Source organism: Alnus glutinosa, chromosome 10, assembly GCF_958979055.1.
Source record: "Alnus glutinosa chromosome 10, dhAlnGlut1.1, whole genome shotgun sequence".
Taxonomy (NCBI): Eukaryota; Viridiplantae; Streptophyta; class Magnoliopsida; order Fagales; family Betulaceae; genus Alnus; species Alnus glutinosa.
The window spans coordinates 4,249,053-4,373,063 of record NC_084895.1 but is presented as its reverse complement, the minus strand read 5'-3'; the positions used below and the strand labels follow the sequence as shown (position 1 = coordinate 4,373,063).

Sequence of the window (124,011 nt, the reverse complement as noted above, 5' to 3'; positions counted from 1 at the left end):
TTAACAACAATTGGTTCCACTAAACAAATGTGACTGCACTCCAATATGTATTTTCAAATTAATGAATTAATCCATATGACATTTATTTATTACACATTACCCCTTATGGAATCATTTCGTAGTTGAACCAAAGTAAACACATTGTAACTTTGTGCACTACATTTTTTCCTGGATAACATGATTTAATCACATGATATATCATTTTTATACCCTGTGAGATTTCATCTCACCTTGTACAAAACAAAGTTTCAGTAAATACCATTGAAACACTCAGGCCCGAGCTTTATGATAATTTCCCATTAATTCTATATCAATGATAATATTCCTTATCACATTTTTTCATGACAAATGATTTAGATTCCTTATTGAAGAAGGTGTACCCACAATATTATATGCGATTACCTAATGCACAGATATGTTGACCAAAAATTTGATCTCACTTTCATACATCAAAGTGACCTATACTTATATATGAGTTCGCAATCTTCTCAGAATTTAGAATAACTGATATAAGTCATCGTGCATGTACATTTTTTTTTTTTTAATCACTGGCTGAAACAATGATGACTCATGTAGTCCATTCTGTGTATAACACTACCTCATTCTTACACCAACATATCAACTCGAAGCCATACTTGCTTCTCCTAATCAAGATAGATCGTTGAGATTGACATGTTATAGTCTAGATGGATTTCCTAGTTCTATTTGCGACTATTAACAATCTTTTATAAGTTACAAAGACCCATGACTATGATCTTCTGTGTGATCTCATTATTCGCACCATAGTCAAATACAATGTAACTTCCGAGCCATACACATATATAATATGAAAATATTCCAACAGCCATAGTAAGCAACAGAATGTGGCATAGCCCGGTTGATGCAGAATCTTATAGTTTAGGATCTAAATGACTAAAATTTGAAGGCCCCATTTGTTTCAGCGTACGTATAATACTTTTCATAATTTTTTATATTTAGTGCAACCAGAAAATACAAGTAAACAGAAAATGTTTTCTGAGTGAAAGGAAACTAACCTTAATAGGCATAAAATGGCTTATGCTTCTGCAAAGCAGAAATCAATTTCTGCTCTTAAAGTTACCACAAAAAACCCCTCTCATTCTCTTTCCCCCTTTTGACTGATCCTATCTCATGCCCTTCTACTATGGCCAGCATATCCATGGCCCCAAAATTCAAAAATACAAATACAACTATCGGCCACCCCAACTCCAAGAGCATTACACCTCCCAACCATTGATGGCCACCCACGGCATAAATTCTCTGGCCTAGGGCCCGCAATATAAGTCCAATGCCTATGTCATGCTCCTCCGTACATGCACTTATCTCTGAAAGCATTATCGTACAGGCCATGCCAGAGAAAAAGAGCGGCTTGAAGACCAGCCTGTCGAGCCAGATTATCTTCTAGAGCTAGACTGGGACTCGTCGGCCCTTGCATTCACTTTTGTTTTTTGGACTTGATTGGTGTAATTGGTTTTGAATCAGTTAAATTTGATAATTTAAGTTGGATTGATTGTATATTTTGAATTGGGCTTGAGGAAATTGCGATGCTTTTTGGGAGTTTTTGGCTGAGGGATAAGAAGTTTCTACTTTTGAGGTGTTTCGGGTATGGTGATGAGTACTAATTTTCTATGTGCCAAACAAAAGGAAGTTTTCAGGATCATTTCCAGGATTTAAATTAACCAACAGAAAATTCCATATTCAAATAGAAATAGTTTTATATTAAAACAAACATAGGCTCACAAATTTTGGGCTGGTTTAAGGGTTATAAGTAGCTCCAGTACATAAATCCTCTATCAAGAGAGAAGAAAAGAAAGATTTGTTTCTTTGGACCATTCAAGAGGGACCAAAAATAAGAACCAGCAGCTTCTCTCTCCACCTTGTAGAGAGAGAGGCTCTCCCCCCGCCCCTTTAGAGAAGTCCCCCTCCCCCCCCCCTTCTTTTTGCTGCCCTCGGGAAGGAGGGAATTGTCCTTCGCTTCCCTCCTCCCCAGCACCCCCTCCCGCACCTCTTCTCTCCCGTTTCCTTCTCTCCTTTCCTATCTTTCTCTTCTCCTTTTCTTTTACATGTTTTGTAGGCCAGATTTACCGTCTGTGATGCAGCCAGCAAGCTTTGATTTCATGTTTGTGGGTGTCTTTAATATTTCTTAAAGTTCTGGAAGATTATTAATTAATCTAGTTTTAGTTAAGTATTTTACTTTGTAGTTTGTACTGAATTTAAGACAGTCAAGAGTCTGTATGTGAGTCAATAAGTCTCATCTGAATTTTTGACTGCTTGCTCATGGAAATAGAAGTATTTATTATGCCAGTTGTCTCTAGAGAGTCTTGGAACTAGGAGACTATTACGTACCAAACATGGGAGTGATGGATAAGAAGAGTCCCACCAGCAATAAGCAAGAAACCGTGATAGGAGTTATTATAAGGGTTCATCTATTAGAGTTTATTAGTAGAGAATAAAGGATATTGTATATTGTTAAGTGTTAGTATATAAGTAGAAGTCCATAAGAGTTACCTTTATCCTTGTTATAAGTAGTTATGTAGTCATCATCAATTATGTTTATCTTTTGGTATTGTAAGGCTATATATAAGCTGTTGCTTGATTAATAAAAGAATCTAAGAAGTTAATTATCAACTCTAGTCAAGAAGCCAAGAAATAACTACAGTCCGGTGAGGTGGAGAGGTGGTGTTGCATGGAGGCAAAGTCGTTTGTGTTTACGGTGGTAGAAGGAGCCTCGGTGGTGAGATTGGAAGAAAGGAGGAGGAATTTTTCAGGGCTGGTACTGCTTGGTGCTCAAAGTGTTGGGTGGCTAGTTTCGACGATGGAAAGTTTGTTGTGGTATCCGGGGGAAAAGGACTTTGTTAGGTCCTTCAGGGAGGGGTCTAAGGTGCTCATTGTTAGACGAGGTGGTAATGCAGCTGGTAGATTTCTCGAAGTGGCAATTTACGCTGTGGGTGGCCGAAGAGGGATTATTTACATTCCTGAAGGTTATGAGGGGCGGGGTTGGAGGAAAGTTGTTCTTGAGTTGGGTAAGGTCAGAGATTTTCTCAAAATCCCGGATGGGCATGGCATGTTTCGTTTAGCTTCAATTCCAGAGAGGCTGCGGAGAGCAGGAGATGATGATAATGAAGGTTATGTCCCTCTTGTCCTTGTTGTTTCTCCCGACAAAAACGGAGTGTCTTCCTTCACGGATGTTTTGTGCAGGGGTGCCAATGCCAGGAGGTGGAGAAGAAGCTGTCTCATCCAGTGGTTTCGGTAGAGGAGAAGCGTCGTGATCTCTCAGTGAAGGAGAAGAAGCTGTATCGAACAGAGAAGCCTTTGGTCAAGGACCTTTGTTACAGTTGTGGCGCAGAGAACATGAAGGAAGGGATGGGTGTCAGTCGGCTGCCTGAAAATTCTGCCGCTCGAGGCAAAGATGGTATCTTCTTTGGTGATTATTCTGCAGATTTTCAGCTGACAGGTGTGGAACACACGTTTCCCTCTCTTTTGTTGTGGAAAAGCCAGCTGGAAAAGTTGAAGGCTGACGTGGACCAAGCTCTTAGCAGGGTTTGTGAGGGGCTTTTTTCGTTTGGGCTTGGTTCAAAGTCCAGGCGAGTTGGGAAGAAGAACAAAAACAAGAAAAAGAAGAGTAGATTGCGTTGGGTTTCGAAAGTCCCGAAACGCATCTCTTTTGACTTGTTAGCTGATTCGGTAGTGTTTCTTGAGGTGGGTCCGTTGCCGGCGTTGGGCTACGGCGGGTCAGAGAAACTTCCAGCAGTCTCTGAGCTTTCCGGTGGGTCATGTCCTATGTCGTTATCGTTCGGTCTCTCTGTTCCGGAGCATCAGTCTTTCAGACCCGTGCGAGGTCCTCAGCCTGATTACAGGGCAGCGGCTTTGGAGGATGGACTGGGTTCGTCTGAGCTGCTGGGCACTTCTCCGGTGATTCCAAAGATATCTGGTGGGTCGGCTTCTTCCACTAGCATCCCTGAATTGGCTAGCTTGGCATCTCAATCGGAACCAAATTCTGGGATTGTGCCTTCCGTTCTTGGTCTGGAGACCAATCTTACTTTGGTTGACTCTTTGTTGCATGTAGAAGGTGAGTTGGTTGTCGGGGCTGGTTCGGACCCTTCGGACACTTTGGTTGCTTCGGATTTTTCTCCCTCTGTTTCTTCGTTGGTTTCTGGCCCTTTTTCCCATAAGCCATCTACTGGTTTGAGGTTTAGGAATGGGCTGGATTTTGTTTCGATCTCGGAGGAGGAGGGAGTTTTTTCTGTGGGCATTACTAGTAAGCAGGAGAGCTCAATGGAGTTGTCCTCTTTCGTTGCTCAATCTGTTTTTAGGTCTGATATTGTGGAGGGTGGTGTAGGTGATGAGGTGGAGGGTTTGGGCCCGTTATCGGTTTTGCCTTTGGCAGTGGAGATGGACAAGGATTCCGTTCGAATGTATCTCCTAGATGGGTGTTGGAGAGGGTGAAGGGTTACTACAAACTAGTAGGAGTGTCATGTGACCAATTTGAAGATAAATTGTTGGCTTTGTTCACTGTGTTAGGAGTGAAAGGTCAGAGGGAGATTAAGCGGCTGGATTGTTCCATTAACTATGACAAGAAAGCGAAGCAATCTTATAGAAGGAGAGGAAAGGGTAGGGGCTTGTTTTGTGTTAATGAAGCTTAAAATACTATCATGGAATGTTAGGGGGATTAATGAGCTAGACAAGAGATTGCGTATTAAAGGGCTAATTAGAGATTGGAAGGTTGATTTGGTGTGTTTGATTGAGACAAAAATGGAAGTCATTACTAGAGAGGTGGTTCAAAGTTTATGGGGTTGCCAACATGTGGATTGGTGTTTTATGGGGGCTAGTGGGGCGTCAGGTGGGATTCTGATTATGTGGGATAGGAGGGCTGTGGAGAAGGTGGATGATTGCGTGGGACAGTATACTTTAGCTGTTTCGTTGCGTAACGTTGATGATAATTTTTTGTGGGCGTTTGGGGGTGTGTATGGGCCTAATGATGATGGGGAGAGGAGGGTGTTGTGGAATGAGATGGCTGGATTGATGAGTTGGTGGGATAGGCTGTGGTGCTTTGGTGGAGATTTCAATGTGGTGCGGTTTCCAAGTGAGCGATCCGGAGCTGGTGGTTTTCTGCTGCTATGGAAGAGTTCTCGGACTTCATTCATGGGCAGAGTTTGGTGGATATTCCTTTCCAAGGAGGGCAGTTCACTTGGTCCAATAATCAGGTATGGTCTAAAATTGATAGGTTTCTTTTATCTCCGGAATGGGAAGAACATTACTCTGATGTGTCAAAAATATTTTGTATTAAAATAATGGATATGGAAGCTCTTTTTATTGCCTACACATTGAGTAGAATTGTAGCATTCACAATGCTTAGAAAACCGATAGAGCATTTGCTGTTGGTGGTTTTTTTGTATTATTATTATTATTATTATTATTTTTCCCTATATGTATTGAAGGGAATGGGCTAATGGAAAGTTATTGGGAATGTAATAAGGGTGGTAATTCTTGTTTGTGTATTAGGTTTGAGTCATGTCGAAACATGAATATAATATTATAGATGTTAATCATAATATGACTCATTTAAAGATTAAATTAAACATGTCAAACTCATCAATCCTAACTTATCAATATGTTGTATTCATATTCACAAATCGCATAAAAAATTAAGAACCTTACCATGTGAAGGCTTGGGGGTTGCAAATTGTTGCATATGGGGTTGAAAGCAATTGCGTGTGGCAGTGGCCAACACGTGCAGCGTCTTGCCGTGGTAGCTAGGCATGGAAAGCCCAGTGTGTGGGAGGTGCATGCCTAGTTGTGACCAGTGGCTATTCCAGACCGATCGTGACACATGACGAGGTTAAAGGAAGAAAAGTACCTCTCACTATATATATATGTGTGTGTGTGTGAAATGCTAAGGCTCGTTCTAGCATTTTTTTGGGGACCTTCTGTATGACGTGAATTTAAATTTTTTTGCTTAAAAAATAGCATTTCGTACGTCACATTTTGAGATAATTTTTTTTATTAAATCCATGTCATTCAGAAGAATACTAGAAGGACGTTAGAAAGAGCTCTACCATTTCTCATTATATATACTTCCGTAATGCCAAAAAAATAAAAAAATAAAAGAAAAGAAAAATGTTGTCTTTAGACTAAGTGGTAATATATATATATATATATATATTAAATACCTTTGGCCTAATGTGGTTTAACAATTTTATCTTTAGCTTTATGTGATTCATTTTGTATGATAGATTATAGATGATACCTCTCTTATAGCTAAAAATGAAAAATGGCACTTTTGTCCAAAAATTAATAGAAATATACGTTCTTGATTTGCCTCAAGAGCCATACCCAATAGAACCCCATAAAAGTTTTTAGGGTTTCATTTGTCAACCTAATAATTAAACAAAATATAGGGTTTGAGTCTTACCCTGATTTCCAACCCAAATTGGAGTTTCTCCGCACCACACTCTAACCTGTTGCATAGAAGTTGTTTAGAACTTCTATAAATATCAAATGCCTAGAGAAATTTGAGGGATTAAACTCAAACTCTAAGGATCAACACCAAATGTAAGAAAAGTTAGGGTCGTGGATTCATAATACTTAAATGTCTTTTTAATATTTCTATGCAATTGGGAGAATGTCTTTTGAACTAATATAATGTCCTTATTAAATTATACATTTTTACTTATTTATTTTTTATATCACATCTTTACCCATGCAATACCTTCAGCGGTTGCATATATATATCAACAAAGTTTAATTAGGTCCAATAAACGTGTGAAAGAGTTTATGTAATATTGTTGTCTTTTTGAATTGAGGTGGTTGCTTCAAGATATATAATTAAGTTAATCTTTCTTATTAAAGACATTAATTGTGTAAGTTTCTATATAAATATATATATATATATATATAGCATAAGTTGTGTTCATCGATCAATATCATTGAGGCTTCAACTGTGCTGTCATTGGCTGGCATGTCACTAATTAAAATTAATTAAGGGTTCTTATTCTGATCATTAATATAGCTCTTTGGTATGATTAAATTAAATTCTAAAATTCTCATATACCTCACGTAATACGATGAATTACGCTTTCAATCTAATTTATTTAAAACCCCATTCATAAATCTTGAATGTTAATAATAATTTATATGCAAATTTTATGGTGCAATGTCTTATGCCCCTTTTTATATCTCTCTCTTTTGAACCCAACATGTTCTTTTACACATGCTTAAGAAAAGGCATATGAAATGAAAACAGACAACTTTTTCCAATAACAAAAACTCAAATGCAAAATACATTCTCGACTAGACGCAGCTCTTCCCAATAACAAAAACTCTTAGAAATTACCCGATGAGTATAATGAAGTCTCAAGGGTCAAGACTCAAGAGACATGAACTAAACCAAAATTCATGTTACTCAAAAGGCATCAAACACTTAAATAATTAAATTAAAAAGAAAGGAAAACTATTGACTTCTTCTAAAACCAAATTAAACATCAAACTATGATATCTATAAATTCAAAATGTCTTCATAGATTATGGATTCATCCTGGATATCCCAAAAAAAAAATGAGAGGAACTATTGATGGAAATGCTATGAAAGGACTTATAGTGATGATAATGTTGTTAGTGACCCTTTTTGTAGTTCTGGTGCATGCAGAGGATCGTCGTCCCTTTTCCCTTTTTCACTCCCCCTTTGCTACCCTCTCTCACCCCTTTCCACTTCCCACTCGATTTCTGTCTTTCTCTCCACATGATGATGCAAAATCACGAAAGAAGAAAACTCATCGAGGAAGTAATGGTTCTAAATCAAAAAAGAAGAGAACTCCTCAAGAAAGTAGTGGTTCAACAGGGCATACCGAAGAAGAAAAGGAAAAATTAAGAAAGTGTTATCAAGACTGCTATAAGAAAAACTGGCTCGGAAAGGGAATTGGATTCACATATGTGCTGCATATGGTTGGAATATGCAAAGAAGATTGCCGACGCATACTAGCCTTCATGAGAACCAATCATGGATCTAGTATTACTCCTCCTTCCGAGTAATTTTAGAAGTTTTTCATGTGTCACTTTTTTAAAAATAATGTAGTTTTTAAAATCATCATTTGATCAAAATTCAATAGTAATCAAACACAAGCTCAATGGTGATTTTAAAAACAACCTTATTTTTGGAGAGACACAAAAATAACACATTACAGACTTTTAACATTACTCTGATCCACCCTCATAAAGTTGGAATCGGTTTGTTATTAGCATCTCTGCCTACCTCTCTAGTGTTCCTGTGAGTAGCAATTGGTCATTATATTATTTTGTCTTAATTTCTTTCCATGCAAGAGTTGTATTTTCCCTTCCATGTAGAGTCTTTGTAGTAATCTATTTACGTCCATATAGGAGTTATTTCAAAGTCCTATTTGGGTAGAGATCACATAGACCTAAAACGTGTAGGACAAGAAGTCCCAATGCTTAGGTAAGTCGGTCATATTTAAGGACATAAGAATTAAGTATAGGCAGAGAATATTTAACCTAAATCAACCTTGTGTTGTGAGGTGAGGTCTTCTTAACCTCAAACCCTATATTCCATCTTTTCTATCTCATCATAGGTAAGTTACGCAGGACAGATCCTGAAGGTTTAACAATTACATGTAATTGACTTAAATTATAAATCACTCCCTGTGGTATAAAAATAATTTAGAAGTCGTCATGGTAGCCCAAAGTAAGAATTTAGTCCATGCAGTTAAAACACTTGACAGATTCCATTCGTGTCCATGTCAACACCAATAAAATGATGACATGTGTTACTCTTAGTAAAAAAAATGAAAAATAATAAATTAGTTTTTGTAGTTTACTTGATTTACAATTAATTTTATATGGTATCAAAATGAACTTAGAGGTCCCTGTTATGTGCCAAAAATAAAAGTCACTCCCTCTAGTCAAATTATGTCAAAACATTTGACGGATTCCTTTACAGTGTCACATCAGCGCTAATAAAAATGACGACACATGTCACTGTTAATATATATAAAGAAATTAAAAACTTAAAATTTTCTAATTAAAAAAAAAAACCAAGGGGTGGCTCGACAACCACCCCTTGGCTGGGGGCAGCCTGCGTACCACCCCAGATGTGGCTAGGGGTGAGCCGCTGCCACCCCCAGCCAATGGGTAGTTATCGAGTCAACCCTTGGTTTTTTTTTTTTTTTTTTGTTAATGAAAAAAAATTAATCTTTAAAGTTTTTAATTTATTTAAATTTTTTAGATTTCTTTTTTTTTTGTTTGTTTAATTTTTAAATATATATATATATATATATATATACATATACATATTTTTTTCTATTTTAGTTTTTAAGAGAATAAATGTAGTATCGAAAAAAAAATGGCCTTTTTAGCACACCTTAGTAGTTTAATTGGTCACTTTAGCACATTTAAAAATTCATTAGGCTATTTTAAAATCGGTTGTTAGTTGATGGAGCTTTTTAATATTTTCCCTAAAAAATATAATGCTTACAAACTTGGTAAATTCTATGTAGAGTTTTTATCGAATAACTCAACTTATTCTTTTAACTTAAAAAAAAAAAAAAATCTTTTATATAATTTGTGGATTATATAATATTTTTTACAAATGTGCTTGTTGTGTGAATATGAAATATAAAATAACACGTTAAATGAAAATATATTCATAATACAATGAGAAAACACCCGCGCATAGTGTGGGTCATAAGTTGGTATATATAATTGCTGGGGATTATGCAGGTATTGAATAAGTGTAGTGGAAACCGATCTCAGGAAAAATTTTGCTTCAAGATAAACTAGGCTAGATTAAAACAATTATACAAGTTTGTTATACTTATAATTGAATTCGGCCTCTTCTAAGCATGTATGGCTATTTTCTCTGGCTGAGATTATCCTTACATATTGAATGATCAAGAACAAGTTCTTGACATTCTTGGTTAAACCTTCATATATTCTCTTTGAAGACTGATTATGATTGTGAGTGTGGTCTCACAAACTATTCTCAAATTAATAAAATAGGTAGAAGCATAACCTTGAGAAAACCAAATATTCTCACTTGAATATTTTTTAACGATCCTCTTTGCACGTTCTTGTGCCTTTCACAAAAATATTTGTGAAACTTGAATCTCGCAATTTTCAACTTATGAATCAATGAATTATATCAATCAGTGAGTTGGTGAATTTCGCTTCACTATGGTCTTCTATTTATAGACTTATATTTACAATCATGATTGGCTTAGGTGATAAACTAGACTTATAGTAGAACTAGGACTGGAGTCATTGATGAACCTAAACTGGAGCCACAGTAGAACTAGGACTGGATTCATAGAAGAACTAAGACTCCAAATCCTATCCTATTGGTTTTTAACCCTAGCCCAATACTACATACTCTTAAGCATGAGCTTGAGTATTATCCTTTAGGCCCAATGCTCCTTTAACTCTATTTAAGCCTATTAGAATATGAGTAATGCTACACATCATCCTCTTGTCCACCTTTTATCCTCCTAAAATTGATGTGGCTCTTAAAATCACCATTGGATCAAAATTCTATAATGATCTATCATAAATTCAATGGTGATTTTAAGAGCCACATCAAATTTAGGAGGATAAGGGGATGATGTGTAGCATTACTCTTAGAATATATTTCAAGAGTCTAAAGCTCTTTAATTGTTTAAACTATTAGGAAATCATCTTTGAGTAATAGGCACTTAGAAATCTTATTTCTTTGACCCATATTTTATCAAATAAAACAATCTAAATAAATAAATGCATAATCGATGCCCAAATCAAATGGTCAATTTATATCAGCTCGAAGGACCTAAAGGAAATTAATAGAACTAGCTTCAATAGGTTTGTGACGATATCACACAACACTATTAACCACAATTGATTCCATTAAACAAATGTGACTGCACTCCAATATGTATTTTCAAATTAATGAATTAATTCATGTGACGTACTTATTTATTACATATTATCCCTTCATGAAATCATTTCATAGTTGAACCATAGTAAACACATTGTAACTTTGTTCACTACCTCTTTTCCTAGATAACATGATTTAATTACATGATATATTCTTTTTATACCCTGTGAGATTTCATCTCACCTTATACAAAACAAAGTTTCAGTAAATACCACTGAAACACTCATGCCCGAGCTTTATGATAATTATTCTCATTAATTCTACATCAAGGATAATATTCCTTATTACTTTTTTCCATGATAAAGGATTTGGATTCCTTATTGAAGAAAGTGTTCCCACAATGTTACATGCGATTACCTAATGCACAGATATGTTGACTAAAGATTTGATCTCACTCACAAACATCAAAGTGACCTACACTTACATATGAGTTCGCAATCTTCTCAGAATTTAGAATAACTGTTATAAGTCATCGTGCATGTAAATCATTTTTTTATCACAGGTTGAAAGAATGATGACTCATGTAGTCCGTTCGGCGTATAACACTACCTCATTTTTACACCAACATATTAACCTGAAGCCCTACTTGTTTCTCCTAATCAAGATAGATCGTTGAGATTGACATGTTATAGTCTAGATAGATTTCCTAGTTCCATTTACGACTACGAATAATCTTTTATAAGTTCCAAAGATCTATGACTATGATCTTCTGTGTGATAATCTCATTACTCACACTATAGTCAAATACAATGTAACTTACGAAGCATACACGTATATAATATAAAAATATTCAAACATATAAGAACATGTAAAACAATAATGTATATATCCAATGTTCAATATTATACAATTATAGAAAAGTATCATCGATGCAATTAAAATTTTAGACACCAGTCCCAACAATAATAGCTGAATCCTTGAGAGGTAGCTTAAAATTGCGACATGAGTATTGAATTATGATTTTTAAACTCTTAACCGGGAGTGCATAAGGTGCGTGCATTTTGATAACCAAAATAAAACGTGAAACGTGCGTTTTGATAACCAAAATGTTTTCAACCTGTGATGAATAGTGCTTTTAAGGCTCTAATTTAAAACATTAGTGGTAATGTTATCTTTTCATATGTTTTTCCACCAAATTTAACGGCTATTTTGGATGGAAGAGACAACTCCGAAGTGAAACTTCTAAGTAGGATTCGAGTTCCAGTGAGTCTAAACTTTAATAAAACATTATAAAACATTTAAGAATAAGGTAATATTTAAGATCAAAAGTGGGATTATCGTTTAAGAATGCAATTCTAAAAATTTACAATTTGAAAACGTAAAAAAATTTATATTATCAAATTGTAGGCCAAACTGCATTTTTAAAAACACACCATTTTAAAGACGAATTTATAATTTTAAAAGCCAAACTGCGTTTTTAAAAATTTCGTTTTCAAATCACACATTAAAAATTGTTATTTTTAAATTGCAAACCTAACCGAACCTATAAACAAGAAATTTCAAATTCAATCAAGGGAGAATTAGGGGAAGTAGTACCATACACGGATATCATACTATTTATATGATATCCTTGGAAATCTATTGTACAAAAGTTACAAAAGAAGTTAACTTCTAATTTGGAAATCTATAGTAATTTAGAAGTTAAATAATATATACTATCTATATATTATTTAGAAGCAATTAATTTTCAAAACAACGTAGTACTTGCATTTAGAGCTGTCGTATATTCAGATCGAGTTGAGTATTTAATGTTTAAGTTTGACTCGTTTAATTTTATTTCGAACATGAGTCAATTTCGATCTTATCACGAGGTACTCAATTAACTTATTCATTTTTTTTATAAAAGAAATATCATGATTGTTTAATTTTCTGTAAATCCATACTAATAATTAATTAGTTAAATATTGTTAAAATTTTATTATTTGAGTTAATTAAATAAATTAACTTGAATCTTGAATAATATAATCTCGAGTTTATATATACGTATATAAATTCATTATGCACATACACAAATTACGTGCGTGCATATACACATACACATATAACCACGCATACTCACCGACACATTCATGTACATACAAATCTATAAAACTAAACTCATAACAATAATTCAAGTTATATTTATCATATTACTTATGATGTTCTTTATTGTAAAATAAAAATAATACGAAATTTTTTTTTGTAAAAATAAAGTTATACAAGTTTATCTGAGCCGAGTCGAGTTTATATGAGTATGTCTCGTTTAATATTCGAACATATTATTGTGTTCATGAACGTCACATTTATTATTCGAACATATTATTGTGTTTATGAACGTCTCATTTATTATTCGAACCGAGACTAAATCGAGTTTAACTGAACCGAACTGAGCCGAGCCGAGCCGAGTTCACGAGCAGTTGGATTCATCTTACACCCCTACATGCATTTCTAGATTAATGCTATATGCAAGACTCTTATGAGTAACTTCTAAAATAATTAATCACCATTAATTTAATCAAAATCTAATAGTAATTCCTTAAATTCAATGGTGATTTTAAAAGTAATGTCACATTTGGGGATAATTATCTCACAATGTCAATAAGTAGTTTCAACCAATCTACGAATTTATTTTTTTTTTTTAAAAAACAAGAGTAATGTTAGAAACTACATTTTTATCTTAAAATTATTTCACTATGCCAATGTGGCAGTTCCAACTAACCTTTGGATCCGTCATCGTTAAAATAAAAATAAAAATCTAATAGTTGTTTGGAATTGCCACATCATCATTGTGTAATATTTATGGGTTAAAAATGTGGTTTTGTGGGAACTGTCACGTTAACATTGTGGGATAAAATATAATTTCTAGCCTAACTCAACTTACATTTCTTGTTAGAATAGGGATCCAAAGCAACTAGCTGCCCAATTTTTTTAAAATTTGAGCAACTAATTAGTGTGGATCCCTATCCACGAGAAAGACCCAAAATCACATCTTAATTATACACAAATTACAAGTTCTATAAATTGACAAATCAACACCCTAGCAAGTCACCGACTAGATTGATCGATGGTGCCAAAGTACAACAAAACAAAAGATGTGATCGAGTAGCCATTATCTCAATATATTCAAGTTCATCGTATTGAGTAGGCTAACCCTTAAAATATTAGGCAGGCACACTCTTATTTCATAGTGTCTTTTTCTTGGCTTCCTTAACTATCATACAGCTGATTGGTAGGCTAACCCTTCTTCTCCTCAAATCCATTTCTTTCAAAGAGTACTTGAATTAAAATTTTTCCTATAAAAAATCATCTGGGTACGTGGGCAAAATCCCTGACGATTGACTTCACTTGAAGAAAGAGATTGATCTCAACCCAACAAGGTCAATTACTCTCATTTATTTTTTATTTATTTATTTATTATTTTTATCTTATCTTCGACTATCAGGTAACCGACATCCCAACCCTTATAGTTACTATAAAGGTCCTATTTTAAGATTAGGGTTTGGACTGAAGTTTCTCACAATTCAAAAAAAAAAAAAAATCAGACCATTCATATATTCAAAATGAACAATCTGAATTTAGCCACCTAAGTAACAAAATAATAAAAAAACCAAAAAGAATTTAAAAAAAAAAAGGTTCATGGGTAGTCGAACCACCCTATATAAGTTAGGGGTGTAATCCTGGAGTCGGTTCCAGGTTATTGGCCAATAACTGAGAACCGGCTCCGGGGTCCCCGGTAGGGCTGGCAAAACAGGTACCCAACATGACCTGTGTAGACCCGCGACCCGTTTAAGTTATACCCAGACACGACACGAACACGAAAATTTCACGGGTCACTCGACATGACCCGTGAAACCCTTTTAGCATAATGGGTCGCATACACGACCCGTTTGACCCTAACCTAATAATCTAAGCTAAACAATGTAAACATCCATGACCACTCAGTTTTTCATTCTTTGAACTCCATATGGTATTATACATACAGATTATAGACCATCAAATTGGGAACTAAAATACGATTTACAAGTTATTTCGCTCGGATACCCATTTCTCAATTCATTCAATCAATTTTAGATTTGTCCATAGATTTAGCAAAGCCAAGACAGCTAATAAAGAAAAGTTGATGAATTTGGAGCACATACCGCTCGCCCTTGGCGGACTCGTCATCTAAATCACACCACTTCCTCGCACCACCACCATTAGCACCGCCCCTACCACCCCCGCTGTGATGCACTCTCAGGTCCAAACTCATTGGATCATTCCCTGAAATGTCCCGATTCGCACTGCTAACGTCCCCGAACTGCGCTCTCCCCAGCCCCAATCCCCGTCCAAACTCCCCCACGCCCCCGTTGCCATTCATCGGGAACTGAAGAAGAAGGGGCGGCGCTGAAGAAGAGTAGAGAGAGAGAGCGTCGCTGCGTCAAGCAGGTCTAGCGGGAGGAAGAAAAAGAGGGGGTGGCGGCAGCGCGGCGCTGAAAAAGAAGAAAATGGAAGAAAAAGGGGCGGGCCGGCGCGACGCTGAAGCTTGAAGGAGAAAGAAAAGAAGACAGAAGAGTGAAGAAGTTAGGGCTTTTCGGCCCTAACCTAAATTACCTAATAATCTAAATCAGTAAATCTAATCCCATTTCCTTTTTTTTTAAAAAATAAAATAAAATATAAATATAAATATATTAAAAAAAGAAGAAGGAGGAGGTAATAGTGTTTGGGCGGTCACTCGCGAGCGACCCGTGACCCGACCTGCCAAACTGAGATAAACGGGTCAACCCGTTTAAAGTAAACTCAAACCCGCTATTTCGTGTCGTGTCGTGTCAAAATTGCCAACCCTAACCTAACCCGCCCGAACCGCTCATAAAATCTCGGATTTTGCCTTATAATTTGCGGGTGCGGGTCATTTTATGTTAAAATTTTGTGTGGAAGGTTGCGGGTTGGGGTTTTAAAAAACCCCAGGGACACGCCCCGCCCTGTGCGTTAAAACAAAGTAAAAAAATAAATTGAATTTCTAGGTTACTTACTTACTTCTAAACTCTTCATTTAAATCATTTCTCCTTTTTGTTTCTAACGAATCTAACTTAGCGTCGTACTTTTTGACTCTTCGTTTTCCCCTTTGTTTTCTCTTCTCTTTGTTTTTAACCTAGCGCCACACTCTTCATTTTCTCTTCTCTTTGTTTCAAACCTAGCGTCGCTTCATCTTCTTCGTTTTCCCCTGGTTTAGATTCCAGAATGCAATTGTTAAATCCATCTATCCCTCGTCTCGACTCTCACTCTTCAAATCTATCCCTCCTATACCCACATTCTGTGACTCTTCAATCTTCAGATCAGATCCTCCCACAGACTTGGGCATTCCAGTGAGCTGCGAAGCTTAAGGGTGGGCATGATGATGATTAAGGTGAGTGTTTCCGAAAAAATTTATTCGTTTTTATTTGGTTTGGTTTAGTTTAGTGTTTGGTTGCCGCAATTAATTTCCAAAACAATTGTGTGTAGGACTTGCATTTAGGGTTGTATTCGATTCGAGTATTGAATGTTCAAGTTTGACTCGTTTAATTTTATTTCAAATACGAGTTGAGTTTGATCTTATCATGATCGAGCTACTCAATTAACTTATTTATTTATTATATAAAGTAAATATCATGATTGTTTACCTTTCTGTAAATCCATACTAATAATTAATTAATTAAGTATTATTAAAATTTTATTATTTGAGTTAATTAAATAAATTAACTTGGATCTTAAATAATAGGGTTAAATACCCTATTGGTACCCGAATTTTAGGCTTTTTTAAATTTAGTACCTAAGTTTTCATTTGTTTGATAATAGGTACCTAAGTTAGGGGTAAAAACCCGTTTGGTACCTCTATTTTATTTTCCGTTCAAATTTTAACAGCCCGCCATGTGTCAACCGTTGAGGTTGACACATGGCACTATATAAAAAAAACTTCAAAAAAAATTAATTAAAAATAATAAAAGTTGAAAAAAATAAAAAAGAATTGAAAAAAAGGAAAAAAGAAGAAGAAGAGGGGTGGTTGAGCCACCCCCCTTGGCCACCATAGGGGTGGCCGACCAGCCCCATTTTGGCCAAAGGGGTGGTTGAGTCTGGGGTGACCGAACCACTGGTTGAGTCGAGGGTGACCGAACCACCCATGGGGGGTGGTTCAGCCACCACATGGCAGAAAAAAAAAAATAATAATAAAAAAAAAAATTGATGGGTTTTGGCCATTGGGGGTGGTTTAGGGCCAAGGGGGTTGTTCCTCCATCCCCATACCAATTTGAGGTTTTGCTCATGGGGTGTCCAAACCACCCCTATGGGCTACGGGGGTAGCCAAAACCCATCAAAAAAATTTGAGGGTATGCCACTCCCAAGGGCCAAAACCTATCATTTTTTTTTTTTTGGTGGTTTGGCCACCCTAGAGCCACCCCTCTTTTTATTTTCTTTTCTTTTTTTTTTTTCTTTTTTTTTTTTATATATATATATATAGTGCCACGTGTCAACAGCTGCGGTTGACACGTGGCGGACCGTTAAAATTTGGACGGAAAATGTAATAGAGGTACCAAACGGGTTTTTACCCCTAACTCAGGTATCACCTATGAAACAAAAAGAAAACTCAGGTACTAAATTTAAAAAAGCCTAAAACTTAGATACCGATAGGGTATTTAACCCTAAATAATATAATCTTGAGCTTATATGTATGTATATAAATTCATTATGCACTTACACAAATTACGTGCATGCATACACACGCATAAAACTATACATTCACAAAGACACTCATGTACATACAAATCTATAAAACTAAACTCACAAACACACTCATATTCACGAGAGGGAAAAACTAAGAAAACACCACTTACACACTTAATACACACCCACCCTCTCACATGGGGTGGGACTAACACATGTGGGTCCCACCCCATATGAGAGGGTGGGTGTGTATTGAGTGTGTAAGTGGTGTTTTTGTAACACCCCTCTTCATGGGAACTCACGTACAGCTGCAGAAACGTACGTACTCTGTGTAAGTAAACGAAATTACAAAGTTGTTAACTCGAAATTCTTGAATTATATGGATTTGATGTTTGATGAGTGCCAAAAAGTGTATATTTGAACCCCTTAATTTACGTTAGTTAAACCTTTAGCTTTATTACTTTCCGATGTTTTGTTTAGTTTTGGTGATTTTACGTTTTTGCAGGACATAAAGAGAAAAATGGTTATTTTCAAGTGAAAATACATAAAAGCTAGAGATTTGGAATTGCTGTGAAGTCGATCGATCGAATCTCAAGTTCGATCGATCAAAATTTTCCCGATGTCGATCGATCGATTATAAAATCGATCGATCGAATTTATGCGGAGCTGGAATTTCAGAAACCCTAGCTAACTCTATAAATATCATTCTTTTCTCATTTTTAGAAGGAGAGCCGCGGAGGAGGCCGCTTAGGAGTGCCCAAGGGGCCGATTTCACTGTATCTTAGGGTTTTTTGGTGGATTTTGACCTAGAACTTCAATCTTTTGTAAGTTTATTTGTTTTTAATGCATCCTTGTAGTTTATTTATGCTTTCTTTGTTCATGTCTAGCTAATACTTTCATCTAGGGTTGAGGATGAAACCTGAATAGAAACTGAGTTTCATGCTTGTTTATGCTATTTGAGTTTATGGGCTTGATTTCTCATTGTTCTATTTCGGTTTTTGAGATTATTTTTGGATATTTCTTGTGATTTCCGGATACAAGTGATGATTTGATATAGTTTCATTAAATTGATGGCTTGGGTTTTCATGTATGTTGGATATTCATTGTGTTTCATTCTATGGATACATTTGATGATTTAGTTGAAACTAGATCTCTTTTGTGATTTGTTGAAGAATGGATTCATTGAATGATTTACTATTTTTGAAGCAAAAGTAGAACATACCTAATATTTGCATTTGAAAACCTCAAAATATGTGTGATGAGCATGAGATTAGGTTGTTGTGATTTGGTGAGTGTGGATTCCAAAACCCTAGACCCCTTTATTTTCATTATTTTTGTTTATGTTTTCTTTTGTTAAAAATCCCTAAATTTGGAACGAGGTTAAAATAGGATTAGTTTGAATAGAAATTAATTTTTGCAACTTAATTCCCTGTGGGATCGACCTCGCACTTGCATAACACTATATTGCAAAACGGTTCGTGCACTTGCGAGTATTATAATTTGCACAACAATATATATACAACGATGTAAAGGAAACATCTCACTTGTTATTTTGTTGCAAAGTGACATAGGTCCTTTAAACAACACTATTACCATTACATAATTCTCAACTTTTTTAACTTATACGAAATCACCAAATTATTTTAGATCGATGCAAACAAAAAGAAAAAGAAATACCAAAATAAGTGCATGCAGTAACTTACAAAAGAGGAAAGCGGATGGAGTAGTTTTCTAGGCAGGACATTTGAACCCTTCAGGTGGAGTCTTGCCACAATCAACGAGGACCTGAAGAGCAATCGGGATGATGATATTGATATTCAGAAGCTTAGCCTTGATGGTGGTGCAAAGACATACCGCGGCATCCAAGTCCGCCAGTCCTTGCAGCACTGGACAACACGTGTCCTTTGCGCTACTTCCAACCCCTATATGAACAAGGCCTCCCAACAAGTCCGCACATGCGCCTAGCTTTAGTGTGTCAATGGAGCATGTTTGTTTTGCCGGTGGACTTGGCTTTGGCTCCACCGGCACCGGTGTAGGCGGCTTTGGCTCCACCGGCACTGGTGTAGGCGGCTTTGGTTCCACCGGCACTGGTGTAGGCGGCTTTGGCTCCACCGGCACTGGTGTAGGCGGCTTTGGCTCAACCGGCACTGGTGTAGGCGGCTTTGGCTCCACCGGCACAGGTGTAGGCGGCTTTGGCTCAACCGGCACTGGTGTAGGCGGCTTTGGCTCAACCGGCACTGGTGTAGGCGGCTTTGGCTCCACCGGTACTGGTGTAGGCGGCTTTGGTTCCACCGGCACTGGTGTAGGCGGCTTTGGCTCCACCGGCACTGGTGTAGGCGGCTTTGGTTCCACCGGCACTGGTGTAGGCGGCTTTGGCTCCACCGGCACTGGTGTAGGCGGCTTTGGCTCTACCGGCACTGGTGTAGGCGGCATTGGCTCCACCGGCACTGGTGTAGGCGGCTTTGGCTCCACCGGCACTGGTGTAGGCGGCTTTGGCTCCACCGGCACTGGTGTAGGTGGCTTTGGCTCAACCGGCACTGGTGTAGGCGGCTTTGGCTCCACCGGCACTGGTGTAGGCGGCTTTGGCTCTACCGGCACTGGTGTAGGCGGCTTTGGCTCCACCGGCACTGGTGTAGGCGGCTTTGGCTCCACCGGCACTGGTGTAGGCGGCTTTGGCTCAACCGGCACTGGTGTAGGCGGCTTTGGCTCCACCGGCACTGGTGTAGGCGGCTTTGGCTCCACCGGCACTGGTGTAGGCGGCTTTGGCTCTACCGGCACTGGTGTAGGCGGCTTTGGCTCCACGGGCACTGGTGTAGGCGGCTTTGGTTCCACCGGCACTGGTGTAGGCGGCTTTGGCTCCACCGGCACTGGTGTAGGTGGCTTTGGCTCCACCGGCACTGGTGTAGGCGGCTTTGGCTCAACCGGCACTGGTGTAGGCGGCTTTGGCTCCACCGGCACTGGTGTAGGCGGCTTTGGCTCCACCGGCACTGGTGTAGGCGGCTTTGGTTCCACCGGCACTGGTGTAGGCGGCTTTGGCTCCACTGGCACTGGTGTAGGCGGCTTTGGCTCCACCGGCACTGGTGTAGGCGGCTTTGGTTCCACGGGCACTGGTGTAGGCGGCTTTGGCTCCACGGGCACTGGTGTAGGCGGCTTTGGTTCCACCGGCACTGGTGTAGGCGGCTTTGGCTCCACGGGCACTGGTGTAGGCGGCTTTGGTTCCACCGGCACTGGTGTAGGCGGCTTTGGCTCAACCGGCACTGGTGTAGGCGGCTTTGGCTCGACCGGCACTGGTGTAGGCGGCTTTGGTTCCACCGGCACTGGTGTAGGCGGCTTTGGCTCGACCGGCACTGGTGTAGGCGGCTTTGGTTCCACCGGTACTGGTGTAGGCGGCTTTGGCTCCACCGGCACTGGTGTAGGCGGCTTTGGCTCCACCGGCACTGGTGTAGGCGGCTTTGGTTCCACCGGCACTGGTGTAGGCGGCTTTGGCTCCACCGGCACTGGTGTAGGCGGCTTTGGCTCCACCGGCACTGGTGTAGGCGGCTTTGGTTCCACCGGTACTGGTGTAGGCGGCTTTGGCTCCACGGGCACTGGTGTAGGCGGCTTTGGCTCCACGGGCACTGGTGTAGGCGGCTTTGGTTCCACGGGCACTGGTGTAGGCGGCTTTGGCTCAACTGGCACTGGTGTAGGCGGCTTTGGCTCCACCGGCACTGGTGTAGGCGGCTTTGGCTCCACCGGCACTGGTGTAGGCGGCTTTGGCTCGACCGGCACTGGTGTAGGCGGCTTTGGCTCGACCGGCACTGGTGTAGGCGGCTTTGGCTCGACCGGCACTGGTGTAGGCGGCTTTGGTTCCACCGGCACTGGTGTAGGCGGCTTTGGCTCCACCGGCACTGGTGTAGGCGGCTTTGGTTCCACCGGTACTGGTGTAGGCGGCTTTGGCTCCACCGGCACTGGTGTAGGCGGCTTTGGCTCCACCGGCACTGGTGTAGGCGGCTTTGGCTCCACCGGCACTGGTGTAGGCGGCTTTGGCTCCACCGGCACTGGTGTAGGCGGCTTTGGCTCCACCGGCACTGGTGTAGGCGGCTTTGGCTCCACCGGCACTGGTGTAGGCGGCTTTGGCTCCACCGGCACTGGTGTAGGCGGCTTTGGCTCCACCGGCACTGGTGTAGGCGGCTTTGGTTCCACCGGCACTGGTGTAGGCGGCTTTGGCTCCACCGGCACTGGTGTAGGCGGCTTTGGCTCCACCGGCACTGGTGTAGGCGGCTTTGGTTCCACCGGTACTGGTGTAGGCGGCTTTGGCTCCACGGGCACTGGTGTAGGCGGCTTTGGCTCCACGGGCACTGGTGTAGGCGGCTTTGGTTCCACCGGCACTGGTGTAGGCGGCTTTGGCTCGACCGGCACTGGTGTAGGCGGCTTTGGCTCGACCGGCACTGGTGTAGGCGGCTTTGGCTCGACCGGCACTGGTGTAGGGGGCTTTGGCTCGACCGGCACTGGTGTAGGCGGCTTTGGCTCGACCGGCACTGGTGTAGGCGGCTTTGGTTCCACCGGCACTGGTGTAGGCGGCTTTGGCTCCACCGGCACTGGTGTAGGCGGCTTTGGTTCCACCGGGACTGGTGTAGGCGGCTTTGGCTCCACTGGCACTGGTGTAGGCGGCTTTGGCTCCACCGGCACTGGTGTAGGCGGCTTTGGCTCCACCGGCACTGGTGTAGGCGGCTTTGGTTCCACCGGCACTGGTGTAGGCGGCTTTGGCTCCACCGGCACTGGTGTAGGCGGCTTTGGCTCCACCGGCACTGGTGTAGGCGGCTTTGGCTCCACCGGCACTGGTGTAGGCGGCTTTGGCTCCACCGGCACTGGTGTAGGCGGCTTTGGCTCCACCGGGACTGGTGTAGGCGGCTTTGGCTCCACCGGCACTGGTGTAGGCGGCTTTGGCTCCACCGGCACTGGTGTAGGCGGCTTTGGCTCCACCGGCACTGGTGTAGGCGGCTTTGGTTCCACCGGCACTGGTGTAGGCGGCTTTGGTTCCACCGGCACTGGTGTAGGCGGCTTTGGCTCCACCGGCACTGGTGTAGGCGGCTTTGGCTCCACCGGTACTGGTGTAGGTGTTGGTGGCTTGGGCACATAAGGTGGTGGGTAGACAATGGGAGGCTTCACAATTGGTGGTTTGGGCACAAAGGGTGGATAGGGTGGCTTAACATGAGGCGGATGGGGTGGTTTGACGGGAATATGTGGCGGATGGGGTGGTTTGACGGGAATATGTGGCGGATGGGGTGGTTTCACAGGACCATGTGGCGGATGGGGTGGTTTCACAGGACCATGTGGTGGTTTCACAGGACCATGTGGTGGTTTATGGGGTGGTTTCACAGGACCATGTGGTGGTTTCACAGGACCATGTGGTGGATGGGGTGGAACAATGTAGGGTGGATATTTTGGTGGCTTGGGATGAAGGGGTGGGTATTGTGGAGGAGGGCAGTAGGGTAAAGCAATAGAAGTAGTGAGGAAAGTGGCCAAGTTTAGTAGGAGAGGTAAGAGATTAGAGAGAGCATGGTTCCCCATCTCTCAACGAGTACTGAGTGAATGAATGAGCCTCTATATCATGGTTTTAGCCTTCTTATAGAAAGAGAGAGTGAGCAATCAATTGTCATGGTAAGAACATAATGGGGGGTCTTCATGGTGATAGTAGAATTGACTTGAGGCCTCAGGACCTTTTATTTCTTTTGGCACTACAAAAATAGGCAATTCACGATGCGGCTACAATAATTAAATTTGTGCCATGTCGCTGAAGTGCCACGTGGAGATGAAGGTCACATCCAGAAAATTTTCAGCAACGTGGTCCTTGTTCCCTGTCTGCATTTCCGAACATGGTAAAGTAGACAGGTTCCCACATGGAGAAGTGTTAGATTTTCCTCGTCGCCATAGGGTGACGTTCTACATTGAACATGTCGGCATATATATATGACCCTCATTCATGTGGTTAAAAGTTGTGTTTTTTTTTTTTGTATTTTGGTAGTGTTGATTGCTAATAAGTTGGATGGGGTACGACAATATATCATGTAAGAAATTACGAACTTCTCAAAATAAAGGAATCTAGAAAACGCGGTTTGTAGCATAGCACGTTTAATCATGTAGCCGACTGTACAGTCCCGCGGAAAGCCACAGGTACTGACACTTTCACTTTAACTCACCAAAAAACACATACAATTTCTCTTTCAATTCTTGTATACATAAAAAAACTCGTGTGATCAGGACAAACCACCCTAGATTCCATCGATCGGGTAAGGAGATAGCAACTTTTCGCTAAATGCCCTACTCGGCCGCCGACTCAACACCTCAGCTCTATTGAGGGTTGGCTGAATATATTTTTGAGCCTAAGACGTGAATTTTAAACTAGGCTTTTAAAAAGTTTATTTCTTTTTTATTCTATGCGAGAGTTCTAGAGTCTCCTAATAGGAGAGAAAACACACTGTATTTTTGTTAGTATTAATTGTTGTATTTTTTGGCCTATAACTATTTATTTTCTATTGAAGTTAAAGAGTCTCCAAAGAAAAGATCTTGCTTCTTTTATTTTTTCAAAACCATTTCAGATTATGATTTGGCCTTCTTTTTTTTTTTTTTTTTCAAACAAACTTGTTTTTGGAGCCTTATTCTACTGAAAAAAAAAAAAAAAAAATTCAGATTATGATTAGGCTTTTTTTTTTTTAATTTTTTTTTTTTCAAACAAACCGATTTTTGGAGGTCTTAGGCGACCACCTAACTTGCCTAGTGGATGAGCCAGCATTGGCTCTGCGATAGATGTGAGTCACACCTATGGCAAGTACTATATATGATTTAGAAGCAATTTATTTCCAAGAGTGAATGCGTTTCTAGATGAGAAATGCTAGAGCATCTAATGTGATTCATTTTGTGTCCTTCTATGTTGATTTGTCACATTTTTTTAGAAAGAGAAAAGAGGAATAGAGAGAAGTACCGGTTTCAAGCTACAGTAATTTTTTTTATTTTTTATTTTTAAATTTAAAAAAAGAGTAGAGAAGGACCCTAGAAGGACTAGGGTAGATGCTCTCCTCTAAGATTGATCTTTCTAGATTAATGCTATATGCAAGACTCTTACAAGTAACTTTTAAAAAAATTAAGCACCATTAATTTAATCAAAATCTAATAATAATTTATTTCAAATTCAATGGTGATTTTAAAAGTCATGTCACATTTGTGAATAATTATCTCACAATGTCAATGTAGTGGTTTCAACCAATCTTTGAATTTATTTAAAAAAAAAAAAAACAAGAGAAACTACATTTTTATTCCACAATTATCTCAATATTTTAATGTGGCAATTCCAACTAACTCATAGATCCGTCCTCTTAAAAAAAAAAAAGAAATCCAATAATTGTTTGGAACTACCACATACGTACATCATCATTGTGGAATATTTATGGGTTAAAAATGCGGTATTTAACATTTTTTCTTTTAACAATGATTAATTCAAAGGTTGATTAGAACTGTTACGTAACAATTGTGGGATAAAATGTAGTTTTTAGCCCGGCTCATCTTACATTTCTTCTTAGAATAGGGATCTAAAGCACTAGCTGTCCAATTTTTTTTAATAATTTAAGCAACTAATTAGGGTGGATCCCTATCCACTAGAAAGACCCAAAATCACATCTTAATTATACCTAAAATACAAGTTCTATAAATTGACAAGTCAACCATAGCTAGTAACCGTCACTTACTAGATTGATCGACGGTGCCAAAATAACAACAAAACAAAAGATGTGTGTAGCCACTATCTCCATATGTATATTCAAGTTCATCGGATTGATCGAGTAGGCCGGCCAACCCTTAAAATATTAGGCAGTCACACTCTTATTATTTCATAGTGTCTTTTTCTTGGCTTCCTTAACTATCATATTGATTGGTTGGCTAACCCTTCTCCTCCTCAAATCCATTTCTTTCTAAGAGTTGAATTAAAATTTTTACTATAAAAAAATCATCTGGGGGGCGAAAATCCCTGACGATTGACTTCACTTGAAGAAATAGATTGATCTCAACCCAACAAGGTCAATTACTCTCATTTATTTAATTTAGTTTATTTATTTATTTTATCTTATCTTCGAGTATCAGGTAATTGACCGACATCCCAACCCTTATAGTGAGGCTGTTAGGGGTGCTTGAAAAAAAGTAGATTGCTAAAATGGAGAAAAGAGTGGGTGCTTGAAAAAAGTGGATTGCTAAATATTTGTGTTAGAAAAATCTTCTTTAATTTTTGTAAAATGATTTTTCATTTTTAATACTGTAAACCATTTTTTGAGTTTGAATTTCTCAATATTCTTGATTACACTCTTTCTCACAGTTCATTCTCTGCCGCCACCGGAGGTATATAGTCTATATTTTATTTTCTACTCTTTTTCAGACTTAAAATTAAAAAAGATTGGCAAAAATATAAAAAAGCCTTCTCATTTTAAAATAGTCCTGTGAATTTTCAAAGTTGTTAAAGTGACACATCAAACAATCAAAGTGTGCAAAAAAGATCACTTTTTTTTATGTTCCTATAATACCCTTGACGGGAGTTTTTTTTTATATTTTTCCCTAAAAGATTCTAAGAACTGTTTGGGTATGGGATTTGTGGAAAATAGCTACCGTTGAATATCTCCCTTGTCTTTCCTGTCGAATCATATAAAATTTCTATATTCATTTGATTAATTTGTTTCCTTTTTATTTCCCATTTTCCCCATTAAAACCTAGAAGTTGGATTGCACCAACCAAGACAAGGTACAATAATTTGAGGAAAGAAAGATTCGCAGAGCCACAGACATACATACAGGAGGAAAAAAAAAAAGGTGGTGATCAAGATTTTCAAAGGGACATGGAAAGGGTAAATTCCATGCACTAAAATAATGTGAACAAGAAGACAACTTTTATATATATATCGCAAGAAATATACTGCCGAATTAATTCCTAGTCATGCAAATTAATGGAACTCATCTAAACCAAAGTCTAGTAGCCTCTTTGCAAAGTTCTTGAAAGACAAAAGGATTTTGTCTATAAAATCAAGTAATGTCCCCGCTTTTTCCGCCATCAATTGTAGACGAAATGGCATTCATCGAAACCTGCCAAAGTATGAATTATTAGCATGAACATGCAATTACATGAAAACACACAATGAGGGAGCTAGTGGGTGGGGGGAGAGTATATTGTTGGTAGGAGTAATGCATATTCTACACACCGGCTGACGTGGTGAGTTTGAAGTAGCTTCCATGTCGGTCAATTAAAAAGAAAAAAGAAAAAAAAAAAAGAAACTCATACATTTATGTATAAATGAGTATGACAATTGAATATGAAGAGCAGCATTACTGTGAGGTATTTAAATGAGTTAAGTTAGGGTTGACCTATATATAGTCTTATACCAATGTTTCAATATGACTTAAACTTGATACGCGACATAATGACAGACAATTTTTTACATGACCCGCAAACCCGACACAAATCTAATACAAAATTAGAGAATTAGGATTGAGGGAGTTTGAATCTTTTAATTAAATGAGTCGAGTTATGGTTGACCTATATAATCTTGTACGTACACATGTCTCGATACGATCTGAATCAGACACACGAATACGAGTTGACACCCCTGCAGCTGAAGAACCAAAAGGGTTGTCCAAAAGAGAGCAAGTAGTATCCAAAATGATTACAAATGCCATATATGTAAAAGTCCATGGGCCTTACTCATTCTCAAAAGACACATTGAGAGAGGAGGGGTGTCTATGACTTATAAAGTGCCCAGGTCATATATCTCTTAGCGATGTGAGACAGTACTTTTAACACGCCCTTTCATGTGTGGCAACTTTTGGCCAAACACGTGTTTAACATCGAAAGGAAAGACCCATCAATTGTCCAGGGGACTTGCTTTGATATCATGTAAAAATTCATGGGTCTTACTCACTCTTAAAAGATAAGCAGGAGTATCTATGATTTATAAAGTGCTCAGGTCATGTATTTATTGGCGATGAGGGGGTTATCAGTCACCCCAGGTGAAATCGGTTATCCGGACCGGATAGTGAAAAAAAAAAAAGAAAAAAAAAATTCAACTCTTCGAGAAGTTACAAGAATAAGGAGTCTAAAACCCAAACCACAAATTAAAGACGTACAACATAATAGAAACAAAATAACAGGAAACAACATGCAAATCAATAGATCTACAAAAATCCAGCTATATATAGAACAGATCTACCAAAAAACCCAACAAAAAAGAACAAATCTACAAAAAAAAAAAAAAAAAAAAAAAAAAACACAGCAAATAGAACAGATCTACAAAAAAAAACCCACCAAGATTACCCCATAAATCGGCAAACGCACTAATCAGCGGGCTGCAGATCTGTCAACTGATTCGACTGAAGAAAAAGATCAAGAAGAAATGAAGAAATAAATGCATTGAGCAAAGATTCTGGAAGGAAGAATTAAGAAATCAGGCGAAGGTGCTTAGGTGAGTGAAAAGTGTAGATCGAGGTTAGGGTTTGGCAGAGACGGAGTACAACGCCATTCTGAGGAGGAATGCCAAAAATAATAATTGAAGCTGCCTAACCCAAAGAAAAAGCCCATGTAAAAAAAATATATATATATATATATATATATATATATATATATATATATATATATATATATATACACACTTGGAGCCGGTTACTCGGTTATAATCGGGTGTCTTGGAAATTAATAACCGGCTCCGAGTACCCGGTTATTTATAACCGGGTACCAAACCGGTTTCTTTGTTTTTCGGTTACCAGGAGCCGGTTTCTCCGCCAGTTTTAATCGGTCTGGGCTTACACCCCTAATATAAGTTTTTAACTACCCCCCACCCTTAAAGCTATAGCGGGCAGCACGAAGATGTTGTTGGGTTAAGTCGGTCACTCCCTAAAAAGGTTAGGGGTTGCAACAAACCCTAAAGGGTTTTTTTTGGGGGGAGGGGGTGGCAGACATGTTAGGAGTAGTGCCCTAAAACCTAATTTATTTGTGTGACATTTTCTTTTCATAAAGAAATTGTTTATTACATGAGATAAATTAGAACATTGGTCATGTAGCAACCCGATAGTCACCCTATATGAATCAAGGGCAAAGACTAGGCTCTTCCACATACCTCTCATAAAATTGGAGATCTACGTCTCACATATAAAATATCACCTGAATTTTTATTTTCTTTAAATTATCAACAACATTATCTCTGAATATATAATATAATAGAACTAACATAAACATCTATATTTTATATCTTTTATTGTCTGTGTCGTTTAGTAGAGCCCTAGTCCTACATAAGATAGCATTTTAAGTCCTATCACCTATGTCCTGTGTTAGTTACTGTTTCAATTCTATGTTATGATTGTTATCAAGTATTCTGTCGGAGTAATGTTAGGAGTTTCTCTTGTATTATTTTTGTATCCCTTACAAAATAACGTGGCTATCAAAATTACTATTTAATTTTTGATAAATCATTATTGAATTTTGACCAAATAATAATTTTAAAAGTCATGTCATTTTTGGAGAGACACAGAAGAGACTTCTGGCATTACTCATTCCGTCAGTATCAAAGGAAGGGTTAGAGCATTTTTAGTAGACTCACTATTTTGACGAAGCAATTTGTTGAAATGGTCCAAAATGAGTCCTCAGCAGCCTCATCAATTTGGTGAATTTTTTATTTTTTTTATTTTTTATTTTTATGAGTGAACAATACTCACCAACAATAGTGAACACTAGCTGTTCACTCATCAAAACAATAAAAAACTATTAAAATTTTATCTCTCTTCCTTTTTTTTTTTCTTTTTTTTTTATTTCTCTCTCATATATCACACACAACATCCCTTATGAAAAATATTATTTAAATGAAATTGTGATAGTAGATAACTAAAATGGTGAGGTTGTTCGGGGTGCTTGAAAAAAGTGGATTGTTAAAATAGAAAAAAAATAATTTTTAACTATTTTAGCTAGTAAAATTTGGTTAGGCTACTATGAATGCTCTTATAAGTAAGGGTTCGTAGCAATTATTTTGAGTACCGAAGATCGGTAAACACTACTTGTGGTTTGCCTCCATCCCCAATTGAAGTTGTGTGATCTCTCCTATCCGAAACAAGCTAATATTATAAATAAGTTTATGTTATTAGTTGTGGGGTTCCATCAAAAACCATGACCTCTGCCTGAATTTTACTACTCCCCTACCTCTCTTTAGAATTTTATAGAAGTATATACCTCCCTCTTCTCGAAATTTCCATATGGGTTACTCATTTCACCTTACCATATTTGTTACGATTTCTACCTTTTTAATTAATCCACATTTCTTATTAACGAAAATTGATTGGAATGTTAAATGTTAGTATATTGCAGTTGTTACAATATTATCATATTTGTGTTAGAAAAATCTTATTTAATTTTTATAAATTGATTTTTCATTTTTAATATTGTAAATTATTTTTTGAGTTTGAATTTCTCAATATTCTTGAACACACTATTTCTCACAGTTCATCTCCCCTGCCGCCGGAGGGTATAGGTATGACCATTCGTGTGAGCTTTCAAATCCAACTATAAAACTAAACATATCAAAAGTTCTATTGAGCTAAATTAAGCATATGATTTGGTCACTATATATATATATATATATATATATATATATATATATATATATATATATATATATATATATATATATATATATATATCACTTTTTTCTTTTTCCTTTTTCTTTTTTCTTTTTTCTTTTTTATCAAAAACAATACCGTCTTTGATAACTATGACCTTCTTTGGTTTGCGGAATGACCATTCCATTAGGAAAAGGAATAGCTAGTCCATGGAATAGAATGTGATAGAATGGAATGGTTATTTCTATTATTTTGTTTGGTAATAACTCACACATTTTAATCGGAATTCAAAAAAAATTAGGGTTAAATACATATTTGGCCCCTGTGTTTTACGAATTTTATTTTTTGCCCCTTCAGTTTTGTTTTGTATCAAAATTGGTACTTGTAGTATGGGAAAGACGGAAATGGTACCTCCGTCAAATTTTTCGTCTAAAACTAACGTCCAGCCACGTCATCCTACAGGTATCGGCGTACATGCGTGACACCTGTCCCAGTGGCACACTTCAGCGTTGACGTGGCTACCATTTTTTTTTATTATTTTAATGATTTCTTATATATATATAACCCTAAAATAAAAAATAAAAATAAAAATCTTGGGTGGCTGCCACCCTTATTTTGGCCAAGGGGGTAGCTGAGCCACCCTTAAGGTACCATTTTTTATACTTATTCAAACCACATGGGGCACATCATGAAATTTATAAAACCACAAGGGTATATATGGGAAAAAAAAATTGTGTTTAAGTAACAAACATTTAGTCATTTTTTGGGTTATATCAATTGGCAATGCATATAATTTTGTGTTTCTAATTGTTACACATGACTGATTGTGTTTTGTTTTGTCTTTTTTTTTTTTTTTAAGGGTTCAATTCTTGTCAACATGTTATTTTGATACACGACAGGCATACATGTTACTTTTGGTTCAAAACAGGCATACCCTTATGGTTCAAAACAGGCATACATATTTGTTACTTAAACACAAATTTTTTTTTCTCATATATACCCCGGTGGTTTTATAAATTTCATGATGTGCCCCCTATTGTTTGAATAAGTATCAGAAATGGTACCTTGAGGGTGGCTCAGCCAACCCCTTGGCCAAAATGGGTGGCAGCCACCCCAGATTTTTTTTTTAATTTTTTATTTTATATATATATATATTATTGTATATATAAGAAATCATTAAAAAATAAAAAAATAAAAAAATTGGTAGCCACGTCAGTGCTAAGGTGTGCCACGGGGACAGGTGTCGCGCATGTACACCGACACCTGTAGGATGATGTGGCTGGACGTTAGTTTTGGACGGAAAATTGGACGGAGGTATCATTTTCGTCTTTTCCCATACCACAGGTACCAATTTTGGTACAAAACAAAACATAGGGGACAAAAAATAAAGTTCGTAAAGTACAGGGGTGTCTAGCCTATTTAACCCAAAAAATTACTAAAAAAACCCTACATTATATTATTATTATTATTATTATTATTATTATTTATTTTTAAATCAAACAAAAAAAAATTAAAATAAACAAGTGGGTGGGGTGGTCGGCCACCCACCGTTTACCGGAGGTGGCATCAGCCACCCCCGAGTGGGTTCCGGGGGTGGCCGCGACCATCTCCGAAGCCTATCGGGGGTGGTCGGCCACTCACCGACGAGAACTGGGGGTGCGGGGCCCAGTTGCTTTGGGGGTGGTGCGACCACCCCTGGCGCTCCACAGTGGCTTGGGTGGTCGGCCAGCCACTTTGGGGTTTAGTTTTTTTTTTTTCAACAAAAGATTTGAAAAAAAAATAAAAAAATGAGCTTTTTTTTTTTGAAAAATGTAATATTTACCCCAATGAATAGTTATTCCTCTAATTTTTTAGAAGAATAGGTATTCCTCTTCGTAAGGAAATAGCTATTCCATAGAATAGACCCCTACCAAACTAAAGAATAGTTATTTCTATAGAATAACCATTCTATTCCAGGAGTCTATTCCGCAAACAAAACGGGACCTATATGTTTCGAGAAAATAAAGATATATAGCTATATTTTCTTTTCTACTCTTTTTCAGAATTAAAATTAAAAGATTGGCAAAAATATAAAAAAAGTCTCTTCGACTAACAATCGACTTTAAAATAGCCCCATAAATTTTTAAAGGTACTAAAGTGACCCATTAATCAATCAAAGTGTACCAAAAAAATCACATTTTTTATTATATTCCTATAATATCCATTACCATGACGCCGGTAACGGGACTTTTTTTATATTTTTCCCTGAAAGATTCTATGAGCTGTTTGGATATAGGATTTGTGGAAAATAGCTACAGTTGAATATCTCCATGTCTTCCCCATTAAAACCAAGAAGTTGGAGTGCACCAACCAATATATACAAGGTACAATAATTTGAGGAAAGAAAGATTCGCAGAGTCACCGACATACGTATATACATACATACATAGAGAAGAGGGAAATAAAGGTGGTGATCAAGATTTCCAGAGGGACATGGAAAGGGCATATTCCATGCACTAAAATAATGAGAACAAGAAGACAACTTTTATATATATTGCACGAAATATACTGCCGAATTCCTGTTCATACAAATTAATGGAACCCATCTAAACCAAAGTCTAGTAGCCTCTATGCAAAAATCTTGAAAGACAAAAAGATTTTGTCTCTAAAATCAAGTAATGTCCCCACTCTTTCCTCCATCAGTTGTAGACGAAATGGCATTCATCGAAACCTACCAAAAAAAAAAAATGAATTATTAGTATGAACATGCAATTACATGAAAACACACCATGAGGGAGGGGATGGGGGAAAGAGTACTATATTATCGGTAGGAGTAACGCATACTCTTCACACTGGCCGACATGGTGATCTGTTTTAAGTAGCTTTCGTGTCAATCAATTAAAAAATAAAAAAAGCCACTTATAGTATTACCGTGTGGTATTTAATGGCTGCATCTAAGGCTTACAATTTTTGACACGACCCGCAAACCTAACACGAAATCTATCATATCAAATATTTACATGCATAAATCTATCATACCAAATATTAATGAATAACTAAAATAAGAACAATAAATCAAATATTCATTAACAGCACACAAGTGCTTTAAGAAATGTGACTCACATGTGCCCATCTTTCTCTAAGTATGATCTGTTTTTTTTTTTCTTCTTCTTTTTCTCTCAATTGAGAATTTTCTGAAGCATTGATTTTTTTTTTCTTTTATATGAATCACCACTTGTGATTTTTTAAGGAACTTCACTAAATAATTATTACTGCTTGTAACAATTTTTCCAAGTTCTACCAAGATGAAAAAAAATCTTTCCAATTTAAGCCACAATAAATATGCAAAGTATTAGGCTCAACCAAGTAATAATCAACTATTATTGGCTCATTGTTATGATCAATTTTACGATATGATTATTTTTTTCCGATGCTAAATGAGCTCTAATAGGAACATCAATCATCACAAATATTTTATTCCTAATCAGCATGTTAGGAAAATTGAAAGTTAAATGATATAAATGAAAAAAAAAAATTAATTAGCAAATACTTTTAAAGTATTCATGCTAATCTAGCATTCCATAGCTAACATAAGTGCTAGATGCTATTTCTTTTTTTCTTTTTCTTTTTTTCCAAATAAATCAATCAACATATGCTGCTTATTAGATACAATATTCACATAACTATAATTTTTTCATCAGCTTTAATTCAATCAAGGAGCACCTTCATCACTTGATTTTTCTTCATTTTAATAAATGAAATTGTATATCATGTTTAAAAAAAATCAAGGCATATGAAATATAATTTAATAACTCACAGCGGAGCCAACAGTTTTACTCCAAGATCCTCCAAAATATGCTAAGTCACCACACACCAACTAGGTGTCATAAAAGACGATCAATTCAGCATGCACTCTTGTCTGCAATAATCTTCAGCAAAATGATATTCTTTGCACACAATTAGCAATGTTTATTTTTCTTTTACAACATAAATAATCATTCACATTTGTTATAATTAATCGATGTGAATGTTCTCCAACAAACTCAGCACAACAAAATAGAAATTGCTAAGTTCTAAAAATCTATAAAAGTCTCAACCTTTATTGCAAGATTCGTGACCTAACACGAAAAAATTATTTGACAAGCAAATTAAATAATACAAATTTGAGTTCAAATAATTTAAAAATTCTTTTTGTCAACAATATTTTCACTTCCAATATTTACAAATGAAATCAAGCTTTTCTTCTAACAAACAAATCAGATAATTTTTTTTTTTCTCTCTCATAACAGAGTCTTCCATCTTTTCAATCACTAATTGATTTCATTTTTCTTTTATGCAAATTGCATACCGCAAACTCTAATAGTATTTGACTTCTCATAAATTCAAATATCATTGTTATCACTCTAATCAAAATATTTATGCAACCATCAACACAAATCAACCTTTAAGATTGTTGGAAATAATGTTGGATGGTGCACAAAGTTCTTATTGAAATAAAATAATATCAATATGAAAATTCACAATTAAATAAATAATTGTTACACAAATAATTTATTGAAAATATTACTGTTGATGCCAGACCATATTAATCCAAAGTTATAATATTAAAATAAATACAATACAAGAGATTAAAAATAAAGTAAGGAAAGATCTCACAATGCTATAGAATCACTCAAGAGCGTTGTCCATAAAAGTTGATTCGTGTCTCCCGGAGTGTATAACTCGGTGTGATCGGATCTCTTGACACGCAACCTCCCAGGATTGGACTATAGCGTTTATCTTTGTTCAGGACACACTTCCAAGAACGAAGATCAAATAGAACAACCCTTTAATCAAAGTGGATGAGGGACTTTCAAAATATTTTTTTTTTGTAGAAAAATATTAATATAATAAATGGCCTCATGCCTTGAAGCAAGTATTTTGCAACATATTGTATGGTATTCTCAAAACCTTTTTTAAGCTATATATATATATATATATATATACATATATATACACGTTGGAAGCACAGATTATATATACACGTTTGGAAATGATTAGTTGTAAAAATCATAAATGAAAAAGTTGACCAAACGGTCATGACCTTTTGAAGAATAAAAACCACGAACGTTATCATCATAACGTTTGAAGAACAAGAGCAATAAAAACAAATTTTAATAACTAGGATGATTACTTTTTTCCCATCAACTACTAGACATTGTCAATATGCCCCCATGAATTGACACTTCGACCAAAAAAGAGCATCAAACTACCATCTTTACACACTTTGGCCCCTTCCGTCAAAAAATTTCGTTAATTTGGATAGAATATGCCATTTTTTAGCATTAATTTTAGTTTAATGGCCAAAATGCCCTCTACAGTAATTAATAAAAAAATATTAAAATTAATATATATATATATATTTTTTTTTAAAAAAAAAAACAATTCTAACCGGCAGCCACCCCCTTTGGTGGAGGGGGTGGCGTGCAACCTGGGGTGGCCGTGCGGCCACCTGGCCACCTCAAGGGTGGCTGCCACCACCCCTTTTTCCTTCAGTTTTTTTTTTTTATTATTATTAATTAATTTTTAAGATGAGGGCATTTACGTCATTTTTAAAATTGAGTTAGGACATTTAAGTCTTTGTATGAATTAGACTGACGGAATGGGCCAAAGTGTGTAAAAATGGTAGTTTGATGCTCTTTTTTGGTCGAAGTGTCAGTTCATGGGGGCATGTTGATAATGGCTAGTAGTTGATGGGGGAAAAAGTAATTACCCTTAATAACTAACGACCAAAAACAATTGAAGAAGAAAAAAATAAAAATAAATAAAACTTGTTAATGACCAACGGTCATAACCGAAATCATTTTTTTTTCTTTGCCATAAAAGTTCATGAATATATTTTAATAAATCAGTTTTTTCTCCTTCGCCATAAAAACTCATGAATATATTTTAATACCAAATGGTAAAACATTTAAAGATGGATGGAAAAGAAATCATGTTTGTAACGCACATATTACAACATTATTAGTATGAACATGCAATTACATGAAAACACACCATGAGGGAGTGGATGGGGGAAGAGTACTATATTATCGGTAGGAGTAACGCATACTCTTCACACCGGTTGACGTGGTGATCTGTTTTAAGTAGCTTTCGTGTCAATCAATTAAAAAAGAAAAAAAGATACTTCTAGTATTACTGTGTGGTATTTAATGGCTGCATCTAAGACTTACAATTTTTGACACGACCCGCAAACCTAACACGAAATTAAAATATTAGAGTTGAGGAGTTTAACTCGTTTAATTAAAAGGGTCGAGTTATGGTTGACCTATGTAGCTAATCTTATACGACCCATGCTTCAACATGACTCGAACTTAACATACGACATAATGACAGATAATTTTTTATATGACTCGCGAACCCGATACGAACCTAATACAAAATTAGAGAGTTAGTTAGGGATGAAGAGTTTGAACCTTTAATTAAAAGGGTTTATGATTGACCTATATATATAATCTTGTACACATGTCTAGACACACGAACACGAATTGACACCCCTGACTGCATCTAACTATAGAGCATGATTCTAATTAGGGTTGTCCAAAAGAGAGCAAGCTGTATATACTCTATCCACATGAAATTTGATCTCATCACCACTCTGTACAAGAACGTAGTACTTGCAAAATAATTTAGAAGTTAACTTTTGTCAACAAGGGATTAATTTGGATGGATGGAAACAGAATCCAGAATCCAGAATGCATGTAGTGGAGGTGGGGACAGCACAACCATATCTATACTCATAGAAGATTAATTTGGATGAATTGGAGCTAATTTTTTTTTTTTTTCTAACCAAAAAAGGCAAGCTGGGGAGATTAATTGTAGCTATTCTAGACAGTGAGAACTGCATGCGCTCCCTCAGTCTAATTAAGCCATAGCTTGACTTAGCATATCAAGACATCAGTAGGATCTAATAGGGGCGGAGCCAGGTTTCAAACATTGGGGGGGGCCAAATTGAGAAAAAAAAACTTTGAGGGGCCAAAACTAAGAAAATAAAAAAAAATAAGGGGTAAAATTATTATTATTATTATTTTATTTTTTTTTTTCAGATTTTTTTTTTTTTTTTTGGGGGGAAACTCTTTGGCTTGGTGGGGGGGCCAGGCCCCCCCAAGCCAAAGAGTAGTTCTGCCCCTGGGATCTAAGACGGTTAATACTAATAGGCGACTCTCACCCTAGTACATGTCCAACCACTTTAAAAATTTTCTTGAAACCATTGAACCATCGACACCACTAACAGTGAATTGGAGCAGCTAATTTAATTAATTTGCTCATAGATATATCGATAGATATAACAATTGTAATAATTCTGAAGATATTATACAATTAATAGTAGTATTTCCAATGAAATTAGTTTGCTCATATCTCATATAATTAATGATCCTATAATTTTCCGCTATTTACTGCAACTTTTGAGCAACATAATTAAACATACTCACGAACACATGCATGCACAAACATGAAAACAACTTTAAGGACTTTGATGTATGATTTACCTTTGGTTATAGTGGAGAAAAGTTCATTCTTCGATCAGGACGTGGTAATTAATCATCATGTTACTTCAACGTGTATACTATTTAAGCAGAGGCGGTTTGAGGTGCTAAATTTGAAACAGAAATGAGGCCTAAGTGTATCTTGAGGCAGTAAAGGTTAACAAGCAAACTGATCTATGTAAAGGACCTAGCTTTATAGCAAAGAAATTGGAAATGATAACGTAATTTACATAAAAATAAACAAACGAATTCCACCTCTGGGTCTTTTCAATCTTCAAGCAAATATCGGTTTCTTCTGGCACTAAAAGCAAATCTCTGTATAACAAGGCAAATAGAGAGGATTAGAATTGGGTGACTAGCAAACAAAGTTTTCATATTTACATGATACAAATTTGGGAATATATTATTGGAAAAAAGAGAAAAGGAATAAAATTTTGGTGCATATGTTTTTGATTCTTAACTGAGAATATCTGCCAATAGGCTTTTATCCCCGTGAGGAAACGAATATATGTGGGCTTCGTTGATCCACTGGCAGGAACTGATCTGATGTTTGGAACAAGGTATTCTGCAACCTGTGAATCCCACACCAGAGAAGGGTTAAAGAAATGGAATACAAAGAAAAGAAGCAAAAAATCAATAGATCTACATACATTAACATACGTCAGGCTAGCCAAGTACTGTTTACTCCTCTCTCTCTCTCTCTCTCTCTCTCTCTCTCTCTCTCTATATATATATATATATATATATATATATATATTTGGTTTTTTTTTTTTTTTTTTGGTAGGGGGAGTGGGGGTGGGGTTGGTGAATCAAACAGCCATAGTAAGCAACAGAATGTGGCATAGCCCGGTTGATGCAGAATCTTATAGTTTAGGATCTAAATGACTAAAATTTGAAGACCGCATTTGTTTCAGCGTAAAATATTTTTCATAATCTTTTATATTTAGTGCAACCAGAAAATACAAGTAAACAGAAAATGTTTTCTGAGTGAAAGGAAACTAACCTTAATAGGCATAAAATGGCTTATGCTTCTGCAAAGCAGAAATCAATTTCTGCCCTTAAAGTTACCACAAAAAACCCCTCTCATTCTCTTTCCCCCTTTTGACTGATCCTATCTCATGCCCTTCTACCATGGCCAGCATATCCATGGCCCCAAAATTCAAAAATACAAATACAACTATCGGCCACCCCAACTCCAAGAGCATTACACCTCCCAACCATTGATGGCCACCCACGGCATAAATTCTCTGGCCTAGGGCCCGCAATATAAGTCCAATGCCTATGTCATGCTCCTCCGTACATGCACTTATCTCTGAATCCAGCATTATCGTACAGGCCATACCAGAGAAAAAGAGCGGCTTCAAGACCAGCCTGTCGAGCCAGAATATCTTCTAGGCTAGACTGGGACTCATCAGCCCTTGCACTCACTTTTGTTTTTTGGACTTGATTGGTGTAATTGGTTTTGAATCAGTTAAATTTGATAATTTAAGTTGGATTGATTGTATATTTTGAATTGGGCTTGAGCAAATTGCGGTGCTTTTTGGGAGTTTTTGGCTGAGGGATAAGAAGTTTCTACTTTTGAGTTGTTTCAGGTATGGTGATGAGTACTAATTTTCTATGTGCCAAACAAAAGGAAGTTTTCAGGATCATTTCCAGTATTTAAATTAAGCAACAGAAAATTTCATATTCAAATAGAAACAGTTTTACATTAAAGCAAACATAGGCTCACAATTTTTGGGCTGGTTTAAGGGAAATAAGTAGCTCCATTACATAAATCTTCTATCAAGAGAGAAGAAAAGAAATATTTGTTTCTTTGGACCATTCAAGAGGGACCAAAAATAAGAACCAGCAGCTTCTTTTCCATGTTTTGTAGGCCAGATTTGCTGCCATCTGTGATGCAGCCAGCAAGCTTTGATTTCATGTTTGTGGGTGTCTTTAATATTGCTTAAAGTTCTGGAGGATTATTAATTAATCTAGTTTTAGTTAAGTATTTTACTTTGTAGTTTGTACTGAGTTTAAGACAGTCAAGAGTTTGTATGTGAGTCAATAAGTCTCATCTGAATTTTTGACTGCTTGCTCATGGAAATAGAAGAATTTATTATGCCAGTTGTCTCTAGAGTCTTGGAACTAGGAGACTATTACTTACCAAACATGGGAGTGATGGATGAGAAGAAGAGTCCCGCCAGTAATAAACAAGCAACAGTGATGGGAGTTATTATAAGGGTTCATCTATTAGAGTTTATTAGTAGAGAATAAATGATATTGTGTTAAAGTATTGATTAAATGATTAAATTTACCTTTTCCTATCAGCTTAAGCTTTTAGGACAAGTTGTGATTTAAAATGGTATCAAAGCCAAAGGTCTTGAGTTCGAATCTTGACTCTGTTATTTACCCCCATTTCAATTAAATATTCCACGTGTTGAGCCTCACCTATTAAAAGGAAGTCTGAGCCCACACGTGAAGGGGGGGGGGGGAGGTGTTAAAGTATTGATTAAATAATTAAATTTACCTCTTCCTATCAGCTTAAGCTTTTAGGACAAGTGATGATTTAACAGAGGGTACCAAAAGTGAGAAGATGTCAAAACTCCAACTGTTGACATCTAGGTTTGAGGAAATCAAAATGCAGGAATATTAAACCTTTGGTGAGTTTTATACTCAGTTGTGTGACATTTTCAACTCGAGCTATGGCCTTGGTGAAATAATCTCTGAGATCAAGGTTATCTCTACAATCTTGAGATCTCTTCCTAAGCGATTTGATTCTAAAGTGACTGCCATTGAGGAAAGCAAGGATTTGAATTCCCAAAAAGTGGATGATCTTGTAGGATCTCTAATAACCTATGAAAGTAGAAGGTTTCAGCCTAAGAAAAAGAAAAATGAGATCCTCCAAGAAGGATAAGAAGGTTGTTGTTGAATCCTTCGACTCTAAAGTTATGTTTCTGCCGACTAGGAACTTTCACAAGTTACTCAAGTCTTCTAAGAGGTCAAGTAGGACCTCTTCTGCTGTTCCTTCTAAGAGGGAGTTGTGTGCTATGTTTCTTCTTTAGAAGTTTCTGTTAGAGAATATATTTCCTATCAATATAGGAAATATATTATATTGTTATTGTATATTTTATATTACGATACTTTCCTTTATAAGATTTGATTGTAATCTTGATGGTAGTCAAATCACATTGATTTGATTACCATACTTATCTACCCAAAACCTCCTATAAATAGGAGTCTCATGTATTGTGAAAGCATCAAGCAATAAGTGCGACAATGTAGCCCTTTGGGCTTTACCCTATAGACCTAAGTCATAGACTGAACCACGAAAAATTTCTTTATCTATTTTATTATTCGGCAATCTTTATTTTTCATTTGTTTATGTTTTCTTTCATGGTATCAGAGCCATAGGCTAACGCCAGTGTTTTTTGATCCAATGATCCTGAAAAAGAAAAAGAAAAAAAGCAGCTTTTCTCGGTGCAGATGTACGATGTGGTGTTCAATACCTTCAGTTCTCCAAAGTCCAAAGGCCTGGAAATCCATTATTCTGGCAACGAGAGTAAGAGCTACCACACGAATTCCTAGAGCCATTTGGTTCTCAATTTCTTCATCACTGTTAAGCATGCCCTTCAGCGAATCAGTTCAGCCTACCTTCTCAGCACAGCAACCATGGCCGTCTTCGCACAAAGATAAAGCTCTCCGGCCAGATCTTGCCACAACAGTCAGCCAACAGCCATTTGCCGCCGACCTTCTAGTTTCCGCCGATGACCCACTGCTGCACTGCACGCATCGCCTCCGTCAAACTCATGTTTCTCTCCTGTTTTGTATGCGTTCGGTAGTCAATGTGTAGATGCAAGGTTCAAGATTTTGTTGGTATAGATGCAGGTGTGAACCAAAAAAAAAAAAAAAAGGTTCTTCTGGAGGCTAGGTGTAAATTATTCTTTTCCTTGTTTCAAGTGAACCTATCAAACCCTAAAGATTGTAAGGGTGACAACAAAGATTAAAAAAAAAAAACCGAGAAGAAAAAAAAAGAAAAAATCAAAAGAGGCCAAGTTGCCCATATTATTTTGGGCATTTGTTGGCTCATTATTTTGGTCATTGTTGGTCCAATTATTGACCCAGACCCATTTTTTGGCCTTTGTGGTATTGTTTAAAAATCCAAGCTCATTTCAGCCCATAGTTGGCTTTCATTTCAGCCCATAGTTGGCTCTTATTTTGGCCCATAGTTGACCCATATTTTTTGGCATTTGTAGTATTGTTTAAAACCCATGCCCATTTTAGCCCATAGTTGGCTTTGATTTTGGCTCATAGTTGGCCTATTGATATTTTTAAGTCGCATCTCCATTGTCGCCGACTTCCTCCAGTCATAGTTGGCCTATTGATTTGATTTTGGCCCATAGTTGGCCTATTGATATTTAAGGCGCATCTCCACTGCCACCGACTTCCTCCAGTCATTGTCGTCGACTGTCGTCAATCGTTGTCATCTCCAAAAGAAGAAGAAGAATTTATTGCAAACTCAAACTTCCAGAATCCTTGCACCTTGAGTTTGAGAGGGGATGTTAGAGAATATATTTCCTATCAATATAGGAAATATATTATATTGATATTGTATATTTTATATTACGATACTTTCCTTTATAAGATTTGATTGTAATCAGATTTGATGGTAGTCAAATCACATTGATTTGATTACCATACTTATCTACCCAAAACCTCATATAAATAGGAGTCTCATGTATTGTGAAAGCATCAAGCAATAAGAGCAACAATGTAGCCCTTTGGGCTTTACCCTTTCCACCTTGTTTATTTTGTTTAGATGTTCTCATTATATATCTTTTTTATTCAGTGACCTCTGTTTGATGATATGTATTGTGATAGTGTGAGTTTTGTACCTCCCTGAGATGTACCTTATGAGGAAGCAAGCGATGTCACCTAAGTTTCTTGCGTCATTTGTGACCAAAAAAAAAAGAAGTGGTTAGTTGTGTTGGACACCTGCTAGGGAGAGGCTGCTCATATTAAGGGAGAGTTGACACAGAGCAATTTTGTTAATAATGTATCTTTTGTTATATCTCATGTATTTCTTGACATGTTTTATGGGATGTTTTGATACAATTGTCGACTCTCCTTCCCTTTGCATGTCTTCTGATATGGGGAGAATGTTTGATGTGCTCTCGTCTATTTGTTTCTATCTTGGCATATTTCTTTGTATGCCCCTTTGCCCTTGTGACAAAAAGGGGGAGAGATTATGGGGTTATGGGGTTTGTTCCTTCACTAACCTGTTAGCATAGATGTTATTCACTTATGGTTTATCTACTTGCGAATGATGTGATTAATCATTTCTATTCCCCATGCGTTTAATGAGTTTGTTCAATGTTTGTAGAGAACGGGTACATTGCACTTCTACAATCAATCTTAGTATAGTAGTGGTTTGTTAGACTGGGATGGGATTGTAATAAGTTGTTTTCTCTGTACTTTTGTTGAGTCTCTAATGTATGTAAGTTTTGTCACCGAATGGCAAAAGCGGGAGATTGTTAAGTTTTAGAAATTGGATTCATTCGGTGTTCAATATCTTACATGTAATATCTTTCATCACCTAAGGTTTCGGTGTGAAAATGTCAAGTGATTGGGTCGTTTTGTTTTTTCCGTTCAAAGCCCGTCAAGACGGGAACGTGATGTGGGGTTGCAAAGAAGTCACTATCTTCTCCCATTCAAAGCCCGTCAAGACGGATATATGGCGCAAAGCCACAAAGAAGCTACTGCCTCACTCCGTTCAAAGCCCGTCAAGACGTGAAAATGACGCAAAGTCAAAGAAATTTTATGGCTTGTCCCGTTCAAAGCCTGTCTTGACGTTACCTAAAAAAGCTGTTAAATGTCAGAGAGTTAGCGATGAAACCTAGCTACGCGTCTTGACACGATTCCTTTCTTATTGACTTGATGCCGTAGAGCTGCTCTAATTTGAAGGCCAAAATGGAGTATTCTTGGGGCTCATATAAATAGATCTTGTTGCTCACTTTGAGGGTTAAGCAAGCAAATTGAATAAGACCTAGAGAGAGATTCTAGAGGTATCTTGCTTCATTACATCTAGATTCCAAGAGAGAATGTGTATAAAGCCTTGAGCTTTCCCTCTCTTGATGTTTTGATTTCATTCTTCAAACCGTGTCATACACAACATTCATTCACCAAAGAGTCTACCAATGGATCGGAGAGAAAAGGCACTTGAAGAAGATTGGCTAGCTTGGAGGCAAGCAAGAAAACTTATTGTCATACAGTCTTAAATTTACAAAGGGATTGTAAGTATCTATGTCTGCATTTTGGATCTTCTTTGTGATAGTGGTTTTCTGAGTGTTTGACTGCCTTAGAGTGGTTTTTTCCCTGATTTGTTCAATGAGTTTCCACTTCGTAACAAAAATATTTGTATTTTGGTTGTGATGTTTTATTTTTGAGTACTGCAATTTTTTTTTCTATATATATATACATCGCCTGCGCATTTGTTCTTGGGGGTTGAACCGTTCCTTGGGTTAACAACATGAAGGAGCTTCCATGAGTTGGCATCATTTTATAGATGGTTCATATGCAATTTCAGCAGTTTAGTAGCTCCTATTACAGATTGTATGAAGACAAATCAGAAGTTTCATTGGACACCTGGGGCTGAAGAAAGTTTTTGATAATTAAGAAAGACGTGTGAAGCACCTATTCTTGCCTTTCCAGATTTTGGGAAGGTATTTCAAGTTGATCGTGACACTTCACTTGTGTGTATTGGAGCTGTATTAAGCTAAGAAGGGAGGCCCATTGCTTTCTTTAGTGAAAAACTTAGAGGTGCACGGCTTCAATGGAGTACTTATGACATAGAACTTTTATGTGGTTGTTTGAGCGATATGGCACTACTAGAGTGCATACATAGCACAACGTGAATTCATTCTTTATTCTGATCGTGAAGCTTTGAAATACATTAAAGGGCAGTCCAATCTAAACAGGAAGCATGCCAGCTGGGTCAGCTATCTTGAGCAATTCAATTACACATTAAAACATAAGGCTGGAATTCACAACAAAGTTGCTGATGCGCTGAGTCGCAGAGCCTCTCTTTTATCCACCATGGGTGTGGAAGTCAAGGGATTTGATACATTTAAAGAACCTTACCAGGAAGACTCTTATTTTGGTCCTATTCTGAAACAAACCATGGTTGGAAAGCAAGCTGATTATACTCTTCAAAATGGCTTCCTTTTCAAAGAAAACCAGCTATGTATCACAGAGTGTTCATTGCGTGAGAAGATTGTCAAAGAACTGCATGAAGAAGGGCATTTTGGCCGTGGTAAAACTATGGCATTGATAAGTTCATCTCATTGGTGGCCTAAACTGAAATGAGATGTTACAAGATTTGTTAGTGTGTCAAATATCAAAAGGAAAATATAAATACTGGCTTATACACCCCACTTCCTACTCCTACTTCAGCATGGGAAGACGTGAGTATGGATTTTGTTCTTGGTCTTCCTCAGACTCAAAGGCGAGTTGATTCAATTCTGGTTGTGGTGGACAGACTTTTAAAAATGGCCCATTTTATCCGATGTCATAAAACTAGGGATGCAACTAATGTGGCCAGTATCTTCTATAAAGAGGTGGTTCATTTTCATGGTATTCCACGCACCATCACCTCAAACAATAACCCAAAATTTATGAGCCATTTTTGGAGGACCTTATGGAGGTTGATTGGGATTAAGTTATGCTTTAGTAGCTCATATCACCCGCAATCCAATGGGCAAACTGAAGTTATTAACCTCAATTTGGGAATACGCTGTCTTGCAAGGGACAAGCCTAAAGAGTGGGTTTAGCATTACCACATGCTAAATTTGCATTCAATCGGTCTCAAATTCGAATCACTAAGTGCAGCTCATTTGAGATTGTCTGTGGTCAGAATCTAAATGGTATTTGATAGGCTTTTAATGTTGGCAAATTTAGTGTCAAAACATGTTTTCTTGTAAGCATTAGGTTTAGGGTTGAAGAGGCATCGAAAGTTGAAGTTGGGAAGAGCTCGTTGATCCCTTGGCCTATGCTCGATGAACTGAGGTGATGTAGAGGTATTACTACTGGAGAGGGTCGGTCCATCCCTTGATCGACCGAGGTAGATAAGTTTGCATATTATACTTGAAACCCTAATGGCTCTATCGACCGAGCTTGTGGCTCAGTCAACCAAGACCAGTTGTTGAGAGTTTGAAATTAGATTGACTTTGACCTAAAACCATGATCTTTCCCCTCTCTATATAAGCCTCACATGCCATGACTTTCATAGACCTAGAGGCAATATTTCAATTGTTAAGGAGAGGTTTTTCTTTGTTCTTGAGCTAAAATAGATCCAAACCTTCTCCTAGTTAATTCTCCTTATTCAAACCACAAAAAAGCTTACAACCACCAGAGTGTTGAGTTGAAGCAGGCGAGGTTCGTTCGTGAAGGTGATATATAAATAAGAATGTCAGAGGTTCTGGAGTCATTGTGGTGGCAGGTGAACGCATCATTTACCAGGCTTGCAAGATTGAGTCTTCAAAGTTACAAAGTAATTCTATAGTGAATGCCTTTGGGGTTGGATGGTCCCCGGAATGGTTTTACTTTTGAAGAGTTCCTCAAAAGATTTTCACTTCATCGTCAAATCTGTGTTCATTTATTTTTCTGCTTATTGTGATTGTGGTGACTATAACTGTGGTAATTGAATTGATTAACAGCTGGTGTGGTAAATTGAGTTATTAACAACTTGGGATCTAAAATTTGGAATTTCAGTGTTCCTGACCTAGCTCTCATTCCAAATCCAAGTGAACAAGAGAGTTGAAGAGATGGCTGATTAAATCAAGTCCATCCATGAAGAAGTTAGGAAAAGAATTGAAGATTGCAATTTGAGGTATAAAACAACAGCAGATCAACATCGCAGAAAGGTTATCTTTGAAGTAGGGGATAAGGTTTGGGTAATCTTTGTAAGGTTTCCAATTGGTGTTTACAGCAAGCTAAGAGATTGGAAAGTTGGTCCGTGCAAAATTATTAAAAGGGTAAATGATAATGCTTGGCAGCTAAAACTTCCAAGTCATCTTAATACCTCATATGTGTTCACTGTCAAGCACCTAATTCCATACAAGGGTGACCCTTTTGAGAACAAGGATGATGATAACTCAAGGTCGAGTTTTCTTCGACTGGGGGAGACTGATGCAGCCAGCAAGCTTTGATTTCATGTTTGTGGGTGTTTTTAGTATTTCTTAAGGTTCTGGCAGCTTATTAATTAATCTAGTTTTGGGGCAGCTATGCTATTTAGTTATTTTATTTTGTCATTTGTGCTGAATTTAGGACAGCCAAGAGTCTTTATGTGAGTCAGTAAGTCTTATCTGACTTTTTGATTGCTTGCTCTTGGAAATATCAGTATTTACTATGCTAGTTGTCTCTAGAGAGTCTAGGAACTTGGGAGATAATTATTATGAGATGTCGAGTTAAATAAATTGGTTCTGAAGATTGTAAGACAGACTTTTCTGAGTAAACAAAACTATTACAGAGAATTATTCTCTACAGCCCTACTTTGGGTTTGCGTCTTTCCATCTACTTCCTCTACCTTTTTCTTTCTATGCTCTGAATCAGTTTCAACCGTCCTTAGTGTACTCTGGACAGCATCAGTCTGCCACCTGCCTCCGCCCACACACTCACCGCCATCCTCGCCCTCTTCTCTGCCGCCTCCACTCCTTGCTCACCACGCGTGTGCTTCATCAGCTGCCTTCTCTACGCGTATGTAACGCACTGCCCCTTGAGTAGCAGATCAAAAGTGCCTATGCATATCCCCTCCCAACTCCAGCTTCTTCTCTACCTCTTCATAACCAGTGCTCACTTTTTTGTAATCAGAGGCTTCTCCACCAAGCGTCCTCCCAACTCTCAACCTAAGTTCACATATATGTGTTTAAGTGAATGCTGGGATGAATCTACTGGGGCCCTTCACAGTCCAGCCCTTCCCCCACTAGACTAAATTTCTACATCTGTCCCTAAGTGAATGCTTTGGAAGTGTGTTCTTCAAAGTTAAATGCTTTCTTCTTTGAATGTAAGCATGCCTCATGTGAATAAATAAATGTGCATGGCATGTAGTCTACAAACTCACTTAAGCATAGACCATAATCACAGAGGATCTGATTGACTTCTCCAATTCTATACCCATACCGTCAATTTGACTGTAATTGAAAGATATATTTTGTCAATCACATAAATTTATTGACCATTAATGAGCAATGGCTTGTTAATGACCATAAAACACATCGATAACCAATATATCATAACAGAGATACATAGATCAAGCTTACCACTTCAGCTGGTTCTGCCAAAATATTAATGAAAAACTTGGCCTGCAATAAAGGAAATGAATAAATTTGGGGACCAAAAGACAGAAGACCAGAGACAAAGATATATATATATATGCCCATTCAAACCTGCTTTGTGTTTGCACCAGACATAAGAAGATCAGTTGTGACCATTCCTGGCTGCAGCACCCAAAGAAAAGAAATAAGGACCGAGAAACAGTAAATAGACATGTGTCCAGGCCAGGGACCTTGGATGACATTGCCTTGGAACCATGGAACCAAAAGCTGGCAAGTTTATCAGTAACACTCTATAAATCATGAAGATATTTAAGGAAGAGTAAAATGGGGGAAAGAAAGGCAATTACATATACCCATGAATCAAAGCATATGCAAAGGATATAAATGAATAAAAAAATTCTCTAGGCGGGTGTAACATACCCAAAAATGAAGCCAACAGTCAATTCTGAGAGTGTTTATGGGTATGAGAAGTCAACTTCTAGCCTAACAAGTGCAACTTTCTTTTTGATAAGTAATCAACAAATATCATTGAAAGCGTAATATCTAAGTACACATGAAGTATAAAAAGGAAACACCTAACTAGAAGTAGCCAAAAAAAAAGGAAATCACTATAACTAATCATCAAAAGAGACACATAAGCAGCTGTCGACATATACAAAGTTAGAAGAATAAGGCTTTAATTTCCTCCAAAGTCCTCTCCTAGTCTTAGGTTATGCCTAGACGTGTAGCCGATCTATATGCTTGTTGGTGGACCTCTAGCAGTCCGCGGAGTGCTACTGTGTGGAAGATGGTGCCTACGTGCCTTTTATGGTGTTTATGGAGGGTAAGGAATGGTGCCTTTATTCCTTTTATGGTTCCTTCTGCCATTCCTCATAACCCAACGAGTGCAACTTTTAACAAGGATAATCTTACAATACCATAGTAGTGTGGTAACATGAGGTCTTTGCAGAAAACTTAACTGCATGGTAGTGACTTGCATGCAGTATATTATTATTCAGCAATTTGATAGAGTTGAGAATATGTCCTTATGTAACATAATCTAGAATCATTAATTTATTTGTTGACAATAATTTGATAATGTATGAGATCAATTTACTTAATTGGTATCATACTCAATATCTGACGTTACTTGTTATAGTATTATAGCATATTAGTTAATCTGCCTACATAAATGTATGGCAGTGTGATTATATATATAGAGAACCGAATCACCTAGATAATCACTAGATGTGATTTACATGAATTTAACTTATATCATAAACTATCTAACTTATCTCATAACTATAGAGACCTAGTTTATCACAACTCAACTAGTCTAGAGTTTATCTATAGAGGAAGAACCTTGATCTAACTCTAACACTTTGGTGTTATCACTAGTCGATAAGGAATCTAATCCAATACACCCCCTCAAACTCGACGTGGGAGCTGCACGTTGAGGTTGGATTGAAGCATGATGAACCTGGCAGCACTAACAGGCTTTGTAAGAATGTCGGCCAACTGATCTTTCCCAGAGATAAAACAGACTTCTAGAGACTTTTTGGCAACCATGTCTCTGACAAAATGATAATCAATCTCTATATGCTTTGTGCAAGCATGATAGATAGGATTTGAAGTGAGGTATGTGGCGCCAATGTTGTCACAATACAAGACTGGTTGTTTTGGAGATGTGACACCGAGTTCACGGAGTCGAGTTTGAATCCATGTTAATTCAGCGGCTGCATTGGCAATTGCTTTGTACTTAGATTCAGTGCTGGAGCGTGAAACCGTTGGTTGTTTCTTGGAGCTCCATGATAGAATGCTTTTACCAAGAAGAACACAATAACCAGAGGTGGAGCGCCTGTCATCCGGACAGCTAGCCCAATCTGAATCTGAGTAAGCAGTGAGTTGCTTGGAAGAGTTCTTGTAGATGTAGAAAGTATGAGAAATTGTGGACTTCAAGTAACGCAGGATGCACTTTACTGCAAACCAGTTAGAGTCCCTAGGATCTTGCATAAATTGTGAGACCTTATTGACTACGAAGGCAATATCAGGGCGAGTGATTGATAGATATTGAAGGGATCCCATTGTGCTTTGGTATAGAGTCGGGTTTGTGATGTTTGAACCTTCAAAACGACTAAGAGTGGTGGAAGCCGACATAGGAGTAGAGATAGGCTTTGCAAGCAACATATTGGTCTTTGTGAGGAGATCATAAATGTATCTTTGTTGTGAAAGATGAAGACCATCATGATGCCATGTAGCTTCAACACCAAGGGAAAAATTGAGATGGTCGAGGTCCTTGAGTGCAAAGGAGGAGTGAAGATCATTGATGAGTTGAGAGATAGCTGTTGGATGTGAACTTGTGATTATGATGTCATCAATGTATATGAGCACAAAGATGGTGATGCCTTGAACTTTGTAAATAAACAAGGACGAATCTAACTTGGAACCGGTGAATTTCAGATCAAGTAATCAAGCACTTAGGCACGAAAACCATGCGCGTGGGGCCTGTTTTAAGCCATACATGGCTTTGCGTAGCTTGCAAACAGCTGCTGGATGTTGAGGATGCTGAAATCCAGGAGGTTGGGCCATATATACCATTTCTTGAAGAAGACCATGGAGAAATGCATTGTTGAAATCCACTTGCCGAATGTCCCAACCTGCAGAAACAGCAATGGAAAGCATAGTATGACTGGTGATAGGTTTAACTACTGGACTATATGTTTCACAAAAGTCAATCCTAGGTTGCTGGTTAGTAGACGAGCCTTGTACCGTTCAATGTCCCCATTAGCTTTCATTTTAATCCTGAAAACCCATTTAGAACCAATGATATTCATGTATGGGGAGAATGGGACAAGAGACCATGTTCCATTTTTTAGAAGAGCATCAAATTTGGCATTCATTGTTGCACGCCAGTTAGGTTGTTTGCTGGCTTGAGAAAAACAAGTAGGTTCATCTTCATGTGTTGTTATGGAAGCTGTGAGAGCTTGAGGAGGTGGATACTTCACCCTGCCACCAGTGAATTTGTAAGGTTTGACAATCATATTCTGAGACCGTGTGGTCATGCCATGGACTCGGGCTGGAAGGACTGACATGGGTTCAGGTGAAGGAGCTGACTCGGAATTAGGGGGAGATTCAAAAGAAATTATATGTTGAAGGGTTGGGGAGGTAGTGACTGCTGCTGTGGGAGATGATGCAGAAGTTGATGGATTTGGAAGAGTAATATTGGGTGTATCATGACAAGAATCAGAAGATTGAGGAGTTAATGAGTGAACAAAAGCAATAGATATAGATGAAGGGGTTTTAGGAGAAGAGGAGATTCTGTTTGGAGTTGAAGTTGAGAATGAAAAGTTATTTTCATTGAAGACAACATGTCTTGCAAAGTAAACTCTACCGGAGTGAATATGGAGGCATTTATAGCTAAGATGGTTTTTGCTATATCCAATGAACACGCAAGAAGTGGAGCGGAAGGAAAGTTTTGAGGAGTTATTGGTTGGAGAAATGGACAGCATTCACAACCAAAGATTTTCAACAATTTGTAATCTAGAGTGATGTGAGAGAGACACTCATATGGAGACTTTTTCTTTGTTACTTTAGAAGGGAGTCGATTGATGAGGTATGCTGCTGTTTCAAAAGCCGAGTCCCAAAAGGTAAATGGAACACTGGCAGTAGCAAGAAGGGATAAGCCAGTTTCAACTATGTGGCAATGTTTTCTTTCGACAGTTCCCATTTGATGATGGGTGTGGGGACAGCTTAGTCGATAAGAAACTCCCATGGAATTGACTGCAGTTTGAAGTGGTCGAAATTCACCACCATTATCACTTTGGACAGATATGATTTTAGTATTAAAAAATGTTTCAACAAGTTGTTCGAAATGAAGAAAAGGAGCATACACTTCCAATTTAGTTGCAAGAGGAAAGAGCCAAGTATACTTGCTAAAATCATCAACCACACTTAAATAAAATCGGTTGTTGTTTAAAGAGTTTATAGAGGCAAGGCCCCATACATCAAGAAACAACAATTGGAGAGGACTATTTGAGATAGAAGGAGATTAACTAAAATGAAAACGATGACTCTTGCCTTGTTGACATGGAGAACAAACGGAGAAAGACTTTGAAGGAAACACGAGCAGCTTTCTGGAATGAACTTGGTTGACAATAGGAGATGCAGGATGGCCAAGCCTGAGATGCCACTGATCCAAGGAGACCTTCTCACCAATGAAGGCAACAAGAGACCTAGAAGAGGAAGCAGAAGAGGATGGCCATGGATAGAGGCCAAGCTTACTCGGGCCTTGGAGGAGCAGCTGACGAGTTCAATCCTTAACATAGAAAAAAGTATGATGAAATTCAACAAAGACATGGTTATCACGTGTGAATTGATTAACAGAGATAAGGTTTTTATGTATGAGGAACATGAAAGAGAGAAAACAAATGAAAGTTACGTGAGGGAGTAGGTAAGAGTCCACGACCAGAATTTAAGATATGCAAACCTTGCCCATTGCCTACTCCGATTTGGTCAGTGCAAGTGTAGTCCTCAGCATGCATGTTGAGGTTGGAGACCTCATTAGTGAGATGAACATTGGAGCCAGTGTCATGATACCATTGGGAATCTGATGCAGAAGGGACAAAAACCAAGTTGGCATTCATTGGAGAATTTTCGGCCTGAGATCCTTGCTCAAACAGGAACCAGCAGGTGGCAGCCGTGTGGCCTTGCTTGTGACATACCTGACAGATGGGACGTTGGCATGGGTCAGGACCAAAAAAGGAGTATTGCTGAGGTGGCCCTCGACCACGGCCACTCCCCCTGCCACAAAAGAAGTTGGTGTTGCGATATCCCAAGTTGGGGCCACGATTGTCCCTCGAATAGGAAGGGCTTTGACATTGAGCAGTGTTGGCAGTAGAGATGTTCAGTTCAAGTGCTAATTTATGGTTTCCAAGACGCAGCTCATAGGACAACATGTAGCCATAAAGATCAGTGAGAGGGATAGAATCTTGCCTTGTAGTGACAGAGGTAACAAGAGGATCATAGTCGGCACCCATGCTAGAAAGAATGTGGGAGATTAATTTTGAGTTGTCAATGGGCTTGCCAATGGCAGCCAAGAGATTAGCAAACCCTTGTGCTTTCTGGAAATAAGCAAAGACGGGTTGGCACCTTTCTTCAGGTTCGAGAGCTGCTGCTTGAGTTGGAGAATACAAGATTGAGATTGAGCAGTGAAAAGAGTTTCCAAGGTAACCCAGACTTCACGGGATGTAGAGAGGCCGATAACATGAGGTAAGGTTTCCACGGACAAGGTGGGGATAATGGCACTGAAGATCATTCGATCTTGATGATACCAGGGTAAATGATCTGGATTGGTAATGAGAAGACCAGAGGTGCAGTCGGGAATGAGTTTGGGAGGCTGTGGATTGGTTCCATTAACATAGCCGAACAAGTTTTGGCCCTCTAAGAAAGGAACCATAAGAAATTGCAAAAGGATATAATTTTCTTGGGTGAGTTTTTCAGAGATGTGATGATGCACATTCTGAATAGGTATTGATGTTGTAGGAGAAGCAACAGTGATGGAGATAGGAGGGGGGGTTGAAACAGGAGGGGAAGTGTGAGTAGAATCAGTTTTAGAAGTTGGAATAGCCAAAGAACTTGGTCTTGAAATGGCTCTGATATCATATAGGACTATAGCATATTAGCTAATCTGCCTACATTAATGTATGGCAGTGTGATTATATATAGAGAGAACCGAATCACCTAGATAATCACTAGATGTGATTGACATGAATTTAACTAATATCAGAAACTATCTAACTTATCTCATAACTATAGAGACCTAGTTTATCACAACTCAACTAGTCTAGAGTTTATCTATAGATGAAGAACCTTGATCTAACTCTAACACTTTGATGTTATCACTAGTCGATAAGGAATCTAATCCAATACTTGTCAGGCACCAGCTTAGTCTCCATGTCTGATACGCATTTAGACGAGTTTCTGAAGAATTTTTTTTTTTTTCCTACCAAATAGTGGAAACTATTTTCAGATGATTGCTCAAAATGACGGATAGCCTAACAAGATAGTGCCCAGCTAGGTGCACTAAAGATGACCAGTATCAAATTTATCCGAGTTGAGTACATGATACATTTGTAAAATATTAACATCTTTTTAAAAAACTGGAAAATTTTAATAAAGCTCCTAGAGCTGAGGCTTAATACACAAGTCAGATAACATGCTGTGTATCTATGACATTGTAGTAGCACTTCTGAACTATGATTTTAATTAAAAAGAACCAATCAATGGACAAGTTAAACTGCCCTAGACTAAATTTTCACAATAATAAACTATCTGTTGCAAGTGTTCTTTGACTAATAATGTTCTGCTGCAGAATTTCTGCATGTAGAAGTTAAAGATAAGTTATTACATAGGCATAGTAAAACATACCGATAAATTATGCACTAACACGTTTTTAACATCTTGCATCTGCAGTTCAGCCTGTGAAAAGATCAAGATCCATATAGCAAATAATCAGCAAAATAATTTAAATAGTTTCGTACAAAGTAGTGTATGCATTCAGAAAGATACTCAAATTGATCTCCATGTTCTTAAACAAATATAGAGATAGCAAGGAGATAATAGAAGAAGAGAGAAAGGGGAAAGTGCAAATTGACTTTATATTGTCTTCTCACAATTGTATGTACATCTATTGTATCAGTTACAGTTACTTTCCCTCAGGGAATTTGGTAGATCTGATTTGCTTTCTAGATTGTAGTAGCAGTTAGAGCTTTGGTTCTCTTGGTTTTGTTGTATACTCTGTGTACAAAGGATTTGCTGACTTTTAATAAAATTATTATTATTCATCAAAAAAAAAGGAGGAAAATTACTTCATAACTTCTCAGGAACAACACCAGTTCCCAGTTCTGAAAAATGCATGACAGAGTGATAATTTCTCAATGACTAAGCTGATTACAGTCGTAATAGACTCCTAGATAAGTTGCATCACACCATCAGATGCTGAATCCTGATATGGTAAAGGGACACAAAACTGGCTGTAGCCCAAACAGTTTCAGGGATCAGCATCTAAACTAATTAAGCAGTTAGGAAACAGATTCCATCAGCAAGTCAACACATGGACAGCATAAGACTTTTAATGTAAATCAATATCCCTGGCTTTGCAAAACAAGTTGACCATATACCTGTAATGATTTTGTTAAATGCACCACACTTCGTTTTGTGGCTCCATATGCAGCAAATCTACTCAAATGAAAAAGAAAGAAATAACCATCACCCAGCTGTTTGATTTGAACAGCACGTCGATAGAATAAGGTAACTCTTCATGTCAACTACCATTTACATAAGAGACCAGGGAACACAATATAGTTTTTTTTTATTATTATTATTATTATTAAAAGTGCAATATATAATTATAGTGGCACTGAATCACATGAATGATATAGTGGGACTGCATGAATGAAAAATTCAAAAGATGAAGAGAGATATGATTTATCCCAGAAAATATGATTACAACATTCTTGAAAAAAGCCAGTCCAAAAACAACACCAATAGATGAACCATGTCTGTCACAGTAAATATGATGCTCCAATGATATAACATATAGATATTTCAATTGAAAGCACCCGTAAGGCACTAATAGTGGCTTAGGTGGTAATGTCAGCAAGGTGGAGAGACGCCAGTGCCAATGGCTGGGTGGTGGAGGGCAGTTGGTGTGGTGACTGAAGGAATTGATGGAAGCAGCATGGAGCTGACAGTGCTGACAGAAGTTGCTGGGTACTGGTGATGTTGAAGGCAAATTGAAGTCACATAGTGGTGCCACACAGAGAGAGAGAATTAGTTTTCTCACTGTTTAAGAAGAAAAGTAAGAATCCCAAGATTTGAATTTTTTGGCCATTTTAACTCTTTCTATTCCCAAAAAGTGTTATCTCAACAACTGAACAACCACTAAACCAATAAAAGAGGCAACAGAATGATACTAGAGGAAAAAGGGAAGCCAAAATTATTTGTGTTCCTTCCCTTTCACCTTACTTTTTCCCCACAATTTTCTCCCAGCATATAAACAACTAAGAAATTTTTTCTTTTCCATTTTCATGTGTTAGTTTGTAATTGGCTACATTCTGTTGGACAAAATCACTTTGTTGTAATGATGCTTTTTAACAAGGATTTCGCTATTCAGAAGTGCTTCCAGAAGATTCTGCACGGTTTGCAAGTCAGAAAATTCAGTTCCCTGCCAGCCGTCTGGACGCCTAGCTGTCCATAGCATCATCCGTCCGGACGACATGGTTTTCTGTCCGGACCTTCCTCTGTGTTGAGAAGCTTCAAACTGCTCCAGCTTGCATCCGTCCGGACGTTTCAGCAACCTGTCCGGACGATCTTCAGTGCTCGACAAGCTTCAGGATTTCTTTCCAAAACACAATTATGGGAAGATTGCTGCAACCGTCCGAACGACGTGGATTCCTGTCCGGACGCGTTAAATCCATAAGGCAAGTATCGCAATTCAAATCCAACCATCCGGATGCCAGTCATCATGGTCTGGACGCGCGAGTATCAAATATGGAAATTGCGTGCATCAGATCACCCGTCCGGACGATCAACCTCCTGGTCCGGACACGCGAAGCCTTTATATGGAAATTACTTGCAGCAGACATGTGACCGTCCGGACGCGACTCTCAAACAGGAAAGATTTTCAGCGAAATTTTCAGAATTTCGGTCGCACAGTTGTCCGTCCGAGCTGCCTATGACCACCGTCCGGAAGGCGCCTAGTTTTATCAAGCCAGACGCTCATTTGAACCCTCAGCCTATAAATAGAGGTCCCTGGGCTTGAGAACTGCAAAAATTCGGTATTGAATTCCAGTAGTGCTTAGAGAGCTATATTGTGCGGTTATTGAGCTGAGTTGATCTCTCTGAAGCCGTTGCTATGTGTGCTGTTGCTGCGCTTTAACTGAAGTCTATCTTAGGGGTTGGCCCTAAGATAAAGGATTCTATTGAATACCCCTTCAAGTAAAAGACCTGGTTGGGAATCGTTCTTGTTGGGTTACACGAGAAAGCAAGGTACGACCACTGCATCAGGGGTATGTGAGTGTTACTACTTTGTATATAGTCTTGTCTTCTAAATAGTGGATTTCCTGGGTTTGGCTGCCCCGGAGTGGTTTTTCTCATCTTGAGTTTCCACTTCGTTAACGAATATTCTTGTATTATTTTATTTCCGCATTATTTTGTTAACACATTGTGCACACACACACTTGCTTTATTTTAGAAGTCAATTTTCATTTTTCATCATGGAATCAAAGAAGCCCTTTAATGAACATGAGTTGAACATTAAATGAAAAGCTTAACATATATGTGGATCGGCAGAAATGTACTATTTGTTAGGATTAAATGCATATACTTCTGCTTTCTTGGGGATATACTTGTTGTTTACAAATGGCATGTATCAAAGACTAGTACATAAGTGGAAAAATGTAGTGCTACACATCACAGTCAAACTGACAAGAGACAACTTCCCACTAGAGATGATGGTCAAATCCCTAGAAAACCAATAGCCAATATGAACTTTAACAATGGTAGTTACAGGACCTAGATGAATATTGGGTCTGTACTGGGGACACCATATCAACTTGGTAACCACCAACACGTACTTAAATGCCAAGGTACAGGTTTTAAGAAGTCTTATAGAGGATCTGTGGGAAAGTTTCTAATATTGCCTCCAATTTTTCAAAAACAAAATGCAGAATCTGGTTGGTAGAACGCACCAAATGGCCACTACATATGAGTCAACAGTCAAGTAAACAAGATAAATCAAATAACATCATACATCAACCCCTCCATGTTCTTTACTGTGATATTTTTAACTATTCTATCAGTACAATGAAAGCAATTAAATAATCAATATCCCTTAGGAAAGCAGTTTTCAGCCAGTTTTTATCAGTATTCCAAGTAGATTGCATAAAAGAGATCCCCCCCCCCCCCCCCCCCCCCCACAAAAAAAAAAGGACACTATTAGATTAGTAGGACCTATCATATTATGATAACCAAACTAGTAGGACTCTCTACAAGCATATTTTCAGTCAAAACAAGAAGAGCACGCTGCAAAAGGTAAGCAGCAGCATGATAAAGATAAATAGTAACCAAAATTTTTTAGCTGGTTTAGAAAGTAACACTGAAGTAAGCTAAAAGAGGGTACCTAGGGGTTGGTCTTCCATCTGAACCAGCCCCATCAATATTGAAAATATGACCCCCTCGAGGCTGGTTTAACATCATCTTTATTGCCTGAAGAATCAGTCAACATTCATGTGTGACAATATACCTTCAACAGGCCACTTAAAAAAAAAAAAAAACAATTATACCTCTCGGCAACATATCATCAAACCAAGGGTGTTTGTAGTTACAACTTCACTGCACGGAAAGAGTCCATATTATGAACAACTCAGAACCTGGCCATTAACAGGGGATAGAAAGTGTACAAAAGCTCACATAAGATCTTCATCTGAAGTTTCTGCCAGTGGTTTATAGCTATATGCATTTGATCCTGCGTTATTAATCTGCATCATTCTCAACATAGAGCTAGTCGTAAACACAACTGAATCTGCTCAGAGTAGCACATCAAAAGAGCAAAAACAATAACAGAAAAAAAGAAAAGGAGCAACTTTGGCTAAACTCATTCACAAGTGGTTTTTTGAATTGAATCTTAGCATCAATCCAAAATAGCGAAAATTGAAAGTGTTCAAGTATCTAAACCAAACGCTAAACTAGTGGGTCTCCAATTTCCCAATCAAAATAAAACAAAGATAAATCGGCCTGGACATGGAATCCAAGAACAAACAAACCGAGCTCTAATACCATGTAAAAGCATTCAACCCAAAAGCTTAAACTTGTACGTGGACAGGCCCAACAGGTATATAAACACCTAATCAAATACTCACCTAATCCATGACTGTGGGATTCCTAAAAGAAAGAAAGAAAAGAAAAAAACCAATCCCACTCAATACCATGAAAAACAGAGCACATACAGTAGGCCTCTAGCTGAAGAATTATTTTCTTGACCAATTATTTTGCTAGACTATTGACTTATCATCTTTCAGTTCTTCATGATTATTCGAAAGATTTATGCTCCTCTAACTGTTCAAAAGACTCTTCAGGCTAACTTCATGTCATTCAGCAAGTAATCCTATACCCATAGATAGCAGCATGAGTCATTATATAATACTAAGTTTGCTTAAATCTAAAACTATCAAGTAAACCTATAAATATCCAGCTAAAAGTCACTTTTAACACCAAGTACAAATTTATAATCAGCAAGAACAACTAACCCATGATTTTATCCAGCTTAAGAGAAATAACTAGAATTTAACATTAAACAAATAGAGTAACAAAGAGGAAAATATCTAGCATTAATACCCATATATCAATGTATTTCAGTTCTCTTTGTGCAAATGCAACTAAATCCTTCACATCCTGTCCATCTCTAACATCACATTTAGTACCCTGTGAAGGATGGAGTGATTCAGACAGCAGCATTAAGTAAAACAACAGCTTAAGCCAGGAAGTAAACATTAAGGGAAAAATGACAGTGGTAGCAAAAACAGAAGAAAATATTCAAAAGTCCCTGTGGAGGTACCCACACATGCTGCTCCCCAAATTCTTCTCTCAGGCTCCGAACAGCAGATTCAACCCGTTCAGCTGTCCAAAAAAAAAAAAGTTATGCAACTGTAAACAGCAGTCATTTGGTAATAGAATCACAAGCTCAAAATAACTATTCAAGTCAAACCTTCACCTGTTCATATCATACAATGGGACTTAATTCGCCAGGGAAAGCAAAACATGTGAAAAGAATGATGATCTATTGGAAGCATAAAAACAAAATTCTCAAATAATTCACAAATTTCCTGAATACAAGTTTTTTTTTTTTTTTTTTTGGGGGGGGGGGGGGGCAGGAAATCAAACCTGAATTTAACTGAAGATATTAAATAAGTACTGAATTAATCCTAAAGCTCCCATATAATATGAATGCCAAATTTCCGGAGTAATTCTCAACAATGTGTGTGCGTGTGTCAATATATGTTTTGACCATGAGGCAACTAAATTATATGATAGGGAGAATTTAATATAGGCACACCAAGTAAGTCATTACCTGTTCTTGAGCAAATTATGACACTGTCACCTGCTTTTAGAAACTCTTTAGCTAACGCATAACCTATTCCTGAATTTATAAAATAAATAAATGAAAGAAAAAACCAAGTAAAAAATCTGGAAAATTAAAGACATGAGGAAGAGAGAATAGAATCTAATTTAGAATTTAACTTTCAACTTTATGAGCAATGTATGTTGACAGTGCTCTAAACCAATGGAAACAATACCAACGGAATTCCTCAAAAGTAAAGTAATACTCCCTTTGTAATACCTTGAACATTTATTAAGGCTAAGTAAGCCTTAATCAGTGTTGGTAGGGGGTTAGGGTTGGTTGAAAAGATTTTTTTTTTTTTTTACTTTCTGCCCTAACCGAACATTATGCCAGGATTACCAAACATTCGATATCACAATACATCGAACGTTTGAAGATTACGTCACGAATGTTCGACGACCTAACGTATGTCATTGTTCACGAGTCAGCTTTGTGTCAGAAGGGACCACCGAACGTTCAATCTAACCCAAAAACCGCTAGATAAAACAGTATACCGAACATTTGACCAAGTGACCAAACGTTCAATGAACTACAGTTTTGAGTAAAAACTAGGACATTCTTATCTTCAGCAAACCCAGCTCTATAAATACCCACCCCTACGCCCCCTCAGCTCACTTTCACCTTCTTTGGTTCATTCTACCCCTTGTGTGAGTGTGTGTGTGTGTGTGTGTGAGAGAGAGAGAGAGAGGGAGAGAGGTCTCTTGAAGGAGGAATGAGCCAATTTCATCCTAAGGAGGTAATCTTCACAACTTAGTTCGTTCATAGTATAGTTGATATGTTACATACTTACTATTTAGTCCTTATCTGTAGCTGCTTATACATCCTTACTTGGTTTTGACCTTAATACTAGTTTAGCGTTGGATTAGTTCTGCATGAAAGTGTTATGAAGGCTTAGGAATCTATTAGGGGTCATATTAAGACCTTAGGGCTTGTTTTAGAAGTGTGGTTTGGTGTCCTTTAGGTTCGGAAATGGGTTTCTACCCCATCACCGAACATTCGATCTCCACTAGCCGAACGTTAAATGTAGACGCCGAACATACGACCTTTCGATCCGAATATTTGACCATCAAGCAGAAAGTCTATTTTGAACATTTAAGATCACGGTTTGAGTTTAGAACTAATACTAAGTCTTTTCTCAGATTTCGAGGTACTTCAGGAGGATTTTGTGGAAGCACCTTTTTTTTTTTTTGATAAGTAATTGTAATTTTATAAAAAACAGCGTAAGGCGCCCCTAGTACACAAGAAGTATACAAGAAGCAACAGCCTCACCACCGACCTGACAAGGAACAGCCCACAAAACAACCCAACCCTAAGCCCCTAAAGCTCACAATCTTCAATCATATCCACCTCCTATGGTCCTCATCAAGGGCAGAGAGGAAAGCCATAGTTCTATCCCCCTTATCCCCAAAATACATAGAGCACGCCAAGGACAGCTCCAAAGGAGAGGTAGCCTGGAAACCACCCGCAAAATTGAGAGGGCGGGCGCTTGAGAAACTACGATCTGCCTGTGAAAGAGAGGAGGAGCTCGACTCAAGAAACCCTCGCCTGAGAAAACCCACATCTTCATGATTTCCTTGACCCACCACCGGCTTTGGCTTCCTCCCTTTACGTTTGTATTGAATAAGAGGCTTGGACGTGGGTTCTTCCAGGGAAGAGGAAGGGAGAATCCTCCCTTCCGGCGAGCCCATCACAATGGAAACTTGAGAACCCAAGGCTTGTGGAAGCACCTTACGACTCAAGTGAATAAAAACTCACATGAATACTTGTTATTATTTTCTCTGCATATCATAATTAGTTTGTGTACCAAAACATGCATGTTTACAACTCACTTCAAATATATTTTTGATTATTATGAACTTTGTTTTGTGAAAATGAGTGATTAATGACAAGATAATGAAAACGATGATTTTATGAAAAGCATGCATGTAAAAGATAGTAAATATTAAATTGCATCGTTTGATATGGTACACCGGTACGTGCGGGATAACGGCCATGAGCTTACTATTATACAGGTTGTTCTTGTTAAGGATAGCAACCTACCCGAACAGCCCTCATCGGCTACTACAACACACAAACCCTACTCTACAGCTTCAGCCACTCTTCGAGACAACAGACAAACCATAGAGCCATCGGCCATGATTCAAGGAAGACTTCCTAAACTAGACAGCAGAATATCCGCACCATATCAGACCTACAACGGCTAGCACACCTCCGAATCCTCTCTGTAATTCTATCTCTCTCAAACGGCTATATTGCCTCTAGGTCAAGATACCACTTACCATACTACTATGTAATTATAGAATAGAACCTTTGTAATTATAGACTGCCATACACGGCACCTTGTAATATTTCTATATATACAATATCAATATCAAGACCTAAGCATCAAGTGCTTAAGGCTTTTTACCCTATTATTTTGTTTTGTTTACACGGTATCAGAGCCAACCAATAGCCAACGCTTCTCCATGGCCGTCGTCAACCCTGCAGCTCTTGAACTCATGCCTAACGTCACTCAACTTGGAAGCATCAAATTGGAGGGACCTAACCATCTCGGATGAGTTGCTCAATTTCAGCCCATTCTATGTGGTTATTACCTCCAAGGTTTACTGGATGGAACAGACCCGTGTCTTCCAAAACGCATCGCCAATGCAGCTGGCGATGCTCAAGTCCCCAATCCAGCCTATGTTCTATGGCTGCGCAAAGATCAGCAATTGTTGAATCTTATTATCTGTTCGCTTGCTCCCTCCTTGGTGCCATCGATGTACGGTTTAAACACATCACGGCTTGCTTGGAGCAATCTGGCAACACGTTTTGCCGCTCAATCCTGATCTAGAATTTCCCACCTCAAGCATCAGTTGCAAAGCTTGCAACAAGGGAACAAGAACTTCACAGAGTATCTCAATCAAGCCAAATCATGGGCTGATGAGCTCTCTGCCGTAGGCAAACTGATGGAAGATGATGATCTCATCTCCCTCATTATTAATGGTATAAACCCCACTTTCAACTCTTTTGTTACTGCCTTTACTTTGTGTGATCGTGAGAACTCCTTTCATGACTTCCAATTTGAATTGCCTAGCCACGAAATTCTCCTCCAAAATCAACAGCAAGCCCTCAATCCTGAAGCAGGTTCCTTTGCCCTTCATGCCCACCGTTCCCGCCCACCTCACAGTCCAACAACCTTCAGAAACAGCCCCAACACCTTCCGTAAACCCCGGTTTGTACCACGACCCCCTGGCCAATTTCGTCACCCATCTCCCCACAACTCATACCATAACCCTCACTTCTCTCCCAGAAATCCTCCATCACTCCAATCTCATAATTCCTCTTATCAACCCCAATCCTTCCAGTATTGCCCCACCTCCACGACAGTACTCCCCTTGTTAGATTTGTGGTAAAAGCAGTCACCGCGCCCTGGACTGCTATCATCGTATGGATTACTCCTACCAAGGCCACCACCCGCCCATGGAGCTTGCTGCCATGACTGCTCAGACTAATGGAGAGTTTGCCAATCACGACTAGCTTGCTGATTTTGGTGCAAACACGCATGTGACACCTGACTCTTCTCTCCTCAACGATGCTCAGCCCTTCAATGGCTCTGACACTGTTGGCGTTGGAAATGGTGCAAGTTTGCATATTACACAAACTGGTTCTTCTCTTGGTCACTCTTCTACTACTCCATCATCTAATTTTCTTCTATCCAAAATTCTACATTGCCCCTCTGCTTCCACAAATCTACTTTCCATTAATAAATTTTGTAAAGTTAATAAGTGTTGGTTTGCTCTAACTAATGTTGATTTCACTGTGAAGGACAACTCGACAAGGATGGTGCTACTTCATGGCCCCAGTGAAAATGGGTTGTACCCTATCAGATTACATCCTAAGTCCTTGAATAAAAGTAGAGGGTTCATGTCTCTTCTTGGTGTTAAAACTACAGACATGGTTTGGCATCAACGTCTCGGCCAACCCTCTACCTCTATTTTCCAGAATTTACTTCGTCATCAGCATCTCCCCCTTCTCGGTTTTGTCAATCAATCCACTGTGTGTGAGTCATGTCAACTTGGCAAGGCCAAGCAACTACCTATCTCAAAGTCCAATAGGAGTTCATCGAGTCCTTTAGAAATAATACACTCAGATGTCTGGACCTCTCCGGTTCCATCACTGAGTGGATGCAAGTACTATGTTTTGTTTGTTGATGAGTACAGTCGATTCACGTGGATGTATCCTATTATGAATAAAAGTGAAGTTTTTCAGTGCTTTATTAAATTTAAATTACTTGTTGAAAACCTGTTCTCCAATACTATTAAATATTTTCAAACTGACAATGGTGGAGAATACACCTCCACCAAATTCAAACAGTTTTTAAGCAACCATGGTATTTTTCACCATCTCACATGTCCACACACATCTCAGCATAATGAAATTGCTGAGAGGAAACATAGACACATCGTTGAAACAGGATTAACGCTGCTGGCTCAATCCAAATTACCTCCTAAATATTGGGTCAACTCCTTTCTTACCTCCATCTTCCTTATTAATTGTCTCCCTTCTCCTGTCACACACAACACCTCACCTTTCTTCAAACTCTTCAAGAAAGAGCCAGATTACACGCTTCTACGCACCTTTGGTTGTCTATGTTATCCCCTACTTCGTCCATATGCTGCCCATAAACTTTCTTTTCGAAGCAAGCCTTGCATCTTCCTCGGATATGGTGCCAATCAACGTGGCTACCATGCCTTGATCCTCAATCACAAAAAGTATATCTTTCTCGCAATGTTGTTTTTGATGAGTCCAAATTTCCAGCCAAAACGCCTTCTCTTTCACAAGGTTCCTACAAAATCACCACCCCTCCCGATGTTCCCATTCTATTCCAACCAGCAACCTTAACTCCTCTCAACTCCACCAAACCATCCACACCTACCCCTGACCTTGGTACCCCTACCCCATCTTTCCTGACTCCAACCTCTCCCACCTCCTCCACACCTACTCCACCCACTCACCAACCCTCTCCCATAGCCGCCACAACCTCTCCCTCTCCCACTCTGCCTCCATCCCCACCTCCCGACTCCATTCCTTCTCCTGTCCTCGCTCCACTGCCAAACACTCTCCTTGTCCCTAGCAACTATCTTGTTACACGTTCCCAAACCGGGTCCTCTAAACCCCATACCTATCTTGGCTTCACCACCTTTCACACCATAAAGCATCCTCTCGTCACTTATAATTCTGTCAGCCTTCCCCCTGAACCTTCCTCATACAGCTAGGCAGCCTCCAAAACTAAATGGGTTACTGCCATGACCGCTGAATTTCAAGCCTTATTATCCAACCAAACCTGGTCCCTATGCCCCCGACCCTTGCACCATAATGTTGTCCACAACAAGTGGGTGTTCAAGATACAACAAAACCCAGATGACAGCATTGAACGCTACGAGGCCCGCCTTGTCACCAAAGGATTCGACCAACTTTCTGGAATTGATTATCATGATACTTTTAGTCCGGTCAATAAACCAGCTACTATTCGTTTACTACTTGCCTTGGCTGTCCAGTTTGATTGGCACATCAAACAACCGGACGTCTCCAACACCTTCCTTCATGGGCTTCTTGATGAAGTTGTTTACATGGAACAACCACAAGGGTTTGTGGATCCTATGTTTCCTGACCACGTGTGCAGATTACACAAAGCACTTTATGGCCTAAAACAGGCCCCTCGGGCCTGGTTCACAAGGCTCTCACATACTTTATTAGAAATTGGCTTCTCTAGCTCTCAGGTTGATCTATCTTTATTTACTTATCACACTAACAGTTCTCACATCTTTCTTTTAGTATATGTAGATGATATAATTGTTACAAGTAACAATGCAGCCACCATGCAAACTATCATTGCCAAACTTCAGGTCGACTTTGCTATGAAGGACCTCGAATCCCTATCCTACTTTCTTGGCATCCAAACCAACCGGGACTCTCAAGGTTTACATCTCCGGCAATCCAAGTACATTCATGACCTTCTCAACCATGCTAGCATGACAGATTCCAAGCCCTACCGCACGCTCTGCATCTCTGGTGCCAAGATGTCCAAATTCACTAGTGAAGTCCTCTCCAACCCATCTGAATATCGTCAAATTGTCGGTGCTCTTCAGTATGCTACTCTCACTCGCCTGGACATTGCCTACTCGGTCAACCAGCTATGTCAGGTCCCCTCACACTCACAGGTTTTTGTGACTTCGATTGGGCAAGCAATCTTGACGATCGCCGCTCCACAACCAGGTTTGGTATCTTCTTTGGTCCAAACCTCATTTCATGGTCCGCCCAAAAGTAGCATGTTGTTTCAAGATCCAGCATAGAAGCCGAGTATCGCGCCATGGCCCTCACCACTACCGACCTCTACTAGCTCCGCATGCTCTTCCACGAATTACAAATCCCACTGCCCTCACCACCAACCATCTGGTGTGACAATTCCAGAGCCCTCTCCCTAGCCACCAACCCTGTGTCCCATGCACAAACCAAACACATCGAAGTAGATGTTCATTTCATTCGCGAAAAGGTCACCAACCACGACATCCAACTCCATTATCTCTCCACCCTAGAACAAGTTGCCGACATCTTCACCAAAGGCCTCACTGCTGATCGGTTCTGCTTCTTGCGTGACAAACTTCCAGTCGTTCCTCCCATCCGTTTGCGAGGGGGTGTTAAGGATAGCAGCCTACCCGAACAGCCCTCAGCCACCACTACAACACACAAACCCTACTCTACAGCTTCAGCCACTCTTCGAGATAGCAGACAAACCCTAGAGCCGTCAGCCATGATTCAAGGAAGACTTCCTAAACTAGACAGCAGAATATCCGCACCATATCAGACCTACAATGGCTAGCACACCTTCGGATCCTCTCTGTAATTATATCTCTCTCAAACGGCTATATTGCCTCTAGGTCAAGATACCACTTACCATACTACCATGTAATTATAGAATAGAACCTTTGTAATTATAGACTGCCATACATGGCACCTTGTAATATTTTTATATATACAATATCAATATCAAGACCTAAGCATCAAGTGCTTAAGGCTTTTTAACCTATTATTCTGTTTTGTTTACAGTTCTTTATGGTCAAAAGTCTATTGTTATGTTAGACCTTGGATCCAATGGTTTGTGACCAGCGCAATTATGCTTGAGTGGTGGTTACTATAGACAGACTTCACTAGTGGTGTGGGCCACCCAAGGTCGGACTCGGTCGGGCTGCTAGTGATGGATGGTAACGTACAAATATTCGGGGCACCGGTGTTGAATTACAAGTCTTTCGGGAGAGCGTCAACCCTGCCAGGAAGGGGTTAAAATTCTACGTAGACCATATGGAATTGAACTATGATATGACTCCAGCATATATTATATATGTATTGCATCCACGATAATTTTGTTAAAAGAGGAACTATAATTTACATTGTTGCATGTAATTTACGTCTTAAACTAAGTTCACTACATGATAACATGTGCATCATGTGCATTATTGCTCACTAAGTCGTTGACTTACGCTTGTATCTTTTTTACCTATAAAACATACATTGTTTTATAACTAGTTGTTTAGATGTCGATGCCAGAGAGGATGATGGTTCGTTTGGAGGATGTGATCCATGTGATTTTCAAGGAATTGGATCCGGTTCAGCTTAAGGCAATGTGGGATGCGGATGGGGAAATCCAGGATAGTATGATTGAGATTATCTATGCGTTTTATCTTATCAAGACTAGGCCATGACTCTTTTGATGTTATTTTCATGACCACTAGTATTAAGTTGGGTAATTTCGAGACTGGTCTTTTGACCCTGACATTTAGTGACTATCTATGTTATGATGCTTTAGTATTGTTCTAAGTGTTTATGATATGATTGTGGGTTTTAATGGCTACCTTCCTTGTTACAAGTGAAAGTCTTTCGCTGCAGAGTCTCTTCGGAGAGGATGAAATCCATGTGGTCATATTCATCTTTGAATAAGACTGGGAGACAAACCATGAAGTTAACCACTAATTAGTTAATTTCACTGGGGCATTACATCTCTCCTCTCTCTCATGTAATATAGAATCAGCAATATAATTCTGAACAACCTTTCTGCTTTTAGTTCTGTCTCTTGGAAGCTTAAGAAACCTGATAATCGCTATATAATTAAATCCATGCCTTGGAATTTCAACAAAAATAAAAGGAAAGTGCTATCTTGTCCTCATTCCTCAACACCAATCCATTTTCATTCCTTACCCAATAGAAAAAACGATATTATATTTCTTTAAGGAGATGAGACATTATACCCACTTCTCGAAGATGATTTTACATAATCTTGCTTTAAGAAAACTCTAAGAGTTTAAAATATCTCTTTGCTTTCTTTTCCTCCAGCTTCTACCAACCGAACAAATCTCATATCGGTCCACAACCTACGCAGCGCTTCTATGATGTTGAATATCAAAGCATGTCAAACACTTAACCAGTAGTATTGACACAACCCATCAAACATTTACAACAAATTATCAACCCCCAGAAAATAAATAACACTCTAACAATTAAATTGTACCACTAAATGCCAAAAAACAGCCAACATAAATAAAACCCAGAAACACATTCAAAGAACAGCATTAAATTAGGAAAGCAGAACCTCAAAAACCATCAAAAGCTCAAACTAAAGAGAGACTTAGAAACCCAAAAGCTGACCTTTGGTCGACCCAGTGATCAGAACATTATAAGGAGGAACCATGGGCTCTCTGTTAACAGAGGCCTCGGCCTTTATAGTCTGAGAGTTTAAATTCACAGCACATGGCCGTAAACTGAGGTGGAGATTGTGGCGGGGACCAACGGTCAGGAAAGTGTAACGGTCGAATTTACGAATGGGGAGGTGTGGTTGAGAGAAAGGAAAGAGAAAGGAGTGATGGGTTTTGGGGGAGAGAAGAGGAGAGAGGGATGGGGAAGTGGAGTGAAGGGAAGGAGTAATCGCCATGGTTATAGAAGCCAAAGGAATATGGATAAAAGCTTCACAATATCACATGATCTCTAGAGGTCCATAAGGTATATCAAAATAACAATTTGCTCTCTATAATTAAATTCCATCCATTAAATTAATTGATTTTGATATTATAATATGTCAGAACAAATTATGACACATGTCCAATTTAAGTCAATATCATACTAATAGAATCTGTTAATTCAGTGGACGAAATTCGACTATAAGACATAAATTGTTCTTTTGGCATACCTTAGACCTCTAAATTTATTTTGATACCAAATGAAACTAAATATAAATCAGATAAACCACGTTGACATATTTTATTTTAGGGTAAATGTCTAATAAATCCCTGAGTCGAAGCGTTATTTGAATTCGATCCCTCACTTTTTGAAAATCAGTATTCGGTGCTTAACTTTTTCGCAAATTTAAAATAGGTCCTTCCGTAATTTTTCAGTTCATTTTCGCAACCACCGTTAGTGTCACATCAGCATTTTCGCCACATCATATTAAAATATAAATTTTTTATTATATTATCAATTTAAACAATTATTTTGTATTATTATTATTTTTTTTAAAAAAAAAATGATGGGGTTTGGAGGTGGCTGCCATCGTGGGAGGGGGTGGCTCGCGGCCACCCCCAGGCCCTGGTCAATCCAAGCAAGGCTTTTTCGTTTTAGGAACTACTAACCATTACCCTCTGTTTCTCTCTCTCTTGCTCTCTCTGTGATCTACAAGCTCTGCTTTTTGCGATCTCTCAAGTACGCTTCTTGATAGCGCCAGATCTGAGCACAAACTAAAATATAATTGCATTACACTTAGATCTGTACGCTTCTTAATAGCCAGATCTGAGCACAAACTAAAATATAATTTCATTACACTCAGATCTGAATAGTGGTAAAATCAAAAACCATGAATTCGAATTACGGTAAGTCAAAATCCAACTTTGACTTCGATCTGGGTCTCGAGGCACACAAAATGTTTGATTCTGGTACGCTATTGGATGGCTCTGAACGGTAATTGAAGCAAGCAAAGCCCTTCTTTTCGTATGAAGGGATGGAATTCATCCGGTTCAACCACCGGTATCAGAATCGTCGACAAGGGTCCGAATCTTGGAGGTCCATCTATCTGAGGTGTGGGTAGTGGAGGTGGGGCTGGGATAAGCTCTAACAAAGACCCATTTGGTTCTTTGGTTGATTTTGGATCGAAACAATCGGGTGGTGGTTTTTTCCAGAATGCATCAAAATCCAGCTCGATCGCATTCCCCTCTAGTGGTTTTAGCTCAAGTAATGACGATTTTATGGGAGTGAATTCGGGTTTCAATTCCAAAATGAGCGATTTTGGGATGCTCGGTGTGAATTTTGGTTCTAAGAATGAGACTGGTATAAAGCTCTGGTAGTGTGACGTCCCACATCTTCTGGGAATGAGGATGTACTTATATGTATAAATGCAACATTTATAACACAACGCGTTTTAAAGCCGTAATGGTCATGAACCTATCAGAACTCCGCAGTTAAGCGTGCTTCTGTGAGAGCAATCCCAGGATGGGTGAACTCCTGGGAAGTCTGGTTTGAGGAGCCAAAAGCGAACAATATTATGTCATTAGGGGTGGGTCGTTACAAATGGTATCAGAACCATTGCTCAGCCTGAGATGGTGGGAGCGTGCACAAGCTCAAGATGGTCGCGAGCGGGGATGCTGGGTCCCAAGAGGGGGTGATTGTGACGTTCCACATCGCATGGAAATGAAGATGTGCTTATATGTACAATTACAAATGCACCATTTATGACACAACGCGTTTTTAAGCCGTGATGGTCATGAACCTATCAGAACCTCGCAGTTAAGCGTGCTTCTGCGAGAGCAATCCCATGATGGGTGACCTTCTGGGAAGTCTGGTTTGGGGAGCAAAAAACGGATAATATTATGTCATTGGGGGTGGGGCGTTACAGGTAGTGATCCGCTGGACATGTTATTTTCGTCATCCTCAACTTCGACCGGAGGTGGTATTGGAGGACAGCAGATGTCAAAGGCTGATAGTGATGATTGGGGATTCGATTTTGGAGTTTGGTGGTGGGAGATCGGAGGCCATGATGTGGGTGGTTTCACGACTAGGGGTGGCTGGGTTGCCACCGTCAAACCCCTTCATTTTTAATTTCTTTTTTTAAAAATACTAATAATACAAAATAATTTTTTAATTTGATAATATAATAAAAAAATTAATATTTTAATATGATATGGCGAAAATGCTGACGTGGCACAAACGGTGGTTGCGAAAATGGATGAAAAAAATCACTGAATGACCTATTTCAAATTCGCGAAAAAGTTAAGCACCGAATACTGATTTTCAAAAAGTGAGAGATCGAATTCGAATGACGCTCCGACTCATGGATTTATTAGACATTTACCTTTTATTTTACTTTCCCATTCTTTTTTTTTTTTGCCCCAAAATGTGGGATGAGTATGTATTATTTGACTTCCCAAACTTTAGTGGCCTAATTTTTTTATAAAGAAAAGTACATATATTCCCATCAAATTATTATTTTGTTGTTAATGTCTTTTTAAACTATTAATTGTGTCAATGTCCTTTCTAAATTACACACACAAAAAAGGTCAATATCCCCCAAGGAAAAAAAAAAAAAAAAAAAAGATAAAAATGACCTTACAAATTTTTCAATAAACAAAGATATTCTTATAACTTAAAAATAAATTAAAAAACTGGAAGAAAAAAAAATAGAAAAACAAGAATTAAAACAAGAATAAATAATAATAATAATAATAATAATAATAATTTAAAAAAAAAATGGAAAACTACCCCCTTGGCTGAGTGATGGTAGTTCGGCCTTAATGAAAATTATTATAATATAATATATATATAAACCCACACCCTTGGTTTTTTTTTTTTTATAATTTTTTTGCTTTTTTATATTTATAATTTTTAGTATTTATTTTTTCTTTAATTTTAAGAATTTTTTAATTTTATGAACGGTATTCTTTTCATTAGAGGGACATTGACATTTTCTAATAATTTATGAGAGAATATTGACACAATTGGTAGTTTAGAGAAGACATTAATAATGAGATAGTATTTTGAAAAGAGTATGTTTATTTTTCATTTTTATATATAATAAAAAATAGAAAATAAAAAATTAATTTTGCAGTTCATCTCATAAAAAATTTATAAGAATTTAAAAGAAATTAAGAATATTTTAAAATTTTGGGGACACCAGCCCCCTGAGCCCTCCCTGCCCATTCAATTTGGAATGTGGGACTCACTTTAGTGTACGCTACAACGTCTTCATTTGTTTACACAAATTTCTTATAAATCAATCACTAAAAGTTATGTATCTTTAACATAAGAGAAGCACGTATAACATTTTATAAAATGTCTCCCCTCTAAAGAAGAGTCCACCAAAAAAAGTTATGGTTAAATACATTTTTGACTCGTGTGGTTTAAAAATTTTATTTTTTATTCTCTTAGTTTTTATTTTTTTTCATAGCTAGTACTTGTGCTATGGAAAGAGACGGAGACAGTACTTCCATCCAAAACTGACGGATTTACGTATCCCCCATATATCTATATATTTTCATTTTCATTTTTTTTTTCTTGAAAAACAAAAATTGTCCCTCATGGCCCATAGGAGTGGTTCAGCCACCCCCAAGGATAAAACCATTTTATTTTATTTATTTTTTATTTTTTTTTTTTTTTTTTCACTTTGGCCCTTAGGGGGTAGCGGAACCATCCCCAAAAGCCATGGGGGTAATTTGGCCACCCCCCAAAACTGGTCTTGTGGGTAGCTCAGCTACCCATACAATTTCTTTTTTTTTTTTTTTAAGAAAAAAAAAACTGAAAATTAAAAAAATATGGGGGCCACGTGTCGCAATTTTAATGGTGTCACGTGTCGCTGACATGAAAATCTGTCATTTTTAGATAGAAAAATGGACGGAAGTACTATCTCCATCTTTTCTCATAACACAAATACCACCAATGAAAAAAAATAAAAACTAAGAGGACAAAATTTTTGTAAACCACATGAGTGAGTAAGGTATTTAGGGTCTGTTTGGGTTTGCGATTTAAAATAACGATTTTAAAATGTGCAATTTGAAAAAAGTGATTTTTAAAAACTCAGTTAAGCGTTTGGCAAAATCGCAGTTTAGCCTTTAAAATCACGAATTTACCTTTAAAATTCTGCGTTTTCAAGAAAGCATCATTTTATATCTGCGATTTGAAAAAACAGATTTTCTGCGTTTTCAAATCGCAATTTTTAAAAACGTAGTTCCCAAACGATCTATGTTCTGCAATTTGGTTTAAAATCGCATTTATTGTCTACGAAATCGCAATCCCAAACGCACCCTTAACCCAAAAAGTTATTCTCTCTAAGGCTGCGGGAAAACCCTAGAGGGGAAAGTAGTTTTTCTTCCGGTCTTCCATCGACTGTGAAGGCCGTGAAGACCTATTCCTGGTGGAGTTTGAGAATGTGTGGGATAAGTCTCGAGTTTTGGAGGGCCGACCATGGCTCTTCGAGGGGAACTTGTTCTTGGTGGATGATTTTAATGGGTTAACTCCACCCACACATATAGAATTTGACAAGGTAGCTTTCTGGATGCGGATGTATAATCTGACGTTAGCATGTATGGGAGAGACACTGGAGCCCATATTGGATCATCGGTGGGTAGGGTGGAGGTGGTTGAAACAGAGGAGGATGGGTGGGTTTGGAGAATACCTACGAGCAAAAATCTGGTTGGATATCGATCTCTAAACCTTTGGCTAGGGTTTTGAAACAGAAGGAGTTGAGGAATGCTTAGATGGTTTGTCAAGAAGTTGAAACTTTGCATAGGTAGAGGAAGTTAGCGATGCTCTGAATCAAATGGGACCGCTCAAGGCCCCGGGACCGAATGGATTGGCAGCAGGTTTCTAGCTTCCAAGAGAGTTGGGCTAGTATTGGGGAAGAGGTTTGTAATGTTGTCTCCAATTTCTTTAGTCATGGTAAGATGGATGAGGAGATTAACGCTACATACATTGTTCTTGTTCCAAAAACACCAAATCCAACCACAGTGAATGAATTCCACCCAATAAGCCTATGTAATGTTTTATATAAGATTACCTCCAAGGTTTTGGCTAATATATTGAAACTTATTCTCCTATATATTATCTCCTATAACCAGAGTGCATTTATATTGGGTTGACTGATTCCTGACAATGTATTAGCTGCATATGAAACTTTACATTCAATGCAAACTAGAATGTGGGAGAAAATGGGATACGTGGCTCTAAATTTGGATATAAGTAAGGCTTACGATAGGGTGGAATGGAGTTTCTTGGCAGCTGTGATGGTAAATATGGGTTTCAACTATAAGTGGATCTCGCTGATCAGTAGTGCATTAATCTGTCCAGTACTTTATACTCATTAATAGGCAACCTGTGGGTAAAATCGGGCCATCACGCAGCATTCAGCAAGGGGATCCAATATCCTCTTATCTATTTATTATATGCGCTGAAGCTTTTAATTCTCTTCTATCTTACACAGATTTGACTAGTTAGATTGAGGGGGTCCCAAATTCTTCCAAGGGACCTCGGTTGAATCACTTATTTTTTGCTGATGATAGATTATTGTTTTGTAAGGCCACCTTGCGGGATTGAAGTAGGTTGTCCCAATTTTTGAACAAGTATGATAAGGCATCCGGACAAAAACTGAACAACGATAAAATTAGGGATTTACACCCCTAATTTTTGACCCTCCACTTTTTTACCCATATCTGTTCTTCTCTTATCCTGAACTAGAATAATACATGTTTTATTAAATTATGATAAAATTCTTTTTCCTTTTTTTTTTTCCTTTTTCTTTTTCTTTTTGTAGAAAGTTACTTTTCAATTTTTGTTAAATATTATTTATTTATTTATGCACATAGATTCCATGAAACCATAAGCAATATATAAAATATTTTGTATAAAATCCCCTAATTGAACGACATCGGAATTAGGGAAATCATTTTGTATTTGCGTGTCAAGTTCGGGTTATGTCGAGTTATTAGTATAAAATTATATAGATCAACCATAATCTCACTCATTTAATTAAATAAGTCAAACCACTCAACTATAACTCTCTAATTTTTTTGGGTTCATGTCGGATTTATGGGTCATGTCAAAAATTGCCTACCATTATGTCACGTATCAGGTTCAGGTCTTGTTGAAGTATAGGTATAAGACTATATATATAGGTCAACAATAGCTCGACCTATTTAATTAAACGGATTAGATTCTTCAACCCTAACAATTTAAATAGAATGTGATGAGGGTTGGGAAGCCTCTTTTTAACTAAGGGGTAAACGTTTTTTAAAATATTAATTAAATGATTAAATTCAAACCCAACTCCATAATTTAACATAAATAATAATTTAACATGATATCACACACATATGTCCTAAGTTCGAACCCGACTCCGCAATTTATCATCTATTTCAATTAAATTTCCAAGTATTGAACTCCACATTTTTCTCCCAATAATTTTCCAAGTGTTAAATTCAACAATTTACCTCAATTTCAATTAAATATTTTACATGTTAAACTTCATTTATTTAAGAGGAATGTTAGAGTATTAATTAAAGAGTAATACTACATGTACAACCATTTTACAACTTTTGACACGTGTTAAAGCATGTTATAAAAAAAGTTGTAAACTAGCTGCAAGTCTCCCATTTTTCTTAATTAATTAATTAAATTCACAGTTTCTTATACGCTAAAACTTTTAAAACAAGTGATAATTTAACAAACTCATCCAATTAATAATCACTTCAATTGTGCTCCGGATTAATTATCAGATTATTTCAGTCCAAATTTTTATACAATGTTCTTTTACTTTTGAAATTCTATTTTCAAGCATATGTTAAAATTTGAAATAATTTGGATCCAATTATGATCATATATCCATGCGTCTCAATGTGTTCATATATAGCAAGATGCAAGGCAGTTGCGTAGATCATAAATTATGGAAATAATTTAAGCTATATGTTACCACAGGTCCACAGCTAGTATGAAGAAACACCGAGTTCAATGAATCATTTCCTGGTAATTAGAAGTAAATCATATATTTACAGAAATCAGTGTCTTTCAACTTCTATGACTACATCTAGCTTAAGTAATTGCAAAAATTAACAGAATTGTATGTTCATCATCTCAAAACCCCTCTCCAAGCAAGAAAAGAAAAAGACTTTTTTACAGCATTGTCATCCCAAAAGATGCATATCTGCTCTGGCTCCTTGTTCTTCTCTGGGCTTCTTTGGCTCTATTCACAAAATTCAATATCTGGCTCTGATCACAACAAAGAAAAAAGGTTTGAGATCAATCCCATCTCCTTCCTCCAAATTGCAGAAAAATCATGTCACTCCAGACAATATGAGCATTTTCTAGAATGTGATACCTCTGTACAGTGCAGCTTAATCATATCATTTTAAGCAAATACTTGAATAAAATGTTCACGTGCTTCAAATCAAAATGGATTAAAATATACATATCATGAAATAATATTACACTCTTGATCCCATTCTAAGGCAAAACAAGCAAATTGAATGGCTCCTCTCTCAGCATCCATGAATTAACATGGAAGGAACCTTCAATACCTAATAGCAGGTGATCCATAAGGGTGAACCACTTTGTTGTAAAGGTATTACGAAAATAACAAGAAAATGTGCAATCTAAACGACAAAGAGCATAGCACTGGGTATTTAAAACAACAATTTATGCTGTGAAATAATTAAAAAAAAAAAAAAAAAAACCCATAGTTAACAAGAAAAGAACCTTTGTTTTTTATAAGTAATTGCAATTTATAAAAAAACGCGCAGAGGGGCGCAACCCTTATACACGGGAAGTATACAAGAGAACCCCTACAAGAAAAGAACCTTTGTTACCAACAAGGAGATGAGAAATACCACTTTGAACAATAATTTACCCAATAAACGTCAAAGTATCAACATACATGACGGACATTGTAATTGAAACTGAAATGGTGCAAAAACCAAAAGAATTAAATAGCTGAATTACTGAGATTAGTTTCTAATGGAACTTACTAGAATCACGATACATGCTTGAGAGGAAAGTTTGCTTAGAAACCACAACACAGCCTCTACTTTCAATGTCCTGACCATGTTTCCAAAATCAAAGTTAATTTTTCAAATCAATAAGAAAATGCTAAAGAATTTCTTCATATTCGTAAGTTTGTTACTTGCCAAAAAAATTCTTGAGATTCATATTAGTATTTGCGCTATCAGCACAAGGTGGTGATGTATGATTGAATCCATCAGTTCCCTAAAAACAAATACATATCATTTGACATGTCAACCTAATACATCGTGTAATATTTATTTATGTATTATTTTTTTGTTCATACTTTATATTTGTACCTAACTAATATGTACACATTATTTGATGCTTGAGAAAACAAGGTAAATGTAACTTTATCAAATTGTCCCTATATTATCACAACAATCACATGAAAGATGGAAAAATATTTTAATTTCTTAGAAGTGTAAAACCGTGTAAGCTTACTAGTAAAAATTCAATGGATTGGGCATGATTTGTAATTTCATTGCTACCTGCCAATGACATGTGAGCTTGATCATCAAGAGTAGCACTCAAACTTTTTGTTGCAATATCTTTAACTTTCTTTTCCATTTCCTCTATCGCCCTCACTACAAAAGCATATGTCTCTTTAGTGTCAGCTGCTTCAGCGGCTAATCTCATCAGCTTGGTACACAATCTTCTATATCTTTGTGTAATGTTTAAATTAATATCCTCTTCCACATTCCTCATCTCACTATCTGACATGTATCCACTCCTTGCTTCTCTTGTCCACCTTTTCAAAATGTACATATCAGGAATCATCTTTATATCAAGCAAGTCAAAAACTTTCAAAGCATGGCAACACAAAATCCCAAATGTTTCAAACTTCTTGCAACTACATGAGATTATCTTATTATTACGGTCGCAAAGTACTTTATACTCTCCATCTTCATTAAGAAGTACAACAATATATTCATGCATTGGTTGACCCTCATTGCGATATTTTATTACCGCTGCTGATGCATAGTCATACTCATCTTGAAATATTTTAAATATCACAGGTGTATACGTTTGTGCTGCTTGCTTCAACATGGGGGAATTCTTCAAGCTCAACGTAGGCAACTTTTGTCTAGCATTAAATTCAGCCTTCAATTCCTTATGCCGTTTTTGCTCTACCACTCTATCAAAATGTTGAAAAAATCGGACCACATCAAAATCTGATTTTAAGTACGGTTTCAAGTCTCCATTCAAGCTTTCATTGAGTTGAGTACTTCCCATTCCCAAAGTAAATGCATTCTTCACGTGGCATTTGGCCCATTTTGTCTTCAATTTGTATATACCATCCAACCAACAAAGATTCTCAATGTTATATGTCTGAATCATTTTAACCCAAGCATTTTCAAATTTAGTATCATCCTCATAGTCAAACATACAAGTTTTGAAGTCTCGAAGAAAACAAGAACCATCCTTCATCAAATTCCCCAAATGCTTGATACCATTTTGCATTATGTGCCAAGTACATAATCCGTGCCACGAGTCTGGCATCACCTCAATTAACACCTTTTCCATTGTAGCATCTTGATTTGTGAAGATCGATTGGGGCTTTTTACCCCCATGTGCTGCTAAGAAACTTTCAAAAAGCCATTTATATGACTCTGCCGTTTCATCATATAGAAGTGCAGCCCCAAAAATCACAACCCCCCTATGGTGATTAAAACCAGTAAACACAACTAGGGGTCTCAACTCTTTATTAGTACCGTATGTAGTGTCAAAAGTCACAACATCACCAAAATAGACATAGTCAATGATCATTCTAGAATCAACCCAAAAAATATTAGTTATTTGTTCTTCACTATCTAATTGTATTGCATACTGGAAGGATGGATCTTTAGTCAATTGTTCTTGAAAGTACTTCAATAACCAACCAGCTTCACCATACATCAATTTCTTCTGCCGTTTTGTTCGAAGATTATTTTGATCAAGCTCAATGCATCCAAGATTTGACTTCTTCCCAGCCTCTCTACTCATCAACGCATGGGTTGCCTTTGGAGGAATGATTCTAGAAGCACATGCCAAATTAATTGAAAAGGCTTGAACTTCAGGTATTTTTCGAAGCGACTTCATCATATAAGTAGTTTCTGAAAGATGTAGAATATGATTATGTTCTGCTACAAAATCATAAACCTTGTATTTCCCAGTCTCTCGTACTAATGAAACAAACATCCGTACATGACAGTTAGACCTTGTTTCATATCGATGACGACAGTTTAGATGATCCCGCTTGTCTACTCTTCGAACACCTTCTTTAAAACAAACAAATCCTCTCGTTGTTACTTTCCCATCTCTCTTACTTTTATTTATAAATTTCTTCCTCACACCAAAACCCATTTGCTTTCCATAATTTTTCCAATTCTTCCATGCATCCTCTAGGGTATTAAATTCCATACCAACTTGAGGGGTCCAATCTGTCTGGATATTCATGTTTTGAGAGGAATCGCCCATAATGCAATGTTGTGCCTTCTTTTTTGGTGTAAAAGTATGTTTCTGTAGATAACAAACAATAAATGAAAAACAAATATGTCTGAATAATATTGCATAACAATTAGAAGAAGAAAAAAATGAGAACCATAGTGACATGTGACCTTTGAAAGAACAATTATCTATCTTTAGCATATAAACATATGGGACCATTATTCATTAGAACAATCACAACATTTTGGGCACAAATAATAAGAAGATGCATTTAAATAACCATTTGCAGTTTTGCACCCACTAAGAAACGGTATCAAATTAAAAAATAAAAAATAAAAAATCCTTTATGTACACAGATAAATAACTAAGAGCATCTCCAGCAGGAGTGCTATTTTAACCAAAAAGTTAAATTTGGCTATTTTTGTCTCTTTTTCTTCCTCCAGCAGAATAGCCACTCTAACTTTTTTCCTAACTTCTTGAACAGTGAATAGGCACTATTGGCTATTCACTGTTCATCTATTTACACATTTTTTTTTTTTATCTATTTACACATTTTTTTATGAATACTCTCTCTCTCTCTCTCTCTCTCTCTCTCTCGCTGTTGAAGGACATAACCGGAGAGATGGATCCGGGAGATCCGTGAGGACCAGCACCACAGCCACAAAGACCCCTCCGTTGAAGGACATAACCGCCGACATCAGTAGGTACGCGATGGCCAAGTTCACCCCGAAGAGCACAGCCCCGTCGATCCTCGCCACCGACCACATCCCCCCTCCTCTGAGGGTCTTCCCCTGCAGCAGAGGTGCCTCAATCTGCGCCAGCGGCTTCCCGAATGAGACGAGCTTGAGGCACATGCGCCGATCCTCCAAGTACTGGTAGAAGGTGGAGACAATGAGGAAGGCGAGGAGGATGAGGCAAGCGAGGAGGGCGATGAGGCAGTACTAGTCCACGATGACGTGCGCCAGAAGTCGAACAATAATCGCTCGGCTTTGTTGGGATTGGGGAGACGGGTTGGGGGTTGAGGGAGACCGGAGAGTGAGAGGGAAATGAAAAAAAATAAAAGAAAATGATTAAAAAATAATATTTAAAAAAAAGTAGAGTGAACTGTTGGAGAGAATATATGATAAACAGTGGTTAAAGTAGAGAGTTGTACTTTTTCAACAGCTATTTTAACTTTCATTGCTGGAGATGCTCTAATTGCTCAGGTTACTTCCCCGAGCAGCCAAGCCACTCACATTATGTTGACTGGAAAAAAAAAAAAAAAAAAACACCCACCTACATTAATGTTTGAGTGCGTTCAGATAGTTTATAAGTTGCAGATTAATGGTATTCGTGTGAATTCATTTAGCCAGTATTTAGTGAAGTGGAATGTAGCACACACGCAGCAGAATAACAATCATTGGCAAGGTGGGGGGGGGGGGGGGGGGGGAGGCGTAATTTTGACTAATTTCTCAGCAAATCAAGTTTAATTGTTGTCTCTTTCACTTATTCATTATGGAAGGGCCAGCTGAAAATGAATACAGAATCCAAGGGCATGTTCTGTACGTCCTCCAAAAACAATTCTTGAAAACCCGTGTTTTTTTTTAAAAAAAATGAACTGTTTTTTCAATTGAATTCCGTTGGAAAACCTGTTTGAGAAGTTGCGATTAAAACACTGTTTTTGCTGTAAGGAAAAAAAAATTATTTGAAAGCAAGATTAAAGGTCAACAGTTTACTTTATTCAAGTGTATAAATCGCGTTAAAGAAAGAACCAGCACTCCCAAAAGCACAAATATTCATCAGAAAAACAAGGAGAACAGCAATGATAATATAAGCAAAAATCATAATATCTACCTCCACTAAGCAAGTCGTCGGCCGGCCGTACACCGGGCCATTTCTGGCAGCGAAGAAGGTATCAGGAAGCCGAAAGCTGAAGAAGCCCTAAGCCAAAATCCGGCAGGTATACCGACTGCCGTGGAGGGAGGCTAAAGCTGCTCTGTTTGTTGGTCTTCCACAGAAGAGAAAGTGGAAAAGTGTTCTTTTTAGGGCTTTTTCTTCTCACGAGAGCTGCCGATCCGACTCAGCGTCCATCGAGGCCTCCGAGATTGTTTTTTTTTTTTTTTTCTTTTCTTTTTTTTTTTTTTTTTTTTTTTTGGTAAGAGCCCACCCCATGTGAGAGAGTGTTGTGAAATTATTGTACCTGCGTTGTACAAATATCATTTTCCTTTATTAATTTTTGGTAATATTTTTTTTTTTTTCTTTTTTAGTAGAAAGCTACTTTTTAATTCTCGATAAATATTAAGTATTATTTATGCACACCGATTGCATGTACCCATAAGCAATAAAATATTTTTGTAGAAAATCTTCTAATTTAGGACGAACCTTCTTAAAGTATTAATTAAATAATTAAATTTATTATTTTTTATAAAGTATAATGTTATGAACTATTTTTTTATCATTCGAAAGTTGATGTAATTTTTAAAATTACCATTAAATCAAAATCTAATAGTTATCAATTATAAATTCAATGGTGATTTTAAAAGTCACATTAACTTTAAAAGGATAAAAAAAAAAAAAAAAAATGATCCCTACCATTACTCTTTCTGTAATAAGTTTAAACTTTTAAAATAAATATTAATTTAACATAGTATTAAAATCCTAACACTACAATTTAGTATTTACCCACATTTCATTAAATTTTCAACACACCATTTCAGTTAAATTTCCACATAATTGAACACATCTATCCAACTAAGAATCACTAACAATCTTTTATAATCGGAAGATGTGGCAATAAAAATCAGTTTTTGAATAAGCAATTAATTTTTTTTTTTTTTAATTTACAAATGTTGATCTGATGACTAATTCTTATTGCTAATCATCTAGTTGTATAACACAGTTTACTAAATAGCATTACCCATCTTTTAAATATGCTTAATCGTTCCTTCAATTTTTGAGCTACCATAACTATCTACTCTTACGTGGGTTATGACTCATGAGTGAATTTGTAGAAAATCATTTCACCACGTTTACTATTCACTTTTGCGTGGAAATAATCATGGGACTTTCATATTAAAAACCCTAAACTCATGACCTTCCATTCTGCTGACTCTAAATTTAGGTCAGTTAAAAAAATTTATACCATGTCTTTTTCAAGCATATGTTAAAAAAAAAAAAAAAAAATTGAAATCATTAGGGGTCCAATTATGATCATATGAAGAAACAAAGAATTCAACTGATCACTTCCTGCATATAATAAGAAATATTGTAATACAAATAAATCATAAATTTACAGAAATTAATGTCATTCAATTTCTCTGTCTACAAGTAGCTAAGTAATTGCACAAATTGACAAAAGAACTGTAATTTTTACCATCTCAAAACCCCTCTCACCAACCAAAGAAAGAAGGGGGTGAAAAAAAAAAGTCCCATATTTTACAACCCCGCCATCCCTGTACTCTACCAGTATATTTATATCTCATTGGGAGAATCACATTTTAACGCTTCATCCGGATGCAAATTGTCATAAAATACTAATGAGTGTGTAATGAGGAAGAACACCTGCTTCCATAATTTCATGTAAAAGGCCAGCACTTACTCACTGCAGGAGACCGTTTTCGAGAACGCATCGTCAACCGGAGCGGCGCTTTGATCTTCTCCGTTTTCCAAGAAGTTTCAACATGTTGTCAGTGACATCGGGCGGAGAGTTATCGTCTTCATCCCTTCTGTTGTCAGAGGTATGAGTCAACCAGGCCAATGCCTCTATAGCAGCATCCCTCTCTGCAAGCTGCTTGTTTTTCTTGGGTTTCCCTACGAATTGCATTCCCTTGAACTCTACCAGAGCCCTGAACTCGTTTGTCTTAAGGTGCTTGGTTTTGTATTTAGGAGGGGAGTGCCCTGCTCTCATCAACAGTGTTTGTAGCAAGCTCTTAGGATTTGTTCCATCTTTTGTGAACCTGCTGTCATTAGACTCCCTAGGCTTCTTGCTTTCACGGCCAAATACAAATCTCCCTTCACATTGGTCCCCTGACACAAGCTCTTGTACGGCAAGCATAAGGTACTTTCCCTCCTTATGCATGTCAAGGCTAGGATCTTCAAGCTGCATCATAACAAGGGCATTAGGTAGATTACGTGTAGGGCAGGAAGCAATATAGAAAAAGCCAACATAACAAAATATTCTTATGAAGTTCCTCTGGTTTCTTTCCTAACCTTCTTCTGTACAAGCTTATCAAGTTCTTCCTTGAGCTTCGAGTAGCATTCCGCCAAATTAGGATCCATGAAAAAGTCAACATACCCTTCCAACATTTTCAAATGCCCAGCCTGAAAATGGCAAATCACAAATAATAAAATCCCAGACTCAAATTCCTTCGACCGAAGGAAAGGTATTATAGATATGTCAACAGGCGAATCACCTGTACACCATGGCTGAGAGCACCACCAAAAAGGATCAGTATTGAATCAGATACGCCAGTGGAATCGCGTATGAAAACTGTATTCACCTTCACTTTTTCACCAAAGACTAGCCATGGGTAAGAAATTGTCTGGTAACGAGCATTGACAGAATTCTGAAGCAGAACCATTGCAAACATCAAATAATTGCTTGATACCATAAAAGTTTTAGCAAGACCAGGATACAAATAAGATAGCTATTCTATCCAAAACTACTGAATTAGCAGAAAGGTCTTTTTAAAAAACAAAAATTTGCTTTTATTTTTCTTCACCATATATTTAGAACTTTTGCTATCCAACAATTATTCACTATACAGGCAATCAAAACCCATGACGTGCGTGGACAGATATTGGAGAATATCCTTGAATTCCCACGTGCATTGAAAATCCAGCGAAGTTTTAGAGAGAGATATTGGAAAGAGCAAGGGATCTCTCACTGCATGTGCGTGTGTACACGTGCGCGTGCACACACATATGCACACATACTTGTAAATGCATGCATGCCTGTGTCTACATAAGAGAGTACATATATTTGCAAATGGATGCAAGTAAACAAAGGCTTACAACATGAAAGGAATGAAATCTACACAAGATAAACCAATTGGTGCTGTAACAGTGAATGACAAAAGGCCAGTCTAGTACTAACACAATCGTTTAAATTGATAGTCTTAATCAAATTCTAGGTAAATGCATCTTTACTATGTGCACTGATACAAAACCAAAAGGATGCATGTGAACCTAACATATGTGAAGAAATTTATCACTAGTTTTGCAAAAACAGGACAATTCACAATTTCTGGGATTCCTTTTATATATAATTTAAATCCATTAAACGTGCTGAAAGGCTCAACCCTAATGTACAGGAACTATACAAGAGAACCCCTAAATGTATAGAAAAAGAACAACAAAACTCCAAAACTTTGAGAAATTAGATACGGGCAAGCTATTGAACGCTACTCTCCTTGTGTAAAGGGAGTGGCTCACAACTAATTGAATGTCCTCCCATTTGTTCTGGTGCATAGTCTAAACTTCGCCACGTCACTTAAATGAAATCCGAAGGTCTTAAATAATGTAGAACATTTTAGTCTAACCACAATGAATCATGTGGTCCCTCAACTTAGTCGCTCACCCCATTTCCTCCACACCCAACAACGATCAATTGTTGCCGCCACTAGCACCACCACCGCCGTCAACCACCATAAACTCTAGTCTTGTTTCCAAAAGACTCAATGAATAGTGTCATGGTCGGACAAGAAAACCAATGTGGCAGGATCATATCCTCCCATGCAACTCCATGGCAGTGATCTTAACCGGAGAAAAATAAAGATCTCAATCAACGCTGTCCAACTCCCCTCCTTCGTCTCCATCACCACCGCAACCTTTACCTTCTCCCAATACGTCGCCATCCGAACCACAATTGGGCTTCTCCCACTACGACAGCACACTCCAGCACCGGCGGTCAGCAATGTCGGCGCTGACCATCACCAAGACCATCGTCAATCAGGTTTTTCATCAGGGCCACAGTGATGGAGAGCTGTTTGACGGTATGCTGAGAACGCTAGCCCACACGCTCTCACCGCTAAGCAGGCACCTCCACCTGGCCAACAATGAGACTATGCACTGGAGGAAATGGGAGGACTCTTCAAGATATGCTAGCTTATATTGTTTAATAAGTCTTGTTGGTCAGGGAAATGGCAAGAAAACGTTTATACAAGTAGTGAACTTTCCAATCTTTACTGAAAAGAAAAAGGAAAAGGAAATAATAACCATATATAAAACACACAAAGTAGAAAATTCTATGAAGAATTTGTAGAATTTCTTCCTTAGTCACAAATTATTCCGATGTACTTAAACAACTGGTCGGGTTACAGTTGCAGAAATATACAATTTTTTTTTTTTTGGATAAGTAATAATTTATTGAAAAGCGTAAGGCACCTTTAAGTATACAAGCAATATACACGAGAGACTCCAAACGAGCAGGAAACCCAAGTCCTCAAACTCGAAACCCTACAAACCCTCAAGCCCAAAACCCACAAAACAGCAAAACTCAAAACCCCACAAGGCACTCAACGCTAGAAAAAGAGAGACTTGCCTCTCCCTTGCCTAGTGGATGCGACCTTAGCATCGTAGTTGATTGAGCATTCTAAATTAAGAAGCTCCCTTCTACCCTTTATCGTTCGGGGGGGTATCCAGCAAGGTGACATTGCCCTCACACGACTCCTTCAGCAAATCCATCCAACCCAAGTCCCAACATGTGGCAGTGGAGAAAAAATCTTCGTCATCCCCATCCCAGCATACAAAGTCCTCCACTTCACTATCCACCTCCGAAGATGGATAGTGAACGACAACAGGCAGGGCACTGAACGACAACACTGACTCTGAGATCAAGCTATCGTCCATTTTTAAAAATCTATTGTCCCTCGATTTACGGTTATAACGTTGCAAGGGTTTAGAATTTAGATTTAGCACAGACAAGGGCCTTAAATCAAAAGCCTGAAGCCCTACAACCCCATGCACCAATGAATCCTCCGGCATAGAAAACCCTCTCGGAGCAGAAGGAGAAGGGGTCATACCTGAAGTTTCCTTGCTCGCACCCAAAACAACCGGCATCATAGGGTTAAGAAAACCACGTCGAAGAAGACTCTTCGCCGGTTTAGGATTCCCTCCATCACTGTGCCAATCCATTAGAGAAGAATTACCACCAGAGAACTCTGACCCAGAGCATGGAACAACAACAAACAATTTAGGAATCCCCCCTACATAAGTAGATCAAATCACCTTGGAAGAACCAAAAAACCCAACCCGAGAAACAACCAAGGAGGAACCCACGACCGGAGAATACTGGCCTAAGGGACCACCGGCATCTACACTTACCAAAAGAGACTCTACACAGCTGTCGTTGAGATGAGAAAGACTCCGGCGTGTTCTGGGCTACGATCCGAGCATTCGGTAGGAACACAAAAGGACCGGTGCTGTCATTTGTCCTCACCTGCTCCAGAATGCTAGATGTAAGGACTAACGGTCGCCGGGACGAGGATGGCCTCCTGCAAAGGCAGATCTGTGGGCGTGGCATACGACCCACTAGCACCCTTGCTTCCCGGAGAAGACCCAACGGATCTCCAAGCCTTGCCGAAGAAGCAGCACGACCAGACCCATCCTTCTCCTCAACAGAATAGCCCATCGCCAAAAGCTCAGGAGACACTCACCAGAGAAGAAGCACTGGAAAAATGAGACCCTCTCATAGCTTCAAAAAATGCCATAACTTTGCTCAGCTCCCTAGAAAATCTACTCCATCCCCGCCCTTCACGGCCTTCCAACAACAAAATAAGCCTTCTCCGGCCACCCACTGCTTGGGCCGTCACCTCAAAAAAAAACCGTCCATGTTGCCACCCCTCCAAACAGTGAGAACAAACGAAGCCTCCTGTGTATATTTCACAAAATCCTCGTCGCCGGTGAACCGTAACACCTTTTCCACCATCACTATCAACCAAGCGACACACCAAGTGCCCAAAAAGACAACCCCTAATAAGCCTTTTCTCCTTTCCTCTACGCTGAACTCCAGCTTGCCTTTCTCCACCGATAAAGAAAAGGCTTTGGCCTCCATGAAGAAACGGCTCTCCATCCCAACCTCACACGTCCACTCCCAAAAAAAGATACATTGCCGGGAGAATAAAGACCCAGACGCAACCCCAAAACAGCCAAGAAGAAGAACCACCTTCCTGATCTGAACCAAGACAACCCAACAACACTCCAACACGAAAGAAGATCGTCGACACCGGCTAAGTTCCAATAAGACAGAAAGAAGCAAAACCCTAGCGGGACGCGCCTTCACGTGCCACCGCTAGGGTGGAGAGAGAAGAAGAAAAAATGAAGGTTTGAGGAGAGAGATGAGAGCATATTTTTCTTTTTTTGATAAGTAAATGAAATTTTATAAAAGCGTAAGGCGCCCCTCTAAGTACATTGGAAGTATACACAAGGAAATGCCTAAGAAGACAAAGAAAAACGAATAAGAAAATCAGAAAAGCTAATACACACGGGAGACAAAAAAGCCTCCGTCCAAAGATACAACGTATGAAAAAACGAAGCAACAAAATTCTCCATGGAATTCTCCAAGTCTTCAAAACACCTAAAATTTCTCTCCTTCCAAACACACCAAAGAATGCAAATAGGCACAATCTTCCAAACTGCAGCACTCCTTGACCTACCCGCCTTCCACCAACATGCGAATAAATCGATAACTCTCCTAGGCATAACCCAAGACATACCAAACCTAGAAAAGACATGATTCCACAAAGTAGTAGCCACATCACAATGAAGAAGAAGATGGTCTACAGTTTCCCCGTCTCTTTTGCACAAGTAGCATCTATCCACAATGATAATCTTTCTCTTCCTGAGATTATCCGCTGTAAGAATCTTTCCAAGGACTGCCGACCACGCGAAGAACGCCGCCCTCGAAGGAGCCTGGGTCCTCCACACACTCTTCCAAGGAAAATGACTGCCCTCACAGCCGGCTAAGGAGCTGAAATAGGACTTAACCTTGAGCACCCCTTTCTTGGAAGGGACCCACCTAAGCCTATCAGCACGATCTCTACTCACCCTGGCTAAATGCAACACATGAAAGAAGGACCCACTTCCCAGTCATGTGCCTCTCTAACAAAGCTCACATTCCACTGTATAGAGCCGCCCAAAACCTCCATATTATCCGCAACGGAAGCATCCTTCATCCGAGCTATACCAAAAAGAATAGGAAATGCTTCCTTCAACACCCTATCCCCACACCACAGATCATGCCAAAATTTTGTCCTAACCCCATTCCCCACCTCCAATCTAGAGAGACCAGAGAAAATCCCCCACCTTTTCCTGATATTCTTCCACAGCCCCACCCCATGAGCACCAACCGGCTCGCGAGAACACCACCCACCCCACAAACTACCAAACTTGGCATCCACCGCAACTCTCCACCAAGTTTCTCTCTCTATCCCATACCGCCACAACCATTTACCTAACAAAGCATAGTTGAACAACAACAAATTCCGAATACCCAACCCTCCATCTGAAATTGGGGAACAGACTTTCGACCACCTCACCAAGTGAATTTTAGATTCTTCACCCAATCAACCCCAAAGAAAATCCCGTTGAAGCTTCTCTAAACAAGTAGCAACACTCCTCGGGAGATGGAACAAAGACAAAAAGTAAGTAGGCACATTGGCAAGGGTACTCTTAATAAGGGTTACTCTACCACCCTTAGAGAGATACATCATTTTTCAACTAGCCAAACGATGTTCAATCTTCTCAACAACCCCGTCCCAAATATGAGTGGACTTATAGGAAGCCCCTAAAGGAAGACCAAGATACTTAACCGGCAAAGTGGCAAACCCACACCCTAAAATGTCGGCTAGCCTTTCCGCTTGATCAACATGCCCCACTGGAATTAAATTTGACTTTGTCAAATTAACCTTCAGACCCAAAGCTGCTTCAAACAGGAGGAAGAGACTCCGCAGATTACGCAACTGAGAAGAATGAGCACTACAAAAAATCAAAGTATCATCTGCAAACAGAAGATGCAAAAAATCTACGTCACCTATTTTCAATCCATCCAACAAACCCCCCCTAACTGCAGCTGAGATCATACGGCTCAAGGCTTCCATCACAAAAACAAACAAAAGGGGTGACAAAGGATCCCCTTGTTTCAGTCCTCGGGAGCTACTGAAAAAACCAAAAGGGGAGCCATTGATTAACACCGAAAACTGCACAGTTGAGATACAATGAGCGATCCACCTACACCACTTTTCCCCAAAGCCACACCTCCTCAACATATACAAAAGAAAATCCCAATTAACATGATCGTATGCTTTCTCCAAGTCCATCTTGCAAATGATGTCTGGCACCCCCGATCTAAGCCTACTATCAATGCATTCATTAGCAATAAGAATCAGATCAAGAATCTGCCTCCCTTTGATAAAAGCGCTTTGAGATTTGGAGATGACCTTCTCCAAGACTGACTTCAATCTGTTTGCTAGAACTTCAGCAATAATCGTGTAGATACCTCCCACCAAAGTAATAGGCCGGAAATCTTTGATGGAGTTGGCCCCTAGAACCTTCGGAATAAGAGAAATAAACGAAGCATTCAAGCTCTTCTCAAACAAACCTTTGGCATGAAACTCATCAAAAACCTTCATAATGTCCACTCTCACGACATCCCAGCACGCTTGGAAGAAGGCCATAGAAAAGCCATCAGGACCCGGTGCCTTATCACCATTCATAGCTGACACTACCTTCTTGACCTCCTCCTCTTCGAATGCTCTCTCCAACCAACTAGCATCAGAATCTGAAATAGAATCAAAAGAAATACCATCCACCCTAGGCCTCCACCTACTCGGCTCATGAAAGAGCTTTTGGTAGAACTCAACCACATGATCGCCAATATCTGACTTATTAGAAGTAAGAGTATCTCCAATCCATAACGAGTCAATAGAGTTGTACCTTCTGTTTGAGTTTGCTATGGAGTGGAAGAATTTAGTACACTTGTCCCCTTCTTTTAACCACAAGACTTTTTGATTTCTGCCGCCAGCTCACCTCCTCCAAAAGAGAACACCTCTCTATCTCTCTGACTATCTCTGTCTTCTTCTGAAGCTCCTTCTCAACTAAAGCCCTACTTCCTTCAATAGCATCAAAAGCCCAAAGATCTTCAAACAACTTCCTCTTGTTCCTATCTACCTTACCAAAAACCTCTTCAGAGCCTTTAGCTTACAAGCAAAAGCAAAACTAGAGGTACCTTGGAACGAGTAAGAATCCCACCATTGTTTCACCTTCCCCATAAAACCTTCTGCTTTAAGCCACATGTTCTCAAATTTGAAGGACATGTTCCCCCTAGAGAAATCACCACAATCAAGAAGAATCGGAAAGTGGTCTGAATAAAGGCGAGGAAGCCTCTTTTGAGACGACACAGGAAACCGAGGAGAGAGAAAGGCATAGGAAGCTCTAATTTTTTTTTTTTTTTTTGATAAGTAATTGTACTATATTAAAAACAGCGTAAGGCGCCCCTAGTACACACGGAGTATACAAGAAGCAACAGCCTCACAACCGACCCGACAAGGAACAATCCACAAAACCACCCAACCCTAAGCCCCTAATCCCCTAAGCCCCTAAATCTCACAATCTTCAATCATATCCCATCGCCTATGTTCCTCATCAAGGGCAGAGAGGAAAGCCATAGATCTATCCCCCTTATCCCCGAAATACATAGAGCATGCCATAGACAACTCCATAGGAGTTAAAGGCTGGAGTTGTTTTCCTTGACCCATCACCGGCTTTGGCTTCCTTCCTTTACATTTGTCCTGAATTAAAGGCATAGGAAGCTCTAATTCTTTCGTTTTCGTTTTAATATACAATTATAAACCCTTGAGAGAGATTTTCTTGTTTAACATTTTTGTAAAGGAGGCAAAATTAAGCAAAAGGGATTATCATTTTTCTTTCAACCAACCTTAAATTAGAATCCAAAAATCAGTACAATAATAGCAACAAATAAGTACAGTTTTATAATAAACTCAATTAAAAAGTGTCATTACAAATCATGACTATACACGTACTGTCTTCATACTATGTGCATTGTAATTTCTAATCAAGAACCAATACATATCAGCAACGCCCATGTATTGTATAGTCCAGTGTGTTTCATACTGTGTATTATGAATGGTGTCAACCGAGGCAAGCAGCTTCATGCTGCAGTTCACCTTTCCATAGTGTCAAAACTGGTGTCTAGCTAAATTAGATGTATATCAGTACTTCTTTATAGGGATAGAATTTCAGCATTGTAGTTGGACCAGATTTTAAAGCAACCAAGCAGATCAATTCAAAGTTCACCTAAACTCAGTCCCATTTCATACCCTAAAAACAATAATTTTTGTTTTGGTAAGGCTTTGACACTTTTACACTTACCGCATAGAGTAAAACCTGGCCATCATCCATCGTTTTGAAAGACATGGACGTCTCTCTGTGCTGCACATAGAGTAAGAAAACAGTAAATGTCAACTACTAAACTAATGACTTCAAAATTAAAAATTGAAAGTACATTTCCAAGTAGATTCTTACCACTACAGATGCTATGCCAGGAAAAAGGCCAGAACATATAATTGCACGAACCAATGACTGGTTGTGACTTAATCTGTTGTTATTGCTTGCATCTGCATCTACCAAGCCAGAATCTCTCAAAATGAAGCTAAACTGCTTCCGAAGAGAATGGATAGCCTGAAGTGTTTGGGCAGAGAGGAAATTCCTCCAGCAATACTCGTATGCAGATCCTTCTCTTTCTGCATCTTTCCATCCTTCATACGCACGAACCAGTGCCATATGATCACTGTAATCTTTTGCAGAAAATCTAGACTTTGCTGTCCCTGCTAACTGAATCAGAGAGGTAGAGCAAAAATCAGTTAAAGTGTTTTATCCACAATCAAGATGTGTCATGACAATGGCTACATCAAAGTAATGATTCATGAACATTGGGAAAATTCAAGGAGTAAAGTTTAAATTTCACTAGCATTGTAATCATCTAGGACAATATGAAAAGGACACTAAAGGACAGTAGAGTGGTGTGTTTCAATTGATCCCAGTGTGAAATAGATAAAATATGTAATGTGAAGCTCATAGGATCTATCAGACCAGATGAAAAACATTTCTCTGAACAACCAGTGAAAAGAAAAGAAAAGGAAAAAAAATGAAATTATTATCTACGAAATTTATGACTTTAAACGAGTACAAACTTGTGCAAATTATCACTCAGTAATAAGAAGTAAACATTTCTTCCTTTCTTTCAGGAGGTTCTGCTCATAAATGCACTGATTAAGAGTTCCAGCTGGGAATTAGATGAGTTGAGTGAGCAGGTAAAGAAGCCCCAACTATATGAGTCAAATGACACAAATGAATAGTAAGTCGAACTCAAATTTGAAGCATAATCAACTAAAAGTTTCCTACCAAATAAAAAGAGGACTAAAAATTTTATTTGGGGGGGGGGGAACTCCTGGAACCTTCCACTTTGAAAGCTCACATTATGATTACAATTTGTCGTCATCACCCTCATCCACATCTATTTAACAGCTTTCTGGTTTTTGAGGACCTTAGTAATAGCTTTAACTTAATTTTACTGCTTGAAAGTATATGCAACTCTTTCTTTGGACAAATAAAGCTAAAGTATATGCAACACGATCAGATGTTTCATTAGACATCCTTTATCTCTCTGAGTAATCTTCATATTAACAAAATATTTTGAGCCACATAATTATTTCTAGAGAGTTAGTTGGCCATTTTTTTTATGGAATGCTGATATCTATGATGGACTCGTATCAAAATTTAAATTTCTTTCATTCAACCTCACCCCTTTTCCAACGAAAAAAGGGAAATAAAATTGAAAGAAAAGGAGGTTTCCTATTAAACATACCTTCAAGGATTTCACCTATGTTTAATGGCCCACCAGGCCCCACCTGACCAATCAGACACGCTTTTTAAGTCCTTACAAAAAGACCCAATACCAGCGCATTGCATATTCATGCCTATTTAAAGTGTTCTGCCCAGTACCACAGCCTTGCTTTTTGCAAACCATGTCATTGAAGCTTGATACAATCAACTTCCCCTTTCAACTATTCAAAGCATACTGACATCTAATCATCACTATTGTAAATCCTCTTCTTTTAACATGTCAAAATCCACTCATTTTAACACAAGAAAATGTTCCTATTTTTTCTACAGCTAATGCTTGTCCATCAGGGGTCATGTGCCATTCTGCATTATCAATTGTCCCGAGTATTCCTAGTCAGTCCAACATCTTAATCTCCACAACACTTCCAAACTTTTTTCTCCAACTGAAAATGCTGGTGACAGACATAATATTTCTTACCAGAAAATTTCAAGCTCTTTTAAATGCAACTTAAGTACAAATACATGCTATACACAACAGTACATCTTGCACTTAAACATACAACTATCATGCTCTAGTGAGCATTGCCAAAGGCCTTGGGAACAAATGCTGTCTCCTCCCCAATAAAACAAGGGGTATAGGGTGAGGTCATGGGTGAAATTCCATATGAGTGAGTTGCATCTGTCTATCACAAAATTCCATTGTTAGCATCCAACTCAGCCACCACCTGTAAATGTTAATCAAAATTGCACTTTCCTTTTTACTTTTTTTACACGCATATTATAGGGTTTCAACCATCGGCGACAAACATTGATTTTCACCCATTTTCAAATCAAACTAAATACTATTTAAGATTTCTTAATAATAATGATAATAACGACAACAGCAACAACAACAATAACCAATAACAATGGCAAATTTATAGTAACCAATGAAAACAACAGAAAACACTAGGAAAATTATCAATTTTGCGATGCAACTGTACAAAGATCCTGCTAAAATCTGTATCACAAATTATCAGTTTTAGATAGTGGCAACAGTCACCCAAGGTTTCCCTTGTTCATAAATTCAAAGGATCAATCCGCCTCATCAGAAACTTTTTGAAAATCCTACCCCATGTTCATCATTGTCTTTGGAAATGGTATTCTTAATACTGGACCAGACCAGGTAAAGTGGATTAAACCGCCTGAATCATCAATAGTGTTTGTTTTGGACTTTTAGGAACATGGTATTTCAAGCAACCAGGGTATCCTGTTAACGTGAAAAAGAATAAAACAAAAAAGAAATAATGAAAAGAACATGTACTTGATCATTGTAAAAAAATGGTCTACTGAATTGCAATGTAATTGTTCATTTTGAGATTCTATTAGCATGTAAAGATATTCTTTTCAACTAACAGACTAATAAACTATTAGAATTTAAATTAAATGATTAAATTCATCCATTCATATCAGCTTAAAATTTTGGGACGAGTGGTGGCTTAACATGGTATCAGAGCAAAAGTCCTAAGTTCGAACCTTATCTTCATCATTCATCTCCCATTTTAATTAAATATTCCATGTGTTGTCATCTATTAAGGGGAAATTTGAGCCCACACGTAAGGAGGAGTGCTAGAATATAAATTAAATGATTAAATTCATCACTTCCTGTCAGCTTAAGCTTTTGGGACAAGTGATAGTTTAACATAAACTTTCTCTTGCTTGAACTTCCTAGTTCAAAAGCATAGCCTTGTATTTTGGGGGGAGGGGGGGACACACCGAACAATATGACAGGTTGGTTCCAATGTAACTAAATAATTTACAAAGGGAAATGACAAGAAAACAGTGAGAGAACATTTCAATATGCATCATCCTGTCAGAAACAGAGAAGGAAATTGGAAGGCACAGAGTTTCCTTCGAAACAGTTCACAGCAGGGTCCTCTGTTTAGTACAACAGGAAAACGATAAATGGGCAGGATATAAGATTTTTCCTAAAGATCCCTTCATCCATTATCGCATTAAGAACACCTCTGTCAAAAACCCAAACAGGTTTCATTGCAGGCCAGAGAGGTGGCGGGAAAATACAATTCCACTGAAATGCTGAAAGGTTGTTCTACTGATGAGTCACACAACTATATGATGCAACCTGATGCTGGATTCCCACGACAGGTTTTTAACAGAAAGCAATAAGAGTGCAATGCACCCTAGGAAGCAACATTGCGCAGACGGGATACACACAATACAATATAGACATAGTGATACGTCAATTCATGAAAATTTAGGATATGAAAAGGCAGTGATACTTGATTAATTAATATGTAAATAAATACTTTATAATACAACTTATGTTAACTTTTAGCTTAAAAGATGAAAAACAGATGATAAAAGGCATAAAATTAACCTAAATAAATAAACTAATTAAGAAGTTATTAGTTCCAAACACAGAGAGGGAGTGAGAGGGAGAGAAAATTAAGTATCTGAGCTTCATAGAATGCAACCCATCATATAACATTGGTTTTAAACTTGACATCATTGTCTCTGCTAATTTTTATTAACAGTCCAGTGCACCCCATCGTATAATACTGCTTTTACAGGTCTATGTTTATAGTTATAGAGGTACACATATCAAGAATTTGCAGAGACCAAGAACTAATTTTGATGCACCAATAGATAATATGTACTTCACTTACATCCTTTTTGTCTTGGGGCAAAAGGAAAGGATCCCTGACACTAAGCCCAGATACTATTGTAAGAACAGGATCAAAGCAACGAAAGATAGAACCCATAATTAGCATTTTCCCAAGCTTTGGATCCACTGGAAGAATGGACAGAAACTTTCCTGATCGGATATTTAAAAAAAATTAAAAAATTAAAAAAAAGAAAAAGAAAAAGGAATGTGATAAATCAAGTAACCAAGACAACAATAATAGTATACATCAGAAAAACATTTAAGTAAAAAAGCTTCTCAAACAAGAGTCAAGAGACTAACCAAGATTTGTCAGATTTTCGTTCTCATCTAGTGCCCCAATCTTTGTCAGAAAATCAATGGCATTTTGTACCTGTCATCCCATAGTTGTCAATTTGTTCAGTTGACTCAAAGGTTTTTTTTTTTTTTAATCGGCAAATATCATAAAAAGCGTAAGAAACCCCCAAGAATGCCGCCACACATGTTTTATGTTGAGAGTAAAGCAAAACTCACAATACTAAAACACCAAAAAGTAAAGCAGGCAACGAATCTAGATAAGCCCATGCAAAACAGAGTTCTAAAATAGGCCTTCCTTGTGGACTAGTACATGGCACAATTCAAAAAACCAATAATATCATTGGCAATCCCGAAAAACAAACAAAAATATAATAATAAAATAAAATGGAAGTGTTCATCCAAAGAATTGATAAATTATGCTAATTTCTTAATTGCTTGCACTCTCATTAAAATCAACTGCCTCATGTTTCTCTGAAACATAACATCCAGCATTTTCCAAAAATTAGTTTCATCAATTGGATAAAAGATGAAATTTGAACATAACATACAAATTAATAATAAGACAAATAGGGTGAAATTCATGGGCCAAATTTAGAGAGCAATTCCTGACTGTGATTCAGGAAGTTCCTGAACGACAATATCCCATTTAAATGACAAGGAGGGGATTCAAGTGCATATTAGAAAGAGAGCATCGTTTTCAAGAAATTTATTAATAATAGATAAAAGAAAGATATTAGTAAAAGAGCATGGGAGATTCAAATGAACAATATTACTTACAGCCAGTGATTCTGGTGGCTGCAGAGCAGCTGACAAGAAATTTCCTATACTTCCAACCTGCAAACTTTTAATTTGCAAGCAGAGAGAGTTCAAAGGGGTTCTCAAAAGTTCAGGAAGTTGATATTCGGAGAAAGCTTCATACACACATTTGGGGTAAAGGTGGTAACATTCTCCTGGCTGCACACGACCAGCCCTACCCCTTCTCTGCAATCAATTACAACCAATGAAATATCAGGTGCCAATTGCAACAGATAAAGCAAGAACAGGTGCCAATGAACTACATGCAAAGTGCTACCATGGTGTCCACCACATAATGGACCTCTTCAAACCAGTCTAATGCTTGTTGTAAATACATAGACAAGTATGAATTAGTACCAGGTCCTACAAGTCCACAAGTAAAACCAGATGTAATCCCATGCAAGTAAACACTGCCTCCTACTCATAAACAAACATGTTCACACACATGCACCAATAGGGGAACAATCATATCCAGAAAAAGAGAGAAATAATAATTGAATCAGAGCAGATCCCAACTATGGTTCATGGCATGCATTTTATCACTACAAATGCAAGGGCAAACCAAAGTCGAGTAAGTTTAGGGTACAAACAACTTACTTGCCGTGCAGATGCTTGTGATATCCAAGAAGGTAGAAGACAAGGTGTATTATTCAAAGCATCATAAGTAGTCTCTTTTGCTTTTCCACAATCAACTACAAAAACTATATCATTGATTGTAATGCTTGCCTCTGCCATATTTGTAGCAAGAACTATTTTACGGACATTTGGTGGTGGATTCTCAAATATAAGTTTCTGCAGAAAATGACAAGGGACAGCAGAGAATAATATGATCTGAAATCAGCAACCTCAGAGTGAAATGTAAATCATGTTATAAAGGTACATTATAAATGATATGTTTTCAGAACTCGTGATGGTACTAAAGCACAATGAACCCTTGTAAGCAGCAAGCATTGGTTGCAGACTAAGAAGTTTTGAAGTGCTATTTTTTCACTGCTTAACACCTTCCTAAATTACAACTTTAGCTGTCAGAAGTAACAATGGGCAAGTACATCCTAGCAAAGCACGCAACAATTAGGATGCACCATTTACAAAATATCATCAGTACCTCAACCAGATTACCAAGTAAACAAAGAAAGCCACTTTTGCAGAAAGAGTAAATATATAAAGCAATCTTCTGAGGAATATCTTAAAAACAATCCACTACCAACAAATATCCTAGAACAAGTAATATCTAACAGATACATGCAAAAAATAAATTCCATAATCCTATAATAAACAACTGCAAAAGTAGGCCATTGAACCCAGTAGTGTCAAACCTAAGTATTGTAATTAAATGCATTTCTGTACAAACAGGATCACATTAGAAAGGAGATGTCCCCACCAAGTACCACAGTGTATCAAGTAATTATTTAACATTTTACACCTTCCAGTAAAGGAGTCTATTTTTGAGATAGGAAACCTACTAGTAGGGCTGTCAATGGGCCAGGTTAGACTTCAAAATCAATCTCATTATAGATCTAAAACCGGTTAATAGATTTGCAATTAAGATCCAATAATAAAATCCAAAACTGGTTATAAACAGACTGAACTCAAATTCATTTCCAAATCCAATTAAAAATTAAAAAAACACATCCAATCGGGTTTGGCGAAGTAGTTTCAAAAACATATACCTTTTTATTACTAGAATTCACTCTTTTTCAATGGCTTATAAAATAAAGAACTTAATCTACCGATAAAATAAAGAATTTGGTCTAGAATTGACAGATTTTTAGTCTCTTCAAAATGGAAATCACATTTTCCTGATTTGTATTAGAAGAGGTTGCCAAGACTTTGCTCGGACCATTTTTCCATTCTCCTCGATTGTGTAGGCATTCAAAGTGGTAGAAGATATTTCAAGTTCGAGAATATGTGGTTAAAGGCCGAAGGTTTTGTGGACCGAGTAAAACAGTGGTGATCTTCCTATCATTTTCGAGGTTCCCTGAGCTTCAGTTGGCACACAAACTTAAGTCATTGAAAGTTGATTTAAGAATCTGGAACAAGCAGATGTTTGGCAATGTGGAGAACCAAAAAAAGAATCCCTTGGAGGAGTTAAGTGTTCTTGATGGTTTGGAAGAAGAGATAGTGCTATATGATGAAGAGAAGCTGAGGAAATACATAGTTATTGGTGCCTGTGGAGGGAACACAACGATAGACAGTTCGAGGACAAAGAAAGAACCATTGAGGAGCTCATTTCTTTTTTCTTTTATTCTTTGTACTCTTAGACAGCTGCGTTCCTTGCCCCTCTAGTGATTAGTTTTAATGATTTTCTTGTACTGTTTTCTTCTTCTTCTTAGTTGCCATTCTTGTATACAACCTGTGTACTTGATCACTTCTTGCGCTTTTAATGAAATTTCTCTTACTTATCAAAAAAAAAGAACAAAAAGAAAAGAAATACATAGTTATTGGTGATTTGGAGAGAGTAGCCATGTTGGAGGAGATGAGTGGAAGGCAAAAGTCAAGGGCACTTTGGCTAAGAGAAGGGGACAAAGGCACAAAAAAATTCCATCGAGTGGCTAACTTGAATAGAAACAACTCCATCAAGACGTTGTTGGGCAATGGATTGGTTTTCTCTGATCATTCTGAGATCAAGGAACACATTGTGTGTTTCGATAATAGATTGTTTACCAAACAGCTTAGTTGGCAGCCCAAGCTTGATGGCCTTGCTTTTGACTCCATTGATGAGGAGGAGGCCATTTGATTAGAGATACCGTTTGAGGAGAATAAGGTATTGGAGGTGGTGATAGGTATGAAAAGTGATAAGTGAGCCCTGATGATTTTACTATGGCTTTCTTCCCAGCGTGCTGGGATGTGATTAAAGATGTTATAAGGGTGTTCCATGATTTTCATGCTAGAGGTAAGCTTGCAAAAAAAAAAAACAAACAAACAAAACAAAACTTAATGCTACTTTTATTGCTCTCATTCCGAAAATGCCCGAGGCTATTGATGTTTACGATTTTAGACTTGTCAGTCAAGTGATTGGGGATTATAAGATTATTGCCAAAGTCCTAACCAATAGGTTGAAAAGGGTTGCAAAGAAGATTATTTTAAAGCCCTAGAATGCTTTTGTCAGAGGTAGGCAAATTCTAGACTTCATTCTTATAGCTAATGAGTACTTGGATAGCAGGATCAAATCTGATGAACCAGGTGTGCTTTGCAAACTGGATATTGAGAAGGCCTACGATCATGTCAATTGGGAGTTCCTACTATACTTAAAAAGCGTGGTTTTGGGGTGAAATTGGTGTAACTGGATAATACATTGTATCTCTTCAGTGCACTTTTCTGGTTTGGTGAATGGTTCTCCCGCCAGTTTCTTCAGTTGCTCCAGCAGTCTGAGATAGGGAGATCCTTTGTCTCCCCTGCTCTTTGTCATTGCAATGTAGGCGGTTAGCAAAATGGCATTTGCTACTGTAGATAGGGCCTTTCTTTCAAGCTTTTCTATGGGGTCTAGGAACTCTAGCATGCTTCACATCTCCCATCTTCTATTTGCATATGACACCTTGATATTTTGTGAGGCTAATCCAAAACACATTCCTTATCTGCGTGTCTAATTCATATGCTTTGAAGTTGTATCCGATTTGAAAATTAATCTGGCCCAAGTCAGATTTGGTTCATGTGGGCAATATCAATAATGTTGATGGATTGGCTAGTATTCAGGGTTGTGAGGTGTCTTCTTTGCCTTTGAAGTATCTTTTCCTTTCACTGGGAGCTCATTTTAAGGCCAAATCGATCTGGGATGGTGTTGTTGAGAAGATTGAGCATTGTTTGGCGGATTGCAGAAGGATGTACTTCTCTAAGGGGGGAAGGATTACCTTAATCAAGAATACCCTCTCCAATCTACCAACATATTTTGTCTCTCTTTCACCTTCCTGTTGGTGATGTCAATCGCATAGAGAAGCTACAACGAGACTTCTTATGGGGTGGGCTAAGCGATAAGTTCAAATTTCACTTGGTTAGTTGGTCTAAGGCTTATTCCCCAATTTTTAAAGGAGGGTTGGGGGGGTCCGAAACTTGCTTTTGTTCATGCTCTTTTAGGGTAGTGGCTTTCATATTGTGCATGAGAGAGAGGCCTCATAGAGAGTCATAGTGGACACTACATATGGCAACTCAAGGGGTGGGTGGTTTTTTAATGAGGTTCATGGGTCGTATAGGGTGAGTTGTGGAAAAATATTAGAAGGGGCTGGGGGTGTTTTCTGGTCCAAGATTAAATTCTGGCATGACTTGTGATGTGGGGATTAGGCCCTTACAGAAACTTTCCCAGTCTTGTACAGTATTGCTCGCATAAAAGATGCTTTAGTGGCATATTACTTAAGAGTTATCTAGTGGTTCTCATCAATGAAATAAAAGCTTTATCATAGTGGCTCATAATTGGGAAATGAACGTTTTTTTAATTTGTTGTATTCTTTTAGTAAGTTGGATCCCCTCCAAGAGAGAAATGTTTGATGTCAGATCTTTCTATAACGTCCTTGTACCTCATGAGAGCGTCCCTTTCCCTTGGAAGAGTATTTGGGGGCATAATGTTCCCTTGAAATCGGCTTTTTTGCTTGGACAACCGCCCTAGGGAAGATCCTCACCAGGGATAACCTTAGGAAACGATGTGTCATTGTAGTTGACTAATGTTGTATGTGTAAGATAAGTGAGAAGACTATGAATCATCTTCTTCTCCATAGTGAGATTTCCAGTGCTTTGTGGAATGCTATATTAAGTCATCTTGAGTTAGATTGGGTTATGCCTAAAAGAGTAGTAGACCTTTTCGCTTGTTGGGGAGGTAGTCCTTAGAGTACAGCTGTGTGAAAGACGGTTCCATCCAACCTTTTGTGGTGTCTTTGAAATGAAAGAAATGATAGAATTTAAAAAAAAAATGCAAGAGGACGGTGGTGGATCTAAAGTCATTCTTTTTCAAAACTCTTTACCACTAGACGGCTGCCGTATATCTTAATTTGCTAAGTTTTTAATGAATTTCTCAACTTGTTTTCTATTTCTAGCTAGGTGTTTCTCTTGTATACTCCATGTGTATTTTGGTTGTGCCTTTTACACTTTTCAATGATAATTCAATTACTTATAAAAAAATAAAATTGTTTTAAAGAATTTCTTTGCATTTTCTAACCTTGTTTTGCTATTCATATGAATGGAAGTTGAGTTTAAAAATAAATAACAAGAAATTCCTATTTGGATTTGGACTCTCAAGAGGCAATATTTTAAGATCCATTAGATTTCGACCAAATTCTGATATTCGTTTGAATAATCAAATTCGAACTCAGACTCCACTGGGTCACACTGAGTTCAACCTTTTTTTTCTGATGAATACACCAAGTTCAACCCATTGACACCCGTCACTAGAACCATGACCCTATGACAATAAGATCTATTGACAAAAGGCATGGGTACCTAAGATTACCTACAAGCAGAAATGAAATTTTCTAAAACTTCATGTGTTTATCAAGTTACAGATCCGTATTGGAAACAGGAGATAGGGCTAACCAACCTGTTCAGATGTCGCCATCGACCCATGGCATGTTAGAAGCAGAACCCTGTTGGGATCTCCTAACAGGGGATGAGCTTTTAGCTGATCTCTCAAACAGCTAATATCTTCCCAGCCAGTCATGAATACTAAGACAGCACCTGGTCGTTCCTTCCGGCATATATGACACAAAACTGCCTCAATAAGATTAAATCCTATGCAATCAGGCATCCAACATGCTAGAGAATCTCTTGCCCTGGAGCTGTAACTCTCAAAGCTTGATTTACTAAGAGCATCCTGTGCAAGAATAACAAAAGAACCAAGAGCAAATGACAATTATCAGAAAAATCTTCAAAAATTACAATATGCAGCTTCTACAGACTGCTTCTGCCATAACAAGTTAGTCTTTGCAAAACTTTTTCAATGGAAGCAAAATACACAGGAGTTATTTCAGTTTCCTTCACTTATATTAACCATTATGTAGAACAACCAACTGGAGCACATTACGAGAAGCTATCAACCAATTAAATCTAGATGTCTTAGTGAATTCCTCTTGGTTTGTGATTAATGCAGATGCATACTTTATCTCAACCGACATGGTAGTAGACATTACAGACAAGAATGTGTTACCGAAGAACACATAGCCAGTAGTTGTGCAAGTCATATGGAATACCAGATTGCTCAGAAGCCTCACAAAAAAAGAAACAATGCTTTAGAGAATTTTTACCGTTCCAAACCTACGTTCAATGAGCAGCTCACCATTAATGTGCTTATGGACTAAAGTTCTAGGTATGAGTACTTCAAACATTTGAAATTTTCAATTGCAGGCACATGCATTAACAGGCTAACTGAAAAAAATAAAAAATAAAATTAAGAAGCATCTTAAGAAAGACAATTCTTCTTTCCCACATAAGGGACTTGACAAGAGATCCTATTTTACTGCTAAGGCATAGTAGCATGTTTAGACTTTTCATGTGATAGGGGAACACACATCCATGCAGCTATTACCTTCAAGATCATCAAGTATAAAATAGGCCAGGTTTTTAAAAGTCAAACAAAAGTAGAAAATCAACTTACCATAAATCACTCAAATTAAAAAGATGAATAGGGGAGTTTTATAATCCAACTACAAGATAAAACCTTGGGGCTAAAAGATGCCACATAAAAAGAGCATATGTGGCAAAAGAAATAAAACTGTTGGCAGGTCCCACCTAAGGCAAACTTATTTATCACCCAAACAATAAGGCTCATTATATATCATTCTACTCATGGAAAATATTCAAAACAGAGATTGGAGGGATAATAATTTGTCCTGCGATAAAGCATCATGAATATCCCATAAGATACTTACACAAGGCCAATGCAACATTTTTACCAAAATGTGGATTTCAAGCATTCTAACATTACAATTCAAATGCTTCTGAAATATACCAGAGGAAATCCAAGTTTTTCAGAATAGCATGTACCTCAACAAGAGCAGTAATCTGGTTTTTCCTTTTCCGTGGCATTAGCTGCCTTTGTGTTTTCCACACTTTCTCTTGGCCATAATCATCGATTTGGTTGAAAGAGGTCAACTTATACCCTGTCTTTTCAAGTACGTCTTCTAAAAAGTTTGCTCTCACTGGATGCGTAAAGCCCTGAATAATAAATATACAAATGCACTTAAATCATATAGAGGAAACCTTACATGAACTAAACCTTAATACACTTCTTTTTTTTTTTTTTTTTTAATATACTTGGAGAGTACTCAACTATCAAATAACTACATGAAACAATAACAATATCTGTATGCCAGACTGGCAGCTGAAATGTGATAAAATCAACAGAAAAATGATTTGATTAAGGTTTATGTGAGGCTTCTTAAAGTGAGAAGCAGGCGCGAAGGAGGAAAAAGAGAAGGCATTACGGCAGTTGATCTATGTAAAATCTCTTAATTTGGTTTAGATTATATATCAGGGTTTTTATTTAAGTCTTCATATGGTTGGAGTTTCAGGTTTGATGTTATCGGTTTTGCTTTAGCGTTGAGCGCTTTGTGTGGGCTTTAGGTGGTGTTTAGTGGTCTGTTGGGTTTGGGGGTGTTTGGGGGGTTTTTTTTTTTTTGCTCATTCTAGTTAGGTGTTTCTTGTTGTATACTTCCTATGTACATAAGGGCGTCTTACGCTTTTAATAAACTTTTGTTTACTTATCAAAAAAACAAAAGGTTTGCTGTTATGGGTTGGGCCAAGTAGATTACAGGTGAAGTCCAAGTCCAAATAGTTAGATTACTTAGAAGTTAATTAACATTGGGCCCAAGCATTTTATTTGGTCAAGTGCTAAAAGCCTATAGCTATTTGCTGTTATCAATTTTAAGTCAGTTAGAGAGACAAATATGATCCTGAATTGAATATTTCTGTGTTTTCTTTTATTTTATCTTTAGGGTTTCAATGTTGAGCCCCACAACTTGTGGAGTTCGACCTATCTTGCTGTTAATAACAGAAATTAGATCTGAGATCAGGTTCAGCCTCGACAGAACTAGATTCAGGTCCCCACCTACACTTGTAACCTTTCAGGTCAAGTTACACTACAAAATAAATAGTCTCAATCAACATATTAAAAGTTTGAATATACTTAGATTCTCAGATACAAACAAAGGCCTTGGAGAGTAGTAACCATTATGTGGGTTAAGAATGCCAGTTCATGCAAAAGAAACTGTAGTGCAGTATGAAAAAACAAAAAAAGGCATAGCAGATTTATAAACCAATGCACAATCTGTAACAACCCAGAGAAAAGCACTAGCCACATCTACACTATCACCCCAAAAAGAACTAGTCAATTTGGAGCTTCCCTAGAACCCTTTATAAAGCCCGGTTTCACATAATAATTAAACAATGTTGGACTTAGCACCCATGAGTATCTTTATAAACCACCCACTCTATATGAACTACTCATCTTTTTCCAATATGGGACTGAATGTTACAAATTTCCCCCTTAAATCCCTGACGTCCTCGTCTAGTTCACGTCATCCGGTGCTCCAATACCACATGTCCGGTGTTACTAGGTGGCCCCAATATCATTTATAACGAACCAGGGAAAAGCATTAGCTACATTTGTGCTATCACCCCAAAAAAGACTAGTCAATCTGAAGCTTCCCAATAATCACCTATAAGGCTCAATTTCACCTAATAATTAAGCAATGTGAACTTAGCACCCATAAATATTTTTATAAACCATCCACTTTATGTGGACTACTCATTACTTCCCAATATGGATTTGGGGTGTTACAAAATCAGGCTTTCTAATGTTCACTTTCAGAGTTAAGTTTTCTCAAATGCAGCTTATCACACACACAAACATTTGTCCTAAGCTTTTAGAATCACTTGAAAGCACTCCTTCCTTAAGGCCCAAAACAAATAAATAATACAATCACTTGAATTCACAGTCAATGATACAGAAAGTAAATGTAAACTAAAAATTCAAATTGGTTGATACTGACAGCTTGCAGCAGATTGGGAAAATCTGTATACCACAAATCAATATACACTATGAATGAATTCAAAGTTTAGCTTACGGGAATGTGAAATGTTGGTGCTCCTTCAAAATAACTGGAAAATAGGTCAGCATTCAGGGTGGCACTCATTAAGACCAATCGCAAATCCCGACGGCGTGGAAGAAGATCCTTCAACACAATCAATAGGAAGTCTGTAAAAATAAAAAATAAAAAAGGTAAGAATATACTGAGCTGTTTCTTTAGCAGTCAGATATTGCAGTGAACGTCATAGGAAATGCACCTTCATTCATGCCTCGCTCATGAATTTCATCAACGAAAACATGGGTTATACCATTCAGGTCACGATCACTCAGCAACCGCCGAAGTAAAATACCACTGGTACAAAAAAGCAGATGGGTGTTTTTTCCTTTCATTCCCTCTAATCGAACTTTATAGCCAACCTACCAAAAAATCTCTGTTGTGGTATAGCAGCAAGAATAGGGAAAGAAAAAAAAAAAGTTCCCAATTTTAAAGGTCTAATTCAAAGAATATATGATGCTTGTGTCCATGTTTATGCATGTGTTTTTAGGGAGATAAGGCTCACTGTTTCACCAAGAGGCTCTCCCTTCTCTGCAGACACTCTTTCTGCTACAGACATGGCAGATATTCTTCGAGGCTGTGTACAGATTATGCTACAGAATGCTCCACGACCAGATTCTATTTCTGACTCTAATATATATTGTGGAAGCTGAGTGGTCTTACCGCATCCAGTCTCCCCAGATATTACTATCACCTATCATTGGCAGGAAATGTGAACAAAAATAATTTCTAGAGAAAATTCTGAATGAACTTTTTAAAAAATTTCCATCAAGTGTAACTAAGATAGCAAAGAAGCGATTGCTTTTAAAGCAATTTAAAAATTCGATTTCCTCCCAAGGTTCACAACATACATAAGAGGTGAAAAGCTATAACATGCTGCTGAAACCTCATCGCTTAGCATTCTAAACTGCATATCACAAGGAAATAGCTTCCATGTTGCGGCCCAAAAATTAGAATTGAGTTATAAAGAAAGCACCTGGCAATACCAAAACAGGCAACTATATATATATATATATACATACATATATATATACACACACACACATATATATATATATACACACACACACACAACAATACTCAAATGAAGCCATAAGTTTTTCGAAAAAACTGGTTAAGAGCAGTAGTGAGATTCCAATTTAGACAACACATATTTATTTAAACAGCCACAAGTGTGCTTGCTTGACACTCAAAATTATAAAGTGAATACAAGGCAACAGGAGACATAGAATCCAAGCATTGTGCAAAAACAAAATTAGATCATGTAACTGTCCAAAACAAAAGTTAGCCAAGCCAATTCAGTCTAGCCAAGCGAGCATCTCCAATTAAAGCAAGGAGACTAAATTATAATCAACTGAAATTTGAACACAATAAATACCAAATTTAGTCAATTGATATTCCACCCCTAAAGACATAAAGAAGTGGATGAGGAGAAACGACCAAGCAGGAATTCTCACTAAATAAGGAAATACACAAATAGCTGAAGGCGAGGCTACATGTTCCATGGTCAGACCTGATTTCGCGCTATTGCTTGAAGCAGCCTTTCTTTCTCCTTGAATGCCGGTAGAGATCTTCGGAAGTCCAGCATCTTCTTGCCTTCAGGTGATTCCTGTAGATAAAAAGTCAATAAGTTTAGAAAAGAAAACGGAGTGACAAACAATGCCACTACTTACTATTTGATAACAAAAGATTAAGGGAGCTTCCACAGTTTTAGAATGCAGAGCTAGTCCGCAAGGTCACATATCATCACAATTACATAAAAACAAGAGGACAGGCTCTGTTGGAATTAAAGCCAACACATGGACTAATCCAAAGCTTCACATGGATGCAATCAATCTCGGATTTTAGCCTCAAAACTAGGGGAAACTCAGCTCTATCTTGTTTGACAAATGCCAAAAAAATAAGTGTCACTAATATTCCCTACTTTCATATTTCTATCAAAATTTTGGTGCACTCAAAATTGTTCAATCTATTATATTAAAATTGGCTGAACATAATCAAAATTTTCAACTATAAATAAAACCCCATCAATGTACTAACATATTCCTACAAAATATTTAATCACCATGGCCTAATGCCCAGCATAAAAAATTTCAGCAATATTCCTAACTAGAAAAATCCTGAAGGTAGCATCATCATGCCTTGCATACTTATATAGAAGTTTGAACATCAGGAGTAGCACTAAAAGATTTTGATTGACTCACAATCTGGGATCAGATTTTTTTTTTTTTTTTTTTTTTTTTGAAATGGCAATTTATCCCCACTAGGTGGAGATTCACCCGCCCTGCATGGGGTGGGAGTTCTCCATTAAAGGGATTTGGGGATGGGGGTGCTGGGAACAGGGATATGGATTGATTTCTTCCCTGCTTGATGAATGGGGTGAGGACGGGATTAGGTCTCTCCCTCCATGCCCTACAGTTCCTGCCCCCCATGTAACATACCCCATATAAACATATTTTTCTTACATTACTACCCTCACACACTTTCAATGAAAAAAAAAAACACTCATATGTTGGATTTTTTAAATATTTAGAACTAATTTATAATTTCCTTTTACATGCTATCAATGTGTACAGTTTTTCTATATAATTTTTTTTTTTTTGATAAGTAAAAATTCATTAAAAAGCGCAAAGGGGCGCAACCCTAGTACACAGGAAGTATACAAAAAGAGCCCCTAATTAGAGGAAATGAACGAACAAGAAAGTAAAAAATCAGCAAACGACATACTACCCGGGCTATGCACCGACACCCAAAGATATAACATATGAAGCACATTTCTACAAAGAGCCCCCACCGGAACCTCCACATCCTCAAAAAGCCTAGAATTTCTCTCACGCCAAAGGCCCCACAAAACACATAAAGGAACCTGCTTCCAAATTCGGTTAACAGTACCACGACCCAACAAAGTACCCCACCCACTCAATAAATCCAAGACACTACTAGGCATAACCCACTCCACCCCAAACAAGCTATAAAAAGAACTCCAAACAACCCGAGCCACGTCACAATGAAGAAGAAGGTGATCAACGGATTCCCCATGCTTCTTACACATAACACACCACTCTACCACTACAATACCACGCCTACGTAAATTGTCATGAGTTAAAATCTTTCCTAAAGCCGCAGTCCAAACAAAGAACGCCACCCGCTTTGGAACTTTAACACGCCATATACCCTTCCACGGAAAATAAGCCGCTTCGTGACACACTAAAGCTCTATAGAAAGTCTTCACTTCAAATTTCCCCCTCTTAGAAAGAGTCCACACCACCCTATCAACCTCCCCATGCCAAACCCGAATAGAGTATAAATGTTCATAGAAGGACATCACCATCTCCACCTCCCAATCCTGAGCATAGCGCGTAAAGAGAACATTCCAATGAGTCACACCTCCTACCACCGACAAGTTATCCACCACCCAAGCATCAGGAGAACGCGCGATAGTGAACAAAGCTGGATAATAGAGCTTGAGAGGCCTATCCCCACACCATACATCATGCCAGAAACGAATATGAGACCCATCACCCACCTCAAAACGCAAATACTTCGCAAAATTATCCCACCCCCTTCGAATAAACTTCCAAACACTGACACCATAGGGTCCCGTCACCGGTAGTGAACACCAACCTCCCCTCACACTACCATACTTCACCTCAATCACCGATCTCCACAACGCATCGCGTTCCTGAGAAAACCTCCAGACCCATTTCCCCAATAAGGCATGATTGAACTTAATAACATTACGAATGCCCAATCCACTAGCCTTGATTGGAGCACAGACACGATGCCAATTTACTAAATGAAATTTAGACTCATCCCCCATACCACTCCACAGAAACTCCCTTTGGAGCCGCTCCAACTTCTTAGCTACACTCACAGGAATAGGGAACAGAGATAAATAATATGAAGGAATGCTAGAGAGAGTACTGTGAATCAACGTCACCCTACCACCCTTTGATAAATAAAGTTTCTTCCATCCGGCCAACCTTCGTTCCACCTTCTCAATAACCTCATTCCAAATAGAAATAGATTTGAAACGCGCCCCCAACGGCATACCCAAATAGGTCATCGGCAGAGACCCAATTCTACAGCCCAAAATATGTGCCAAAGACTCCACATCTTCCACCTCGCCAATAGGGACCATTTCAGATTTGCTTTCTATATAATTTCAATGTAGAAATAATTATATTACATGGGGCAGGGATGGGGAAAGAGATTTACTTTTCCCCACCAAGCAGGAAACGGTATAGTTTAATTTGGAAAGGGCAGGGACAGGGTGGGATCCCCAGCCCTGGCCCCCTCATCGCCATCCCTATTATTAATGGGTTCATACTAGCCCATGTTGTACATGTGATGCAAGTGCATTAATGAAAGTAAAAGCTCTTTATGAAAAAAGTTGTTTTTTACTAATAAATTATTGAAAACATGGTACTTATCTCCCTATAAGGAGAGAAGGAGAGGCTCAAAGGGAGTGGTGGAAGTGGGGAGAAAGTGGCAGAGATAGTCATAAAATTAAAACCTTCTATTAGGAGGAGTAAAAAGTTAATTCACTTATTAAAAGTTGTTGTTGTAGGGTATTTAAGAAATATTTGGTGAAAAAATAAATGATTCTAAACTACCCGTGAGATGTCTCACCTAGTAGAGATGACACCAAATCAAGAGTTTTAGACGGAAAACAATATAGGTTAGCAAATTATACCTGCCAAGCTCTTTGCATATTGCGCATTCGCAAACTCCTCCTCTGAAGAACCTTTTCCATAACGGATCCATCTAGGAAAGCATCTGCATTCTCATCCAGATTCACATCTTCAACCTGATCATTGGTTTTAGCATCATCTAAACCATCATTGACCTTTCCAGAACTTAATTGGACTCGATCAAGGTGTTCCTGTAGTAAACCCTCGACCCTCCTCTGCAAGCTTAGCGGGATTACCACCTACACAATTAAGCATCAGGGTTTCAATGTCTAGACTGACGTCACTCCTAGTGGTACTATAGATAATGCTCTTCAATAGCCAGAAGAAGTTATTACCTCCCTTTGTGGCCGCTTGTCATCCAAATCTGGCCTGTAGTTAGGGAGAGGAACCTTGCTTGCAACAACCGCTTTTCCGTAAATTTCACTACATGCAATGAACAGTGTGTAAGCTGAACCATATCTGGGGCCAAACGTTGAATTTTTATAATGCTTCTCTACCTGTAGAGCCCCATTCTTTTGGCAAGGTTAGAGATCTGCTCATAGTCTCTCCTATCTCTCTTATCTCTCGATACAATCTCTTGATCCTTTTCACTACGCTGCAGCAGGCTGAGTTTCCATTTCCACTCGTCAATATTGGCCACTGAAGATGATGCCTGCAATCAATACATTGTCTTAGAAGCAGCAATTCCACACATATTATAACCTTAAACTCGGATTTAGAAGTGGTGAAAATAAAGAAAACTACACCAGTTGAATAAGTGATTAAGCAATTTGACTATGATCTGTGGAAGTAAAACTATATTAAACAGCACCTGCTTTACAGTCAAGTTGTGAGGTTCTTCCATAAGACTCCACAAATTCATTAACTCCAAATTTTAAATGTTCTAAAAACATATATTGTCTATTGCATTGCAAATAAAATGTAGGAATGTTCTTCCCGTGTACTTGGGTTACGACCCTTTGTAGGAATGAAATTCGGTTACTTATCAAAAAAATAAAGTGTAGGAACATAAAAAATACTTCAATTAAAATCCATGTATATGTACACAATTTAATGCCCATTTCCCAAAACAAAGTTGAACATTGAAATCCCAAGGTCTCAAGAAACTTTATGACAACTGCAAATGTTTACAGAGTAAGTTAGGCTTCAAACCTGCTTAGGAAAAGATACACAGCCCAAACAGAATATAAGAAATACCAAAGTAAATCTACAACCATTTTTGTGCCCAGAAAGATAACAGACAAGTAAGAAAATCAAAAGTCTAAGCGTTATTAAGTTTCATTTTCTAAAACTAAAGACAAAACATATTAACAAACGGAGCCAAAGTCTTCCAAGCCAAGCAAGCCTACTATAGCCAGGGGGCAGAGGGGAGGGAGGACATAGGCAGCCAAGCAGGGTCCCTGACCCCGAAGAATCTGGAATTGCTCTACGCATGTCGAGAGACTTTCATCTGGAGGTTCTCTTTTTTAGATATGCTCTAGCAAAGTTTCTTAGGTTCTCTTTTTCCTTTTTATACTTCTGTAAGCAATATAAATATGAATTGGTGGCCTCCTTTGAAAATGCTTTTTGAGGAAGTTTTTTGCTTTCTAGCAAAAAAGCAAAAGCATTAAAAAGTAACTCCAAACACAAAACACTCAAAACTAATTTCACCTTTATGTCACATCTAAACACTTTTTCAACCAAAAAAAAAAACCTTCTAAAAAGTTTTATCAAATGAACTCAATGACTTTTAACAACTTCGTCTTCTAAATTATAACCAAAAAATAAAAATAAAAGTCATATTTTGGTGACAAATTGTAGGAATTTAGAGTTATATATCCAGCCCCTAGATAAAAATCCTAATTTCACCCTTAAGGCACGTTTAGTACATGAAATGGTCATTCCTTTAGGAGTAGGAATGGCTATTATTATGAATACAAGGATTTGGAACGGAATGACCATTCTTATTCTTTAGTTTGGTGACAACACATAATTTTCTCACTGGAATTGAATCAAAATTCCTAAAATACCCAAGATTTATAAAATAATAATAATAATTAGAAAAAAAAAAAATACACTTCAAAACATTCTTTGGTCGCCAGCCACCCTAGGAAAACACCGAGGGACGCCCGAGGAGCTTCGAGGGTGCTGTGAACCCCCAGGGTGATTGGGGGTGGACAAGACCACCCTATATATATATATATATATTGGATTTTTTGAGAAACTCATTCTATTCCTCAAGGAATAACACTCAGTTTTTTAGAGGAATAGTCATTCCCATGGGAATGGCTATTCCCAGGCATAGACGCATAGTGTTCAACCAAACAAAGGGTGACTATTCCATCCAGATGTCTATTCTGCATTTCAAACGTGCCCTTACTGTAACTTACTGTAACTAATTAGCTTACTTCAGCTGCATTTTTTATTTCCTAAAAACCAAACGAACAAGAAAACTCCAAGCTTCATTTTCATCTCCTTTCCATCTTTCCAATGCAACCCAAAGAAAGGATAAAAATTCCAGGAAACCAAATTCTTCTAGCTTTTTGCTTCATATTGCAAAAAGACGATCAATAACCATAAAGAGTGTTGCTAGGGTACTACAAATTTGACTACATCCCCTTACAAACTGGCATGGCAGTCCACGTGACAATTACCACGTCAGGCTCGTCAACCACAAAACTAATGTGGGCAGTCCACGTGTCTCGAGTGCCATGTAAGCCTTAAAAAAAGCAAAATACAAAATAACTAAAAGGGTGGCTATACATTCTATACTACTCCATTTTATCCAGGGGGTAGTCAACCACTCAAGGGAGTAATTGGGGTGGTTAGCCACCCATGAGAGTGAGGGCCAACCACACCCCACGAGCTTCCTGGGGTGGTTGCAAAGAGAGCGTTAAGACTGTGTGGCAAATGTTGGAAGTGTCATGTAGGCTGTTATGACATGGAAGAGAGCATTAAGACTGTGTGGTTGATGTGGCTGATGTGTAAGTGCCATGTAGACCGTCATGCGGGTTTGTAAGTACTTGCATATTTGGGTGAAAAGTATTTTTCAAATACTTCTCAAATATTGTTTTTTAGAATTCAAATTCTACTCAGATTTTATCATACTTTTTTTAATTTTGTCTCAGTTTTTCTAAATCATCCAAACATTATTTCAAAAAACAAATTCTCCCGGTATTCGCAATTTTGAATATTTTTCAAAAAATTCGCACCCCAAAACTAGCATTTTCCAAATCCAAAACCGAATCAACTTAGCCATTTTCTTTCATTAGCCTCGTTCAGGTAAGAGTAATGCTTAAAACCACATTCTCATCCCAACCCCGTTCCACTGGACTGCCGTAGCAGTGCCCCATCAGCCCGAGCTGCCATGGCAGCGCCATCAGCCCCTGTTAAAAAAGAATCTGTTGATGTTACTGTAACATCAGCCCAATGTGATGGTGAGAAGGGCGGTGTGGTTTTTAGTATTAAGTAAAAGCTTTTCCTATATCTGCCTTCCGAACGATGAATAGAAAAACATCCAGAAGTCTATATGCCATTTCTTCCTACACTTCCTCAGGTACCAAAAGGAAAATTAATATTAATTAACGCCAGATATCAGAAGCCAATCAGAGAACAACATCAATTGGAACAAAACGAAACAATCTGATTTTCCAAAACCTACCGTATGGTTCTCGAAATCGCACTCGTACTCGTCGTCGGAGAACTGCTCGGCGGCGTACCCGCAGAGGCCTCGCTTTGCAACGAACACTCTCCCATTAGATAGAGCAGAAGAAGAAGAGGGGAGGAGGAGGAGGAGACTGAGCAAAGAGCGGCGGTGGTGGTGGCTATGTAGGCATGAAAGAGCGGCGTGACGGCCGGAGATTGACTTGGAGTATCGGAAAAGGAAACCCGCTACTGGCCTCGACTTGTGCATTCTAACGGAGGAGGAGGTTGAGGCATGGCGGGTTTTGGTTTCGGCACTACCGATGGTTTTCAAGTTTTGCGTATCGAACAATCACCCAGCTCGCCATGTACTTTCAAACTATAAATTCAAACAATGTCTCCCTAAATAATGAAAAAGTTTTCAATATCTCTCAAATGGGTAGTTTTAAGTGTCAAAATGACATAAATGTGATTATTACCAATATTAGTATCTATATCTACGTAATACGGTTATCACTTTTAGGTGTATATTAGGGTAGGCAATTTTTAACACGATCCGCAAATACGACACAAACATGATACAAAATTATAAAGTTTGGATTTATGCTAAACAGGTTCGGATCATAAATGGGACGACCCGTTTATAAACAGGTCAACCAGCAGGTTGACCCGCCATACCATTTATGACCCGATTAGCTAAACGGGTTGACTCGCCCAACCTGTTTAGCTAATCGAGCCGATCTCGGGTTAGTAGGTCGACCCGAACTCGACAGGGCAACCCGAATTGTCAACCCTACTATCTGTATCATGTGATTACTATCTACAGCTGCGTGTTTACTACGGTAATTATTCGCTATCCGCGAATGAGATAATAGGCATTTTTTGCCTTGAAATAGTAATTTATGCTTCTAGTAAATACAAAAATGCATTATTTATAGTTGAACACTATTATTCATATCACATTTGTTAATCATAAATTTTTCGTCTCATACGTTATTTAGCTTCCTGCATTATCTATTTATAGTGGGTAAATGAAACAAAATATTGAAAAATGAAGAAAATATTGCAAAAACCAAACCTCTCTGGCAGGTTGGTGAACTGGTCGGTTAAGCTGGGACAATTCGATAGAATTCTTTCGTCGAACTTCCATAAAGGGCCAGGTCCTAGCTGACTTCCTTTTGGAATTTAGTAATATACTCGAGAGCGAAGAACTGCCCAAGGAGGAGACCTAGGTAGCTTATGTGGACGGTTCCTCAGCTAATCGGAAAAGTGGAGTCGGTGTTGCTCTTGCAAGCCCGAATGGAGAAAAATTTCAATACTCAATCAAGTTGGACTTTGTTACCACCAACAATGAGGCGGAATATGAGGTCGTGTTGGCTGGGCTCTCTATAGCTCGAGAGATGGGAGCAAAAAACGTAGAAATCAATAGTGATTCTCAGGTGGTAGTAAGCCATAACTAGGGACTGTCTGAGGCTCAAGGTGAGAAAATGATCCAGTATCTCAGCAAGGTACGTGAATATTAGTCTAACTTTGACAGGATCGCTATAACAAAAATTCATCGGAAGGACAATATTCGGGTCGATGCCCCTCTCCAAAATGGGCTCTAGTACCGGGCCCGATATCAAAACATATGCTTATGAAGTGGTGGTGCAGACCGAACCTTCAATCATCCCGAAGCTGGATATGATGGAAATCAAAGAAAGATCAACCGATCTCGAGTGGGCTACTGATGTTGTTCAGTACCTCCAGAATGGATCCTTACCAGAAGACAAGCTGATGTCTCGTAAGGTAAAAATGTGTTTAGCCCGGTACGCGCTCATTGGAGGAGTACTTTAGTGAAAGGGATATACCAAGCCACTCCTCAAGTGTCTCACAAGCTCCGAGGCGGAATATGTGCTCAAGGAAATACACAAAGGGGTCTGGGGGAATCATTCAGACTCTCGGATGCTGGCACACAAGGCAATGAGGGCCGGGTATTACTAGCCAACAATGAATAAAGACTCAGTCAGGCTGGTTCAACAATGCAACAAGTGTCAAAGATTTGCTCGGGTGATGAAGAACCCCCCTGAAAAGCTTAGTCCAATCACCTCCCCATGGCCATTCACAAAATTGGGGGTTGACATAATCGGACCCATGCCACAGGGAAAAGGAAGGCGGAAATTCCTTCTTGTCGTAGTGGATTATTTCACCAAGTGGGCCAAGGTCGAAGCCCTCGCCACCATCACCACCGACAGCGTAACAAAATTCCTTTGGAGCTCGGTCATATGTCAATTCGGCATCCCACATGCCTTTGTTACTGACAATGGAAAGCAGTTTGACTGCGGACCGTTTCGCAAATGGTGTGCCAAACTACGGATTCGAAATTATTATATATTCCACTCCGATTCATCCACCGGCAAATGGGCAAGTGGAAGCCACAAACAAAACATTTCTCAAAACACTGAAGAAAAAGCTCGGCAAGAAGATGGGAGCTTGGGCCGACTATGTCCCCGAGGTACTATGGGCCTATCGTATGACAACACGCACTCTCACTGGTGCTACTCCATTCGCTTTAACTTTTGGTTCCGAGGCAGTCATCCCTGTAGAAGTCAGATCACCAAGCTTCCGGGTATCACATTACAATCCGTGACTCAATGACGAAGGAATGAAGCTCAATCTAGACTTGTTACAAGAAAGAAGAGATGAAGCACATGTTACATGGGCAGCATACCAAGATCAAGCCACCCGTTACTTCAATAAGACAGTGAACCCACGGAAGTTCCAACTCGGAGACTGGGTCTTGGGGAAAGTCAGCCCGATTACTAAAGATCCAAATGAAGCAAAACTCGGACCTCAATGGGAAGGCCTCTACAGAGTATTGCGATGTCACGACAAAGGGGCATATCATTTGATCGATACAATCGGCAGGGTACTACCGAGAGCGTGAAATGTCGAGCATCTGAAGAAGTACTTTATGTGAATCACATGTAACCAAATATGCTTTTAGTAAATTTAATTGCTTTCGGGATTTGTACAGATAAAGTATTATCTGCATTGTTGTCTCGGTTCAAATCAAACCAGCTCAAATCAAGGTGTTGTCTCCCCCGATTAGAAACACAACCGACTCGGAACACACACCAGTCATGTTTGAACCAAGCATGTTTGAATCCAATCATGCCTTGGCTCTATCACGGAGTGAGAAAGGAAAAAGCCTAAGATGCACAGACTCTTTAGAAAAATTTTGAAATTTGAAGGTGGCACAGATGTCTTTGAATTTCTTCACATGGCTATAAGGATTTTCGAGGTCCAAGCCATGGAATGCGGGTAGAAGTTGGATGACATAAGGCTTAAGGTCAAAGTGATTGGCATTGGTTGGAGGTAACACTATACATGAAGGAAAATTTGTTGCAACGGGTGCAAACAAATCCCGAAGTGTCATAGTATGATCGACATTTTCTCCTCGATTCCTCTCATTCTCATCCGCATGCATGTTATCTCCCATCTCAACAGAATTTCTAAGCCTTCTCCTAAGAGTTCTTTCAATTTCGGGATCTAAAGATGTCAAGTCTAGGTTCATAGATCTTCTACCAAGCATACATCAAACATACACAAATGTTTAACCAAAAGTCAAACAAAAATAAAGAAAAGAATTTGCTAATGGGGAGCAAAGTTCTCCAAAGTACAATCTAGGTTAGTTCCCAGGTAGGTGAGGGTGGTCACATTGGACACACTTAAATCCCAAGACCTTTCCTTGCCAGAATTCACCTTGTCATTGCCCTTAGATAGCTAAGTAGACCCACACCAGCAAATTTTTTTTTTTTTTTTTTTTGGTGATTAAAAGAAAAATAGCACAAACAAATTAAGAGAAATAAAGACTAACACAAATGCATATAATGACACAAAGGTAGCAACAAGGGCAAAAATTAAAACTTACAAGATTGGACCAAAAAATGTTTTGGCAAAAATTTATGCTATTAAAATTATCCAAGAGCTGCCTTCTGTGTTGAAGTCGATCGATCGATTTGTCGATCAATCGAATCCTTGGTCGATCGATCGAATCTTTGAAACTTTGCAGGACCAGGAACAGAAACAGAACATAAATTCTCTTTCTTTCTTTCTTTTTTCTTCTTTTTAGAACAACACAAAACAAATACTGATTGAAGGTAATATGAAACACAAAACTACATAGAATTCGAACTAAGTTATAATGAACTAAAAGAAAGATAAAACAAATAGCAAAATATTATCAAGCAGAAACAAATTATGAACAAAAATGAACAAAATGGACTAAAAGAAGTACTGGGAGAGAAATACTCACCTTGTTCCGAGTTGCTGTTGTGCAGAAAGTTCGTTCGATCGAAGTTTATTTCGATCGATCGATTCTTCAGAGCACCCAGTAAGTTGCAGAAGCTGCAGAAACAAATCCGGGAGAAACAAAGAAAGAACTTATAATACTAAACAGAAGCTAAACAACAGAAAAATGAAACAAAAATCTATCTAACTAGTAGAAAAACAAAATCAATCAAACAAAAACCAATTTTTTTTTAAACGATTTCTCCGGCAACGGCGCCAAAAACTTGTTGTGCAAATTTTAAATACTCGCAAGTGTATGAATCATTTGCAATATAGTGTTATGCAAGTACGAGGTTGAATCCACAGGGAAATGGTTAAAAATTAGTGTCTTGTTTAATCAACCTCATTTTAACCTAGTTCCAAAGGTTTGAGGGTTGAACAAGAACAAAAGCACTTAGCAAAGAGATGAAGTGAAATATGCAAATAAAAAGGAACTAAGGCTAAGGAATCTACCAAACCACATCCAACAACTCACACTCTTGGTTCCCACTTGAACGCCCAAAGAACATTAAGCTTTAGATGTCATTCAAATTTCTTAACCACAAACTCTAGAACCATTAAATGAATCCAACTCAAAGATAAATCACAAAGAGTACCCATTTGAAATCAAATCATCTAATGTATCCATTCAATGAACAAATCACAATGGATATCATCATTCAAACCGATAAAACAATGCATCCATCGGTTGAAACACATTAAATGTCCTATATCTACCACTAACCACATTCATTGCAAAAGATAAAGCATTAAATGAATGGAACTTGAATACCAAATATAATATAGCATTAAATGTGCAAGTAGTATAACAAAAGTGTGAATGTCATCAATGGAAAGGTTTCATCCTCAACCTTAGTTGAGGTTACTAGCCTTCCATGACTAAGAACACCACAAGAAAATGAAGAACAAACATGGAAATAAAATAAAAGCTTTACAAAGAAAAAGTGTCTAAGAACAAAAGCTACTGGAATACACTATGAAATGGACGAAATTAAACCTATCTACTGCTCTCTGAACTCTCTCAACAAGGAGGCATGGTTGTGGCTTTATAGAAGGAAATTAAGACTAGAAACTCATGTAAAATGACTCATCTAACTCCCTCTAGGGTTCCTCTCTTGCTAGAGACAACCAAGGTCACGAAACCAGCGTGTTCTGCTGCGAAAATCAGAGGAAGAACTGCTTTTTGTCATGGAGAAACTCCTGATTGGGTGTTCTGGCTCGCTTCTGCAAAAGTAAGTTCTGGGGAATTTTGATCGATCGACTTTGGGTAAAATTTCGATCAATCGACTTTTAAGTTCGATCGATCGATTTTTCAGGACTTCCGAATTTCGAAGTATTTCCACATGAAATTATGTCATTTCTCTCTTATTGACCTATAAAACACAAAAACTAACAAAAATATCATAAAATAGCACGGCTAAAGGTCTAACTAATGTAAATCAAAGGGTCCAAATATACAATATTTGGCACTCATCAACAACAACAACAATCATTTCCAACTCATGAAACTTACTTGAAACTGGGCATGAAGGATCGTCTCTGCAAGTTCCCCCGAAGACTCGGTCCCGGGCATAGACGTAAACTCCTCCGGGAGTATCTCTAGCAAAGTTTCTAAGGGATAAGCCAATAAACCCTCCCTCAGAGACCCTATCAATGCTCCCTCTTGGGAAGTACTAGCTTCCTTGTGTTTAGGTAAGAAATCTTTAGTTGCGGTTTGGGGTTCCTTAGGCTCCTCAGCTCCTAGAGAATCTACCACCACAGTTGGATTTAAATCATCTCCGGCCGACTCCAACAAATCCGCAGCCTCGGTTTCTAAAGGGTTCTCGAGTTCCATCACCGTAAGGTTCTCGGTCCCTAAGCCATCCCTGGGCTCTAGGAAGGGTTCGGGCTCCACCGGCGGTTGGTCTCCAGATTCCAAACCAGCATCAGGCTCCTGGCGAGCCTCGAACTCTTTAGCCGGAGCATGACCCAAAGGCTCTTCGATAGTTGACGTTTCCGCAGTGGTGGAGTCCGGGAGGAAGCACTTCACCGTGATCTCTTGTGTAACCGGAATAGTTGGCAATATAAAACGTGGATGACCAAAGAGAAGTTTGGCTTCACTCACCCGAGTAAGCGCATGCATTTCAGGATCCGAGGCAAAGCAGGTCCTTTTTGGTGACTCTTGCACCTTTTCTTTCCCTTTGCGCTTGGCCGATTTCCGAACCTCTTTCTCAGATTCTTCGGGTTCGTCTTCTATATTGATCACATCAAGGGCGGGCGCTTGAGTAATCCCAGCGGAACGACCCCCAGGCGAATCAGCAGGAGTCTCCTTCCCAGAAGCCCCAGCCGACTCCTTACCAAGCTTAACTACCTTGATAGGAACAGCCGAAGCAGAGGCAGTGGAAGTCTCCCTCCCAAAAGTCCCTGCCGACTCATTTCCGAGTTCAGCCACTTCGATGGGAGCACCCGAAACAGAAGCAGTGGAAGTTTCCTTCTCGGGAACCTCTGCTAACCCGTTCCCAAGTTCGGTTACTTTGGTAGGAGCGACCACGGTAGAAACGCCACCCAGCCTACCCTCAAATATAACCATTCCTTTCGGGATATTTGCTGATTTACCGACCCTCTTCGGTCTAGAAGGATCCATTTTCGGCTTTGTACTCTTTTTCGGCCTGGAAGCCGTTGCCGAGGTCTTAAGTTGGGGGGTGGCAGCTACCTCATTCCCGGATTTCTTTGTAACCGCCTTCCCTTTACGGTCGTACCAAACCTTGTTCGTAGGGATCTTGTACTTGAGGACTTTTCTCATATTCTCATTGGTGACGATATTATCATAATCTATCTTCGAGGCGTTCCCTGGGGTCTGGGAGAATGTCAACATGGTTGCAACCCTCCTCCTCCCGGTTGCATACAAGGCTGGAGCCTCCCTCAAATCAACTTGGATGGGTCTCCATTCTCGAGGCATCCTCTGGTTGTCTGGCAGGGGTACGACTGACTCCCAGTCACCCGAGACCCTGAAAAACTCGGATCTCCACCCCCGGTTTTTGGAGTAATTCTGAGAAAGATAAATAAAGATCAGGTTGTTCTTGATAGTGAACTCTACGACACCTTCTTTTTTGTAAGTAATCCTATACATGTTGAAGAACTCTGGAATCGTCATTCGAGCTTCAAGCACCGTGCGCCACAGAATGAAGGATACGAAGAGATATCTCCACGCATTTGGGGCTATCTGACTCGGAAAGACGCCAAGGAACAACACCAGCTCTCGGGTGATATCTAGAAATGGTAACCAGACTCCTGCCAGCAACATCCGTTCGTAAAGAACAATGTCACCACCTCGGATCTCCCTACTGACCGGATTCTGAAAGTGTAGTAGAACCGAGGGAAGAATGTCATAGTTATTCCGAAGACGGGACTCGTCCCCGACTGAAACCTTTGCGACCCCTCAGTGGTCAAGAGGCCGGGGAGCCACATCGCCTAGAGCCGGTTCATCGTCTTGATCGGCGACGTCATCGTTTTAGGAGAAGACCTCCCCTCATTCAAGTTCCAGGACGTCATCCCCTTGGAATTCTTCCACATTAGACATTCTTCAAAATTTTAAGATTTGAGAGAAGAAGGTTCAGAGATTTGAAGGAAGGAGAAAATTCGAAGTGAGAAATGCCAAAATGCGGAAGGAGGGGTATTTATAAGGGGATGTGACCCGAGTTTGCCGGTTTTCGATAACTGGAAGCTGAAAGGTCACGCTCGATTTCTGTCCTTCCGAATCGGCAACTAAAAAGCCTCTGGTTTCATACTTGACAGTTGTCGTATGACTCGAAAGCCGAATCGATGTCAAATCACATTAAATGCGCCTGTCGCCTGCATCAGCTAATCTCGAAGTTCGAGATATCGAATGTGAAGTTTGAAATTTGAATTTGAAAAAGTGCGGGATTCTTCTGGAAAAGTGTGGGATTCTTCTGGAAAAGTGTGGGATTCTTCTAAAAGTGACATCCGGAGACCCTCGGGTTGACACTCTTCGGGCGGAGCGACGGTAGACAAATTGAAACCTCCTCGATGTGATTCACCCGACTCAGTTTCGAAATCTACAGAAAATGAAGACTTGCTAATTGCTCTCGGCAACATGCACCCGACTTGGTTTTGGAATCTAAAGCAAATCAGGACCGATTTATTCCTAAATTCCTTTACGCACAAAATTTGCATAAGAGAATTGGGGGGTAACTGCTAGGAAGAATATCGTTCTCCCCCTCGGGTACCGGGCCCAACCTAATCATTCGGGCCCATTAGGTCCACCCAACCGAGCCAAACTATTCAAGAAAAATACTTGTCACACCTCCAAGTACTAAAGCCCATCAAAATCATTTGGGTCCAACCGGCTCACCTAGCTCAACCACTCGACTCGGGTAGCCGACCCGGATACCTTGTAACACCCAAGCCCGCGAACATCTCAGGATTACCAGGGATTTAAGGGACACAACGCACGATACATAGCAAGATCGTGTGCCCGAAGCTTCTCCAAAAACTTGACACCCATGAAGGATCGTGCGCCCGAGATAGGCTGTCGTGGAGCTCGTAATATCTGTGCGCCTGAAGCCACGTCTTCCACAACTACCATTTTCCGCACAAACCTAGAACTATCCTAGCTGTTTCTCAATTTCTATAAATACCAAGGTCTCTTCAGATATTAAGGTACATGCATTATCTTCTTAATATTACTCTGAGCATTTTCTCTCAAACCATACACTTACTTAAGCATCGGAGCGGGATTGTTGGTATCCCCTGACGCAGCTTTCATTTGCAGGTTTAGAAGAGGGAGTATATTGGCGAATTATTGATCGACACGTTACCTACCGGAATCTGTGTCAACATGAACATTCAAAAATGTTGATTTTAAAATCCACCTCATTATTGGAGGAATAAAAAAAGACTTATAGAATTTCTAGTAAATACATTGAGTTCAACTATATTGATTTCCGATTTGCTTGCAAAAATTTGAAACAAGTTCCAATTGTTCAACAATATACCACCACGGCAATTTGTGATTTGTGAAGGTTATTAGAATTGGTCAAATTTTTTTTCTT

The 124,011-nt window shown here is 38.4% G+C and overlaps 4 protein-coding genes across 11 annotated transcripts; 1 reads left to right on the top strand and 3 right to left on the bottom strand.

The window, feature by feature from the left end:
* Positions 1 to 37,667: 37,667 nt before the first annotated feature.
* Positions 37,668 to 69,186, bottom strand: LOC133880230 (chlorophyll(ide) b reductase NOL, chloroplastic). 4 transcript variants are annotated; one of them, XM_062319136.1, is made up of 13 exons: positions 68,850 to 69,186; positions 60,117 to 60,185; positions 59,604 to 59,665; positions 59,384 to 59,470; positions 58,460 to 58,527; positions 58,333 to 58,381; positions 58,170 to 58,255; positions 55,168 to 55,225; positions 54,416 to 54,466; positions 48,122 to 48,172; positions 47,996 to 48,037; positions 38,162 to 38,272; positions 37,668 to 38,015 (listed from the first exon to the last, which is right to left on the bottom strand). In XM_062319136.1, the coding sequence occupies exons 1-13, from the start codon at positions 69,130 to 69,132 to the stop codon at positions 37,968 to 37,970; spliced, it is 1,065 nt and encodes a 354-aa protein (XP_062175120.1). In that variant the 5' UTR covers positions 69,133 to 69,186; the 3' UTR covers positions 37,668 to 37,967. The 4 variants fall into 4 exon arrangements, with proteins under 4 accessions (XP_062175120.1, XP_062175123.1, XP_062175121.1 ...); XM_062319139.1 differs by lacking the exon at positions 59,384 to 59,470; XM_062319137.1 differs by lacking the exon at positions 60,117 to 60,185.
* Positions 69,187 to 76,162: 6,976 nt separating this feature from the next.
* LOC133880303 (protein FAR1-RELATED SEQUENCE 5-like) lies at positions 76,163 to 81,701 on the bottom strand. 5 transcript variants are annotated; one of them, XM_062319242.1, is made up of 5 exons: positions 81,492 to 81,701; positions 78,256 to 79,730; positions 77,673 to 77,979; positions 77,195 to 77,264; positions 76,163 to 76,439 (listed from the first exon to the last, which is right to left on the bottom strand). In XM_062319242.1, exons 2-5 carry the CDS (start codon positions 79,686 to 79,688, stop codon positions 76,414 to 76,416), a joined length of 1,836 nt encoding a protein of 611 aa, XP_062175226.1. In that variant the 5' UTR covers positions 79,689 to 79,730; positions 81,492 to 81,701; the 3' UTR covers positions 76,163 to 76,413. The 5 variants fall into 5 exon arrangements, 3 of the variants coding, with proteins under 3 accessions (XP_062175226.1, XP_062175224.1, XP_062175225.1); XR_009902232.1 differs by having other exon boundaries at positions 77,720 to 79,730; XM_062319240.1 differs by having other exon boundaries at positions 77,673 to 79,730.
* A 1,161-nt stretch (positions 81,702 to 82,862) lies between these two features.
* LOC133879609 (DExH-box ATP-dependent RNA helicase DExH3) lies at positions 82,863 to 115,036 on the bottom strand. Its single transcript, XM_062318234.1, has 19 exons — positions 114,648 to 115,036; positions 111,505 to 111,659; positions 111,343 to 111,430; positions 111,010 to 111,246; positions 107,827 to 107,922; positions 106,819 to 107,007; positions 106,516 to 106,675; positions 106,296 to 106,426; positions 104,215 to 104,385; positions 102,773 to 103,045; positions 97,849 to 98,043; positions 97,234 to 97,437; positions 96,463 to 96,532; positions 96,164 to 96,312; positions 92,178 to 92,486; positions 92,025 to 92,084; positions 84,050 to 84,202; positions 83,847 to 83,957; positions 82,863 to 83,736 (listed from the first exon to the last, which is right to left on the bottom strand). The coding sequence occupies exons 1-19, from the start codon at positions 114,897 to 114,899 to the stop codon at positions 83,269 to 83,271; spliced, it is 3,471 nt and encodes a 1,156-aa protein (XP_062174218.1). The 5' UTR covers positions 114,900 to 115,036; the 3' UTR covers positions 82,863 to 83,268.
* A 1,894-nt stretch (positions 115,037 to 116,930) lies between these two features.
* On the top strand, positions 116,931 to 117,257 carry LOC133878908 (uncharacterized). Its single transcript, XM_062317470.1, has one exon. The coding sequence runs from the start codon at positions 116,931 to 116,933 to the stop codon at positions 117,255 to 117,257; it is 327 nt and encodes a 108-aa protein (XP_062173454.1).
* The last annotated feature ends 6,754 nt before the right edge of the window (positions 117,258 to 124,011 follow it).

Excerpts from the sequence above, each read along its gene's own strand:
- LOC133880303 (XM_062319240.1), bottom strand. The coding sequence starts at position 79,688 with ATGGGCGATTCCTCTCAAAACATGAATATCCAGACAGATTGGACCCCT. Across the intron at positions 77,265-77,672 it reads AATCCATTGAATTTTTACTA|GACATTGAAAGTAGAGGCTG; the intron begins GTAAGCTTACAC and ends AAACATGGTCAG. Across the intron at positions 76,440-77,194 it reads AAGCATGTATCGTGATTCTA|AGCCAGATATTGAATTTTGT; the intron begins GTAAGTTCCATT and ends TGTTGTGATCAG.
- LOC133880230 (XM_062319136.1), bottom strand. The coding sequence starts at position 69,132 with ATGGCGATTACTCCTTCCCTTCACTCCACTTCCCCATCCCTCTCTCCT. Across the intron at positions 59,471-59,603 it reads TTGGGGAGCAGCATGTGTGG|GGTACTAAATGTGATGTTAG; the intron begins GTACCTCCACAG and ends CATCCTTCACAG. Across the intron at positions 38,273-47,995 it reads TGGCAGAACCAGCTGAAGTG|GTTGCAGAATACCTTGTTCC; the intron begins GTAAGCTTGATC and ends TGGGATTCACAG.
- LOC133879609 (XM_062318234.1), bottom strand. The coding sequence starts at position 114,899 with ATGCACAAGTCGAGGCCAGTAGCGGGTTTCCTTTTCCGATACTCCAAG. Across the intron at positions 106,427-106,515 it reads TGAGCGAGGCATGAATGAAG|ACTTCCTATTGATTGTGTTG; the intron begins GTGCATTTCCTA and ends TTATTTTTACAG. Across the intron at positions 96,533-97,233 it reads AGCCACCAGAATCACTGGCT|GTACAAAATGCCATTGATTT; the intron begins GTAAGTAATATT and ends ATGGGATGACAG.
- LOC133878908 (XM_062317470.1), top strand. The coding sequence starts at position 116,931 with ATGGAAAGCAGTTTGACTGCGGACCGTTTCGCAAATGGTGTGCCAAAC.